The sequence below is a fragment of the Oncorhynchus tshawytscha genome, linkage group LG11, assembly GCF_018296145.1.
Source record: "Oncorhynchus tshawytscha isolate Ot180627B linkage group LG11, Otsh_v2.0, whole genome shotgun sequence".
In the NCBI taxonomy this organism is placed as follows: Eukaryota; Metazoa; Chordata; class Actinopteri; order Salmoniformes; family Salmonidae; genus Oncorhynchus; species Oncorhynchus tshawytscha.
The window spans coordinates 53,873,028-54,017,206 of record NC_056439.1 but is presented as its reverse complement, the minus strand read 5'-3'; the positions used below and the strand labels follow the sequence as shown (position 1 = coordinate 54,017,206).

Here is a 144,179-nt window from a genome sequence, read left to right as displayed (position 1 = left end):
CAGGCCTTCCCTGCTACCCTACCCCTAACCAGGCCTTCCCTGCTACCCTACCCCTAACCAGGCCTTCCCTGCTACCCTACCCCCTAACCAGGCCTTCCCTGCCACACTAGCCCCTAACCAGCCCTTCTCTACCCCCCCAACCCAGGCAGTTGCCCCTGTGGCCTTCATGTCCTCCCTGCCCCCTGCGATTCCCATGCTGGCCCCTCGCCAACCTGCCTACCACACCCAGGCCCCAGCCTCCTACCCCATGTCCAACGGGCTGCCCTATGCCCATCCCAGTGTGCCCGTGATGGGCATCACACCCTCTCAGATGGTGGCCAATGTGTTTGGTTCAGCCACTCAGCCCCAGGCGTACCCCACCCCCAGCCCCAGGCGTACCCCACCCCCAGCCCCAGGCGTACCCCACCCCCCAGTATGACCCTGATCAGCACACTGTGTGTATCCCCTTCAGCAACCCCCACCAGCAGCCCCTTCCCTTCCAGGCACCCAATGGGAGTGTAGCCTTCAACGGGGGTGGGGCTGACAGCTGGGCCCCTCCCTCCCTGCCCCCTCCGTCCTCCCCGGCCCCTCCCCTTCCGCCGCAACCCCTGGCGACGGCCGATCCCTTCGAGGCCAAGTGGGCCGCCCTGGAGACCCACTCCCGCCAGCGCACCACGCCATCGCCCACTAACCCCTTCTCCTCCGAGCTGCACAAGACCTTTGAGATCCAACTCTAGAGACTGAGAAGCTGGGAGGAGGAGGTGGTGGACTGGGACTGAGGAGGAGGTGGTGATGATGGGGGAGAGGATACTTTTTTAATGAATTTGCAGGTTGGTGAGGGACGGAAGAGGAGCAGACTAGCCTTTCTCTCAGTCTCTACATCCGCCTGGATTGGCTTAGTGGAGGACCTGAGTGGAGAAGATGGATGGGTGGGTGGAGCTATCAGCAGGGATGAAGGATGGAAACAGTAGGACAGGAAGGAGAGATGGAGGTGCTGCTGCTGCTTACCAGACATTTCATTTGTATTGTGGGTTTAGTTGTGTTGTTGCTTTGGATGACGTGGAAGTGGACATGATGACCCTGTGGAGTGGTGGATCTGAGAAAACACAGCCCCGACCCCAACCCCGAACCCCGACCCCGACCCGAGCCCCGACCCCAGCCCCAACCCCGACCCCAACCCTGACCCCAGCCCCGACCCCCAACCCCAACCCCGACCTGAGCCCCAGCCCCGACCCCAACCCCAGCCCCGACCCAAACCCCGACCCCAACACCGACCCCAACACCGACCCCAGCCCCAACCCCGACCCGAGCCCCAACACCCAACCCCGACCTTGACCCCGACCCCAGCCCCGACCCCAGCTCCGATCCCAACCCCAGCCCCAACCCCGACCTTGACCCCGACCCCAGCCCCGACCCCAGCCCCGACCCCAGCCCCGACCCCAGCCCCAACACCGACCCCAACACCGACCCCAGCCCCAACCCCGACCCGAGCCCCAACCCCGACCCGAGCCCCAACACCGACCCCAACACTAACACCGACCCCAGCCCCGACCCCAGCCCCAACACCGACCCCAGCCCCGACCCCAGCACCAACTCCAGCCCCAACCCCATCCCAACCCCGACCCCAGCCCCGACCCCAACCCAGCCCAGCCCCAACCCCAGCCCCGACCCGAGCCCTCCCAGCTCTCGAGACACACTCAAACAACTTTACCAGGGGTTGCTACCCCTTCCTCCCTCTCCTGGTCCAGCTCACAGCGCCCCCAGGTGGCTGGATTATGATCTGCTCTCCGGACCACCTGTCAGGCAGAAGGACTGCAGCACTGAAAGAGAACTGAGCTTCCAGACCAGAGGTTCTCATCTAAAAACATTTTAAAAATCAGAAAAAGTGAGAGAATGCCAAAATCTTTATTTTTATGCATTAAGGTATATTTTAAAAAAATAGCTTTGGAAATCTAACAGAAGAGTTGTAAAGTAATCTCTGCCAAGGGCACAGAGGATAGCTAGCTACAATGAGGGGATGTGCAACCTGTATACAAGAAACTATCATATATTATAAATCTATATCTATTAAGAATATATTAGTGTACATAGCTCACGGCAACTGATTTCTGTGATGACTTGAAGAGAGAACGTGTTGAAGGGACAGCTGTTTTATTTTGTATTCTGTCTTATTTTGCCGTTCGCTTTTTGCATCCTGTGATTGGATGTTCTTGTCACTGTAAATAGTTCAATCATCATTGCAGAAACAATCGATGTGGATCCAGCGGGCAGCAGTGTGGTCGGCAGTATGGGGTACCCTGGGGATGTGTTCATTAAGAACCAAACGGGGGAGGGACCTACTTGAATTTTCCAATAGAAACTCTTGTTTCCCATTTGCGTAACATTTTGCGACGGTGTGCGACTAATGAATACACCCCCAGGCTGCCTCTGCTACCACTGATCTGCCCTCTCAAGTCTCCTTACTATGATAGTACTAGTCTAGTACTCGATAGTACTAGTAATTAGTACTCATCTAGTACTCGATAGTACTATTCGTTAGGACTTAACTACATTTGACTTCCATCTTCATTGTCATTCTTTTAATTTTTTTGTGGTAATGTTTGTACTTTGTTGTTGTAGTATTTTAACACTAAGGACAGTGTCATCTCCCAATTTTATTTATCCTTCAATGATATTATTTTTTAAATAAAAATGATTGATTTCCCCATATTATTTGCACAAGCACTATAGTACAGTAGTTCATCACTTCAGGGCTTTAGTGAATGATGGTCATCGGTTCAGGGCTGTGGGTAATGTCAGGCCCCCCCGTAACTGATATCTGTGGCTAGGGGGTGCAAAATTCCAGTAACTTTTCAAAAATTCCCAGGAATTCTGGAAAACCTGGGAATTTTGGTAGAGTTAGCGGGAAACATGCAACTCTATCGGTGTCAGAAGGACAGGGTGTCCTGACCTCTTTAATCTGACGGGGGGCCTGACCTCATTGATCTGACGAGGGGGCCTGATCTCTAATCTGGCGGGGGGCTGACCTCTTTAATCTGACGGGGGCCTGACCTCTTTAATCTGACGGGGGCTGACCTCTTTAATCTGGCGGGGAGCCTGACCTCTTTAATCTGGCAGGGAGCCTGACCTCTTTAATCTGACGGGGGCCTGACCTCTTTAATCTGACGGGGGGCTGACCTCTTTAACCGGATGGGGGCCGGACCTCTTTAATCTGACGGGGGCCTGACCTCTTTAATCTGACGGGGGGGCCTGACCTCTTTAATCTGACGGGGGCCTGACCTCTAATCTGGCCGGAGGCCTGACCTCTTTAATCTGACGGGGGCCTGACCTCTTTAATCTGACGGTGGTCCTGACCTCTAATCTGGCGGGGGGCCTGACCTCTTTAATCTGACGGTGGTCCTCACCTCTAATCTGGCGGGGCCTGACCTCTTTAATCTGACGGTGGTCCTGACCTCTAATCTGGCGGGGGGCCTGACCTCTTTAATCTGACGGGGGGCCTGACAGTGAGTCCAGCTGTTTGCAGTGGAAAGAGACAGAGAACCTGTTTCTCTTTCTCTGGTTTGAGTCCTAAATGGAACACTATTCCCTACATAGTGCACTACTTTTGACCAGGAGTAAGGAGCGGTAGTGTGTGTACAGTGCATTTGGAAAGTATTCAGACCCCTTAACTTTTTCCCCCATGTTGTTACGTTTCAGCCTTATTCTACAATTGATTCAATTTAGGGCGGCAGGTAGCCTAGTGGTTAGAGGAGGCAGGTAGCCTAGTGGTTAGAGGAGGCAGGTAGCCTAGTGGTTAGAGGAGGCAGGTAGCCTAGTGGTTAGAGGAGGCAGGTAGCCTAGTGGTTATCACATTTACATAAGTATTCAGGCCCTTTACTCAGTACTTTGTTGATGCACCTTTGGCAGCGATTACAGCCTCAGGTCTTCTTGGGTAGGATGCTACAAGTTTGCCGTACCTGTATTTGGGGAGTTTCTCCTGTTCTTCTGTACAGATCCTCTCAAGCTCTGTCAGGTTGGATGGGGAGCGTCACTGCACAGCTATTTTCAGGTCTCTCCAGAGATGTTCGATCAGGTTCAAGTCCAGGCTCTGGCTGACCCCCTCAAGGACATTCAGAGACTTGTCCTGAAGCCTCTCCTGCATTGTCTTGTCTGTGTGCTTAGGGTCGTTGTCCTGTTGGAAGGTGAACCTTCACCCAGTCTGAGGTCCTGAGCGCTCTGGAGCAGGTTTTCATCAAGGATCTCTGTACTTTTCTCTGTTCATCTTTCCCTCGATCCTGACTAGTCTCCCAGTCCCTGCCGCTGATAAATATCCCCACAGCATGATGCTGCCACCACAATGCTTCACCATAGGGATGGTGCCAGGTTTCCCCCAGACGTGAGGCTTGGCATTCAGGCCAAAGAGTTCAATCTTGGTTTCATCAGACCAGGGAATCGTGTTTCTCGGTCTGAGAGTCTTTAGCTGCCTTTTGACCAACTCCAAGTGGGCTGCCATGTGCCTTTTACTGAGGAGTGGCTTCTGTCTGGCCACTCTACCATAAGGCCTGATTGGTGGAGTGCTGCAGAGATGGTTGTCCTTGTGGAAGGATCTCCAATCTCCACTGAGGAACTCTGGAGCTCTTTCAGTGACCATCGGATTCTTGGTAACCTCCCTGACCAAGGCCCTTCTCTTCAGATTGCTCAGTTTGGCCGGCCAGCTCTAGGAAGAGTCTTGGTGGTTCCAAACTTTTTCCATTTAAGAATGATGGAGGCCACTATGTTCTTGAGGACCTTCAATGCTGCAGACATTTTTTGGTACCCTTCCCCAGATCTGTGCCTCGACACAATCCTGTCTCGGAGCTCTACGGACAATTCCTTCGACCTCATTGCTTGGTTTTTGCTCTGACATGCCCTGTCAGCCTTGGGACCTTATATAGACAGGTGTGTGTCTTTCCAAATCATGTCCAATCAATTGAATTTACCACAGGTGAACTCCAATCAAGTTGTAGAAACATCTCAAGGATGATCAATGGAAACAGGATTCACCTGAACTCAGTTTCGAGTCTCACAGCAAAGGGTCTGAATACTTATGTAAATAAGCTATTTCTGTTGTTTTCGCTTTGTCATTATGGGGTATTGTGATGTCATTATGGGGTATTGTGATGTCATTATGGGGTATTGTGATGTCATTATGGGGTATTGTGTGTAGATAGATGTGGATTTGTTGTTGTATTTAATACATTTTAGAATAAGGCTATAACGTAACAAAATGTGAGAAAAGTCAAGGGGTCTGAATACTTTCCAAAGGCACTGTATATAGTGCACTACTTTTGACCAGGAGAAATGCACTATATAGGGAATAGGGTGCCATAGGGCTCTGGTCTATAGTAGTGCACTATATAGGGAATAGGGAGCCATTTGGGATGTACACTCTGTCCCTCACTCTGGTCTGACATACTTGTTTTATCAGGCCTTTTTAATCAAACCAGTTTTATCAAGCCTGTGAATACGATAAGTTCTCTGATCTCGTGAACATGATCTGGTCTCTGATCAGTTCTCTGATCTAGTGAATATGATCAGTTCTCTGATCTAGTGAATATGATCTGGTCTCTGATCAAGTGTTCTCTGATTTCATTAGTTTATTCCACTTCTTTCCAGAACAATTTAAGCTAAAAATATGTAATAAATTGATGGTGGAAGAAGAAAAACAAGCTTCTGGGTGTTTATGTGTTCCGTGAGTTCCCTGAATTCCCTGTGTTCCGTGAGTTCCCTGTGTTCCCTGTGTTCCGTGAGTTCCCTGTGTTCCGTGAGTTCCCTGTGTTCCGTGAGTTCCCTGTGTTCCGTGAGTTCCCTGTGTTCCCTGAGTTCCCTGTGTTCCCTGTGTTCCCTGTGTTCCCTGTGTTCCCTGTGTTCCGTGAGTTCCCTGTGTTCCCTGTGTTCTGTGAGTTCCCTGTGTTCCCTGTGTTCCCTTCCCTGTGTTCTGTGAGTTCCGTGAGTTCCCTGTGTTCCCTGTGTTCTGTGAGTTCCCTGTGTTCCGTGAGTTCCCTGTGTTCCCTTTGTTCCCTGTGTTCCCTGAGTTCCGTGAGTTCCGTGAGTTCCCTGTGTTCCGTGAGTTCCCTGTGTTCCGTGAGTTCCCTGTGTTCCGTGAGTTCCCTGAGTTCCGTGAGTTCCTGTGTTATGTGAGTTCCCTGTGTTCCGTGAGTTCCCTGTGTTCCCTGTGTTCCCTGTATTCCGTGAGTTCCCTGTGTTCCGTGTGTTCCCTGTGTTCCGTGTGTTCCCTGTGTTCCGTGTGTTCCGTGAGTTCCCTGTGTTCCGTGTGTTCCCTGTGTTCACGATGCCTTTCTTTGACTCTGCTACTAGTGATTTACATATATTTAAAAAAGTAACTTTACCTGCTAAAACTTCATCTGCACACTGCTATATTAAGTCCGATTTAACAGGTATTTGTAATAGGAGTTGTTTTTCTTCCAGAAGACAGTTATTAATTCAAGTCTTCATGAAACATGAAAGTAATCCGACGGGGGGGCCTGACCTCATTAATCTGACGGGGGCCTGACCTCTTTAATCTGACGGGGGGCCTGACCTCTTTAATCTGACGGGGGGGCCTGACCTCATTAATCTGACGGGGGGCCTGACCTCTTTAATCTGACGGGGGCCTGACCTCTTTAATCTGACGGGGCCTGACCTCATTAATCTGACGGGGGGCCTGACCTCTTTAATCTGACGAGGGGCCTGACCTCATTAATCTGACGGGGGCCTGACCTCTTTAATCTGACGGGGGCCTGACCTCTTTAATCTGACGGGGGGCCTAACCTCTTTAATCTGACGGGGTGGGGGGGCTGACCTCTTTAATCTGACGGGGGGCCTGACCTCTTTAGTCTGACGGGGGGCTGACCTCTTTAATCTGACGGGGGCCTAACCTCTTTAATCTGACGGGGGCCTGACCTCTTTAATCTGACGGGGGCCTGACCTATTTGATTTTACAGGGGCCTGACCTCTTTGATCTGACGGGGGCCTGACCTCTTTAATCTGACAGGGGCCTGACCTCTTTAATCTGACGGGGTGGGGGGCCTGACCTCATTAATCTGACGGGGGCCTGACCTCATTAATCTGACGGGGCCTGACCTCATTAATCTGACGGGGGCCTGACCTCATTAATCTGACGGGGGCCTGACCTCTTTAATCTGACGGGGGCCTGACCTCTTTAATCTGACGGGGGCCTGACCTCTTTAATCTGACAGGGGCCTGACCTCTTTAATCTGACAGGGGGTCCTGACCTCATTAATCTGACGGGGGCCTGACCTCATTAATCTGACGGGGGGCCTGACCTCATTAATCTGACGGGGGGCTGACCTCTAACCATTGGAAATTGCCATGCGTTCATATTTTTCTGACTTCCAAGTCAATTTTATGCAATGTGGGTAATTGTGTAAGATTTATTTTTTAAACATCCTGCTTTGGGCTGGATGTTCATACATAATCTATGAGCAGAATTACTGTTTGCCTAAATTAGCCTTGAAATCGGCTATTTTCTGGAAGCTGTGCAGTGTCATGTTCCTACATTTTTGACACATTGGCCAGCACCCACCGAGCAATTTGAGGTCCAGCCAATGGCCTTCGGCCCCTAGCCATTTGATTGACAGCTAGCATTAGCAAGACTCGCACACAGCAGAGAGAGAGCAATGACGTCCTGCACATATCTGCACACATATGACGTAGTACACCATTTTCAGGGACCCGTTTGGGCACTTGAATGCTACTTTCAGAACAACTGGAAAATCTCTAAGATATGTGTTACTCTGTTCCTCACCTCCTCTGACTGCGTGGGGGCGTTGTCATGACAATGTCCCCTTGTCCATCACATGGAAGCGAGAGGGATAACTGGGACCAACATCTGTCTTCTCCAGCAGGTGCCGTTTTTTCGCATGGAGGTCCATGGGAGTGTCGAATTTATTATTATTGTTGTTGTTGTTTTTTTAATGTATGGCATATTTTCTACGTGTGGCTCTTTTGATCGAATATAAGTTTCGTAATTATTAGGTTATGTTACTGATATAAGTATGATATATTGGAGTTGGTCGTCACTAGTTCGCACAGCCACAAAGTCATTAACCCCACCAATTTCTACAATTTATCTTCATAAAATGTGATTTGAAACCTTAACCACAGTGTTAAACTTATCCCTAACCTTAAATGAAAACCACAAAGGGAATTTTAGTGTTCATGAATTCCTACGATGTAGACTGTCGTCTTTGTGGCTGTGGTAACTAGTGGAAACAGTTGTGCCTGTTCACAGTGAGATCTGCCCTCTGATTGGCTAGAATGGGTTCCACCTGATTTTTGCCTCCTCCCAATTGGCTTCTATTTTCGAAGAGGTTTATTTTGGTTGTTAGAACGGTCACTACATTATCTGGATAATGTGCTGGATAATGTGTCCGTCATAATAAATGGACCCGGAAGAAGAACCTCAACACCACCACAAACCAGTGGCCATGTGCAGGAAGGCAGCGCTGCGGACGTGAAACACTGAAGGTAGGTGAATGGAAATAAACAAGCAGCAAATGTCAGTCCAGAGAAGGACATTAAAGTTGGTAACTGATGTATCTTGTCTAGTAGATTCAGCTACGGTTGTAATTGTGGAAACCACATTAGCTAATAGGTTAGCTGACTGACACACTTCACTATCTAGCGACACCAGTCTTCAGAAACAACCAGATTTATTTTAGCAACGCTTATTAGTAGCTGTTAATCAAACTTGTCCAGCGACCGGACTAGTTTGTACCAGCTAACTAGCTACACTTGTAAACGACAGTGAATTACACAACGTTGTCTCCGCTATTATATACCCTGCTGTTTGCACTCCCAAGGGTCAGATTCACTATCAAAAGCATTTATCAGAGGCATTTCCATCATCTCTAGAAACACTAACCAGTCGCTGGGTTGAATGTGTCGTTTACTATCAAATAAGCATTAAAAACAGAAGGCTGAAATTCAGGGCGTTCACACATCTGCAGGAACCCCACTTGATAGTGTTTAAACTGGGGGAGGCTCAGTGCAGTCTGGTATTACATGACAGCCACCGTTCATATATATTTGTTTGTATGGAACACTGTTTTCTACACTATCTACTAACCGCTCAGTTTACAGTGCAGACAACACATCTCACCATAGAAAACCCTTGATAAATATTATCAAAGGTCGGGGGCAACAACGGCATCTACACAGTGTCCTTCGTCCCCGGTCTGTCGGACGGTGTCCTTAATTACCGAGTTAACTAGCGCACGGTGTCCTTAACCCTTATCTGACCCTTACCTTAACCAGTACAAAATATCAACTTCAATGGGGTAACATCAGAGTTGATGTCCCAAGGATGCCAGATATCAAGGACCAGACTGTGGGTTTTGACCTGAGGAGATATCAAGGACCAGACTGTGGGTTTTGACCTGAGGAGATATCAAGGACCAGACTGTGGGTTTTGACCTGAGGAGATATCAAGGACCAGACTGTGGGTTTTGACCTGAGGAGATATCAAGGACCAGACTGTGGGTTTTGACCTGAGGAGATATCAAGGACCAGACTGTGGGTTTTGACCTGAGGCAGCCTTCCTCTTGACAGCGCTTGGCTCCAACGAACTGCTTTCCTTGTCCTAACCTTTAACCTCAGTCTCCTAACCTGCTTTGTCATTTTGGTATTGAAGTGTGTCTGAAAAGAGTGTTTTGTTAAACTCTAATGCAGTTAACATTTCCAATTCTGGCATCTTTAATTGTTTTTGCTTTTTCTTCAACCAAAATACAAATGCTGTTTTTAATTTTTTTAAATAAAAGCTTTGGTGGCATCCTATAGAATCTGGGGGTCATCTTTTTTTTTTAAATGTACTGATCATATGAAATGAAATTAGTTAAACTTCAAATTAAGCACAGGATGTAGGATTTTGTAGTAATGAACTGTTGAAACGCCATCTTGTGGCTCTTTCAGTAGACGGAATTGTGGCCTAATCTTGCCTAACGGAAGGGCCGGCCCTGCTTAAGGACCGCCATTCAAACCCTCAACCCTTTCAACAGGTGTTGCATATGAAATGCTCTGGACAGCCCTGACTTTGGCCTCCTCGTTCTCTTTCACCCTTGTTGGGCATTTCCAAAGACGTAGCTTCATGGTTCCTACCACAGTTGGAACATGTCACATTTTCTTCACTTAAAAAAACAAAACAAACGCATCATGATCTTTTCTACAACTTGGACATCTCTGCTTCTCTCTTCTGTGTGGAGTCTTCTCCATCCCTTGACCAAACTGCTTTGGTCTTGGAACAAATGCTCTGACTCAGTAGTTGATATTATCCCAACTGCACTTAAGTAAGGAGAGACTCCATATCAACAAAAGAACAGATACTCTTGACTTTTTCATTATTCACATGATTCATCCGACGAGCATCAATCACTCCAGGAATCTCTGCAACGTCAACTTCCCACAAAGACGCCAGATATTCATGTGTTGACATGTGACTACAGCATATTGAGTTGTCCTGTAGTGTGATGACATGTGACTATAGCATATTGAGTTGTCCTGTAGTGTGATGTTCTCATGTGACTATAGCAGATTGAGTTGTCCTGTAGTGTGATGTTCTCATGTGACTATAGCATATTGAGTTGTCCTGTAGTGTGATGACATGTGACTACAGCATATTGAGTTGTCCTGTAGTGTGATGACATGTGACTATAGCATATTGAGTTGTCCTGTAGTGTGATGATCTCATGTGACTATAGCATATTGAGTTGTCCTGTAGTGTGATGACATGTGACTACAGCATATTGAGTTGTCCTGTAGTGTGATGACATGTGACTATAGCATATTGAGTTGTCCTGTAGTGTGATGACATGTGACTATAGCATATTATTTCCCAGGGGATGAGGTGTCTTCTACTAACCAATAGTCTTTTCTCTTCACAGGTGCCGACGTTGGACAGGACAAATCTTGCTGTTCCCCAATGCTGACATCACCAGTGTCTCGGAACAAACTTCAATTCGATCTGTAAAGGTCTATCTACCTACACCCCTCTACACACCACACAACCAACCAGCTCTAACCGGCACCTCTGAAACCCAAGATGGCTACTAGATTTAATGCCCTGATGGCTACGGTGGTCACCCTGTTGGGGGCCACCTTGGGAGGCCTGTTACTATGGCGACAGCTAACCCTGAGGACACAGAAGAAGCGGCGTCTAGCTCCGGGTCAGATAGGGGTCAGCACTGGTCCCGTATCAGTGGAACAGCTGAGTCCTGTGAAACCAGAGCCTGTGGTTGTGGAGCCAGTCGAGTCCCAGCTAACCCCTGGTCAAAGCCTGGACCTCCTCCTGCCTGTTTCACTGCCCCCTGCTGACCAGCTCTTGGCAGTGCAGTCTGTGATGGTGAGCTCTGAGGAGGATTGGGAGCAGCTGTGGCCGTCGCTGCAAAAGGAGCTATCAGTCTACCCCGTCCTCGGGCTGGACTGCGAATGGGTAAGGGCCTGAGCGTACGAGTTCGTTTTGCATGTAAAGTCTATTTCCTGTTGTAGTCTCCCTCCTCTCTGTATTCCCCTCGTTCCCAGGTGTCAGTGAAGGGTAAGACGTCAGCTGTCTCCCTCCTCATCTTCCTTCCTCTCCCTCCCCAGGTGTCAGTGAAGGGTCAGCCGTCTCCCTCCTCATCCACCTTCCTCTCCCTCCCCAGGTGTCAGTGAAGGGTCAGCCGTCTCCCTCCTCATCCACCTTCCTCTCCCTCCCCAGGTGTCAGTGAATGGTCAGCCGTCTCCCTCCTCATCCACCTTCCTCTCCCTCCCCAGGTGTCAGTGAATGGTCAGCCGTCTCCCTCCTCATCCACCTTCCTCTCCCTCCCCAGGTGTCAGTGAAGGGTCAGCCGTCTCCCTCCTCATCCACCTTCCTCTCCCTCCCCAGGTGTCAGTGAATGGTCAGCCGTCTCCCTCCTCATCCACCTTCCTCTCCCTCCCCAGGTGTCAGTGAATGGTCAGCCGTCTCCCTCCTCATCCACCTTCCTCTCCCTCCCCAGGTGTCAGTGAATGGTCAGCCGTCTCCCTCCTCATCCACCTTCCTCTCCCTCCCCAGGTGTCAGTGAAGGGTCAGCCGTCTCCCTCCTCATCCACCTTCCTCTCCCTCCCCAGGTGTCAGTGAATGGTCAGCCGTCTCCCTCCTCATCCACCTTCCTCTCCCTCCCCAGGTGTCAGTGAATGGTAAGTCGTCAGCTGTCTCCCTCCTCCAGATGACTTCCTACTCTGGCCTGTGTGTGGTGGTGAGGCTACAGCTGCTCCGAGGAAGCCAGCAGGACTTTCCCCTCAGCTTGAAGGAGGTATATGGTCCTCTGTGGCTCAGTTGGTAGAGAATTATGCTTTTTAATGCCAGTATAGTGGGTTCGATTCCCACTGGGGACACCAATATTACAATTATGGGTAGATGGCATATATTCTGTTGTATTATTATTTAGGTCCTCCGGGACCCCCATGTCCTGAAGGTGGGCGTGGGCTGTTATGAGGACGGGAAACGTCTGACCCGAGACTACGGTCTGTCTCTGGGGAGTACCGTGGACCTGAGATATCTCGCACTACGACAAAGGTACTACTGGAGATGGGCTTTGGTTGATAGTCAATCTTTTATATGGGGCGGCAGAGTAGCCTAGTGGTTAGAGCGTTGGACTAGTAACCGGAAGGTTGCAAGTTCAAACCCCCGAGCTGACAAGGTACAAATCTGTTGTTCTGCCCCTGAACAGGCAGTTAAACCCACTGTTCCTAGGCCGTCATTGAAAATAAGAATTTGTTCTTAACTGACTTGCCTAGTTAAATAAAGGTAAAATAAAAATATAATACAAATGTTCATCTTTTTAATTTACAATCTGTAGAAACTGAGAATGTAAAGGTTTTAGACCTCTCTTTTTTTTCTTAAACATTACAGCACAGTTAAAATATATGGCAAATAGAAATGAATTTCCAGAGATTGATGGAGGGTCTGAGTGGAGCTGAAGGTTGGGACTAAATACAAATAAACATCGATGACTAATGTAAAATATACCATGTTTGTGAGATGAAGTGTAACTGTCCATTAGTTTACTTCAATTAGTCGAGGGGTGGTAAGGTTAAGGGACAATAATAAAGGAAAATATATATATATATATATTTTTTAATTATACGGGAGATTGGAAATTATACACACAATTACATTGATAGATTGTAGGTTCTATCTACAATACGAACCACCTACCTCCTAAAGAACACGGGCACCTCCTAAAGAACACGGGCACCTCCTAAAGAACACGGGCACCACCTAAAGAACACGGGCACCACCTAAAGAACACGGGCACCACCTAAAGAACACGGGCACCACCTAAAGAACACGGGCACCACCTAAAGAACACGGGCACCACCTAAAGAACACGGGCACCACCTAAAGAACACGGGCACCACCTAAAGAACACGGGCACCACCTAAAGAACACGGGCACCACCTAAAGAACACGGGCACCACCTAAAGAACACGGGCACCACCTAAAGAACACGGGCACCTCCTAAAGAACACGGGCACCTCCTAAAGAACACGGGCACCTCCTAAAGAACACGGGCACCTCCTAAAGAACACGGGCACCACCTAAAGAACACGGGCACCACCTAAAGAACACGGGCACCACCTAAAGAACACGGGCACCACCTAAAGAACACGGGCACCACCTAAAGAACACGGGCACCACCTAAAGAACACGGGCACCACCTAAAGAACACGGGCACCACCTAAAGAACACGGGCACCACCTACCACCTAAAGAACACGGGCACCTCCTAAAGAACACGGGCACCACCTAAAGAACACGGGCACCACCTAAAGAACACGGGCACCACCTAAAGAACACGGGCACCACCTAAAGAACACGGGCACCTCCTAAAGAACACGGGCACCACCTAAAGAACACGGGCACCACCTAAAGAACACGGGCACCACCTAAAGAACACGGGCACCACCTAAAGAACACGGGCACCACCTAAAGAACACGGGCACCACCTAAAGAACACGGGCACCACCTAAAGAACACGGGCACCACGAGGTTCTGTTTTGATCAGCCGTTTACCCTCCAACTATCTCTCTGTGGGTCTCAATTCAAGGGACTTTGGCATGGGAACAATGATAATTAAAATGACGACAAAAAATGTACTAACATTTGGCACATGATGGCACACTGGTATTTCACTATAGATATGGGAGTTGATCAAAATTGGATTTGTTTTCAAATTCTTTGTGTGGATCTGTGTAATCTGAGGGAAATGTGTGTCTATGGTCATACATTGGGCAGGAGGTTAGGAAGTACAGCTCAGTTTACACCTCATTTTGTGGGCAGTGAGCACATAGGCAGACATGGCTCTCAAGAGAAGACAGGCTATGGCGGCCTTTCTCAATAGCAAGGCTATGCTCACTGAGTCTGTACATAGTCAAAGCTTTCCTTAATTGGCTCAGGTCTGACAGAATGTGCAGAAGATCTACAGTTTAAGTCAGAGGTTTACATACTTAGGTTGGAGTAATTAAAACTAGTTTTTCAACCACTCCACAACTTTCTTGTTAATAAACTATAGTTTTGGCAAGTGAGTTAGGACATCTAATTTGTGTATGACACAAGTAATTTTAAATGTCATGGCTTTAGAAGCTTCTGATAGGCTAATTTACGTCATTTGAGTAAATTGGAGGTGTACCTGTGGATGTATTTCAAGGCCTACCTTCAAACTCAGTGCCTCCGATTGACATCATCGAAATATCCAAAGAAATAAAGGCACAGTCAACTTAGTGTATGTAAACTTCTGACCCACTGGAATTGTGATACAGTGAATTATAAGTGAAATAATCTGCCTGTAAACTATTGATGGAAAACTTTACTTGTGTCTTGCACAAAGTAGATGTCCTAACAGACTTGACAAAACTATAGTTTAACTAGAAATTTGTGGAGTGGTTGAAAAATGAGTTTTAATGACTCCAACCTAAGTGTATGTAAACTTCCCACTTACACTGTATTTCTCTGGTTCTGAACCTGTGTTTTTCTGTGCAGGAAAGTAGTGCTCAACAATGGTTTGAGCCTCAAGTCTCTGGCTGCTGACCTGCTCAATGTGTCTCTGGATAAATCCATGGCTCTACGGTGCAGTAACTGGGAGGCTGACCAGCTGACCCCAGAACAGGTAAACTACAATACTGGTGCTAATTAATATAGGATGGATCCATAGTGGCTGATCCTAGAACAGGTAAACTACACTACTGGTGCTAATTAATACAGGGATCCTGTGTTATGCAAAGATTGTTACTGTTTGAGATCAACTACAGTGCAGTCGGACTGCGACTGATTGACAAATCTCCTTGCATCCTAAATATAACCAACTACTATGTTGTGAAGATGTGCGATCCTCTCCTTTTTATTTTGCTCAGGGATCCCTCTCAAACACGTTGTCTCTGATTTTAACCCCAATCTCTCTGTCTTGTGACCCCAAGATAGCTTACGCAGCCCGAGACGCCCAGGTATCCATCGCCCTGTTCATCCACCTGCTGGGCCTCAACTCAGACACCACGCCCTCACCTGACAGTGGGAGTGGCTATACCCAGCTGGCCAATCGCTGCCAGGGCCTGGTAGACACACCCTTCAGGGAGAGGGGTGAGGGAGAGGACGGTGAGAGGAAGAGGAAGAAGCGGCAGCAACCTACTTTGGAGACTGGGGACCAGCAAGTACCAGACCCCAGAAGGAACAACAGGAGAAAACCGCTCGGCGTGGGCTACGCTGCTAGGTCAGTGGTGGTTTGTCTGTCCAGGGATCTCTTTCATAGCACAAGCCCATGGAGCAGACGTTTGTTACTGACCTCTGCAAAATGCCAGTTTTCAGGGTCGTAATACCGAACAATTTGCCTGACTTTCATAGTAACAATCATCACCCACATTTAGGTAAACCTTTGGTGTAAAAGTAGTGTGATTCTGGCCTTCATTTTAGACTGGTTTTATACATTTTCCCGTGTTAGTCAATAGTCTGATTTCTCCCCCTGGGGTTCTGTGTTAGTCACTAGTCTGATTTCCCCCCGGGGTTCTGTGTTAGTCACTAGTCTGATTTCCCCCTGGGGTTCTGTGTCAGTCACTAGTCTGATTTCCCCCCTGGGGTTCTGTGTTAGTCACTAGTCTGATTTCCCCCACCCCCTGGGGTTCTGTGTTAGTCACTAGTCTGATCCCCCTGGGGTTCTGTGTTAGTCACTAGTCTGATCCCCCTGGGGTTCTGTGTTAGTCACTAGTCTGATCCCCCTGGGGTTCTGTGTTAGTCACTATTCTGATCCCCCCGGGGTTCTGTGTTAGTCACTAGTCTGATCCCCCCGGGGGTTCTGTGTTAGTCACTAGTCTGATCCCCCCCCCTGGGGTTCTGTGTTAGTCACTAGTCTGATCCCCCTGGGGTTCTGTGTTGGTCACTAGTCTGATCCCCCTGGGGTTCTGTGTCAGTCACTAGTCTGATTTCCCGATCCCCCTGGGGTTCTGTGTCAGTCACTAGTCTGATTTCCCCCCGGGTTCTGTGTTAGTCACTAGTCTGATTTTCCCCCCGGGGTTCTGTGTCAGTCACTAGTCTGATTTCCCCCCGGGGTTCTGTGTTAGTCACTAGTCTGATTTTCCCCCCGGGGTTCTGTGTTAGTCACTAGTCTGATCCCCCTGGGGTTCTGTGTTAGTCACTAGTCTGATCCCCCTGGGGTTCTGTGTTGGTCACTAGTCTGATCCCCCTGGGGTTCTGTGTCAGTCACTAGTCTGATTTCCCGATCCCCCTGGGGTTCTGTGTCAGTCACTAGTCTGATTTCCCCCCGGGGTTCTGTGTTAGTCACTAGTCTGATTTTCCCCCCGGGGTTCTGTGTTAGTCACTAGTCTGATTTCCCCCTGGGGTTCTGTGTTAGTCACTAGTCTGATTTCCCCCTGGGGTTCTGTGTTAGTCACTAGTCTGATATCCCCCCCCAGGGGTTCTGTGTTAGTCACTAGTCTGATTTCCCCCTGGGGTTCTGTGTTAGTCACTAGTCTGATATCCCCCCCCAGGGGTTCTGTGTTAGTCACTAGTCTGATATCCCCCTCCCCCCCAGGGGTTCTGTGTTAGTCACTAGTCTGATATCCCCCCCCAGGGGTTCTGTGTTAGTCACTAGTCTGATTTCCCCCCGGGTTCTGTGTTAGTCACTAGTCTGATATCTCCCCCCCCGGGGTTCTGTGTTAGTCACTAGTCTGATTTCCCCCTGGGGTTCTGTTCGCTCTGCGTGTTGCAGGAAGTCTCCTCTTTATGACAACTGCTTCCTCTATGCCCCGGATGGACAACCCCTCTGTACCTGCGACAAGAAGAAGGCCCAGTGGTACCTGGATAAAGGAATCGGAGGTAGACATACACCGCCTTATACCCTGCTGGCTGTCCCAACACTGTCTGTTTTCATATGTACAGTCAATGGGAACTTTAGTATTGGTGGGTTCATACTGTAAAATGAGCAGGTAGCCTCTTACACTTGTACCTGTATACAGGTTGAAAATGGCTCATTTGGGCACTAATAAGCTCCTAAAGCTGGAACGTAGTGGCTGTCCAGTAACACGCTATACGTCAGGTCAGGCTGTCCAGTAACACGCTATACGTCAGGTCAGGCTGTCCAGTAACACGCTATACGTCAGGTCAGGCTGTCCAGTAACACGCTATACGTCAGGTCAGGCTGTCCAGTAACACGCTATACGTCAGGTCAGGCTGTCCAGTAACACGCTATACGTCAGGTCAGGCTGTCCAGTAACACGCTATACGTCAGGTCAGGCTGTCCAGTAACACGCTATACGTCAGGTCAGGCTGTCCAGTAACACGCTATACGTCAGGTCAGGCTGTCCAGTAACACGCTATACGTCAGGTCAGGCTGTCCAGTAACACGCTATACGTCAGGTCAGGCTGTCCAGTAACACGCTATACGTCAGGTCAGGCTGTCCAGTAACACGCTATACGTCAGGTCAGGCTGTCCAGTAACACGCTATACGTCAGGTCAGGCTGTCCAGTAACACGCTATACGTCAGGTCAGGCTGTCCAGTAACACGCTATACGTCAGGTCAGGCTGTCCAGTAACACGCTATACGTCAGGTCAGGCTGTCCAGTAACACGCTATACGTCAGGTCAGGCTGTCCAGTAACACGCTATACGTCAGGTCAGGCTGTCCAGTAACACGCTATACGTCAGGTCAGGCTGTCCAGTAACACGCTATACGTCAGGTCAGGCTGTCCAGTAACACGCTATACGTCAGGTCAGGCTGTCCAGTAACACGCTATACGTCAGGTCAGGCTGTCCAGTAACACGCTATACGTCAGGTCAGGCTGTCCAGTAACACGCTATACGTCAGGTCAGGCTGTCCAGTAACACGCTATACGTCAGGTCAGGCTGTCCAGTAACACGCTATACGTCAGGTCAGGCTGTCCAGTAACACGCTATACGTCAGGTCAGGCTGTCCAGTAACACGCTATACGTCAGGTCAGGCTGTCCAGTAACACGCTATACGTCAGGTCAGGCTGTCCAGTAACACGCTATACGTCAGGTCAGGCTGTCCAGTAACACGCTATACGTCAGGTCAGGCTGTCCAGTAACACGCTATACGTCAGGTCAGGCTGTCCAGTAACACGCTATACGTCAGGTCAGGCTGTCCAGTAACACGCTATACGTCAGGTCAGGCTGTCCAGTAACACGCTATACGTCAGGTCAGGCTGTCCAGTAACACGCTATACGTCAGGTCAGGCTGTCCAGTAACACGCTATACGTCAGGTCAGGCTGTCCAGTAACACGCTATACGTCAGGTCAGGCTGTCCAGTAACACGCTATGCGTCAGGTCAGGCTGTCCAGTAACACGCTATGCGTCAGGTCAGGCTGTCCAGTAACACGCTATGCGTCAGGTCAGGCTGTCCAGTAACACGCTATGCGTCAGGTCAGGCTGTCCAGTAACACGCTATGCGTCAGGTCAGGCTGTCCAGTAACGCGCTATGCGTCAGGTCAGGCTGTCCAGTAACGCGCTATGCGTCAGGTCAGGCTGTCCAGTAACGCTGCGTCAGGTCAGGCTGTCCAGTAACGCGTCAGGCTGTCCAGTAACGCGTCAGGCTGTCCAGTAACGCGTCAGGCTGTCCAGTAACGCGTCAGGCTGTCCAGTAACGCGTCAGGCTGTCCAGTAACGCGTCAGGCTGTCCAGTAACGCGTCAGGCTGTCCAGTAACGCGTCAGGTCAGGCTAGTAACGCGTCAGGCTGTCCAGTAACGCGTCAGGTCAGGCTGTCCAGTAACGCGTCAGGTCAGGCTGTCCAGTAACGCGTCAGGTCAGGCTGTCCAGTAACGCGTCAGGTCAGGCTGTCCAGTAACGCGTCAGGTCAGGCTGTCCAGTAACGCGTCAGGTCAGGCTGTCCAGTAACACGTGCTATACATCAGGTCAGAGCTCTAGTTCTGTGACTCACAGCTCTGTGTGTGTTTGGAGTGACAGGGGTTTGTTCCAAATGTGCATTTTAAGATTTAATTATCAACATATCTGGTGAAAAATGTGCACAAAATCAGAAGTGTAATGATTATATTGTCTTGTCGGGTAAACATTTCTCACCTTTTGGTCTTATAATTTTCCCCTAATCTCCAAACTTTTCCCTTTACATTTTTATGTTCATACTTTTCATATTTATTCTGTGAGAAACATTTCAATTTAGGCCTCCTATCCACGCGGGCCAATTTCAGTTCAAGTTGACTCTTCTGTCTTCATCTAGTGATGCAGAATGAGGAGCCCTTCATCGTGCGTCTGCTGTTTGAGCCTTCTGGACGTCCAGACTCCCAGCAAGACTACTACCTGACTGCCAAGGAGAACCTGTGTGTGGTGTGTGGCAAGAACAACTCTTATATCAGGTGAGGAGAACCTGTGCCTCGTATCAGGCGGGACGGGGCCTCGTATCAGTCGGGTCAGATACTACACAGTTAGACACTGTTAATATAACTAATAACAGGTTTGTCCCGATTCGCCACCCTTTTCTCAGTTTACTTGCACCATCCCCGTGGTGAAGTTGCGATGATGGGATTGGTTTAGGCATTAGCTGGAGGAGTTCCCACCGTTAAAGGGTGGCGAATCGGGACTTGGCCAAAGAAGACCTTTATGTTGCAGCCATGACAGTCCATCCTAGTGGGGTAGGAAGTGGACGTGACTATTTAGCGGTGTTAGTTCCCCTCTGCGTTGAGGGCCTGTAGTGTGAACTGGTTGCCCTCTGTGTTGAGGGCCTGTAGTGTGAACTGGTTGCCATCTCATCTTACCCCCCCCCCCTACAGGAAGAACATCGTTCCTCAAGAATACAAACGTCACTTCCCCTCGGAGATGAAGGACCACAACTCCCATGACATCTTGCTGCTGTGCACTTCCTGTCACGCGGCCTCCAACGTGCACGACGGCTTCCTGAAGCAGCAGCTGGCTGATGAGTATGGCACGCCCCAGGTAGGGCTGGGAAGTGTGTGAGAGGGTTGGGAATTGCGAGGCACCTCACCATAGGATATTATCACCATACTGAGGTGTTATGTATTCTGATTCTTTGTGAATTTATATGCATCGCTATTCTATATTTAGTCATTTTATTGTGATTTGATATATTGATTTTATGTTCCAAACATTGTCTGCTGCAGAGGGACAAGAGAAGTTGAGAAAATAACTTTTAATCAGTCATGGAAATAAAAGTGTTAAAACCATGTTGGCTCAGTGTATCAATATATTGTTGAGATATTCAACTGTGGATATTTATCTCCTCCCCAGGGGTGTGAGGAGGGCGTATATCTCCTGGAGGACTCTGACCGCAGGAGGGTTCGTTCTGCAGCCCGAGCCCTGCTCACCGTGGGGGCTGGGCTTCCAGAGGCCAGGAGAGATGAGCTACAGAAGGTCATAAGGTGCTTCTTCAACAACACTGACTTGGAGCTGACTCCTGAGACACTTCAGAGTGCTGCAGACCTGGAGACCAGGTGAGGGTCTGCTCTGTTAACCTGACCCCCCCCCAGTACAGCCTGACGAGCATGGGCCTCCGCCCTGAGCCGGTTCCTATCGAGATGTTTAGTTCTTCTTGCTCTTTGGTATCCAGGTATCTGTCGGGTTTTTATAATGAATGATGTTTTTATAATGACCCTGCCCTCTCCCAGGATCTTCAATGAGAGCTACATTCCCCACGGGCTGAAGGTGGTGAAGGCAACCGCCGAGCAGGGCCTGAAAGGATTAATAGAGCTGGAGCGCCGCTGGAGGCAACACTTCCTGTCTACCATGACACCTCGCTACCTTCCTTCTCTCTGGTCTGTCAGCCACAACCACAACAAGTTACTACGCACGTACGGAGAGGACCTTCCCATCCAGCTTAACTGACCTACAGTCACCACACCACAGTCTGTTTCCCAGGCTACATCTGTCTCGGTTTGTCTGGTTCTCAGGCTGGATCTGTCTGGTTCCCAGGCTACATCTGTCTCGGTTTGTCTGGTACCAGGCTGATCTCATCAGCTGTTGCAGCAGCCTCTACCTGGGGATTACACAGTATCCCAGAGAACAGACTAATGCCTACAGGTGAAGGGTTGTAATTCTGTGTGTTCAGTGCCTGCCATCCTCAGTCTACTGTTGGCTGGACGAGGACATCTGTTGCTCTGATCTGATTGTGGTGCCTTACATGTTAAATGCCAGACTGTGCTTGTGGGCTCAGCAGGATGTATTGGCTGCCTTACTGACAAGTTGGCACCCTGTTCTTTTATATAGTGTAGTACATTTTGAGATCTAGAGCCTGAGGAGAGAGACTGCCTTGTTGTTCTGACCGAGGTCAAATAATTCTGTGTCAAGAACACTAACTGGAGACGATGGTGCAGAATTCATGACGAAATCCTATTGAATAAAAACCTGAACCACTGGTTTAGGATCCCAATACTCTGAGTTACAGTGTCAAGGAAAACAAAACATGAAGCTGACTGAATTTCCTGAGGGGAAACAGCCCTAATGCTGTCAACCAGAATCACATGTTTATTTTCCTACAACAGACAATATTTTACATCCAGTAGATTTTAATGACGCAAGAGTTCAGTCTGCTTTGTGTTTTCCTTGTTGCCATGGAAATACCAGGTATAGTACTCTCACCACAGTGGTATGGTGACGATCCCTGCTATGGGTCGGTTTCCCAGATATAAAACTAGTCCTAGCCAGAAAATAGCGTAGGAGACTAGACTTCATCTAGGCCCAGGAAACGGGCCCCATACAGTGCATTTGGGAAAGTCTTCAGACCCCTTGACTTTTCCCATATTTTGTTACAGCCTTATTCTTCAATGGATTAAATGGTTGTTTTTTTTTTTTCCCCTCATCAACATATCCATATGACGTCGATTTAGGAAGCACCCCACACATCTCTAATTGTACAACTGACTAGGTGTGTCCTCCCCCCCCTTCCTTTCTCATAATGACTAAGCAAAAAACTTGTTTTTAGATACTTTTTTTGCAAATGTATTGATTTATTTTACATTTATAAATATCACATTTACATAAGTATTCAGTCCCTCTACTTTGTTGAAGTACCTTTTGGTAGTGATTACAGCCTCAAGTCGTCTTGGTATGATGCTATATGAGCTTGGCACACCTGTATTTGGGGAGTTTCTCCCATTCCTCTCTGCAGATCCCCTCAAGCTCTCCTGCGTTGTCATTGCTTAGGGTCGTTGTCCTGTTTGAAGGGGAACCTTCACCCCAGTCTGAGGTCCTGAGCGCTATGGAGCAGGTTTTCATCTCTCTGTACTTTTTGTTCTTTCCCTCGATCCTGACTAGTCTCCCAGTCCTTGCCGCTGAAAAACCTCCCCACAGTTTGATGCTGCCACCACTGTGTCTCGACACAATCCTGTCTGAGCTCTACGGACAATTCCTTCGACCTCATGGCTTGGTTTTTGTTCTGATATGTCCTGTCAACTGTGGGATCTTATACAGACAGTGTCTTTCCAAATCATGTCCGATCAAGTTGTAGAAACATCTCAAGGATGATCAATGGGAAACAGGATGTACCTGAGCTCAATTTAGAGTCTCATAGCAAAGTGTCTGAATACTTATGTAAATAAGGTATCTGTTTTAGTTTTATGCATTTCTTAATTTCTAAAAAACACTGTCATTATGGGATATTGTGTGTAGCCTTTTTTTTTTAATTTTTAATTTAATCAATTTTAGATTAAAGTTGTAACAAGTCATGGGGTCTGAATATTGACCTGTTTCAGAAAATCATGTATTTTAGACTAAGCTGGAACCTGCTCTTATCATTAAATGAGAGTTATAATTTCCCCTGCGGGTTTTCAGTTCTAAAGATAATTACTTGGCATTTGTGAGCGTACAGAAATCAAGTTTGCTTGGTGACGGTAGCTTTAAAAATGTTTTTAACACGACAGACCTCATCTTTGTCGATTTTTCTTTTAATGGATCGGACAAAGCTATAAATTCAATAACTGATCAGCCGTTATGAATTGATGACGACCAGACATTGAATGTGTCTGAAATGGCTCCCTGTACGGTGCCTTCAGAGTATTCACAACCCTGTTTACACATTCTGTTTCAGCCTGATTTTTTTTATTTTTTTTTTAAATGTGTCACTTATTATTTTTGTCACTGACCTGACACACAATGTCAAAGTGGAATTCTTTTTTAAAAGTTATTTTTTACAAATGAATTTAATTAAAAATGAAAAGCTGAAATGTCTTGCGTCAATTATTCAATCCCTTTATGGCCCAACTAAATAAGTTCAATGTGCTTAACAAGTTGCATGGACTCACTCTGTGTAATAATAGTGTTCAACATTGACTACCTCCACTGTTCCTACTTAACTAATCAAAATATATTTGTTTTTCTTTTATATTTTATACCCCTTTGACAGAGTTTTGTAGATTGATTTTTTTTTTTAAATATATTTTTAATCCATTTTAATCCCACTTTGTAACACAATCTTAAACGGTCAATACTTCCTGAAGGCCTCACTTCCTCCTGTACTGTATGGATACGCCCCAAATGAGACCCTATTCCCTACATAGTGCACTACTTCTGACCAGGGCACATAGGAACCATAGGGCTCTGGTCATAAGTAGTGCACTATATAGGGAATAGGATGCCATAGGGCTCTGGTCTAAAGTAGTGCACTATATAGGGCTCTGGTCTAAAGTAGTGCACTATATAGGGCTCTGGTCTAAAGTAGTGCACTATATAGGGCTCTGGTCTAAAGTAGTGCACTATATAGGGAATAGGATGCCATAGGGCTCTGGTCTAAAGTAGTGCACTATATAGGGCTCTGGTCTAAAGTAGTGCACTATATAGGGCTCTGGTCTAAAGTAGTGCACTATATAGAGAATAGGGCTCTGGTCTAAAGTAGTGCACTGTATAGAGAATAGGGTGCCATTTGGGATGCAGCCTATATGTCCTGGATGTGTTCTCTCAGAACACCATATCACATGTTTTAGACTCTTCCACTCACTAGACAAAATACTAAGTTAACCCCCAAAACATCAGAGGTCTACTTTCTTGGGGACCTGAAAATTGACTGGTTTTCATCAAGCTGTCCGCTCAAGAGGAAGCTTCTCACTGTAACCAGTGTCTGTAATCTGGTTCAGGTTATTAATCAACCTACCAGGGTGTTTACAAACACTACAGGAACAATATCATCCACATGTATTGATCACAACACTAGAACTTTATTCTGAAGCTTTATTCACAATATAGTGGCTATATCCAGGAAAGCCAAAGTTCCAACCGCTGGGCCAAAAATAATGTATCAGAGATCATACAAAAGATTTTGGTGTGACTTATGTGGATGATGTTAAAAACATTGTTGGTCTGATGTGATTAATGAGGAGCATCCAGATGCTGCACTTGATGAATTTATGATGTTGCTTCTTCCAGTTATTAATGAACCTGTTAAGAAACTGACTGTTCGAACTGTTAAGGCTCCATGGATTGATGAGGAATTGAACAACTGTATGGTTGAAAGAGATGAGGGCAAAAGGAGTGGCTAATAAGTCTGGCTGCACATCTGATTGGCTGACTTACTGCAAACTGAGAAATGATGTGACTAAACTCAACAAGAAGAACAAGAAACTGTATTATGAAGCCAAGATCAACGACATAAAGAATGATGGGGAAAAACGTTGGTGTACTTTAAATGCAGTGGCGATTTTAGCATGTACATCTTGATGGGGAAAAATAGATGCGCTGCTTTTTTGACACCACTCTCCAAAAAGGAAGTCCTGCAGGCTCTAGTATTATCTCATCTTTAAAATGAAAACAAGACTAATTCAACTCCATCTTTCATCAAATCAGATGGCTTATTCATCACAAAACCATTTGATGCCAATTATTTGAATGGTTACATAGGCAGACAATGCCAAAAACAAACAGTGAGCCATCGTACTCAGACAAACTAATAATGAAAACATTTTGTGAAGTTTGTGTGGGAGAGGTGGAGAAATTGTTATCGATCAATAATGGCAAACCTGGCATTGACAACTTAGATGGAAAGCTACTGAGGATGGTAGCTAACACTATAGCCACTCCTATCTGTCATATATTTAATCTGAGTCTAGAGGAAAGTCTTTGTCCTCAGGCCTGGAGGGAAGCCAAAGTCATTCCACTACCCAAGATTGGTAAGCAGCCTTTACTGGTTCTAACAGAAGACCTATCAGCTTGCTGTCAGCTCTTAGCAAACTGCTGGAAAGAATTGTGTTTGACCAAATACAATGCTATTTCTCTGTAAACAAATTAACAACAGACTTTCAGCATGCTTATAGAGAAGGGCACTCAACATGTACTGTACTGTACTGTACTGACACAAATGACTGACTGGTTGAAATAAATTGATAATAAGATTGTTGTACTGTTAGATTTCAGTGCAGCCTTTGATATTATTGACCATAACATGTTGTTGGAAAAACGTATGTGTTATGGCTTTTCAACCTCTGCCATATTGTGGATTCAGAGCTATCTATCTAATATAACTCAAATTGTTTTATTTAATGGAAGCTTCTCTAATGTCAAACATATGTGTGGTGTACCACAGGGCAGCTCTCTAGGCCCTCTACTCTTTTCTATTTTGACCAATGACCTGCCACTGGCATTAAACAAAGCATGTGTGTCCATGTGTGTCCATGTATGCTGATGATTCAACCATATACGTATCAGCAACCACAGCTAATGAAGTCACTAAAACCCTTAACAAAGAGTTGCAGTCTGTTTTGGAATGGGCCAGTAATAAACAGGTCCTGGTTCACACTCCAGTCCAGTTGGTGGTGGTAAAGCACCTTAAAATTGGTTGCCAACCTCCATATAAAGAAGCCTGGAGGAGAGATCTCTAGAAACAAACTCGGTTTCCCCTTTTATCTGTGGATTAGTTGTCGGAGTAGAGAACACACGATGTTGTGTGACTCAAAATGGGTAAAAAGTCTACAAAGATAAAGAAAAAAAGGACTTTGTGCATTTCAGGTAAAAGAACAACCCAGTGTTTATTTTTGGGGCAGCAGCTAGTGGTTGGAGGAGGCAGGTAGCCTAGTGATTGGAGGAGGCAGGTAGCCTAGTGGTTAGAGGAGGCAGGTAGCCTAGTGATTAGAGGAGGCAGGTAGCCTAGTGATTGGAGGAGGCAGGTAGCCTAGTGGTTAGAGGAGGCAGGTAGCCTAGTGATTAGAGGAGGCAGGTAGCCTAGTGGTTAGAGGCAGGTAGCCTAGTGGTTAGAGGCAGGTAGCCTAGTGGTTAGAGGCAGGTAGCCTAGTGGTTAGAGGCAGGTAGCCTAGTGGTTAGAGGAGGCAGGTAGCCTAGTGGTTAGAGGAGGCAGGTAGCCTAGTGGTTAGAGGAGGCGGGTAGCCTAGTGGTTAGAGGAGGCAGGTAGCCTAGTGGTTAGAGGCAGGTAGCCTAGTGGTTAGAGGCAGGTAGCCTAGTGGTTAGAGGAGGCAGGTAGCCTAGTGGTTAGAGGAGGCAGGTAGCCTAGTGGTTAGAGGAGGCAGGTAGCCTAGTGGTTAGAGGAGGCAGGTGGCCTAGTGGTTAGAGGAGGCAGGTAACCTAGTGGTTAGAGGAGGCAGGTAGCCTAGTGGTTAGAGGTGGCAGGTAGCCTAGTGGTTAGAGGAGGCAGGTAGCCTAGTGGTTAGAGGAGGCAGGTGGCCTAGTGGTTAGAGGAGGCAGGTAGCCTAGTGGTTAGAGGAGGCAGGTAGCCTAGTGGTTAGAGGAGGCGGGTAGCCTAGTGGTTAGAGGTGGCAGGTAGCCTAGTGGTTAGAGGAGGTAGGTAGCCTAGTGGTTAGAGGAGGCAGGTAGCCTAGTGGTTAGAGGAGGCAGGTGGCCTAGTGGTTAGAGGAGGCAGGTGGCCTAGTGGTTAGAGGAGGCAGGTGGCCTAGTGGTTAGAGGAGGCAGGTGGCCTAGTGGTTAGAGGAGGCAGGTGGCCTAGTGGTTAGAGGAGGCAGGTGGCCTAGTGGTTAGAGGAGGCAGGTGGCCTAGTGGTTAGAGGAGGCAGGTGGCCTAGTGGTTAGAGGAGGCAGGTGGCCTAGTGGTTAGAGGAGGCAGGTGGCCTAGTGTTTAGAGGAGGCAGGTGGCCTAGTGTTTAGAGGAGGCAGGTAGCCTAGTGGTTAGAGGAGGCAGGTGGCCTAGTGTTTAGAGGAGGCAGGTGGCCTAGTGTTTAGAGGAGGCAGGTGGCCTAGTGGTTAGAGGAGGCAGGTGGACTAGTGATTAGAGCATTGGGCCAGTAACCGAAAGGTTGCTAAATCGAATCCCTGAGTTGACAAGGTAAAAATCTGTCCTTCTTCCCCTGAATAGGCAGTCAACAGGAAGTATACAGGAAGTACCATGGCTATATACAGGAAGTACCATGGCTATATACAGGAAGTACCATGGCTATATACAGGAAGTACCATGGCTATATAAAGGAAGTACCATGGCTATAAACAGGAAGTACCAGGTAATAACATGGCTATAAACAGGAAGTACCAGGTAATAACATGGCTATAAACAGGAAGTACCAGGTAATAACATGTCCATAAACAGGAAGTACAGGTAATAACATGGCTATAAACAGGAAGTACCAGGTAATAACATGGCTATAAACAGGAAGTACCAGGTAATAACATGGCTATAAACAGGAAGTACCAGGTAATAACATAGCTATAAACAGGAAGTACCAGGTAATAACATGATGTTCCTTCACAAGGAATATGTATTTTTTGTGACATGGTGTTGTGACTTCTCTACCTCATACAGATTTTTGCCAATAACATGAATAATAACATTTGCATATTGTTTGTGTGTTTTCACACTTGACTTTAAGTTACTCAACAACTAAAACAATAATCTGCCTGCCCGCCCGCCCGCCTGCCTGCCCGCCTGCCCGCCCGCCCGCCTGCCCACCCGCCTGCCTGCCTGCCTGCCTGCCTGCCCGCCCGCCCGCCTGCCTGCCTGCCTGCCTGCCCGCCCGCCTGCCCGCCCGCCCGCCCGCCCGCCCGCTCGCCCGCCTGCCTGCCCGCCCGCAGTCTGCTGCCTCAGTTTGTATGATGGCAATTTGCATGTACTCCACAAATTAATATTTGTTTCATTCTCAGAGCTTTTGGCCACGACTGTATTCACGGTAAACGGTGCTGCGTATGTAGACTCAATCTGAAATAACCTTTACCTTGAACTTCAGCGCTACGGATTGAATCCAGACCCTTATTTTGGCGGAGTTAAGGCCTCTTGATTTTGCCTTTGGAACAATCTGTCAGTCAAATGGTTTCTGTCTGTCTAGTGGAATCAGTATATAACACAGGCTGTCTCAAATCACAAACTTATAGATGCACTTCTTCTGGGTCCTGGTTAAAAAAAAAGTAGTGCACTATAATAGGGAATAGGGTGCCACAGGGCTCTGGTCTAAAGTAGTGCACTATATAGGGAATAGGGTGCCATAGGGCTCTGGTCTAAAGTAGTGGACTATATAGGGAATAGGGTGCCATAGGGCTCTGGTCTAAAGTAGTGCACTATATAGGGAATAGGGTGCCACTAGTTTCACCGTTCAGTCAAAACAAAATAAATTACATGAAATAAATAAAATAATGGAAAAATGTCTCAACAAGCAAAGTTCCCTCACGCCACACAACGTTCCTCAAATCAAACAGAACAACATTTCGTTTTTGTTCAGCGCTACTCAACAGAAGGAATAGTGGAATGTCAGTCGAGGACCTGACCATGAACTTGGTTCAATTAATCCCACTGTCGGTAATGTTATTGATCATTATTGATAATTAACTACTGCGTTTTATCTCGTTCCCCAAAGCATCACTGTCCTATACGAACACTGAGGATTACTGCCAATCACACTTCACATTGTATTCATTCAATTGGAACGGTCTGATAAAAACCCTTAAATACTACCGATGGTTGACTCCCAAATTCTCTAAAATGGTTTCTGGAGTGGAGTGAACAAATAGAATGAGTTTAATTTCATTCTTTATAATTCTAGTTTACATTTACTTTCACATCTCCAGTCCTGTCCGTTCAGTGGTCGTTTAAAAGTATTGGTAGACATAATAAGGTAAAACACATTTATTGATCATTTTTAACACTTCACATTGTGGCTCCCGGGTGGCGCAGTGATCGAAGGCACTGTGGCTGGTACTATGGATTGTTCCGGGCTTGTAACTGTCTACATCCTTGCCGTTCATCGCCGTTTCCATCTTCCCTGCGACCTGCCCTGTCAGGAACTGCAATGAGTAACAGCGTAGCCTACGTTGCTACCATGACAACGACCACGAGGACAGTAATGTCTCTCCATCGCTTGTGAGGGATCTTTTTAAATGAACAAAAGCAGTTGTTACAACAACAAGAAATATCTTAAAGTGTTTTGTCCAAATACTGGTGGAGTCAACTAATAAAAGAATGGACGACCCGACCAGAGAGGTCCAGGACCTGAAGAACAGTTTGCAGTTCTCCCAGGGTCAGCTCGACGAGTTGAAACAGGAGAACATCAGTTCTCCCAGGGTCAGCTCGGTGAGTTGAAACAGGAGAACAGCAGTTCTCCCAGGGTCAGCTCGACGAGTTGAAACAGGAGAACAGCAGTTCTCCCAGGGTCAGCTCGATGAGTTGAAACAGGAGAACAGCAGTTCTCCCAGGGTCAGCTCGATGAGTTGAAACAGGAGAACAGCAGTTCTCCCAGGGTCAGCACGATGAGTTGAAACAGGAGAACAGCAGTTCTCCCAGGGTCAGGTCGACGAGTTGAAACAGGAGAACAGCAGTTCTCCCAGGGTCAGCACGATGAGTTGAAACAGGAGAACATCAGTTCTCCCAGGGTCAGGTCGACGAGTTGAAACAGGAGAACAGCAGTTCTCCCAGGGTCAGCACGATGAGTTGAAACAGGAGAACAGGCAAGATGACAGCAATCTGTAAGTCATTGAGAGAGGACATCAGTTCTGTGTGTGAATCCATGATAACAATGACAGAGAAATCAGATTATCTCGAGGGACAATCAAGGAGGAACAACATGGTTGTGGATGGAATTGCAGAATCTCCACATGAGACCTGAGTTCCAGTGTTTCAGGGGCTGGCAGCATAACTGTGCCCAGGTGAGGAGGCAGGATTCTGGGGCAGGTCCTCAGTCTGAAGGGGCATCACTAGGGTCTCTCAACGGAGAGGACTAGGCACAACAACTTATGCGGAGAGGACATTTAAGGATCTACTAGACTGACAGCACATGTCCTCTGTTGTAGGGTTTTGTCTGTTACGCAAAACGGTCTGCGCTGAGTCCTCTCCTGACCTCTCTTCTAACGAATCAGTAAGTGTGTGTGTGTGTGTCAATTCTCTGAATAATTGTGTGTTAATCACGCAATCTGCCAACTCAACTCTTTTGTTTTGATTCAGTAGCAACACGTATCAGACCCGGAAGTACATTCCTCCCAGGCGGTAGATCGGTTAGACTCTCCCGGGTGGTAGATCGGTTAGACCCTCCCAGGCGGTAGATCGTTTAGACTCTCCCGGGTGGTAGATCGGTTAGACCCTCCAGGGTGGTAGATCGGTTAGACTCTCCCGGGTGGTAGATCGGTTAGACCCTCCCAGGCGGTAGATCGGTTAGACTCTCCCGGGTGGTAGATCGGTTAGACCCTCCCAGGCGGTAGATCGGTTAGACTCTCCCGGGTGGTAGATCGGTTAGACCCTCCAGGGTGGTAGATCGGTTAGACTCTCCCAGGCGGTAGATCGGTTAGATCCTCCCGTGTGGTAGATCGATTAGACCCTCCCGGGTTAGACCCTCCCAGGGGGTAGATCGGTTAGACCCTCCCGGGTTAGACCCTCCCAGGGGTAGATCGGTTAGACCCTCCCGGGCGGTAGATCGGTTAGACCCTCCCGGGCGGTAGATCGGTTAGACCCTCCCAGGTGGTAGATCGGTTAGACCCTCCCAGGTTAGACCCTCCCAGGGGTAGATCGGTTAGACCCTCCCGGGTGGTAGATCGGTTAGACCCTCCCGGGTGGTAGATCGGTTAGACCCTCCCGGGTGGTAGATCGATTAGACCCTCCCGGGTGGTAGATCCATTAGACCCTCCCGGGTGGTAGATCGATTAGACCCTCCCAGGTGGTAGATCGATTAGACCCTCCTGAGTGGTAGATCGGTTAGACCCTCTCAGGCGGTAGATCGGTTCGACTCTCCCGGGTGGTAGATCGGTTAGACCCTCCCAGGCGGACTCTCCCGGGTGGTAGATCGGTTAGACCCTCCCAGGGGGTAGATCGGTTAGACCCTCCCGGGCGGTAGATCGGTTAGCCCCTCCCAGGTGGTAGATCGGTTAGACCCTCCCAGGTTAGCCCCTCCCAGGTGGTAGATCGGTTAGACCCTCCCAGGTTAGACCCTCCCAGGGGGTAGATCGGTTAGACCCTCCCGGGTGGTAGATCGGTTAGACCCTCCCGGGTGGTAGATCGGTTAGACCCTCCCGGGTGGTAGATCGATTAGACCCTCCCGGGTGGTAGATCGGTTAGACCCTTCCGGGTGGTGGATCGATTAGACCCTCCCGGGTTAGACCCTCCCGGGTGGTAGATCGATTAGACCCTCCTGGGCGGTAGATCTGTTAGACCCTCCCGGGTGGTAGATCGGTTAGACCCTCCCGGGTGGTAGATCGGTTAGACCCTCCTGGGCGGTAGATCTGTTAGACCCTCCCGGGTGGTAGATCGGTTAGACCCTCCTGGGCGGTAGATCTGTTAGACCCTCCCGGGTGGTAGATCGGTTAGACCCTCCCGGGTGGTAGATCGGTTAGGCCCTCCCGGGTGGTAGATTGATTAGACCCTCCCGCGTGGTAGATCGGTTAGATCCTCCCGGGTGGTAGATCGGTTAGACCCTCCCGGGTTAGACCCTCCCGGGTGGTAGATCGATTAGACCCTCCTGGGTGGTAGATCGGTTAGACCCTCCCGGGTTAGACCCTCCCGGGTGGTAGATCGATTAGACCCTCCCGCGTGGTAGATCGGTTAGATCCTCCCGGGTGGTAGATCGGTTAGACCCTCCCGGGTTAGACCCTCCCGGGTGGTAGATCGATTAGACCCTCCTGGGTGGTAGATCGGTTAGACCCTCCCGGGTGGTAGATCAACTAGACCCTCCTGGGTGGTAGATCCATTAGACCCTCCCGGGTGGTAGATCGATTAGACCCTCCCGGGTGGTAGATCGATTAGACCCTCTCAGGGGTAGATCGATTAGACCCTCCTGGGTGTTAGATCGGTTAGACCCTCCTGGGTGGTAGGTCGGTTAGACCCTCCTGGGTGGTAGATCGATTAGACCCTCCTGGGTGGTAGATCGGTTAGACCCTCCCGGGTTAGACCCTCCCGGGTGGTAGATCGATTAGACCCTCCTGGGTGGTAGATCGGTTAGACCCTCCCGGGTGGTAGATCAACTAGACCCTCCTGGGTGGTAGATCCATTAGACCCTCCCGGGTGGTAGATCGATTAGACCCTCCCGGGTGGTAGATCGATTAGACCCTCTCAGGGGTAGATCGATTAGACCCTCCTGGGTGTTAGATCGGTTAGACCCTCCTGGGTGGTAGGTCGGTTAGACCCTCCCGGGTTAGACCCTCCCGGGTGGTAGATCGATTAGACCCTCCTGGGTGGTAGATCGGTTAGACCCTCCCGGGTTAGACCCTCCCGGGTGGTAGATCGATTAGACCCTCCCGCGTGGTAGATCGGTTAGATCCTCCCGGGTGGTAGATCAACTAGACCCTCCTGGGTGGTAGATCCATTAGACCCTCCCGGGTGGTAGATCGATTAGACCCTCCTGGGTGGTAGATCGGTTAGACCCTCCTGGGTGGTAGATCGATTAGACCCTCCTGGGTGGTAGATCGGTTAGACCCTCCCGGGTTAGACCCTCCCGGGTGGTAGATCGATTAGACCCTCCTGGGTGGTAGATCGGTTAGACCCTCCCGGGTGGTAGATCAACTAGACCCTCCTGGGTGGTAGATCCATTAGACCCTCCCGGGTGGTAGATCGATTAGACCCTCCCGGGTGGTAGATCGATTAGACCCTCTCAGGGGTAGATCGATTAGACCCTCCTGGGTGTTAGATCGGTTAGACCCTCCTGGGTGGTAGATCGGTTAGACCCTCCCGGGTGGTAGATCGGTTAGGCCCTCCCGGGTGGTAGATTGATTAGACCCTCCCGCGTGGTAGATCGGTTAGATCCTCCCGGGTGGTAGATCGGTTAGACCCTCCCGGGTTAGACCCTCCCGGGTGGTAGATCGATTAGACCCTCCTGGGTGGTAGATCGGTTAGACCCTCCCGGGTTAGACCCTCCCGGGTGGTAGATCGATTAGACCCTCCCGCGTGGTAGATCGGTTAGATCCTCCCGGGTGGTAGATCGGTTAGACCCTCCCGGGTTAGACCCTCCCGGGTGGTAGATCGATTAGACCCTCCTGGGTGGTAGATCGGTTAGACCCTCCCGGGTGGTAGATCAACTAGACCCTCCTGGGTGGTAGATCCATTAGACCCTCCCGGGTGGTAGATCGATTAGACCCTCCCAGGTGGTAGATCGATTAGACCCTCTCAGGGGGTAGATCGATTAGACCCTCCTGGGTGTTAGATCGGTTAGACCCTCCTGGGTGGTAGGTCGGTTAGACCCTCCTGGGTGGTAGATCGATTAGACCCTCCTGGGTGGTAGATCGATTAGACCCTCCCGGGTGGTAGATCGATTAGACCCTCCTGGGTGGTAGATCGGTTAGACCCTCCCGGGTGGTAGATCAACTAGACCCTCCTGGGTGGTAGATCCATTAGACCCTCCCGGGTGGTAGATCGATTAGACCCTCCCGGGTGGTAGATCGATTAGACCCTCTCAGGGGGTAGATCGATTAGACCCTCCTGGGTGTTAGATCGGTTAGACCCTCCTGGGTGGTAGGTCGGTTAGACCCTCCCGGGTTAGACCCTCCCGGGTGGTAGATCGATTAGACCCTCCTGGGTGGTAGATCGGTTAGACCCTCCCGGGTTAGACCCTCCCGGGTGGTAGATCGATTAGACCCTCCCCGCGTGGTAGATCGGTTAGATCCTCCCGGGTGGTAGATCAACTAGACCCTCCTGGGTGGTAGATCCATTAGACCCTCCCGGGTGGTAGATCGATTAGACCCTCCTGGGTGGTAGATCGGTTAGACCCTCCTGGGTGGTAGATCGATTAGACCCTCCTGGGTGGTAGATCGGTTAGACCCTCCCGGGTTAGACCCTCCCGGGTGGTAGATCGATTAGACCCTCCTGGGTGGTAGATCGGTTAGACCCTCCCGGGTGGTAGATCAACTAGACCCTCCTGGGTGGTAGATCCATTAGACCCTCCCGGGTGGTAGATCGATTAGACCCTCCCGGGTGGTAGATCGATTAGACCCTCTCAGGGGTAGATCGATTAGACCCTCCTGGGTGTTAGATCGGTTAGACCCTCCTGGGTGGTAGATCGGTTAGACCCTCCTGGGTGGTAGATCGATTAGACCCTCCTGGGTGGTAGATCGGTTAGACCCTCCTGGGCGGTAGATCGATTAGACCCTCCTGGGCGGTAGATCGATTAGACCCTCCTGGGCGGTAGATCGATTAGACCCTCCTGGGCGGTAGATCGATTAGACCCTCCTGGGCGGTAGATCGATTAGACCCTCCTGGGCGGTAGATCGATTAGACCCTCCTGGGTGATAGATCGATTAGACCCTCCTGGGTGATAGATCGATTAGACCCTCCTGGGCGGTAGATCGATTAGACCCTCCTGGGTGGTAGATCGATTAGACCCTCCTGGGTGTTAGATCGGTTAGACCCTCCTGGGTGGTAGATCGATTAGACCCTCCTGGGCGGTAGATCGATTAGACCCTCCTGGGTGGTAGATCGGTTAGACCCTCCTGGGTGGTAGATCGGTTAGACCCTCCCGGGTGGTAGATCAGTTAGACCCTCCCGGGCGGTAGATCAGAAATACAGTCTAGCAGCAAAGAAACAACTAAGAACTTTAACAAAAGATCTGATTTAATAACATTCTGATAAATAAAGCCATGATTGGATTTGTATGATTATATAATCTATTGTCAAATATGATCATGTATAATGTTTGACTGGTTATGATTTTAATTGAACAGATATTTCAAATCGATTGCCAAAACAAGTAATTCCTGGGTTAGTTTAATCTCATATTCCATAATATACACTACATGACCAAAAGTATGTGGACACCTGCTCGTCCAACATCTCAATCCAAATTCACGGGCATTAACATGGAGTTGGTCCCCCTTTGCTGCTATAACAGCCTCCACTCTTCTGGGAAGGCTTTCCACTAGATGTTGGAACATTGCTGCTATAACAGCCTCCACTCTTCTGGGAAGGATTTCCACTAGATGTTGGAACATTGCTGCTATAACAGCCTCCACTCTTCTGGGAAGGATTTCCACTAGATGTTGGAACATTGCTGCTATAACAGCCTCTACTCTTCTGGGAAGTGTCGTGGACATTTCCTCTATTTACCTAATCATGGGAGCAAACCACACACACACGTCAGAGTTAGTTATAAAAGTCCGTCTTTAATTATATGAGCTCTTATCACAATCCTGTGACTCTCAGATAAATTCAGTGTCTCCCCAGTGAATTCTCTGAGAGTCCCCTTACAATGCAACTGAGTTCCTTTAATAGCAAAGAACACACATAGTCAGACAGCATAGACATAACTCATCGTTCAGCTTTGTCTTCTTTTCCAAACCTCAGAACCATAAACCAAATCCTCCATATCAACAGGCACATATCAAATTGTCATTTAGATACAACCCACTCTAAATACAAACTCCTGGACAAACTCACGGATAGGAGAGTGACCCTACAGGTCAACAAAGAGGGAGCATAGAATGATTCCACCCTCCTTTCCCCCCCCTGAGAAAAGTAGGGAGTAAAAGATATGTTTACACATGATGATACTTTGACCTCTCCCCTCTCTGCGGCCCAGGCAACTTAGTCTTGACATAGAACAGATAACTGCAACCTCACATCAGAATTACACAAAAATACCATTCTGATGGGAAGTAACTTACACACATTTGATGAATATTAAACATCTTACAAATGTTACCAACAAATTCTGATAATTCCACGACAGAAGGCTTTCCACTAGATGTTGGAACATTGCTGCTATAACAGCCTCCACTCTTCTGGGAAGGCTTTCCACTAGATGTAGGAACATTGCTGCTATAACAGCCTCCACTCTTCTGGGAAGTCTTTCCACTAGATGTTGGAACATTGCTGCTATAACAGCCTCCACTCTTCTGGGAAGTCTTTCCACTAGATGTTGGAACATTGCTGCTATAACAGCCTCCACTCTTCTGGAAAGGCTTTCCACTAGATGTTGGAACATTGCTGCTATAACAGCCTCCACTCTTCTGGGAAGGCTTTCCACTAGATGTTGGAACATTGCTGCTATAACAGCCTCCACTCTTCTGGGAAGGCTTTCCACTAGATGTTGGAACATTGCTGCTATAACAGCCTCCACTCTTCTAGGAAGGCTTTCCACTAGGTGTTGGAACATTGCTGCTATAACAGCCTCCACTCTTCTGGGAAGGCTTTCCACTAGATGTAGGAACATTGCTGCTATAACAGCCTCCACTCTCCTGGGAAGGCTTTCCACTAGATGTTGGAACATTGCTGCTATAACAGCCTCCACTCTTCTGGGAAGGCTTTCCACTAGATGTTGGAACATTGCTGCTATAACAGCCTCCACTCTTCTAGGAAGGCTTTCCACTAGATGTAGGAACATTGCTGCTATAACAGCCTCCACTCTTCTGGAAAGGCTTTCCACTAGATGTAGGAACATTGCTGCTATAACAGCCTCCACTCTTCTGGGAAGGCTTTCCACTAGATGTTGGAACATTGCTCCTATAACAGCCTCCACTTTTCTAGGAAGGCTTTCCACTAGATGTAGGAACATTGCTGCTATAACAGCCTCCACTCTTCTGGGAAGTCTTTCCACTAGATGTTGGAACATTGCTGCTATAACAGCCTCCACTCTTCTGGAAAGGCTTTCCACTAGATGTTGGAACATTGCTGCTATAACAGCCTCCACTCTTCTGGGAAGGCGTTCCACTAGATGTTGGAACATTGCTGCTATAACAGCCTCCACTCTTCTGGAAAGGCTTTCCACTAGATGTTGGAACATTGCTGCTATAACAGCCTCCACTCTTCTGGGAAGGCGTTCCACTAGATGTTGGAACATTGCTCCTATAACAGCCTCCACTTTTCTAGGAAGGCTTTCCACTAGATGTAGGAACATTGCTGCTATAACAGCCTCCACTCTTCTGGGAAGTCTTTCCACTAGATGTTGGAACATTGCTGCTATAACAGCCTCCACTCTTCTGGAAAGGCTTTCCACTAGATGTTGGAACATTGCTGCTATAACAGCCTCCACTCTTCTGGGAAGGCGTTCCACTAGATGTAGGAACATTGCTGCTATAACAGCCTCCACTCTTCTGGAAAGGCTTTCCACTAGAGGTAGGAACATTGCTGCTATAACAGCCTCCACTTTTCTAGGAAGGCTTTCCACTAGATGTTGGAACATTGCTGCTATAACAGCCTCCACTTTTCTGGGAAGGCTTTCCACTAGATGTTGGAACATTGCTGCTATAACAGCCTCCACTCTTCTGGGAAGGCTTTCCACTAGATGTAGGAACATTGCTGCTATAACAGCCTCCACTCTCCTGGGAAGGCTTTCCACTAGATGTTGGAACATTGCTGCTATAACAGCCTCCACTCTTCTAGGAAGGCTTTCCACTAGAGGTAGGAACATTGCTGCTATAACAGCCTCCACTCTTCTGGGAAGACTTTCCACTAGATGTTGGAACATTGCTGCTATAACAGCCTCCACTCTTCTGGGAAGGCTTTCCACTAGATGTTGGAACATTGCTGCTATAACAGCCTCCACTCTTCTGGGAAGGCTTTCCACTAGATGTTGGAACATTGCTGCTATAACAGCCTCCACTCTTCTAGGAAGGCTTTCCACTAGATGTTGGAACATTGCTGCTATAACAGCCGCCACTCTTCTAGGAAGGCTTTCCACTAGATGTTGGAACATTGCTGCTATAACAGCCTCCACTCTTCTGGGAAGGCTTTCCACTAGGTGTTGGAACATTGCTGCTATAACAGCCTCCACTCTTCTGGGAAGGCTTTCCACTAGATGTAGGAACATTGCTGCTATAACAGCCTCCACTCTCCTGGGAAGGCTTTCCACTAGATGTTGGAACATTGCTGCTATAACAGCCTCCACTCTCCTGGGAAGGCTTTCCACTAGATGTTGGAACATTGCTGCTATAACAGCCTCCACTCTCCTGGGAAGGCTTTCCACTAGATTTTGGAACATTGCTGCTATAACAGCCTCCACTCTTCTGGGAAGGCTTTCCACTAGATGTAGGAACATTGCTGCTATAACAGCCTCCACTCTCCTGGGAAGGCTTTCCACTAGATGTTGGAACATTGCTGCTATAACAGCCTCCACTCTCCTGGGAAGGCTTTCCACTAGATGTTGGAACATTGCTGCTATAACAGCCTCCACTCTTCTGGGAAGGCTTTCCACTAGATGTTGGAACATTGCTGCTATAACAGCCTCCTCCACTCTTCTGGGAAGGTTTTCCACTAGTTGTTGGAATATTGCTGCTATAACAGCCTCCACTCTTCTGGGAAGGCTTTCCACTAGATGTTGGAACATTGCTGCTATAACAGCCTCCTCCACTCTTCTGGGAAGGTTTTCCACTAGTTGTTGGAATATTGCTGCTATAACAGCCTCTACTCTTCTGGGAAGGCTTTCCACTAGATGTTGGAACATTGCTGCTATAACAACCTCCAGTCTTCTGGGAAGGCTTTCCACTAGATGTTGGAACATTGCTGCTATAACAGCCTCCACTCTTCTGGGAAGGCTTTCCACTAGATGTTGGAACATTGCTGCTATAACAGCCTCCACTCTTCCGGGAAGGCTTTCCACTAGATGTTGGAACATTGCTGCTATAACAGCCTCCACTCTTCTGGGAAGGCTTTCCACTAGATGTTGGAACATTGCTGCTATAACAGCCTCCACTCTTCTGGGAAGGCTTTCCACTAGATGTTGGAACATTGCTGTGGGGGACTTGCTTCCATTCAGCCACAAGAGCATTCGTGAGGTTGGACACTGATGTTGGGGGTGATTAGGCCTAGCTCGCAGTCAGCGTTCCAATTCATCCCAAAAGTGTTCGATGGGGTTGAGGTCAGGGCTCTGAGCAGGCCAGTCAAGTTCTTCCACACCAATCTCAACAAACCATTTCTGTATGGACCTCGCTTTGTGCACCGGGACATTGTCATGTTGAAACAGGAAAGGGCCTTCCTCAAACTGTTGCCACTAAGTTGGATGCAAAGAATCGTCTAGAATGTCATTGTATGCTGCAGCATTAAGATTTCCCTTCACTGGATCTAAGGGCCCGAACCATGAAGAACAGCCCCAGGCCATTATTGTGCCGATGTTGCTTCCAGAGGCAGTTTGTAACTCGTTAGTGAGTGTTGCAACCGAGGACAGAACATTTTTACGTGGTACGCCATTCAGCACTCGGCGGCCCGGTTCTGTGAGCTTGTGTCACCTAACATTTCGTGTCTGAGTTGTTGTTGTTCCTAGATGTTTCCACATCACAATAACACCACTTAGAGTTGACTAGGGGGCAGCTCTAGCAAAGCAGACATTTGACGAACTGACTTGTTGGAAAGGTGGTGTCCTATGACGGTGCCACGTTGAAAGTCACTAAGCTCTTCAGTAAGGCCCTTCTACTGCTAATGTTTGTCTATGGAGATGGCATGGCTGTGTCCTCGATTTTATACACCTGTCAGTAACGGGTGTGGCTGAAATAGCCAAATCCCCTCATTTGAAGGGGTGTCCATATACAGTCAGATGTTTTCTCAGAATATCATAATGTATCTGAAGGTTCCTCCAATTCCGTCCTCTTAAATTAAAATCTGTCAAATTCTATATATATATTTTTTTAAATTTAAGAGTGGAGCTATGACGTCAGTAGATGCCCTTCATTTGGTATGAAAGACTAACTATGTCTCAAGCATGTCTGCCATGCATGAGACTGGAATAAAACTCCCTGGCAATGAGAACTGGTGCATGTACACAGATTGTTCTCTGCAAGACGTGAAGTTTCAAATACAACGCATTTATAGGTCTCTATAAACACGTTTCCATCCACAGTTTTTAAAGACAGCTGTGAAGAAAACAGGACGTTTCTGTGTAATTTTATAAAATGCTGACAGATTATTTGTTCACACGGTGGGATCTTTTTGTGTCTGTAAAATTAATTATGAGAGAAATCTCGGTGGAAACGCCTTTATGCGTAAATGCGGATATAATAACCATCATACAGACGTGTAGAGTCACGTGATGATATGGTGAGTTGTCATCCCACTACGACTCAGGAAACCATGCACTTTATTAGGCGACAGGTGTAATAAATTACGATGAACCTCACAGGGTGGTGAAAGTCCACGGTGATGAGCTTGATGCTCCTTAACAATAAATATTGAGGTTCTTATTCTGGTGACAAGATGATCGACTGCCTTTAGACAACTGAAAATATTTTCGCTCTTATCCAGACTAGTACCTGCACAGTACCTGCTAGCTGATGATAGAGCGTAGATGCCAAGACCAGAGTAGGGACATTTTGATATTTAACGCAACAGTTTTTGTGAGTTGAAAATGCGATGAAAACACGTCAAACTTTCGTTTTATTCGGTACATGAAACCTTAAGCGGAAAAGTACATTTCGTATGCAGTACGTCATCACGCACATTTTTTTATCCGGAAAAGGATCACATTTTCTTTATGTGGATTCTATAATATTCTAATGAAAATCTGTCGCGAATCGGATGGAAAACTGGCTATAGAGTACATGTTTAATCAAAGACATGGAAACATACATGAAAGTTGTATCATGAGATGCAAGTTGTCCTGCAAACAAGGCGTGTGTGTGTGTGTGTGTGTGTGTACAAGAATAGTAAACAAACAAAAATGTATTAGTCCCAACAAGGTCAAATGTTATTACTAGAGGGTTTGGGGTTAAGGTTATGTTTAGGATTAGGAGCTAGGATTAGTTTTAGGCTTAAATTTAGGTTTGGGGTTAAGGTTAGGAAAAATAGGATTTTGAATGTGACTGAATTGTGTCCCAACAAGGTTTAGTTAGACAAGACTGTGTGTTACTGGTAATTATAAGGTAACAAATCAAACAGGGGGTTTTCTTGTGTGCAGATGTGTGTGTCTTGCGATGGGGGCGTGTCGACACATCTTTAAGGCCCTTCAGTCCATCCAAAACTATTTTTTTTGTGTGTTCAAAATAAACAAAGAATAATCCTGCTGCATCATGAACATAAAACTAAGAACTAAGAAACATCCTTCCTTCCAATGGCAGTGACGGCCTTAGATTCAGGGGTTTTGGAGAAGTAGAGTACTTGTGTAACAGTATCACTTTAGACCGTCCCCTCGCCCATACCCGGGCGCGAACCAGGGACCCTCTGCACACAGTCACCCACGAAGCATCGTTACCAAGTTAACAAGTGACGTCACCGATTGAAACGCTATTTAGCGCGTACCTCCGCTAACTAGCTAGCTATTTCACATCCGTTACACTTGGAACATGGAAGTCATTGAGCAGGAGTCTGAGGAGGCTTTTACAGGATGGGTAAATGATGGTAGGTGGGTGGTGAGTTATCTCAATACCAAATCATTTCTGGGTAAAAAAAAATAAGCAGGGGCGCAACTTTGGTTTTAGAAGTGGTGGGGGGGGAACATAACTTTTTAATTACTATTACTTAAACACTCCAAATAGCCGACCTGACCACTCAGGTGTCCACATGGTCCTAAAGCACACCGTTTCCTCGTTTTGTATCGCTTTCTAATTATAAAACTTGACAAAAACTTGGTTTCAGAATGTGTGTGTGGGGGGGGGGCATGTCCCCCTGTCCCCATTGAAAGTTGTGCCCCTGAAAATAAGTACCTTACTGTAATTGTTCTCAATTAAAATGGTCAAAAATTATAATTAAAAATAGCTTCTTAGCAAAGAGCAATTTCACAAGAAATAATTTTGCTAGGACTCTCTGGGAGTGGTCTGAGTGGATGGGAAAACTGAAAACTAACTGTTATTGGCAGAGAGGTTTGGAACTCTCTTTCTGATTGGTCTTTTAACTAATTTACCGCACGGTGATGTCACAGTGGAACGCCAAAACTCCATCCCACCAAAACACGCTGGCATTTCAGGCGTTCATGATTTCACATTATTACTTCATCTTCATAGTGTGGAAATATACACTGCTCAAAAAAATAAAGGGAACACTAAAATAACACATCCTAGATCTGAATGAATGAAATATTCTTATTAAATACTTTTTTCTTTACATAGTTGAATGTGCTGACAACAAAATCACACAAAAATTATCAATGGAAATCAAATTTATCAACCCATGGAGGTCTGGATTTGGAGTCACACTCAAAATTAAAGTGGAAAACCACACTACAGGCTGATCCAACTTTGATGTAATGTCCTTAAAATGAGGCTCAGTAGTGTGTATGACCTCCCTACAACGCCTGGGCATGCTCCTGATGAGGTGGCGGATGGTCTGTGCCATCCTGGATGGGCTGCACTACCTGAGCCACTTGTGTGGGTTGTAGACTCCGTCTCATGCTACCACTAGAGTGAAAGCACCGCCAGCATTCAAAAGTGACCAAAACATCAGCCAGGAAGCATAGGAACTGAGAAGTGGTCTGTGGTCCCCACCTGTAGAACCACTCCTTTATTGGGGGTGTCTTGCTAATTGCCTATAATTTCCACCTGTTGTCTATTCCATTTGCACAACAGCATGTGAAATGTATTGTCAATCAGTGTTGCTTCCTAAGTGGACAGTTTGATTTCACAGAAGTGTGATTGACTTGGAGTTACATTGTGTTGTTTAAGTGTTCCCTTTATTTTTTTGAGCACGATATATATATACACACACTAAATAAAAGGGGCACAGTGCATTAGGAATGGACACAGTGAACAAAACATTAAGAACACCTTCCTAATATTGAGTTGCACCCCCTTTTGCCCTCAGAACAGCCTCAATTCATCAGGACATGGACTCTACAAGGTGTCCAAAGCGTTCCACAGGGATGCTGGTCCATGTTGACTCTACAAGGTGTCCAAAGCGTTCCACAGGGATGCTGGCCCATGTTGACTCCAATGCTTCTCACAGTTGTGTCAAGTTGGCTGGATGCCCTTTGGGTGGTGGACCATTCTTGATAAATACAGGAAACTGTTGAGCGTAAAAATAAAAAAAAACCAGCTACGTTGCAGTTCTTGACACAACCTGTGTGCCTGGCACTTACTATCATATCCCCATTCAAAGGGCACTTAAATCTTTTGTCTTGATCATTTACCCTCTCAATGGCACCCATACACAATCTATGTCTCCAGGCTTAAAAATCCTTCTTTAAACTTGTCTCCTCTCCTTCATCTCCACTGAATGGTCAGGGTTAGTCTACAGCATAGAAAGAGCAGGTGTTCCTAATGTTTTGTCCACTCCATGTTTTAACACCACGAACAGTAACAAATAATCATTTTTTATTTTAAAAGTAAAAGACAGACTTTTATTTTTATAAAAGGGGAAATTCTTTAAATACAAACATTTTAACAAAATGTAAGCTGCCTTACCCCCCCCTTCCCTCTAGAAAACTAAAATATCCTGGATTCATAGCATCACTCAACCCTCCTTTTCCAAACGCTTCGGAGTGAAGGTTCCCTTATGTACAGATCCAAGCCCCCCTCCCCCAAAATAAACCATTACTAGGGAAAACGCAAAACTGACCCAAGCATCTAGGGGCAAATTCCCCTGATGGTCGCGTTCCAGGCAGCCTACATTGCAGATGTTGCATCCACCAATGGTTGGGCAACAGATGGCTATAACATAAGATGTGCTTAGCGGACATGATAAACACCTATCCAGGTTGTTGTGAGATCAGGCGTCTGCAGTGCAGTCATTCTGGAACTGGGCTGTAGGTCTCATTTCCCAGCCTGTTGGGCCTGGCGCCGCAGCAGCACGTAAATCTTCTCCTTGATCCAGTCCTTGTTGTACGGCTGGTACGTCTGTGAGTCCGCACGGTACCTAGAGGAGACAGACAGAACGATATATTAAAACATGGGCTGGTACGTCTGTGTGTCCACACGGTACTTAACGGAGAAAGCACTAGCCTACGTCAATCTACTATCCCCCATAGTACAAAAGTTGACCTATTCTGTGTGAGAAATAAATATCCCAAACATAGTCTGGGACAGTTGTGGGATGCGATAGATCCCCAAATGAATACAAACACTAGCATCCAAAACCCTGCTTTAGCCAATGAGCTTGACGCAACAGATGAGAACGTTTAGCTTTAAATAGGTAGAATTTGACTGACATCATGAATCGTGACCGCCGTTGTGGCGGTAATACGGTTGCGTAACAGCTCTAGTAGTGACTGGTTATAGTAGTAGTGGTAGTGACTGGTTATAGTGGTAGTGACTGGTTATAGTGGTAGTGGTAGTGACTGGTTATAGTTATAGTAGTGGTAGTGACTGGTTATAGTTATAGTAGTGGTAGTGACTGGTTATAGTTATAGTAGTGGTAGTGACTGGTTATAGTTATAGTAGTGGTAGTGACTGGTTATAGTTATAGTAGTGGTAGTGACTGGTTATAGTTATAGTAGTGGTAATGACTGGTTATAGTTATAGTAGTGGTAGTGACTGGTTATAGTAGTAGTGGTAGTGACTGGTTATAGTAGTAGTGGTAGTGACTGGTTATAGTTATAGTAGTGGTAGTGACTGGTTATAGTAGCAGTGGTAGTGACTGGTTATAGTAGCAGTGGTAGTGACTGGTTATAGTTATAGTAGTGGTAGTGACTGGTTATAGTTATAGTAGTGGTAGTGACTGGTTATAGTTATAGTAGTGGTAGTGACTGGTTATAGTTATAGTTGTGGTAGTGACTGGTTATAGTTATAGTTATAGTAGTGGTAGTGACTGGTAAGACATGCTAACCTCCCCTGTTATTGGTAATGGTGAGAGGACGATTCATTCAGGTTTATCTGTAATCATGGTAGCATCCACATTATGTTATTTAACTATGTAAGTCAGTTAAAGAACAAATTCTTATTTACAATGACGGCCTACCGGGGAACAGCGGGTTAACTGCCTGTTCAGGGGCAGAACAATGACGGCCTACCGGGGAACAGCGGGTTAACTGCCTGTTCAGGGGCAGAACAATGACGGCCTACCGGGGAACAGCGGGTTAACTGCCTGTTCAGGGGCAGAACAATGACGGCCTACCGGGGAACAGCGGGTTAACTGCCTGTTCAGTGGCAGAACAATGACGGCCTACCGGGGAACAGCGGGTTAACTGCCTGTTCAGTGGCAGAACAATGACGGCCTACCGGGGAACAGCGGGTTAACTGCCTGTTCAGGGGCAGAACAATGACGGCCTACCGGGGAACAGCGGGTTAACTGCCTGTTCAGGGGCAGAACAATGACGGCCTACCGGGGAACAGCGGGTTAACTGCCTGTTCAGGGGCAGAACAATGACGGCCTACCGGGGAACAGCGGGTTAACTGCCTGTTCAGGGGCAGAACAATGACGGCCTACCGGGGAACAGCGGGTTAACTGCCTGTTCAGGGGCAGAACAATGACGGCCTACCGGGGAACAGCGGGTTAACTGCCTGTTCAGGGGCAGAACAATGACGGCCTACCGGGGAACAGCGGGTTAACTGCCTGTTCAGGGGCAGAACAATGACGGCCTACCGGGGAACAGCGGGTTAACTGCCTGTTCAGGGGCAGAACAATGACGGCCTACCGGGAACAGCGGGTTAACTGCCTGTTCAGGGGCAGAACAATGACGGCCTACCGGGGAACAGCGGGTTAACTGCCTGTTCAGGGGCAGAACAATGACGGCCTACCGGGGAACAGCGGGTTAACTGCCTGTTCAGGGGCAGAACAATGACGGCCTACCGGGGAACAGCGGGTTAACTGCCTGTTCAGGGGCAGAACAATGACGGCCTACCGGGGAACAGCGGGTTAACTGCCTGTTCAGGGGCAGAACAATGACGGCCTACCGGGGAACAGCGGGTTAACTGCCTGTTCAGGGGCAGAACAATGACGGCCTACCGGGGAACAGCGGGTTAACTGCCTGTTCAGGGGCAGAACAATGACGGCCTACCGGGGAACAGCGGGTTAACTGCCTGTTCAGGGGCAGAACAATGACGGCCTACCGGGGAACAGCGGGTTAACTGCCTGTTCAGGGGCAGAACAATGACGGCCTACCGGGGAACAGCGGGTTAACTGCCTGTTCAGGGGCAGAACAATGACGGCCTACCGGGGAACAGCGGGTTAACTGCCTGTTCAGGGGCAGAACAATGACGGCCTACCGGGGAACAGCGGGTTAACTGCCTGTTCAGGGGCAGAACAATGACGGCCTACCGGGGAACAGCGGGTTAACTGCCTGTTCAGGGGCAGAACAATGACGGCCTACCGGGGAACAGCGGGTTAACTGCCTGTTCAGGGGCAAAACAATGACGGCCTACCGGGGAACAGCGGGTTAACTGCCTGTTCAGGGGCAGAACAATGACGGCCTACCGGGGAACAGCGGGTTAACTGCCTGTTCAGGGGCAAAACAATGACGGCCTACCAAAAGGCAAAAGACCTCCTGCAGGGACGGGGGTTGGGATTTAAAAAAAATATATAAAACTATATATTTATATAAATATAAAACAATACACACATCACAACAAGAGAGAGAGAGAGTGTAGAAGTGTTTAGAAACATTATTATTCTACCCGTGAGCAAGGCATTTAACCCCAAAGAGCTGCTCGCCAGACTAGGACATTTCAGTTGAAAACATTCCGTTGTGTAACTCACTAGGTAACTAGGTAACTAGGCAACTAGGCAACTAGGCAACTAGGCAACAAGTTTGTAGAGTCACCAGCTTGATGTCACGGTGTGTTGGGACCAAAATATTGTTGGTTTTTTATCCATAAGAATCTTTATGGGTGTCATTTAATTTAGACCCCAACCTTTTGAGGGAAAAAAAGATGACTTGTTAAACAAAATCTCTTTCTCTGATCAACGGTATTAGTATAAGATACAGCTCAGTATTCTAATTATTTATTTTATACAGTCATTATTGATCATATTTATCAATAGGGTCAATAATTTAACCCAATGTCTGTCTGTGTGTCCGCACAATACCTAGTGGACAGAGACAGACGGGCACGTGCCCATCATAATGGAGCTTCATGACCTGGAAACCATAAATCACCTGTACAGCACTGAGATTTCAGCTGATGTAAGAAGGGCTTTATAAATACACTTGATTTGAAACCTAGGATGGCTCTTAACAGAGAAGTAGTACCAACTTCGGTAACACTTAAGTCTGTGGATATTAATGCATTTTTACACGTTATATGCATCGACACACTTGTCATAATAACAATTCAAAACACAAATCGCAGGTTAATAATATATATTAATTCCCAGACAAAAATAGATGGATTTGATCCCGTTCAGACAGGGACCTTGTACTGTGGGGAAATAGCAGCACCATACTCCATTCTGCAGCACCATACTCCATTCTGCAGCACCATACTCCATTCTGCAGCACCATACTCCATTCTGCAGCACCATACTCCATTCTGCAGCACCATACTCCATTCTGCAGCACCATACTCCATTCTGCAGCACCATACTCCATTCTGCAGCACCATACTCCATTCTGCAGCACCATACTCCATTCTGCAGCACCATACTCCATTCTGCAGCACCATACTCCATTCTGCAGCACCATACTCCATTCTGCAGCACCATACTCCATTCTGCAGCACCATACTCCATTCTGCAGCACCATACTCCATTCTGCAGCACCATACTCCATTCTGCAGCACCATACTCCATTCTGCAGCACCATACTCCATTCTGCAGCACCATACTCCATTCTGCAGCACCATACTCCATTCTGCAGCACCACAGCCAATGATATAGAAAGTCAACATTTCACACAGTAGGGTATATGAAATACTTGTCAACCTGTTTAAATCTGATCCTCTGTGTCTCACTGGAAACTGTTAAGTCTCGGTGTACGGTGCCCACTGTTTTACGAACGACTCCCGGTGTTGTCACCTCAGAGAGAGTGTAACGCTAGCCCGGTCTGACAGTAACGCTAGCCCAGTGTTAAAACCTGAGCACACACCTGGTGGTGATTAAGTTTCAGCCTTGCTTAACAGATAGGTGGAGAATTGGGACGCAACCTAAAGTATGTACGCGTTTTCGTATTTATTTAAACTTTTATTTAACAACTCAGTTAAGAACAAGTTCTTATTAACAATGACGGCCTAGGAACAGTACCTTGTTCTGACGACAGATTTTTACCTTGTCAGCTTGGAGATTCGATCCAGCAACCTTTCGATTACTGGCACAACGCTCCAACCACCAGGCTACCTGCCTCCTCCAACCACCAGGCTACCTGCCTCCTCCAACCACCAGGCTACCTGCCTCCTCCAACCACCAGGCTACCTGCCTCCTCCAACCACCAGGCTACCTGCCTCCTCCAACCATCAGGCTACCTGCCTCCTCCAACCATCAGGCTACCTGCCTCCTCCAACCATCAGGCTACCTGCCTCCTCCAACCACCAGGCTACCTGCCTCCTCCAACCATCAGGCTACCTGCCTCCTCCAACCATCAGGCTACCTGCCTCCTCCAACCACCAGGCTACCTGCCTCCTCCAACCATCAGGCTACCTGCCTCCTCCAACCACCAGGCTACCTGCCTCCTCCAACCATCAGGCTACCTGCCTCCTCCAACCACCAGGCTACCTGCCTCCTCCAACCACCAGGCTACCTGCCTCCTCCAACCATCAGGCTACCTGCCTCCTCCAACCATCAGGCTACCTGCCTCCTCCAACCATCAGGCTACCTGCCTCCTCCAACCACCAGGCTACCTGCCTCCTCCAACCACCAGGCTACCTGCCTCCTCTACACTCTAACCACCAGGCTACCTGCCACCTCTACACTCTAACCACCAGGCTACCTGCCACCTCTACACTCTAACCACCAGGCTACCTGCCACCTCTACACTCTAACCACTAGGCTACCTGCCTCCTTCCACCTGTCGTGGTGGAAAGTCCCTCCAGCCAAAATGCATACACCAATTTACATCTTTGGACAGGGACGGTGTACTTCAGGAAAAGGTTGGAAAATCCAGACACATCGAAATCCGTGTGAAAAACCAAGCACCGCAGTTTGACTTACACCAAGCAGCTGAGGTCAGCCAGGTCATGGATGAAGTCAAACAGTTGACTGATGTCATAGGTGATGGATGGTGTGTTGGGGTTCATTCTCTTCAGGTGCTCCTCGTACATCTTACACACGCCTGGAAGGAGAGTCATACATCCGTCACAGGCATCAAAATTCACCCACAAATGACAACAGGTCTAGGCATAATTGAGAAAGTGATTAGATAATTTTATGAATTGCACAGCGTGCATGCAGCGCCATTAAAAAGAGGATTGTTAGCCTTTTGGTTACCCCACAGTGCACAATAATGAAGTCTATTCCTGTTGAAATAGTAAACCACTACTTTAAGATGACGCACCCCCAAGCATTCAGATGGGACAAGGACTGGGTATTTAGCCTATGGGGTGGAGCTATCAACCCTGTTCCTGTAGAGCTGCCGTCCTATAGGTTCACTTCCAAGCATGTTCCTGGAGAACTACCGTCCTATAGGTTCACTCCAACCCTGTTCCTGGAGAACTACCCTCCTATAGGTTCACTCCAAGCCTGTTCCTGGAGAACTACCCTCCTATAGGTTCACTCCAACCCTGTTCCTGGAGAACTACCCTCCTATAGGTTCACTCCAACCCTGTTCCTGGAGAGCTACCCTCCTATAGGTTCACTCCAACCCTGTTCCTGGAGAGCTACCCTCCTATAGGTTCACTCCAACCCTGTTCCTGTAGAGCTACCCTCCTATAGGTTCACTTCAACCCTGTTCCCTGTCAATTTACCTTCCATGCACTCGTTGACTGATTCATAGTCAGCATATGTCCGTCCCTCTGGTCTCTTGGTGGGCTGGACCAACAGGATCGTATGAGACTGCAACAATAACAGAACGCAGTAGACATGTCAGTTCTCAAATCAACTTTTCAGTTTCAGTAAGATTAATACAACTCAAATACCAGGTTAGTGGTATTTTATAGCATCTCTGTCAAGCAGTAGAGCGCACAGCCCCGTCAAGCAGTAGCACACACAGCCCCGTCAAGCAGTAGAGCGCACAGCCCCGTCAAGCAGTAGAGCGCACAGCCCCGTCAAGCAGTAGAGCGCACAGCCCCGTCAAGCAGTAGAGCGCACAGCCCCGTCAAGCAGTAGAGCGCACAGCCCCGTCAAGCAGTAGAGCGCACAGCCCCGTCAAGCAGTAGAGCGCACAGCCCCGTCAAGCAGTAGAGCGCACAGCCCCGTCAAGCAGTAGAGCGCACAGCCCCGTCAAGCAGTAGAGCGCACAGCCCCGTCAAGCAGTAGAGCGCACAGCCCCGTCAAGCAGTAGCACGCACAGCCCCGTCAAGCAGCAGAACGCACAGCCCCGTCAAGCAGTAGAACGCACAGCCCCGTCAAGCAGTAGAGCGCACAGCCCCGTCAAGCAGTAGAGCGCACAGCCCCGTCAAGCAGTAGAGCGCACAGCCCCGTCAAGCAGTAGAGCGCACAGCCCCGTCAAGCAGTAGCACACACAGCCCCGTCAAGCAGTAGAACACACAGCCCCGTCAAGCAGTAGAACACACAGCCCCGTCAAGCAGTAGAACACACAGCCCCGTCAAGCAGTAGCACACACAGCCCCGTCAAGCAGTAGCACACACAGCCCCGTCAAGCAGTAGCACACACAGCCCCGTCAAGCAGTAGCACACACAGCCCCGTCAAGCAGTAGCACACACAGCCCCGTCAAGCAGTAGCACACACAGCCCCGTCAAGCAGTAGCACACACAGCCCCGTCAAGCAGTAGCACACACAGCCCCGTCAAGCAGTAGCACACACAGCCCCGTCAAGCAGTAGAACACACAGCCCCGTCAAGCAGTAGCACACACAGCCCCGTCAAGCAGTAGCACACACAGCCCCGTCAAGCAGTAGCACACACAGCCCCGTCAAGCAGTAGAACACACAGCCCCGTCAAGCAGTAGAACACACAGCCCCGTCAAGCAGTAGCACACACAGCCCCGTCAAGCAGTAGAACACACAGCCCCGTCAAGCAGTAGAACACACAGCCCCGTCAAGCAGTAGCACACACAGCCCCGTCAAGCAGTAGCACACACAGCCCCGTCAAGCAGTAGCACACACAGCCCCGTCAAGCAGTAGCACACACAGCCCCGTCAAGCAGTAGAACACACAGCCCCGTCAAGCAGTAGAACACACAGCCCCGTCAAGCAGTAGAACACACAGCCCCGTCAAGCAGTAGAACACACAGCCCCGTCAAGCAGTAGCACACACAGCCCAGACACTGTAGCAGTTTCACACAGATCCACAAGCTGCCTCCAGCTGAGGAACCACACTTTCTCCCGAATTAGACTTGTGTTCAGTGCATGCTCCATTACACAGGTGGCCGCCGCTGTCTGTCTTCCATAAAACATGCGCTGTAACATGGCTATATGGCCGTGTGGAAACAAGGTGAGTATCTTTTTCACCTTTTTATTATTTCTCGCTGATATGAAAGAGAAGGTCCTTATGCCTCCAAACCCGTACCGCAAGCGACGCGTTTTAATGTTCAGATTGAGTTTCGGGATTTTTAAACTAAACCTCCCCCTTACATGAGACGCCATTGTCCAATGACGAATGTAATGTGGAACAGAGTGATGACAAAGGGCTACAGTAACTCGGAATACAACACAGGATGACAATGACTGGTCAATTAACACGCAGACTGAAATATATAGCTGAACGTTATTATAACACGATGTAATATAAGAAGCTGTTATACGACAGTCATATGTTTAAAAACGACTCATTTCATTAGCAAACTAGTTAACGTTCATCCGTTCGTTGATTGACATGCGTGCACAGTTTTAAAACAAGGCTAGCTGGTAATCTACTCAATACTTTTCCCCAGGTAAACTACTCGAATGCAAATCTATTGATGTTATTTAAAAAAAAATACAACTAACCATAATTCCTTCACCGTGCTCTTGAAGTAAGTAAGATTTCTCGTGCTACACGATTTAGATTTGATGGCACAACAAGACCGGAAGTGACTTTTGATACCGGAAGAATTACTTTCGGAACGCGAGAAGGGTTAGTGCTATTTTCGATCCTTGGGACGTTCCTAAACTAGTGTTACCATGTTTGCGGGTTTCAAGCTAAAATTGGACTGCTTTGAAAACGATGTCGCGGGTGAAAATGTATTGGTGGCTGTCTGCGGGTTTTGGGGCTATTTCTAACTTGCACCGCGGTCGCCATGGCATTTTTCTTAAATATACACATATATTTGTGTGTGACCTGCTGCTGACTGTCAGGCACGCTGTTCCTCAGTAGCCCATTCCAGCAGGCCATTGGGAAACACAAGCACTTCTTATCTCGAAATCGCCTCGCTATTCATGTTGAATAAATTAGTCTGTTAATTTTAGCTAAGAAAGCTGCTAAATCGTTCAGTTTACATCTTGTCAAGTCTACTGAATACTATCTGAAATGAGATGTAGGCCTATCAGGGGCTGTAGGCTACCTACCTTTTATCTAAGCAAACGATGGCAAAATTGAATGACAATCATAAACCCGGATTTTTGTTAGTAGCCTATGCCTATTCAAATTACAAGTCAATCTCTGAAAAGGGCCATTTTATAACGATTTTTAGTCTGAACATCTGGCACATAATAACAGCACAATTGCCAAGTGTTCATCTAAGTGTTTCTTGCTCAGAGATTGAGATCCACTGCCCAACTTTCATCACTCAAACTCTTCTGTCAGATTTACTATAGTTATGCACATGTGCAAAGGGGATTTATTTACAATTATAAACCTGGTTCGAGCCTTGAATACTGATTGGCTGAAAGCCTTGGTATATTTAAGAATTAAAGCCCGAGGGGGGTGTGATATATGGACAATATACCACGGCTAAGGTCTGTTCTTATGCTCGACGCAAAGCGGAGTGCCTGGATACAGCCCTTAGTTGTGGTATATTGGTCATATATCCCAAATCCCCGAGGTGCCTTATTGCTAATATAAACTGGTTACCAACCTACTTAGAGCAGTAAAAATGCATGTTTTGTCCTACCCGTGTTATACGGTCTGATATACTACGGCTGTCAGCCAATCAGCATTCAGGTTTCGAACCACCCAGTTTATAACAGACCATATACCACAGGTATGACAAAACACACCTTTTTACTGTTCTAATTACGTTGGTAACCAGTATATAATAGCAATAAGGCACCCCCAGGGGCTTGTGGAAGAAATCCCTATCCCATTGAAGTTAAGAAAATATTAAAAGGTTACGGTGAGGGTTAGGTAAGGGTTAATGGTTAAGGTAGGGGGTTAAAAGGGATACTTCGAGATTCTGGAAATGAAGCTGTTTATCTACTTCCCCAGAGTCAGATGAACTCATGGATACCATCCAGTATGAAGGAAGTTAGAGGTACTTTCACGATCCAATGCTAACTAGCGTTAGCGCAATGTATGCAGGTCTATATTATCTACTATTATGCTAGCTGATACCGTACACTTCCAGTCATTGCGCTAACGCTAATTAGCAATTGCGCTAACTCTTGGTGTTTTGTATTTGATTAGGAATCCCCATTAGCTGTTTCAAAAGCAGCGGTTACTCTTCCTGGGGTCCAACACAAAACATGAACCATGACATAATACAGAACGTTAATAAACAAGAACAGCTCAAGGACAATACGATGTACATTTTTTTAAAGGCACATGTAGCCTACATATCAATACATATCAAGGAGAGGCCTTGTGCCTTGAAGTGTTGCTTTCTCTGTTTTTTTAAACCAGGTTTGCTGTTCATTTGAGCAATATGAGATGGAACGGAGTTCCATGCAATAAGGGCTCACTATAATACTGTACGCTTTCTTGAATTTGTTCTGGATTTGGGGACTGTGAAAAGACCCCTGGTGGCATGTCTGGTGGGGTAAGTGTGTGTGTCAGAGCTGTGTGTAAGCAAACAATTTGGGATTTCCAGAACATTAATGTTTCTTATCAAAAAAAAGAACAAGTTATTCAAGCAGTCTCTCCACAAGTCTTAGCCAAGAGAGACTGGCAGCATAGTATTTATGTAATCTCTCTGATTACAATGAAGAGCAAGACGTGCAGCTCTGTTCTGGGCCAGCTGCAACTTAACTAGGTCTTTCCTTGCAGCACTGGACTACACGACTGGACAATAATCAAGATGAGATAAAACTAGAGCCTGCAGGACTTGACTACACGACTGGACAATAATAAAGATTAGATAATACTAGAGCCTGCAGGCTTCCTTTTTGGAGAGTGGTGTCAAAAAAGCAGCGCATCTATTTTTCCCCATCAAGATTTACATGCTAAAATCGCCACTGCATTTAAAGTACACCAACATTTTTCCCCATCATTCTTTATGTCGTTGATCTTGGCTTCATAATACAGTTTCTTGTTCTTCTTGTTGAGTTTAGTCACATCATTTCTCAGTTTGCAGTAAGTCAGCCAATCAGATGTGCAGCCGGACTTATTAGCCACTCCTTTTGCCCTCATCTCTTTCAACCATACAGTTGTTCAATTCCTCATCAATCCATGGAGCCTTTACAGTTCGAACAGTCAGTTTCTTAACAGGTTCATGTTTATCAATAACTGGAAGAAGCAATTTCATGAGTTCATCAAGTGCAGCGTCTGGATGCTCCTCATTAATCACATCAGACCAACAAATATTTTATATGTTTAGTGAGTCCGCCAGATCAGAGGCAGTAGGGATGACCAGGGATGATCTCTGTTTAGTGAGTCCTCCAGTTCAGAGGCAGTAGGGATGACCAGGGATGTTCTCTGTTTAGTGAGTCATCCAGATCAGAGACAGTAGGGATGACCAGGGATGTTCTCTGTTTAGTGAGTCCTCCAGATCAGAGGCAGTAGGGATGACCAGGGATGTTCTCTGTTTAGCGAGTCCTCCAGATCAGAGGCAGTAGGGATGACCAGGGATGTTCTCTGTTTAGCGAGTCCTCCAGATCAGAGGCAGTAGGGATGACCAGGGATGTTCTCTGTTTAGCGAGTCCTCCAGATCAGAGGCAGTAGGGATGACCAGGGATGTTCTGTTTAGCGAGTCCTCCAGATCAGAGGTAGTAGGGATGACCAGGGATGTTGTCTGTTTAGCGAGTCCTCCAGATCAGAGGCAGTAGGGATGACCAGGGATGTTCTCTGTTTAGTGAGTCCTCCAGATCAGAGGCAGTAGGGATGACCAGGGATGTTCTCTGTTTAGTGAGTCCTCCAGATCAGAGGCTAGTATGGATGACCAGGGATGTTCTCTGTTTAGTGAGTCCTCCAGATCAGAGGCAGTAGGGATGACCAGGGATGTTCTCTCGATAAGTGCGTGAATTGGACCATTTTCCTGTCAAAATGTAACGAGTACTTTTGGGTCTCGTTTGTGTGTCAAGAAAAATGTATGGAGTAAAAAGTATATTATTTTCTTTAGGAATGTAGTGAAGTAAAGGTAAAAGTTGGTAAAAACATAAATAGTAAAGTAAATAACAGATACCCCCCCAAAAAAACAACTGAAGTAGTACTTTACACCACTGATATTCAGGTCCCCAAAATGTAAGACCTCTCTGTTTCCAGAACATACTATAAGGGGGACCCAGACACGGGAGGCAGATGGTTTGAGTCTTGATATCTATTAAACAATCCAAAAGGGGGAGGCAAGAGAATGGTCGTGGACAGGTCAAAGGTCAAAACCAGTTCAGAGACCAGGAGGTACAGAGTGACAGGCAGGCTCGAGGTCAGGGCAGGCAGACTGGTCAGGCAGGCAGGTACGGAGTCCAGAAAACAGGTCAGGGTCAAAATTAGGAGGACTAACAAAAGAGAATAGAAGCAGGAGTACGGGAAAAACACTGGTTGACTTGAAAAACATACAAGACGAACTGGCACAGAGAGACAGGAAACACAGGGATAAATACACCGGGGATAATAAGTGGAGGGGGTGGAGACAATCACAAGGACAGGTGAAACAGATCAGGGTGTTACACATACACTATCAAGAATTTCACACATATTATTTAGATACTGACTGTTAGCACTTGGTGGCCTATAGCAACACCCCAAAGAAAGGCTTTAGATGAAGTGCCAAGTGAACCTGCAAACACCACACTTTAATAACACTTAAGATCTTCTCTAAGCATTACAGGGATATATACAACACCTCCCCTAAAAACATTACAGGGATATGGCTCTGAATATATACAACACCTCCCATATTGACATTACAGGGATATGGCTCTGAATATATACAACACCTCCCATATTGACATTACAGGGATATGGCTCTGAATATATACAACACCTCCCATATTGACATTACAGGGATATGGCTCTGAATATATACAACACCTCCCATATAAACATTACAGGGATATGACTGAATATATACAACACCTCCCATATAAACATTACAGGGATATGGCTCTGAATATATACAACACCTCCCATATTGACATTACAGGGATATGGCTCTGAATATATACAACACCTCCCCTATAAACATTACAGGGATATGGCTCTGAATATATACAACACCTCCCATATTGACATTACAGGGATATGGCTCTGAATATATACAACACCTCCCATATAAACATTACAGGGATATGACTGAATATATACAACAACACCTCCCATATAAACATTACAGGGATATGACTGAATATATACAGCAACACCTCCCCTATAAACATTACAGGGATATGGCTCTGAATATATACAACAACACCTCCCCTATAAACATTACAGGGATATGACTCTGAATATATACAACACCTCCCCTATAAACATTACAGGGATATGACTGAATATATACAGCAACACCTCCCCTATAAACATTACAGGGATATGGCTCTGACTATATACAGTAACACCTCCCCTATAAACATTACAGGGATATGACTCTGAATATATACAACACCTCCCCTATAAACATTACAGGGATATGACTCGGAATATATACAACAACACCTCCTCTATTAACATTACAGGGATATGACTCTGAATATATACAACACCTCCCCTATAAACATTACAGGGATATGGCTCTGAATATATACAACACCTCCCCTATAAACATTACAGGGATATGGCTCTGAATATATACAACACCTCCCCTATAAACATTACAGGGATATGACTGAATATATACAGCAACACCTCCCCTATAAACATTACAGGGATATGGCTCTGACTATGTACAGTAACACCTCCCCTATAAACATTACAGGGATATGGCTCTGAATATATACAACACCTCCCCTATAAACATTACAGGGATATGACTGAATATATACAGCAACACCTCCCCTATAAACATTACAGGGATATGGCTCTGAATATATACAACACCTCCCCTATAAACATTACAGGGATATGGCTCTGAATATATACAACACCTCCCCTATAAACATTACAGGGATATGGCTCTGAATATATACAACAACACCTCCTCTATTAACATTACAGGGATATGGCTCTGAATATATACAACACCTCCCCTATAAACATTAGAGGGATATGACTCGGAATATATACAACAACACCTCCTCTATTAACATTACAGGGATATGGCTCTGAATATATACAACACCTCCCCTATAAACATTACAGGGATATGGCTCTGAATATATACAACACCTCCCCTATAAACATTACAGGGATATGGCTCTGAATATATACAACACCTCCCCTATAAACATTACAGGGATATGGCTCTGAATATATACAACACCTCCCCTATAAACATTACAGGGATATGACTCTGAATATATACAACACCTCCCCTATAAACATTACAGGGATATGGCTCTGAATATATACAACACCTCCTCTATTAACATTACAGGGATATGGCTCTGAATATATACAGCAACACCTCCCCTATAAACATTACAGGGATATGGCTCTGAATATATACAACACCTCCCCCATAAGCATTCCTGTCTCTTCTATAGATGTTATATCATTGTATTGCTACTGCTGTATCATCAAATGAATTATCCAAGTGAGTCTCAGAAATGGCTCATATATGAATGTTATCTGATGTTAGCAAGTTATTGATTTCATGAACCTTATTTCTAAGGCTACATGTATTAATATGGTCTGTTTTCGGTCATTTCCTGGGTAGCTGATCAGAGAGAGACATAATATGGAAAAGAACCAACAAAGCAAGAGAAACAAAATATTAATTCAGCAGGCCATTCATCAATTGGTGTATGTGTGTGCTGTAGGGTTGAAGCAACGACCCCACAGGCTTGGCTCTCTCATCCCTTCCGGGAGGGAGGGTGGACAATGAGCCTGTCATAGCGGATGTAAGCAATGTCCCCACGCACTCTGGCAGCTTTCATGACTGGGATCAGTTATTTCCTCTAGTTAGAAACTTCCTTAAAACTACACACAACATAACAAATGTATCCACGAGTCTGACTCTGGGGATGTAGACAAAAAAAAAAGCTTAATTTCTAAAAATCCCGATTCCCGAAGTAACCCTTTATTAAGGTTCGGGGTTTTTAGGTATGAACTTCCCAAACATCCCAGATAGCACTGACCATAGGGGAAAGTACGGCAGCCTAATGGTGTCTTGGACATAGAAAGGAACAACAAGGAAGACAATTACCGGGTTTCAGCCGCAGAATTTCAACACGTTCAAACCTTTTTCTTTTCAAATTAAATCATTGAAGCAAGCAAGCCAGTACCGCCTTGTGATAGTAGGTAAGAAACAGCAGCAAAATGTGCTTGTCAGTAAACTCGACCTTCTCTAAACAAAGCAGAAATGGATGTTAGTCAAGCTAAGCTAAAATAGCTGCGAATCGGGAAGAGGAAAAGTGAATAATCTACCTAACAGTAACGTTAGCTACTGACCACGCCTTTGTTATGGAAAGGAAATTGTTGAATTCAATGCGGATTGGAGTATTTTGTGTGCCCCCCCCCACATCTAGCTTTGGGGCTAATATAGCTCGTTTGTTATATACCATGCATTAATGCTAGATACTAGCTAGACAGGAGGAGGGACGACTGGTGAATTTCTCGACCAGACGCTTTTTTTGGCGTATTGTCTCCGATCGCAATGTACATTCCACCTTGTGACAAAACAAATAAATAAAAGGCAGTACCATCTAACCCTGCACTTATACACTATCCCCCCCAAAAAAACCCGATCCCAGTGGCTCCCTGGGCGAACCCCGCCTTCGGTTCTGCACTACCTGTCATTTCTATTCAGACATTTTGGAACAACACAAATAAATAATCATAACATTTAACACTATATAAAAAAATATGTATACAAAAATAAGACTCGTAAATATCAAAAAGAAGTAGCAAAGACAAATAGGAACAAATTTGTGTTGATTTGGCACTCGAGCGTCAGTACATTACCCATCCCCCAACACTGTCAACCAAGAGGCAAGACTAAACCAATTCACCGTGGTGCTGTGTAGACTCGTTTTATATTATTCTTAACGATTTCACACAAACCAGGAAAAAAAGGTCAACAATATGTCTGTGAAACTATATATTCACAGTATTATGACTGAAGTGTGGTTTATTTGGTAGCATTTCATAGTGTGACTGATTTGACTAATTGCATTAGTACTGTACAAAGTTAGAGGCGTGCTATTTGATAGATTCCCCCTACCCTGGGCTTCCAGTGGGGAGACCTGAGGTCAACCTACCCCCTCCCCATCTCGTACTTCTGAGTGAGAGACCTTCCCAGGCAGTAGCCTCCCTAGCTCACAAACTAGAATCAGGGCGCCCACTCCGACAAGGTTAATTGACCCACAGTCCCAAACGGTGACAAGATATCATTGATGTGACAAGGCAAATGAACAATAGAAAACCGATCGCGCAAAATATCACCATTCCGATTTTATTTTTGTTGTTGTTGTGCGGTTGTTCTGTTTCGCCCCCCTGACAAGATGCCACGCTGGGTGGCTGCCCATGTCACCTATGCCTAAATCCACCACTTTCCAATCCCACTACTCGGACCTAAACGATCCTACACCAGGCCATGGGCCTGGGAGGATGGAACCCCCTTCTCTCATAACCTACTGTAGATCTTCTGGACAGAAATCTCCCAATATTTCTCTGCTACTGCAACTACCACATATCTTGTGTGATTTCCACCTTTCTAAAACTCATCCTCTCTGGCTGTCTCTTCAGGCCTACTCAATGGCGGGGCCTCCCAGTCAACTCACTCATACATGGGCTGTCCTCTACTCTCTTCAATGCCTCAGCATAGGACATTTTCTGCCCCAGCTGCATGGGGGACCCCCACAGTTGACACAGTGCTTTCTCAATCCCAACTGTACACCCCTTCTGATTATACCCGCCTGCATGTTTCTCACATCGTGGGAATCTCATTTCTACACACAGCTGCAACATGTAAGAGTCCTTGGCACCTAAAGCACTGAAGCGGGTTCGGAACATAGGCCCTCACAGAATGGCAAATATAACCTAACCGGGACCTTATCAGGAAGAAACTCCGTTCCAAAGCTCAACAAGACAGACAGGGTATTCTCAGACTCGCCACCGGGTCTACGTCTCACAGTGGGCGTCACAGAAACGAGGAATATTCATTTTGATTTGATCCACCTTTACACTCAACGCTGCTCCACTGACCCCTTTTAGCACCGTAGGCTGAGCCCCAAGCAGCGCGACTCGAAGCGCCCGATACAACAAAAAACATAAACGATTCCACTTCTCTAAACTTTCACAGATGCGAAACCATTCCCAGTTTGTCCTTTACCCAGCCTGACACAATGTATGGGTCAATGGGTCGGCCAAAAAGCAGGAATCCAGTCTTTCCAAAAAATCTTACTCCAACCGGTCCAAAATCTTCTCTGGTAGGATTCTCAGGGCGTTGGAAGTCTCCATTACACCTGTTGCCACAAATAGACCCAGTTTATCCTGGAATGGCTCTACCTCAAATTACACCTGTCGCCACAAATAGACCCAGTTTATCCTGGAATGGCTCTACCTCAGAGCGCTCACTACTGCCGTCTGACACCATTTCCAGATTCTCAAGAGAGCATGAAGACCTGTAAGTCATTACTTGGTTTTGTAATGAGGAGAACGATGTACTGTATAGTCTTCCCGCGTATCATGCATGGCAATTCAAAATGAAGATGTCAGATGGTACAGATGCTCTAGTCTCTACTCCAAAATTAAACACATTCAGTTGGCCTACAATTATTAGTGATTTGGTATTGGATTTTGAATAGCCTCGTAATAATTAGAACATTTGAAATGTTCCCTAATAGGCCTACAACATTACCTCTAGCTACAGAATGTGTCACCACCATGCGGTTCCACCTCGTCACCTCTCTTCTTCATTCCTTTCTCCAGCACGCGGGCTGTCAACAGTTGAAATGAAATATATGTTTTTTGTTGTTGTTGCGAACATGTTACTATTGATGTTCCTGAACAGATTTAACTTGACTTCCCAAATTAAACCAAATGGTTAGCCGCAGGAAACAGGGTTGGCTCAGAGCCCATGGCATACAGAGTTTGTGCAGAATATCAGCTGTTACGCTGCAGAAAGAGGCCGCATGCTTCTCAAACAGTGGTTGAGGTGTGGAGTGAACTAACCGGAGGAGCTTACCCACAGGGGTGAACTAACCGGAGGAGCTTACCCACAGGAGTGAACTAACCGGAGGAGCTTACCAGCAGGAGTGAACTAACCGGAGGAGCTTACCCACAGGGGTGAACTAACCGGAGGAGCTTACCCACAGGGGTGAACTAACCGGAGGAGCTTACCAGCAGGAGTGAACTAACCGGAGGAGCTTACCCACAGGGGTGAACTAACCGGAGGAGCTTACCCACAGGAGCTTACCCACAGGGGTGAACTAACCGGAGGAGCTTACCCACAGGGGTGAAATAACCGCAGGAGCTTACCAGCAGGAGTGAACTAACCGGAGGAGCTTACCAGCAGGGGTGAACTAACCGGAGGAGCTTACCAGCAGGGGTGAAATAACCGCAGGAGCTTACCAGCAGGAGTGAACTAACCGGAGGAGCTTACCAGCAGGAGTGAACTAACCGCAGGAGCTTACCCACAGGAGTTAACTAACCGGAGGAGCTTACCCACAGGAGCTTACCCACAGGAGTTAACTAACCGGAGGAGCTTACCCACAGGAGCTTACCCACAGGAGCTTACCCACAGGGGTGAACTAACCGCAGGAGCTTACCCACAGGAGTTAACTAACCGGAGGAGCTTACCCACAGGAGTGAAAAATAACATTCCAATTCATATGGATTACATGTATTCCCCCCCCCCCCACTGTCCCAGTTCCTGCCCATTTTTATAATGGACCATTTCTAAATTGAAACTAATTTGATATATTAGTAAAGACAAGATTACATTCGGGCATAGTCTGATGGGGTGAAAATGTTATCACTTGATGAGAGAACAGCGTGTGCTGCCTGAGGCAAGGAACAAGCTGTTTTTCAACTTTCTCAAGTCACAAATAGCCCATAGTCACATCATGAAGCCCATATATGTTTGGATTTCTAAATCTAGCATATAGGACCTGTTTCAAATAATCACTTTGATGCTCAACATAGCCATTTCGTTCTGTTTGTGACGCTTGATGCCCTGCAAGTCCCGCCTCTCCCATCTCCTCATTGGATTTAGGAGCATATACCCACGTGGGTGATTGAAAGATGAACTGAGGTCCATACTCCAGTCCAGTTGGTGGTGGTAAAGCACCTTAAAGTTGGTTGCCAAACGCCATATAAAGACCACAGAAGAAGAAGCCTGAAGGAGGAGAGATGACTAGAAACAAATTCAGTTTGCCCATTTCTCTGTGGATTAATTGACGGAGTAGAGGACCTTGGTTATTTCAGGTAAAATAACTACCCAATGTTTATCCCAGGACAAATTAGCTAGCAACAGCAAGCTAACGAGCTAAATTGCAATAAATGTTTCATGTGTTTCGACATGTCCCCAAATTAATATAGTTTGTTCAGAGTTCGTTTTGATATTTCATCCTGCGTGTCCTGATCGCGCCTAGTGTGGATGGACAAAATCATCATGCTCGTGCCTGATCTAGTCAGCATGTTAGTTGTTACTTTTTTCAATCTAAATGTTCAACCCCGATTGGAGCCAATGTCTTAAATAGTTGAACATGTTATTACTACAACCTCGTGAAATTGGCAAACTGACACGTTTTAATTTTAGTCAAAAACAACTTTTTATATCGAAGGAGTGCCTTTTTTTATTATGACGTCCTGCCGTGCTTCCTCTCCGGTCGGTGCCGTGCTTCCTCTCCGGTCGGTGCCGTGCTTCCTCTCCGGTCGGTGCCGTGCTTCCTCTCCGGTCGGTGCCGTGCATCCTCTCCGGGTCGGTGCCGTGCTTCCTCTCCGGGTCGGTGCCGTGCTTCCTCTCCGGGTCGGTGCCGTGCATCCTCTCCGGGTCGGTGCCGTGCATCCTCTCCGGTCGGTGCCGTGCTTCCTCTCCGGTCGGTGCCGTGCTTCCTCTCCGGTCGGTGCCGTGCTTCCTCTCCGGTCGGTGCCGTGCATCCTCTCCGGTCGGTGCCGTACATCCTCTCCGGTCGGTGCCGTGCTTCCTCTCCGGTCGGTGCCGTGCTTCCTCTCCGGTCGGTGCCGTGCATCCTCTCCGGTCGGTGCCGTGCTTCCTCTCCGGGTCGGTGCCGTGTTTCCTCTCCGGAAACTATCCGGTATGTTTGCAAGAACCCTACCCTAAACCTTAAAGGGATACTTCAGGATCTTGGCAATTAAGCCCTTTATCTACAAGCCCTTTATCGACAGTGTCCCACCGCCAGCTCGGGGATTCGATCCATTAACCTTTCGGTTACTGGCCCAACGCTCTAACCACTAAGCTACCTGCCGCCCCAAAAACACCATTATATGGTTCTGTTATTATATTGTTCTGTTATTATATGGTTCTGTTATTATATGGTTCTGTTTATTATATGGTTCTGTTATTATATGCTGTGGTTCTGTTATTATATGGTTCTGTTTATTATATGGTTCTGTTATTATATGCTGTGGTTCTGTTATTATATGGTTCTGTTTATTATATGCTGTGGTTCTGTTATTATATGGTTCTGTTATTATATGGTTCTGTTTATTATATGGTTCTGTTATTATATGGTTCTGTTTATTATATGGTTCTGTTATTATATGCTGTGGTTCTGTTTATTATATGGTTCTGTTATTATATGCTGTGGTTCTGTTATTATATGCTGTGGTTCTGTTATTATATGCTGTGGTTCTGTTATTATATGCTGTGGTTCTGTTATTATATGGTTCTGTTATTATATGGTTCTGTTATTATATGCTGTGGTTCTGTTATTATATGCTGTGGTTCTGTTATTATATGCTGTGGTTCTGTTATTATGTGGTTCTGTTATTATATGGTTCTGTTATTATATGGTTCTGTTATTATATGGTTCTGTTATTATATGCTGTGGTTCTGTTATTATATGGTTCTGTTTATTATATGGTTCTGTTATTATATGCTGTGGTTCTGTTATTATATGGTTCTGTTTATTATATGCTGTGGTTCTGTTATTATATGGTTCTGTTTATTATATGGTTCTGTTATTATATGCTGTGGTTCTGTTATTATATGGTTCTGTTTATTATATGCTGTGGTTCTGTTATTATATGGTTCTGTTTATTATATGGTTCTGTTTATTATATAGTTCTGTTATTATATGGTTCTGTTATTAAATGCTGTGGTTCTGTTATTATATGGTTCTGTTTATTATATGGTTTTGTTTATTATATGGTTCTGTTATTATATGGTTCTGTTTATTATATGGTTCTGTTTATTATATGGTTCTGTTTATTATATGCTGTGGATCTGTTATTATATGGTTCTGTTTATTATATGCTGTGGTTCTGTTATTATATGGTTCTGTTTATTATATGGTTTTGTTTATTATATGGTTCTGTTATTATATGGTTCTGTTTATTATATGGTTCTGTTTATTATATGGTTCTGTTTATTATATGGTTCTGTTTATTATATGCTGTGGTTCTGTTATTATATGGTTCTGTTTATTATATGGTTCTGTTTATTATATGCTGTGGTTCTGTTATTATATGGTTCTGTTTATTATATGCTGTGGTTCTGTTATTATATGCTGTGGTTCTGTTTATTATATGCTGTGGTTCTGTTATTATATGGTTCTGTTTATTATATGGTTCTGTTTATTATATGCTGTGGTTCTGTTATTATATGGTTCTGTTATTATATGCTGTGGTTCTGTTTATTATATGGTTCTGTTATTATATGGTTCTGTTATTATATGGTTCTGTTTATTATATGGTTTTGTTATTATATGCTGTGGTTCTGTTATTATATGCTGTGGTTCTGTTATTATATGCTGTGGTTCTGTTATTATATGCTGTGGTTCTGTTATTATGTGGTTCTGTTATTATATGGTTCTGTTATTATATGGTTCTGTTATTATATGGTTCTGTTATTATATGGTTCTGTTATTATATGGTTCTGTTATTATATGGTTCTGTTTATTATATGCTGTGGTTCTGTTTATTATATGGTTCTGTTTATTATATGGTTCTGTTATTATATGGTTCTGTTATTATATGGTTCTGTTATTATATGGTTCTGTTTATTATATGGTTCTGTTATTATATGGTTCTGTTATTATATGGTTCTGTTATTATATGGTTCTGTTATTATATGGTTCTGTTATTATATGGTTCTGTTTATTATATGGCGTGTATTAACCAGGATTCTGTTCTTATACCAGGCCAACCTGAACAACTGGGCTTGTATGTGAGTCTGTTCTGTCAACCATGGCCAACAATGGGGAGGATATCGAGAACAACATGGTGAGTTACTTCTAAATCACAGCAGAATTATGAGAAGGAAATAATGCTCGTCTGTGTTTTGTCACTTGCAGATTGTAACCTATAGTAAAGGCACATTCATGGCGGTGACATTTGCAATAAAAAAGTAAATCATTAGTCATATGTTATGGAATATATTTCACATGCTCTTTCGCGCCGTCATTCGTTCTGCTCCTGAAGATTTGAAGGGTGTTGGCTGGTCATTACAGGAGACAAAGTCCTTCTAGGCTGTTTCTCTGCTGACCCTTAACCCCACGAAGCCACTCAACTGCCAACATGTAAATAACACCGATGAAAGACGGTTTATATCACTGCACTGTTGGAGCTAGAAACACCAAGCGTTTCGCTACACCCGCAATAACATCTGCTAAACATGGGCATGTGACCAATAACATCTGCTAAACATGGGCATGTGACCAATAACATCTGCTAAACATGGGCATGTGACCAATAACATCTGCTAAACATGGGCATGTGACCAATAACATCTGCTAAACATGGGCATGTGACCAATAACATCTGCTAAACATGGGCATGTGACCAATAACATCTGCTAAACATGGGCATGTGACCAATAACATAGTATTTTATTTGACATGCCTGCCTTCTCAGCCTCAGGTCTTAATAAACACGTTCAGTGAAGGATAGCGGCTGTGACCGGTTCGATGGAGCCAATTCTTCCTGGTGATTTATTGAAGTTATTCAACCAGGAAACCCCCCTTTTTTAGAAATCGCATATCCTGTTTTTATTCAGAAGATCAGGAGTAAGTTAAGGCTCATGTCAAAACTGTCCTGACAGCCTTGGCACCGCAACACTCTCCCTAGATGGGCCTGTCTGTCCTGACAGCCTTGGCACCACAACACTCTCCCTAGATGGGCCTGTCTGTCCTGACAGCCTTGGCACCACAACACTCTCCCTAGATGGGCCTGTCTGTCCCCACAGCCTTGGCACCGCAACACTCTCCCTAGATGGGCCTGTCTGTCCCCACAGCCTTGGCACCTCAACACTCTCCCTAGATGGGCCTGTCTGTCCCCACAGCCTTGGCACCTCAACACTCTCCCTAGATGGGCCTGTCTGTCCCCACAGCCTTGGCACCTCAACACTCTCCCTAGATGGGCCTGTCTGTCCCCACAGCCTTGGCACCCCGACACTCTCCCTAGATGGTCCTGTCTGTCCCGTCAGCCTTGGCACCTCAACACTCTCCCTAGATGGGCCTGTCTGTCCCCACAGCCTTGGCACCTCAACACTCTCCCTAGATGGGCCTGTCTGTCCCCACAGCCTTGGCACCCCGACACTCTCCCTAGATGGTCCTGTCTGTCCCGTCAGCCTTGGCACCTCAACACTCTCCCTAGATGGGCCTGTCTGTCCTGAAAGCCTTGGCACCCCGACACTCTCCCTAGATGGGCCTGTCTGTCCCCACAGCCTTGGCACCTCAACACTCTCCCTAGATGGGCCTGTCTGTCCCCACAGCCTTGGAGAAAGAGAGAGAGAAACACTCTCACGTCATTCAGAGAGACGTTCTACAACGCTCTGAGCGCTCTCCAAATCCGGAAGTGAATATCAAGTAGCGCGAAATTTTAGTTCTGTGGTGGTCTATTTAGTTCTGTGGTGGTCTCTTTAGTTCTGTGTTAGTCTATTTCGTTCTATTTAGTTCTGTGGTGGTCTCTTTAGTTCTGTGGTGGTCTCTTTAGTTCTGTGGTGGTCTCTTTAGTTCTGTGGTGGTCTTTAGTTCTGTGGTGGTCTCTTTAGTTCTATTTAGTTCTGTGGTGGCCTATAGTTCTGTGGTGGTCTTTAGTTCTGTGGTGGTCTTTAGTTCTGTGGTGGTCTATAGTTCTGTGGTGGTTTATAGTTCTGTGGTGGTCTCTTTAGTTCTGTGGTGGTCTCTTTAGTTCTATTTAGTTCTGTGGTGGTCTTTAGTTCTGTGGTGGTCTTTAGTTCTGTGGTGGTCTATAGTTCTGTGGTGGTCTATAGTTCTGTGGTGGTCTATAGTTCTGTGGTGGTCTAGTTCTGTGGTGGTCTTTAGTTCTGTGGTGGTCTATAGTTCTGTGGTGGTCTATAGTTCTGTGGTGGTTTATAGTTCTGTGGTGGTCTCTTTAGTTCTGTGGTGGTCTCTTTAGTTCTATTTAGTTCTGTGGTGGTCTATAGTTCTGTGGTGGTCTATAGTTCTGTGGTGGTTTATAGTTCTGTGGTGGTCTCTTTAGTTCTGTGGTGGTCTCTTTAGTTCTATTTAGTTCTGTGGTGGTCTATAGTTCTGTGGTGGTCTTTAGTTCTGTGGTGGCCTATAGTTCTGTGGTGGCCTATAGTTCTGTGGTGGCCTATAGTTCTGTGGTGGCCTATAGTTCTGTGGTGGCCTATAGTTCTGTGGTGGTCTTTAGTTCTGTGGTGGTCTATAGTTCTGTGGTGGTTTATAGTTCTGTGGTGGTCTCTTTAGTTCTGTGGTGGTCTCTTTAGTTCTATTTAGTTCTGTGGTGGTCTATAGTTCTGTGGTGGTCTTTAGTTCTGTGGTGGTCTATAGTTCTGTGGTGGTCTATAGTTCTGTGGTGGTCTAGTTCTGTGGTGGTCTTTAGTTCTGTGGTGGTCTATAGTTCTGTGGTGGTCTAGTTCTGTGGTGGTCTTTAGTTCTGTGGTGGTCTATAGTTCTGTGGTGGTTTATAGTTCTGTGGTGGTCTCTTTAGTTCTATTTAGTTCTGTGGTGGCCTATAGTTCTGTGGTGGTCTTTAGTTCTGTGGTGGTCTTTAGTTCTGTGGTGGTCTATAGTTCTGTGGTGGTCTATAGTTCTGTGGTGGTTTATAGTTCTGTGGTGGTCTATAGTTCTGTGGTGGTTTATAGTTCTGTGGTGGTCTATAGTTCTGTGGTGGTCTCTTTAGTTCTGTGGTGGTCTCTTTAGTTCTGTGGTGGTCTATAGTTCTGTGGTGGTCTTTAGTTCTGTGGTGGTCTATAGTTCTGTGGTGGTCTTTAGTTCTGTGGTGGTCTATAGTTCTGTGGTGGTTTATAGTTCTGTGGTGGTCTCTTTAGTTCTGTGGTGGTCTCTTTAGTTCTATTTAGTTCTGTGGTGGTCTATAGTTCTGTGGTGGTCTTTAGTTCTGTGGTGGTCTATAGTTCTGTGGTGGTCTTTAGTTCTGTGGTGGTCTATAGTTCTGTGGTGGTCTATAGTTCTGTGGTGGTTTATAGTTCTGTGGTGGTTTATAGTTCTGTGGTGGTCTCTTTAGTTCTGTGGTGGTCTCTTTAGTTCTGTGGTGGTCTATAGTTCTGTGGTGGTCTATAGTTCTGTGGTGGTCTATAGTTCTGTGGTGGTCTAGTTCTGTGGTGGTCTTTAGTTCTGTGGTGGTCTTTAATTCTGTGGTGGTCTATAGTTCTGTGGTGGTCTTTAGTTCTGTGGTGGTCTCTTTAGTTCTATTTAGTTCTGTGGTGGTCTCTTTAGTTCTGTGGTGGTCTCTTTAGTTCTATATAGTTCTGTGGTGGTCTCTTTAGTTCTGTGGTGGTCTCTTTAGTTCTGTGGTGGTCTCTTTAGTTATATTTAGTTCAGTGGTGGTCTTTAGTTCTGTAGTGGTCTCTTTAGTTCTGTGGTGGTCCAAATGGCTCTGCATTCACTAACGTGGCTGGCCTGATAAGTGTGACACAGTAATACTGTTATTGTTACTGGAGTAAATGTCACCATTGGTGACTACCTTCCTCAACCCTAACCCTAACCTTCCTCAATCCCTCAACCCTAACCCTAACCTTCCTCAACCCTAACCTTCCTCAATCCCTCAACCCTCAACCCTAACCCTAACCTTCCTCAAACCCTCAACCCTAACCCTAACCTTCCTCAATCCCTCAACCCTAACCCTAACCTTCCTCAATCCCTCAACCCTAACCCTAACCCTAACCTTCCTCAATCCCTCAACCCTAACCCTAACCCTAACCTTCCTCAATCCCTCCCCTTTCTTTGTTGACTCCGTGAAGGAGATTTAACCCCTAACCACAACCCTAACCCTAACCTTCCTCAATCCCTCCCCTTTCTTTGTTGACTCCGTGAAGGAGATTTAACCCCTAACCCCAACCCTAACCCCTAACCCGTGAAGGAGATTTATCCTGGTTCCAGGTCTGTTATTGCCGTCTCACCAACTCTTATTGCTATAGACCAACCTTGTTCTTATGTAACACCTGATACAGAGCAGACTGTCCCCACAGGAGTGTGTGTGCAGATGAAACATTACAGTTCTATTGATCCGTGTGTGTTTTTCCTGTTTTTTTAATCTCTTAATTGTTTATTTTTGTCATTTTAAAGCTTTTACACTCTGGTGGTAGGTAGTCTAGCTGTTCTGTTGGGCCAGTGACCCGAAAAGTTGCTGGTTCAAATCCCCTGGCCGAGTAAATGAAAAATCAGTCTGTGCCCTTGAGCAAGGCACTTAACCCTACTTGGTCCTGTATGTGGCTCTGGCTCAGAGAGTCTGTTAAATGACTCACTACTGTAGTGGCTCTGGCTCAGAGAGTCTGTTAAATGACTCACTACAGTAGTGGCTCTGGCTCAGAGAGTCTGTTAAATGACTCACGACTGTAGTGGCTCTGGATCAGAGAGTCTGTTAAATGACTCACTACAGTAGTGGCTCTGACTCAGAGAGTCTGTTAAATGACTCACGACTGTAGTGGCTCTGGATCAGAGAGTCTGTTAAATGACTCACTACTGTAGTGGCTCTGGCTCAGAGAGTCTGTTAAATGACTCACTACAGTAGTGGCTCTGGCTCAGAGAGTCTGTTAAATGACTCACTGCAGTAGTGGCTCTGGATCAGAGAGTCTGTTAAATGACTCACTGCAGTAGTGGCTCTGGCTCAGAGAGTCTGTTAAATGACTCACTACAGTAGTGGCTCTGGCTCAGAGAGTCTGTTAAATGACTCACTACTGTAGTGGCTTTGGATCAGAGAGTCTGTTAAATGACTCACAACTGTAGTGGATCAGAGAGTCTGTTAAATGACTCACTACTGTAGTGGCTCTGGATCAGAGAGTCTGTTAAATGACTCACTAATGTAGTGGCTCTGGATCAGAGAGTCTGTTAAATGACTCACTACTGTAGTGGCTCTGGATCAGAGAGTCTGTTAAATGACTCACTACTGTAGTGGCTCTGGCTCAGAGAGTCTGTTAAATGACTCACTACTGTAGTGGATCAGAGAGTCTGCTAAATGACTCACTACTGTAGTGGCTCAGAGAGTCTGTTAAATGACTCACTACTGTATTGGCTCTGGCTCAGAGAGTCTGTTAAATGACTCACTACTGTAGTGACTCAGAGAGTCTGCTAAATGACTCACTACTGTAGCGGATCAGAGAGTCTGCTAAATGACTCACTACTGTAGCGGATCAGAGAGTCTGCTAAATGACTCACTACTGTAGCGGATCAGAGAGTCTGCTAAATGACTCACTACTGTAGCGGATCAGAGAGTCTGTTAAATGACTCACTACTGTAGTGGATCAGAGAGTCTGCTAAATGACTCACTACTGTAGTGGATCAGAGAGTCTGCTAAATGACTCACTACTGTAGTGGATCAGAGTGTCTGCTAAATGACTCACTACTGTAGTGGATCAGAGAGTCTGCTAAATGACTCACTACTGTAGTGGATCAGAGAGTCTGTTAAATGACTCACTACTGTAGTGGATCAGAGAGTCTGTTAAATGACTCACTACTGTAGTGGATCAGAGAGTCTGCTAAATGACTCACTACTGTAGTGGATCAGAGAGTCTGCTAAATGACTCACTACTGTAGTGGATCAGAGAGTCTGCTAAATGACTCACTACTGTAGTGGATCAGAGTGTCTGCTAAATGACTCACTACTGTAGTGGATCAGAGAGTCTGCTAAATGACTCACTACTGTAGTGGATCAGAGAGTCTGTTAAATGACTCACTACTGTAGTGGATCAGAGAGTCTGTTAAATGACTCACTACTGTAGTGGATCAGAGAGTCTGTTAAATGACTCACTACTGTAGTGGATCAGATAGTCTGCTAAATGACTCACTACTGTAGTGGATCAGAGAGTCTGCTAAATGACTCACTACTGTAGTGGATCAGAGAGTCTGCTAAATGACTCACTACTGTAGTGGATCAGAGAGTCTGTTAAATGACTCACTACTGTAGTGGATCAGAGAGTCTGTTAAATGACTCACTACTGTAGTGGATCAGAGAGTCTGTTAAATGACTCACTACTGTAGTGGATCAGAGAGTCTGTTAAATGACTCACTACTGTAGTGGATCAGAGAGTCTGCTAAATGACTCACTACTGTAGTGGATCAGAGAGTCTGCTAAATGACTCACTACTGTAGTGGATCAGAGTGTCTGCTAAATGACTCACTACTGTAGTGGATCAGAGAGTCTGCTAAATGACTCACTACTGTAGTGGATCAGAGAGTCTGTTAAATGACTCACTACTGTAGTGGATCAGAGAGTCTGTTAAATGACTCACTACTGTAGTGGATCAGAGAGTCTGCTAAATGACTCACTACTGTAGTGGATCAGAGAGTCTGTTAAATGACTCACTACTGTAGTGGATCAGAGAGTCTGTTAAATGACTCACTACTGTAGTGGATCAGAGAGTCTGTTAAATGACTCACTACTGTAGTGGATCAGAGAGTCTGTTAAATGACTCACTACTGTAGTGGATCAGAGAGTCTGCTAAATGACTCACTACTGTAGTGGATCAGAGAGTCTGCTAAATGACTCACTACTGTAGTGGATCAGAGAGTCTGTTAAATGACTCACTACTGTAGTGGATCAGAGAGTCTGCTAAATGACTATAATATAAATATAAATGTTTCCTTCTTCTGCAGACTGACCATAGAGGTGTGTATTTATGTCCCCTTCTGTTCCTCCTCCAGGTGACTGAGGCTCCAGTACCAACCCAGAACCAGCACCCTGAGCCTGGGGTGACGGGGGTGCGGTCCAGGGGTGGAGGGGGTGGGGCGGAACAGAACGGACAGGCTCCCCCACAACGCACCCCCCAGGTGGTAGAGAGTGAGGAAGACGAAGATGAGGAGCTGACGCTGAAGTACGGGGCCAAACACGTCATCATGCTGTTCGTCCCTGTCACGCTCTGCATGGTGGTCGTCGTGGCAACCATCAAGTCCGTCAGCTTCTACACCCAGAACGATGGACAGAGACTGTAAGTACCGGCGACGTTCTGGCGACCTAACCCTCATGTTGTCTCTGGGGTTAGGGTTGTTGGAACCCTGAGACGAGGCTCCAGGTTGTCTCTGGGGTTAGGGTTGTTGGAACCCTGAGACGAGGCTCCAGGTTGTCCCCGGGGTTAGGGTTGTTGGAACCCTGAGACGAGGCTCCAGGTTGTCCCCGGGGTTAGGGTTGTTGGAACCCTGAGACGAGGCTCCATGTTGTCTCTGGGGTTAGGGTTGTTGGAACCCTGAGACGAGGCTCCAGGTTGTCTCTGGGGTTAGGGTTGTTGGAACCCTGAGACGAGGCTCCAGGTTGTCTCTGGGGTTAGGGTTGTTGGAACCCTTAGACGGGGCTTCATGTTGTCTCTGGGGTTAGGGTTGTTGGACCCCTGAGACGAGGCTCCAGGTTGTCCCCGGGGTTAGGGTTGTTGGAACCCTGAGACGAGGCTCCAGGTTGTCCCCGGGGTTAGGGTTGTTGGAACCCTGAGACGAGGCTCCAGGTTGTCCCCGGGGTCAGGGTTGTTGGAACCCTGAGACGAGGCTCCAGGTTGTCCCCGGGGTTAGGGTTGTTGGAACCCTGAGACGAGGCTCCATGTTGTCTCTGGGGTTAGGGTTGTTGGAACCCTGAGACGAGGCTCCAGGTTGTCCCCGGGGTTAGGGTTGTTGGAACCCTGAGACGAGGCTCCATGTTGTCCCCGGGGTTAGGGTTGTTGGAACCCTGAGACGAGGCTCCAGGATGTCTCTGGGGGTTAGGGTTGTTGATGCAGTTGACTAGCAGAGCCACTAGATGGCGATAATACGACACACAACACCTTGATGACGAAATATCAGCACACAGTATTTACTAACAGAAGTACAGGAAATGTGGCTGGCCTGCTAACGAAGAAGATACATTGTTCAGTTTGTTTACCTATGGGCTGTTCATCATTAATCAGTTGGAAACACAGCCAAGATAATCAAGCAGCTGGAGAAACACAGACAAGATAATCAAGCAGCTGGAAACGCAGACAATATTATTATAATAACAATAGCAGCAAAGTGAGGATTTACAAAGGATGGTGCTTGAGTATTTCTGATGGTTGTCTGACACTAACATATTCTGAAATTATCTAATGTGATGAGTTCAATGTGATGAGTGTAATCTTCTGTTATGAGTTGTCCAGGATGTTGATACCTGTCTGACATGTGATATGTTTCCCAGGATATACACCCCGTTCCCCGAGGACACAGACACAATAGGGCAGCGAGCCCTCAACTCAGTCCTCAACGCCACCATCATGATCAGTGTCATCATAGTCATGACCATGGTTCTGGTGCTGCTATACAAGTACCGCTGCTACAGGGTAAGAGATGCTACAGGGTAAGAGATGCTACAGGGTAAGAGATGCTACAGGTTAAGAGATGCTACAGGTTAAGAGATGCTGCAGGGTAAGAGATGGTACAGGGTAAGAGATGGTACAGGGTAAGAGATGCTGCAGGGTAAGAGATGCTACAGGGTAAGAGATGGTACAGGGTAAGAGATGGTACAGGGTAAGAGATGCTGCAACAGGGTAAGAGATGCTACAGGGTAAGAGATGGTACAGGGTAAGAGATGCTGCAACAGGGTAAGAGATGCTACAGGGTAAGAGATGCTGCAGGGTAAGAGATGCTGCAACAGGGTAAGAGATGCTACAGGGTAAGAGATGGTACAGGGTAAGAGATGCTGCAACAGGGTAAGAGATGCTACAGGGTAAGAGATGCTGCAGGGTAAGAGATGCTGCAGGGTAAGAGATGCTGCAACAGGGTAAGAGATGCTACAGGGTAAGAGATGCTACAGGGGGTAAGAGATGCTACAGGGTAAGAGATGCTACAGGGTAAGAGATGCTACAGGGGTAAGAGATGCTACAGGGTAAGAGATGCTACAGGGTAAGAGATGCTACAGGTTAAGAGATGCTATACAAGTACCGCTGCTACAGGGTAAGAGATGCTATACAAGTACCGCTGCTACAGGGTAAGAGATGCTACAGGGTAAGAGATGCTACAGGGTAAGAGATGCTACAGGGTAAGAGATGCTACAGGGTAAGAGATGCTACAGGGGGTAAGAGATGCTACACAAGTACCGCTGCTACAGGGTAAGAGATGCTACAGGGTAAGAGATGCTGCAACAGGGTAAGAGATGCTACAGGGTAAGAGATGCTACAGGGTAAGAGATGCTACAGGGGGTAAGAGATGCTACAGGGTAAGAGATGCTACAGGGTAAGAGATGCTACAGGTTAAGAGATGCTATACAAGTACCGCTGCTACAGGGTAAGAGATGCTATACAAGTACCGCTGCTACAGGGTAAGAGATGCTACAGGGTAAGAGATGCTACAGGGTAAGAGATGCTATACAAGTACCACTGCTACAGGGTAAGAGATGCTATACAAGTACCACTGCTACAGGGTAAGAGATGCTACAGAGGGTAAGAGATGCTACAGGGTAAGAGATGCTACAGGGTAAGAGATGCTACAGGGTAAGAGATGCTACAGGGTAAGAGATGCTACAGGGTAAGAGATGCTACAGGGTAAGAGATGCTGCAGGGTAAGAGATGCTGCAGGGTAAGAGATGCTACAGGGTAAGAGATGCTGCAGGGTAAGAGATGCTGCAGGGTAAGAGATGCTACAGGGTAAGAGATGCTACAGGGTAAGAGATGCTACAGGGTAAGAGATGCTACAGGTTAAGAGATGCTATACAAGTACCGCTGCTACAGGGTAAGAGATGCTATACAAGTACCGCTGCTACAGGGTAAGAGATGCTACAGGGTAAGAGATGCTACAGGGTAAGAGATGCTATACAAGTACCACTGCTACAGGGTAAGAGATGCTATACAAGTACCACTGCTACAGGGTAAGAGATGCTACAGAGGGTAAGAGATGCTACAGGGTAAGAGATGCTACAGGGTAAGAGATGCTACAGGGTAAGAGATGCTACAGGGTAAGAGATGCTACAGGGTAAGAGATGCTGCAGGGTAAGAGATGCTGCAGGGTAAGAGATGCTACAGGGTAAGAGATGCTGCAGGGTAAGAGATGCTGCAGGGTAAGAGATGCTACAGGGTAAGAGATGCTACAGGTTAAGAGATGCTGCAGGGTAAGAGATGCTGCAGGGTAAGAGATGCTGCAGGGTAAGAGATGCTACAGGGTAAGAGATGCTACAGGGTAAGAGATGCTACAGGGTAAGAGATGCTACAGGTTAAGAGATGCTGCAGGGTAAGAGATGCTGCAGGGTAAGAGATGCTGCAGGGTAAGAGATGCTACAGGGTAAGAGATGCTGCAGGGTAAGAGATGCTATACAAGTACCGCTGCTGCAGGGTAAGAGATGGTACAGGGTAAGAGATGCTACAGGGTAAGAGATGCTACAGGTTAAGAGATGCTGCAGGGTAAGAGATGCTGCAGGGTAAGAGATGCTGCAGGGTAAGAGATGCTACAGGGTAAGAGATGCTGCAGGGTAAGAGATGCTATACAAGTACCGCTGCTGCAGGGTAAGAGATGCTGCAGGGTAAGAGATGCTGCAGGGTAAGAGATGCTACAGGTTAAGAGATGCTACAGGTTAAGAGATGCTACAGGTTAAGAGATGGTACAGGGTAAGAGATGCTGCAACAGGGTAAGAGATGCTACAGGGTAAGAGATGCTGCAGGGTAAGAGATGCTGCAGGGTAAGAGATGCTGCAACAGGGTAAGAGATGCTACAGGGTAAGAGATGCTACAGGGGGTAAGAGATGCTACAGGGTAAGAGATGCTACAGGGTAAGAGATGCTACAGGGGGTAAGAGATGCTACAGGGTAAGAGATGCTACAGGGTAAGAGATGCTACAGGTTAAGAGATGCTATACAAGTACCGCTGCTACAGGGTAAGAGATGCTACAGGGTAAGAGATGCTACAGGGTAAGAGATGCTACAGGGTAAGAGATGCTACAGGGTAAGAGATGCTACAGGGGGTAAGAGATGCTACACAAGTACCGCTTCTACAGGGTAAGAGATGCTACAGGGTAAGAGATGCTGCAACAGGGTAAGAGATGCTACAGGGTAAGAGATGCTACAGGGTAAGAGATGCTACAGGGGGTAAGAGATGCTACAGGGTAAGAGATGCTACAGGGTAAGAGATGCTACAGGTTAAGAGATGCTATACAAGTACCGCTGCTACAGGGTAAGAGATGCTATACAAGTACCGCTGCTACAGGGTAAGAGATGCTACAGGGTAAGAGATGCTACAGGGTAAGAGATGCTATACAAGTACCACTGCTACAGGGTAAGAGATGCTATACAAGTACCACTGCTACAGGGTAAGAGATGCTACAGAGGGTAAGAGATGCTACAGGGTAAGAGATGCTACAGGGTAAGAGATGCTACAGGGTAAGAGATGCTACAGGGTAAGAGATGCTACAGGGTAAGAGATGCTACAGGGTAAGAGATGCTGCAGGGTAAGAGATGCTGCAGGGTAAGAGATGCTACAGGGTAAGAGATGCTGCAGGGTAAGAGATGCTGCAGGGTAAGAGATGCTACAGGGTAAGAGATGCTACAGGGTAAGAGATGCTACAGGTTAAGAGATGCTGCAGGGTAAGAGATGCTGCAGGGTAAGAGATGCTGCAGGGTAAGAGATGCTACAGGGTAAGAGATGCTACAGGGTAAGAGATGCTACAGGGTAAGAGATGCTACAGGTTAAGAGATGCTGCAGGGTAAGAGATGCTGCAGGGTAAGAGATGCTGCAGGGTAAGAGATGCTACAGGGGGTAAGAGATGCTACAGGGTAAGAGATGCTACAGGGGGTAAGAGATGCTACAGGGTAAGAGATGCTACAGGGTAAGAGATGCTGCAGGGTAAGAGATGCTATACAAGTACCGCTGCTGCAGGGTAAGAGATGCTGCAGGGTAAGAGATGCTGCAGGGTAAGAGATGCTACAGGTTAAGAGATGCTACAGGTTAAGAGATGCTACAGGATAAGAGATGCTGCAGGGTAAGAGATGCTGCAGGGTAAGAGATGCTACAGGGTAAGAGATGCTATACAAGTACCACTGCTACAGGGTAAGAGATGCTACAGGGTAAGAGATGCTATACAAGTACCGCTGCTACAGGGTAAGAGATGCTATACAAGTACCACTGCTACAGGGTAAGAGATGCTACAGGGTAAGAGATGCTATACAAGTACCGCTGCTACAGGGTAAGAGATGCTACAGGGTAAGAGATGCTATACAAGTACCGCTGCTACAGGGTAAGAGATGCTACAGGGTAAGAGATGCTGCAGGGTAAGAGATGCTGCTCTGACAATGCCATTAGGGTCGTTTTCATTAGGGCACACAAAGTAAATCAGTTTGCAACCAACGTATCATAACGTTCATAACTTGATGGACAAGTCCAGGAAGTCGTCCCTTTTTCAGTCTGTTTTCTTCCACTTGTTGGCTGATGAACACAAGCCTGGTATCACTCATCGCTGTAGCATCTCTTACCCAGTCCTCTCCTGTGTGTCTAGATACAGTGACATGCCGAACATGTTATACAGACAGTTGGCTGTTATTGATCTCTGTGTGTCCCTTCAGGTGATCCAAGGCTGGCTGTTCCTCTCCTCTCTACTCCTCCTGTTCTTCTTCTCCTTCATATACCTCAAGTGAGTCCCTTCATTCTTCGATATCTTATTCTCTCTCTCTCTTTTCAATCACATATATTTCAAGTCATCGGTGAATCTGCTGTGTGACTGGGCAGATTAAAAAAAAAATATATATATAAATATTTTTTTAACCTTTATTTAACTAGGCAAGTCAGTTTTCAATGACGGCCTAGGAACAGTGGGTTAACTGCCTTGTTCAGGGGAACAGTGGGTTAACTGCCTTGTTCAGGGGCAGAACGACAGATTTTTACCTTGTCAGCTCGGGGATTTGAACTTGCAACCTTCCGGTTACTAGTCCAACGCTCTAACCACTCGGCTACCCTGCCGCCCTCTGTCCTCTGTACTCCTAAACGTAACAGGCTCACTCTTGTCCTCCCCCAGAGAAGTGTTCAAGACGTACAACGTGGCGATGGACTGGATCACCTTGGCTGTGATCGTCTGGAACTTCGGGGTGGTAGGGATGATCTGTATCCACTGGAAGGGGCCTCTCCGTCTGCAGCAGGCCTACCTCATCATGATCTCTGCTCTCATGGCTCTGGTCTTCATCAAGTACCTTCCTGAGTGGACTGCCTGGCTCATCCTGGCCGTTATATCTGTCTATGGTGAGACTTCCTGCTTGAGTCTTTGGCTTGCATACAGGTCTCTCACTGTGAGACTGTAGCCACGGCCCCAATTATCTCTCCTTCTGCCCAAAGTGTACACATGTTCACTTCCCTTCTTTGACTCGAAAGGAAAAGACTGGTCTAAGAAACATGGTGGAAACTCCCTCTAGCCCATGCCTCTACCGATACAATAGTTTTAGACATGTGGAATGTAGTGAATGAGTGTACACTTCAGGACAAAGGAGATAGGGACACAGCCCCTCCCATCTTTCTCTTTGTGAAGATGACCTATCTCTCTAGTTGCTCTATTTGTTTTACTGCTCTCTATCGATCTCAAGTCCTCTTCAGACGAGACTCAGGGCAGCAACTAGATTTCCTGACCGTTGTTGTTGTTGAAAGGAAGGATCTGACTGGTCGACAAACAGGAAACACCCATCTGAGACAGGAAGTAGGAGGGGGGGTAGAGAAAGTCATGACAGCTGAGGTTAAGACATTCTTAATTTAGACAACCTTAGATAGGACCAGATTTCCTCTTAAAGCTGCCCCTTCCCGAACGTTCTCCCAAATGGCCCCCTATTCCCATAGAAGTCTGGTCTAAAGTAGTGCACTATATAGGGAATAGGGCTCTGGTCTATAGTAGTGCACTATATAGGGAATAGGGCTCTGGTCTAAAGTAGTGCACTATATAGGGAATAGGGCTCTGGTGTATAGTAGTGCACTATATAGGGAATAGGGCTCTGGTCTAAAGTAGTGCACTATATAGGGAATAGGGCTCTGGTCTATAGTAGTGCACTATATAGGGAATTATATAGGGCGTTTGGGTTTGGTTTGTTGAGGGTAACAGTGGTCTGTTTAGGTTTGGTTTGTTGGGGGTAACAGTGGTTCGTTTTGGTTTAGTTTATTGGGGGTAACAGTGCTGGTGGTCAGAGTTTTCACCCACCCAGCCTCAGAAATGTCTTTAAATCAGATTAAATATTTTTACTTGGTCTCGGTCCCAAAGAGCCTTGTGTTTTGGGTCCAACACTATTTGTCCTGATTCCATCTGTGTTCTCCCTTTAGTTGGTGTTGATAAAGAGTTTACACCCAGTCAGTCTCAGACATTCTTTAACATTTCTACTAGGTCTCTCTCTCTCAAAGCACCCTCTGTTCTGTCTCCAACACTATTCTATCCTGACTCAAAGCTCTGCGTCATATTCATTAGGCACCAAATGGAAGAAAGCTTCTCCTTGTTTCAGTGTGTTATCTGAACTGTACAATAACAAATGCCTGTTTACACTTTCTGTTACAAAACATTTTGCCACGAGGTGCCCTAATGAATACACCCCTGTTTCTCCCTCCATAGATCTGCTAGAGGTGACCTAATGAATACGACCCTGTTTCTCCCTCCATAGATCTGCTAGAGGTGCCCTAATGAATACGACCCTGTTTCTCCCTCCATAGATCTGCTAGAGGTGCCCTAATGAATACGACCCTGTTTCTCCCTCCATAGATCTGCTAGAGGTGCCCTAATGAATACGACCCTGTTTCTCCCTCCATAGATCTGCTAGAGGTGCCCTAATGAATACGACCCTGTTTCTCCCTCCATAGATCTGCTAGAGGTGCCCTAATGAATACGACCCTGTTTCTCCCTCCATAGATCTGCTAGAGGTGCCCTAATGAATACGACCCTGTTTCTCCCTCCATAGATCTGCTAGAGGTGCCCTAATGAATACGACCCTGTTTCTCCCTCCATAGATCTGCTAGAGGTGCCCTAATGAATACGACCCCTGTTTCTCCCTCCATAGATCTGCTAGAGGTGCCCTAATGAATACGACCCTGTTTCTCCCTCCATAGATCTGCTAGAGGTGCCCTAATGAATACGACCCTGTTTCTCCCTCCATAGATCTGCTAGAGGTGCCCTAATGAATACGACCCTGTTTCTCCCTCCATAGATCTGCTAGAGGTGCCCTAATGAATACGACCCCTGTTTCTCCCTCCATAGATCTGCTAGAGGTGCCCTAATGAATACGACCCCTGTTTCTCCCTCCATAGATCTGCTAGAGGTGCCCTAATGAATACGACCCTGTTTCTCCCTCCATAGATCTGCTAGAGGTGCCCTAATGAATACGACCCTGTTTCTCCCTCCATAGATCTGCTAGAGGTGCCCTAATGAATACGACCCTGTTTCTCCCTCCATAGATCTGCTAGAGGTGCCCTAATGAATACGACCCTGTTTCTCCCTCCATAGATCTGCTAGAGGTGCCCTAATGAATACAACCCTGTTTCTCCCTCCATAGATCTGCTAGAGGTGCCCTAATGAATACGACCCCTGTTTCTCCCTCCATAGATCTGCTAGAGGTGCCCTAATGAATACGACCCTGTTTCTCCCTCCATAGATCTGCTAGAGGTGCCCTAATGAATACGACCCTGTTTCTCCCTCCATAGATCTGCTAGAGGTGCCCTAATGAATACGACCCTGTTTCTCCCTCCATAGATCTGCTAGAGGTGCCCTAATGAATACGACCCCTGTTTCTCCCTCCATAGATCTGCTAGAGGTGCCCTAATGAATACGACCCCTGTTTCTCTCTCCATAGATCTGCTAGAGGTGCCCTAATGAATACGACCCCTGTTTCTCCCTCCATAGATCTGCTAGAGGTGCCCTAATGAATACGACCCTGTTTCTCCCTCCATAGATCTGCTAGAGGTGCCCTAATGAATACGACCCTGTTTCTCCCTCCATAGATCTGCTAGAGGTGCCCTAATGAATACGACCCTGTTTCTCCCTCTATAGATCTGCTAGAGGTGCCCTAATGAATACGACCCTGTTTCTCCCTCCATAGATCTGCTAGCAGTGCTCTGCCCCAAAGGTCCTCTACGTATCCTAGTGGAGACAGCTCAGGAGAGGAACGAACCCATCTTCCCTGCTCTCATCTACTCCTGTAAGACGCACGTCACCCCTCGTACATCAACACCTGTAACCTGTATTACATATACACAGAGTGGACAAAACATTAGGAACACCTGGTGTTTCCATGGCGTAGACTGACCAGGTGAAAGCTATGATTGTGTCAGTTTGGCTGGATGTCCTTTGGGTGGTGGACCGTTGTTGATACACACAGGAAACGGTTGTTTGGAAAAACCCAGCAGCGTTGCAGTTCTTGACTCAAACCGGTGCGCCTGGCACCTACTACCATACCCCCGTTCAAAGGCACTTATATATTTTTTCTTGCCTATTCACCCTCTGAATTGCACACGATCCATGAGTTGATGTTCGAGCCCCCCGCAGAAACTTTATTAGCATAAAGAAATCCCTGTCAGTTTAATGTCGCCCTTCCTACATCTGCGGTGAAATGTGATTTTCGGGATCTCACAAACGGTTTGGCCTACATACTATTATGGAAAGATCACTCTCACAAACACGATGGTGTTCTCCGTTTTGCTCTAAGACCCCCACAAAAGCGTCACAAGACTCGTCTGAAGTTTGTACAGCCTCTTCTGCCACCTTCTGTCTGTAGCAACCCGAACAATTTGGCCTCCACTCTAACATGACCCCTCTGTGGAAAGGTGAGACCCTCACTAAAACGTACATGTGAGTAGTTTTGCTCTAGGACGGCTCACGAGTCGTCTGAAGATCCCCAACCGGTTCCAGTTTAAAAACATTTATGGAGTACACTATATATACAAAAGTATGTGGACACCCCTTCAAATGAGAGAATTCTGCTATTTCGGCCAAACCTGTTGCTGACGGGGGTTAGAAAATCGAGCACACAGCCATGCAATCTCCATGGACAAACATTGGCAGTAGAATGGCCCTTACTGAAGAAGTGACTTTCAACATGGCACCGTCATAGGATGTCACCTTTCCAACAAGTTAGTATATCCAATTTCTGCCCTGCTAGAGCTGCCCCGGTCAACTGTAAGGGCCGTTACTGTGAAGTGGAAATGTCTAGGAGCAACAACGGCTCAGCCGAGAAGTGGTAGACCACACAAGCTCACAGAACGGGACCGTCGAGTGCTGAAGTGCGTAGCGCATAAATATTGTCTGTCCTCGGTTGTAACACTCTCTACTGAGTTACAAACTGCCTCTGGAAGCAACGCTAGTACAATAACTGTTAGTCAGGAGCTTCATAAATTGGGTTTCCGTGGCCGAGCAGCCGCACACGAGCCTCAGATCACCATGTGTAATGCCAAGCGTCGGCTGGAGTGGTGTAAAGCTCATCAACATTGGACTCTGGAGCAGTGGAAACACGTTGTCTGGAGTGATGAATCACGCGTCACCATCTGGCAGTCCGACGGACGAATCTGGGTTTGACGGATTCCAAGAGAATGCTACCTGCACAACTGCATTGTGCCAACTGTAGAATTTGGTGGAGGAAACATGGTCTGGGGCTGTTTTTCAGGAGAGCTCGGTTTGGAGAGCTCGGTTTGGAGAGCTCGGTTTGTTGTTTTGGAAAGTTTTTTGTTAATAAAAGTGTGTTGGAAAGTTTCTTATTAGCTAGCTAACATTTTAGTTTGGATCCCGTGACGCCGTTGGCATCAGTTGCTGGGGACTGCAATACTCTGTCCAGTGATCATGCTGACCAAGGCCGGGTCTGAGGAGATTTTTGGCGTAGCCTTGAACGCAGCCTGCGACATGTTTAGCCATTGTGGCCGGGACCGTGGATTGTTCCGGGTTTGTGGCTGTCCAGATCCCTGCTGATTTGAAAAACAACAATGTATCCTATGACCTGCCCTGTCTGGAACTGTGAGGAGTAACAACGTAACCTATGCTGCTAGCTACCATGACAAAGACTAAAGCCGGTGGGAGTGCCGTTGAGGACCGTGGTGTCTCTCTATCACAGGAGAACACAAAAATATTTCTCCAAGCAGTTGTTTCAACAATAAGAAAATGAGTGTTTTGTTCAAATACTGCTGGACTCAACTAATAAAAGAATGAACGTCCCGACCAGAGAGGTCCAGGACCTGAAGAACAGTTTGCAGTTCTCCCGGGGTCAGCTCGGTGAGTTGAAACAGGAGAACGGTAAGATGACAGCAATCTGTAAGTCATTGAGAGAGGACATCAGTTCTGTGTGAATCCATGATAACAATGATTGTCCCTCGAGATTTATCCATGAAGGCGGAACAACATGGTTGTGGATGGAACTGCAGAATCTCCACATGAGACCAGGATGGAGTCTGAGGACAAAGTGAGGGAAATGATCTCTGAGAAATTGAAGATGAACCACAGGAAGATTGAGGTGGAGCGTGCCCACAGGACTGGAAAACCCACCACTGGCCCAAGTGACAGGCCAGGTGACAGGCCCAGGTGACAGGCCCAGGTGACAGGCCCAGGTGACAGGCCCAGGTGACAGGCCCAGGTGACAGGCCCAGGTGACCGGCCCAGGTGACAGGCCCAGGTGACCGGCCCAGGTGACCGGCCCAGGTGACCGGCCCAGGTGACCGGCCCAGGTGACAGGCCCAGGTGACAGGCCCAGGTGACAGGCCCAGTTCGATAGTGGTCATGTTCCGTATTTCACTGAAAGAATAAACGTCTTGTTTTAGAGATGATAGTTTCCGGATTTGACCATATTAAAGACCTACGGCTCGTATTTCTGTGTGTTATTATGTTATAATGAAGTCTATGATTTGATAGAGCCGTCTGACTGAGCGGTGGTAGGCAGCAGCAGGCTCGTAAGCATTCATTCAAACAGCACTTTACTGCGTTTGCCAGCAGCTGTTTATGACTTCAAGCCTATCAACTCCTGAGATTAAGCTGGTGTATCTGATGTGAAATGGCTAGCTAGGTAGCGGGTTGATGGATATGGTATTATGATATGGTATTATGATATGTTGATGGATATGGTATTATGATATGGTATTATGATATGGTATTATGGTATGGTATTATGATATGTTGATGGATATGGTATTATGATATGGTATTGATTGGAAACTCATGTGTTGCCTGTTAGTATTATCTATGCTATATGTTTTCACTAGCTAGCACATGCTTTCAGACAGGCAGTGAATCTGGTATACAGTTAAGATGTTGTTGTTGTTGTTTGCCTTAAACATGAATGCCCATAGCTCCCGAGTAATGTAATGTCTACTGTACCATCCTGTCTCTCCCTCCCCAGCGACCATGGTGTGGCTGGTCAACATGGCAGACACTGGCCTCGGACACAGACCAATGACCAGGAAGAACTCAACAGAGGCCCCCATCACTCAGGTTGAGAGTCAATGTGAGTCTGTAGTGTCTGGTCGTTTAAATTCCTCTCTACCTTCTCCTTTGGCCTCCTTTAGGCCCTGGCCTCGCTTGCACCCCAAAATGATGATTATTTTCTTAAGTGTTTTTGTAATATCATAATTATTTTCTACCCTCCCATCAGCAGCTCCTCCATCTCTAGGCCACAATTGAACACCAACACATGCCTCTTTCTATGGCATCTCCAGTGGTTTTTAAGAACATCTGAATTCTTCTCGTCGGGTTCTTCTCTCCCGCCCCTGCAGCAGCCCTATCTAGCCCTGGGCTCACCGCCCCTTCATGTATAATATTTGACTTCTCCATGCTCCCCCCCCAGCCCTGGCTCTAGGCCCGGCCCCTCTCAGCCCCCCGGAGGATGACGGAGGGTTCACCCCTAACTGGATGGGGCATCAGGAGCATCAGCTGGGACCCCTTCAGTCCACAGACGAGACCCGACGGGAGATCCAACAACTCCCCTCTGCCAGACCACCCGTAATGGACGATGATGACGAGGAGAGTGAGTACAGAACTGAACAGTAATAAAAAAAATACAATTGTATTTGTCACGTTTCGTTAAAACAATCCCCATGCCATTTCGTTAAAACAATCCCTGTGCCATTTCGTTAAAACAATCCCCTTGCCATTTCGTTAAAACAATCCCTGTGCCATTTCGTTAAAACAATCCCTGTGCCATTTCGTTAAAACAATCCCCGTGCCATTTCGTTAAAACAATCCCTGTGCCATTTCGTAAAACAATCGCCATGTCGTTTCCTAATCAGGGCGCACGGCCGTTACCAACGCTCGTTTAATGTGAGCGGTCCAGAGACGCAATCTGAGGACTACCGATCCCATCTCTGAGCAGTCCGATGTCCTGATATTTAAAAAAAAATAATAATAATAATTAATTAATTAAAATGACCGGCACAAAATCTGCGATGCTGTTGAAGTGTGAGAAGTGCAACGACTAGCTTTGAGAACGGTCATCAGCAGTAGCCAATGAGAGCTCGGCAGAGAAGAAGCCAGTGTCATGACAACGTTGTTTCACATCGCCCGGAACGTGTGGACTCTCCAGCAGGAGCCATGACGACTACTAGTATGTGTTTCTACTTGCCTTTTTAACCAAAGTGTAAACATCTTTACAGCTCTGAAGTTCACCAGTCCTTTAATAACTCAACCTACATGTTATTCAATTCAACATGTTGGGGAAAAATGTAAACTGTATGGCAAGCGTGAGTGAACAATTTTAGGAGGCAGCTTTGAGATACAGTCTGTTCTAGCTAATTACACCATATCAGAATATTGGTAGTGTGTGCCAGATCGTAGAGAGTCAAAGACTGTCGTTTAAATGTGAGGCTCAGTGAAGTTAGGATTTTAATAACGGTGTAGCGTACCCCCCGGCATAACAACAAAATGCTTACTTACGCCCTTCCCAAAATTGCAGAGAAAAAAATTGATTTTTCTATAACACAAGGAATAAATACACCTATGAGTAATGATAACTGAGTCAATATACAGGGGGTACCAGTACTGAGTCGATATACAGGGGGTACCAGTACTGAGTCGATATACAGGGGGTACCAGTACTGAGTCAATATACAGGGGTACCAGTACTGAGTCGATATACAGGGGGTACCAGTACTGAGTCGATATACAGGGGGTACCAGTACTGAGTCAATATACAGGGGGTACCAGTACTGAGTCAATATACAGGGGTACCAGTACTGAGTCAATATACAGGGGGTACCAGTACTGAGTCAATATACAGGGGTACCAGTACTGAGTCGATATACAGGGGGTACCAGTACTGAGTCGATATGCAGGGGGTACCAGTACTGAGTCGATATGCAGGGGGTACCAGTACTGAGTCAATATACAGGGGGTACCAGTACTGAGTCGATATGCAGGGGGTACCAGTACTGAGTCAATATACAGGGGGTACCAGTACTGAGTCAATATACAGGGGTACCAGTACTGAGTCAATATACAGGGGTACCAGTACTGAGTCGATATACAGGGGTACCAGTACTGAGTCGATATGCAGGGGTACCAGTACTGAGTCGATATGCAGGGGGTACCAGTACTGAGTCGATATACAGGGGGTACCAGTACTGAGTCGATATGCAGGGGTACCAGTACTGAGTCAATATGCAGGGGGTACCAGTACTGAGTCGATATGCAGGGGGTACCAGTACTGAGTCGATATACAGGGGTACCAGTACTGAGTCGATATACAGGGGGTACCAGTACTGAGTCGATATACAGGGGGTACCAGTACTGAGTCAATATGCAGGGGTACCAGTACTGAGTCAATATACAGGGGGTACCAGTACTGAGTCGATATACAGGGGGTACCAGTACTGAGTCGATATGCAGGGGGTACCAGTACTGAGTCGATATACAGGGGTACCAGTACTGAGTCGATATACAGGGGTACCAGTACTGAGTCGATATACAGGGGTACCAGTACTGAGTCGATATGCAGGGGGTACCAGTACTGAGTCGATATACAGGGGGTACCAGTACTGAGTCGATATACAGGGGGTACCAGTACTGAGTCAATATGCAGGGGGTACCAGTACTGAGTCAATATACAGGGGGTACCAGTACTGAGTCAATATGCAGGGGGGTACCAGTGCCGAGTCAATGTGCAGGGGTACGAGGTAGATATATACAGTGACTAGGCAACAGGATAGATAATAAACAGCAGCAGCGTATGTGATGGGTCAAAAGAGTAAATGCAGATAGTTCAGGTAGCTTTTGGTTAACTCTTTAGCAGTCAGTCCAGGTAGCTTTTGGTTAACTCTTTAGCAGTCAGTCCAGGTAGCTTTTGGTTAACTCTTTAGCAGTAAGTCCAGGTAGCTTTTGGTTAACTCTTTAGCAGTCAGTCCAGGTAGCTTTTGGTTAACTCTTTAGCAGTCAGTCCAGGTAGCTATTGGTCCAGGTAGCTATTGGTCCAGGTAGCTATTGGTTAACTCTTTATCAGTCAGTCCAGGTAGCTTTTGGTTATCTCTTTAGCAGTCAGTCCAGGTAGCTTTTGGTTAACTCTTTAGCAGTCAGTCCAGGTAGCTATTGGTCCAGGTAGCTATTGGTCCAGGTAGCTATTGGTTAACTCTTCAGCAGTCTTATGGCTTGGTGGTGGAAGGTGTTTAGGGTCCTGTTGGTTCCAGACTCGGTGCATCGGCACTATGACTTCGGTGTCTGTAGTCTTTTTTTAGGGCCTTCATCTGACACCGCCAGGTATAGCGGTCCTGGAATGCAGAGAGCTCTCAACCCCAGTGATGTACTGGGCATTACCCTCTGGAGCGCTTCGCAGTTGGATGCCAAGTTGCCGTCATACCAGGCGGTGATGCAGCCAGTCAAGGTGCTCTCAATGGTGCAGCTGTAGAACATTTTAAGGATCTGAGGGCCAAACCTTTTCAGCCTCCTGAGTGGGAAGAGGCGTTGTCGTGCTTTCTCCACGACTGTGTTTCAGTGTGTGTAGACCATGTTAATTCATTAGTGATGTGGACACCGATGAACTTGAAGCTCTAGACGCGCTCCACCTACAGCCTTGTCGATGTGGATCGGGGGGGGGGCGCTCGTACCTCCATTTCCTGTAGTCCACAAACAACTTTGTCTTCCTGATGTTGAAGGAGAGGTTGTTGTCCTGGTACTACACTTCCGAGTCACTGACCTCCTCCCTCATCGTCGTCGGTGATCAAGCCAACCACCGTCGTGTCGTCAACAAACTTAATGGTGTGTTTTGGAGTTGTGCATGGCCACTTGGTCGTGGGTGAACAGGGAGTACAGGAGGGGACTAAGCACGCACCCCTGAGGGGCCCCCGTGTTGAGGATCAGCGTGGTGAATGTTTTGTTGCCTTCCCTCACCACCTGGGGGCAGCCCGTTAAAGTCCAGGATCCATTTGCAGAGGGAGGTGTTCAGGGTCCTTAGCTTAGTGATGAGCTGGGAGGGCACTGTGGTGTTGAACGCTGAGCTGTAGCCAATCAACAGCATTCTCACATGCAGTACCTTCAGAAAGTATTCATACCCCTGGACTTTATATTTTTGTATTGTAATTTTTTTTGTCAACGATCTACACAAAATACTCATATCAAAGTGGAAGAAAAATTCAAACCTTTTTGTAAAGAAATATATATGAAAAATAAAACACTATCTTGATTACATAAGTATTCAAGCCTCTTAGGCAATACTGTTAGAATCACCTTAGGCAGTGTTTACAGCTGTAAGCCTTTCTGGGTAAGTCTCTAAGAGCTTTCCACACCTGGATTGTGCAACATTTGCACATTTTTTTTTTTTTTTTTTAATTTTTAAAAAATTCTTCAAATTAGTTGTTGATCGTTGCTTGACAAACATTGTTGATCATTGCTAGACAACCATTTTCAGGTCTTGCCATAGATTTTTTTCAAGCAGATTTAAGACAAAACTGGAACTCGGCCACACACATTTTACTGTCTTGGTAAACAACTCCAGTCTAGATTTGGCCTTGTGTTTTAGGTTATTGTCCTGATGAAAGGTGAATTCATCTCTGTGTCTGGTGGAAAGCAGACTGAACCAGGTTTTCCCCTATGAGATTACCTGTACTTGGCTCCGTTTTATTTTTATCCTGAAAAACTCCTGAAGGATTACAAGCATATACATAACATGATGCAGCCACCAATATGCTTGAAAATATGGAGAGTGGTACTCAGTAATGTGTTTGTATTGGATTTGCCCCAAACATCACACTTTGTGTTCAGGACAAAAAGTTAATTGCTTTGCCACATTATTTGCAGTATTACTTTAGTGACTTGTTGGAAACAGGATGCATGTTTTGGAATATTTTTATTCTGTACAGGCTTCCTTCTTTTACACTCTGTCAATTAGGTTAGTATTGTGGAGTAACTACAATGTTGTTGATCCATCCTCAGTTAGTATTGTGGAGTAACTACAATGTTGTTGATCCATCCTCAGTTAGTATTGTGGAGAAACTCTAATGTTGTTGATCCATCCTCAGTTAGTATTGTGGAGTAACTACAATGTTGTTGATCCATCCTCAGTTAGTATTGTGGAGTAACTACAATGTTGTTGATCCATCCTCAGTTCTCTCCTATCACAGCCATTAAACTCTGTAACTGTTTTAAAGTCACCATTGCCTCATGGTGAAATCCCTGAGTGGTTTCCTTCCTCTCCAGCAACTGAGTTAGGAAGGATGCCTGTATCTTTGTAGTGACTGGGTGTATTGATACACCATTCAAAGTGTAATTAATAACTTCCTCGTGCTCAAAGGGATATTCAATGTTTGATTATTTTATTTTTACCCATCTACCAATAGGTGCCCTTCTATGCGAGGCATTGGAAAACCTCCCTGGTCTTTGTGGTTGACTCTGTTTTTTTTTTATTTTATTCACTGCTCGACTGAGGAAACTTCCAGATAATTGTATGTGTGGGGTACGGAGATGAGGTAGTCACTCAAAAATCATGTTAAACACTATTATTGCACACAAAGTGAGTCTATGCAATTTATGTGACTTGCAAAATGTTTCTCCTGAACTTATTTAGGCCATGACAAAGGGGTTGAAAAATGTTTCTCCTGAACTTATTTAGGCCATGACAAAGGGGTTGAAAAATGTTTCTCCTGAACTTATTTAGGCCATGACAAAGGGGTTGAAAAATGTGTTCAAGACATATCAGCTTTTCATTTTGAATTAATTTGTACAAATTTCTAAAAACATAATTCCACTTTGACATTACGGGGCATTGTGTGTAGATCAGTGACAAAACAATCTCAATTGAATCCAATTTTTAATTCAGGCGGTAACAACAACAAAAAGTGGAAAGAGTTTCTGAAGGCTCTGTGTGTCTAAGGTATTGTGAATGTTTTAGGATATTGTGGCATCCTGTGGTCCCCCGTATTGTGGCATCCTGTGGTCCCCCGTATTGTGGCATCCTGTGGTCCCCTGTGGGAAACAGCCATGTTTACACAGAGGTTCTGCCAGCAAAAAGAATTTGAATCCGTCATCACGACGGACACGATTGAACAAGAATCTGTCATCCAGTTTTCAGGATGGGTTTGTCCTGTGTTTCCCAGGGGGTGTGAAGGAGGGTCCAATGTAGACTGGTATATGAGGTCTAATTGGTTACAGGGTTGAATCAGGGTAACAGGGTAACATGGTTATAGGGTTACAGGGTAACAGGGTTATAGGGTTACAGGGTAACAGGGTTATAGGATAACAGGGTTATAGGGTAACAGGGTTAGAGGGTAACAGGGTTATAGGGTTAGAGGGTAACAGGGTTAGAGGGTAACAGGGTTAGAGGGTAACAGGGTTAGAGAGTAACAGGGTTAGAGGGTAACAGGGTTATAGGGTAACAGGGTTATAGGGTAACAGGGTTAGAGGGTAACAGGGTTAGAGGGTTATAAGGTAACACGGTTAGAGGGTAACAGGGTTAGAGGGTTATAGGATAACAGGGTTATAGGGTAACAGGGTAACAGGGTTATAGGGTAACAGGGTTATAGGGTAACAGGGTTATAGGGTTATAGGGTAACAGGGTTATAGGGTTATAGGGTAACAGGGTTATAGGGTAACAGGGTAACAGGGTTATAGGGTAACATGGTTATAGGGTTATAATGTAACAGGGTTATAGGATTATAGGGTAACAGGGTTATAGGGTAACAGGGTTATAGGGTAACAGGGTTATAGGGTAACAGGGTTATAGGGTAACAGGGTTATAGGGTTACAGGGTAACAGGGTTACAGGGTAACAGGGTTATAGGATAACAGGGTTACAGGGTAACATGGTTATAGGGTAACAGGGTAATAGGGTTATAGGGTTACAGGGTTAGAGGGTAACAGGGTTAGAGGGTAACAGGGTTATAGAGTAACAGGGTTAGAGGGTAACAGGGTTATAGGGTAACAGGGTTATAGGATAACAGGGTTATAGGGTAACAGGGTTATAGGGTAACAGGGTTATAGGGTAACAGGGTTATAGGGTTACAGGGTAACAGGGTTATAGGGTAACAGGGTTATAGGGTGATAGGGTAACATGGTTATAGTGTTATAGGGTAACAGGGTTACAGGGTTATAGGGTAACAGGGTTATAGGGTTACAGGGTTATAGGGTAACAGGGTTACAGGGTTATAGGGTAACAGGGTTATAGGGTTATAGGGTAACAGGGTTATAGGGTAACAGGGTTACCAGGTCAGGGTTACTGGGTCAGGGTTACAGGGTTAGGGTTACCGGGTTAGGGTTACCAGGTTAGGGTTACAGGGTTACCGGGTTAGGGTTACCAGGTTAGGGTTACCGGGTTAGGGTTACAGGGTTAGGGTCACCGGGTCAGGGTTACAGGGTTACCGGGTTAGGATTACCAGGTTGGGGTTAGGGTTACCGGGTTAGGGTTACCGGGTTAGGGTTACCAGGTTGGGGTTAGGGTTACAGGGTTAGGGTTACCGGGTCAGGGTTATAGGATAACAGGGTTACAGGGTTACCGGGTTAGGGTTACAGGGTTATAGGGTAACAGGGTTATAGGGTAACAGGGTTATAGGATAACAGGGTTATAGGGTAACAGGGTTATAGGATAACAGGGTTATAGGGTAACAGGGTTATAGGGTAACAGGGTTATAGGGTAACAGGGTTATAGGGTTACCGGGTTAGGGTTACAGGGTTATAGGATAACAGGGTTATAGGGTAACAGGGTTATAGGGTAACAGGGTAACATGGTTATAGGGTAACAGGGTTATAGGGTAACAGGGTTATAGGGTAACAGGTTTATAGGGTAACAGGGTTATAGGGTAACAGGGTTATAGGGTAACAGGGTTATAGGTTAACAGGGTTATAGGTTAACAGGGTTATAGGGTAACAGGGTTATAGGGTAACAGGGTTATAGGGTTATAGAGTAACATGGTTATAGGGTTATAGGGTAACAGGGTTATAGGGTAACAGGGTTATAGGGTAACAGGGTTATAGGGTAGCAGGTTAACAGGGTTATAGGGTAACAGGGTTATAGGGTAACAGGGTTATAGGGTAACAGGGTAACATGGTTATAGGGTTACCGGGTTAGGGTTACAGGGTTAGGGTTACCGGGTCAGGGTTACAGGGTTATAGGATAACAGGGTTATAGGGTAACAGGGTTATAGGGTAACAGGGTTATAGGGTTACCATGTTAGGGTTACAGGGTTAGGGTTACCGGGTTAGGGTTACCAGGTTAGGTTTACCAGGTTAGGGTTACAGGGTTACCGGGTTAGGGTTACCAGGTTAGGGTTACCGGGTTAGGGTTACCGGGTTAGGGTCACCGGGTCAGGGTCACCGGGTTATAGGATAACAGGGTTACCGGGTTAGGGTTACCGGGTTAGGATTTCCAGGTTAGGGTTAGGGTTACCGGCTCAGGGTTACAGGGTTATAGGATAACAGGGTTACCGGGACAGGGTTACCGGGTTAGGGTTACAGGGTTAGGGTTACCGGGTCAGGGTTATAGGATTACAGGGTTACCGGGTTACAGGGTTATAGGGTAACAGGGTTATAGGGTAACAGGGTTGTAGGGTAACGGGGTTATAGGGTAACAGGGTTATAGGGTAACAGGATAACATGGTTATAGGGTTACCAGGTTAGGGTTACCGGGTTAGGGTTACCGGGTCAGGGTTACAGGGTTACCTAGTCAGGGTTACAGGGTTAGGGTTACCGGGTCAGGGTTACAGGGTTACCGGGTTAGGGTTACAGGGTCAGGGTTACAGGGTTAGGGTTACCGGGTTACAGGGTTATGGTAACAGGGTTACAGGGTCAGGGTTACAGGGTTAGGGTTACCGGGCTACAGGGTCAGGGTTACCGGGTCAGGGTTAGGGTTATAGGGTTAGGGTTACCAGGTTACAGGGTTAGGGTTACCGGGTCAGGTTTAGGGTTACAGGGTTAGGGTTACAGGGTTAGGGTTACAGGGTTAGGGTTACTGGGTTAGGGTTACTGGGTTAGGGTTACCGGGTTAGGGTTACCGGGTCAGGGTTACCGGGTTAGGGTTACCGGGTTAGGGTTACCGGGTCAGGGTTACCAGGTTAGGGTTACAGGGATACCAGGTTATGGTTACCGGGTTAGGGTTACAGGGTTAGGGTTACCGGGTCAGGGTTACAGGGTTACCAGGTTAGGGTTACAGGGTTACCAGGTTAGGGTTACAGGGTTACCGGGTTAGGGTTACCGGGTCAGGGTTAGCGGGTCAGGGTTAGGGTTACCGGGTTAGGGTTACCGGGTTAGGGTTACCGGGTTAGGGTTACCAGGTCAGGGTTAGGGTGACCGGGTCAGGGTCAGGGTTAGGGTTACAGGGTTAGGGTGACCGGGTCAGGGTTAGGGTTACAGGGTTAGGGTGACCGGGTCAGGGTTACAGGGTTAGGGTTACAGGGTTACCAGGTTAGGGTCAGGGTTAGGGTTACAGGGTTACCAGGTTAGGGTCAGGGTTACCAGGTTAGGGTCAGGGTTAGGGTTACCAGGTTAGGGTCAGGGTTAGGGTTACCAGGTTAGGGTCAGGGTTAGGGTTACCAGGTTAGGGTCAGGGTTAGGGTTACCAGGTTAGGGTCAGGGTTACCAGGTTAGGGTCAGGGTTAGGGTTACCGGGTCAGGGTTAGGGTTACAGGGTTACCAGGTTAGGGTCAGGGTTAGGGTTACCAGGTTAGGTCAGGGTTAGGGTTACAGGGTTACCAGGTTAGGGTTACAAGGTTAGGGTTACCGGGTCAGGGTTAGGGTTACCGGGTCCGGTGAACGTGTTGTAACAGTTGAGGATAGAGTTGGGGTTATATAGTTAGGATCAGTGGGGTATAACATGGTTGTGTTCCCCAGGGGGAGTGAAGCTGGGTCTAGGAGACTTCATCTTCTACAGCATGCTGGTGGGGAAGGCCTCTGCTGCAGCTAGTGGAGACTGGAACACCACCCTGGCCAGCTTCGTAGCCATACTCATCGTGAGTACACAGCTACTCATTATATTCTCTTGTTCTTTATGATAGTCTGTTACACATTCCCTCGCTCTGCTTTCTCTCTGTCTGGCTGCTCTCTCTCTGTCTGGCTGCTCTCTCTCTCTGTCTCTGTCTGGCTGCTCTGTCTCTGTCTGGCTGCTCTCTCTCTGTCTCTGTCTGGCTGCTCTCTCTCTCTCTCTGTCTGGCTGCTCTCTCTCTGTCTCTGTCTGGCTGCTCTCTCTCTGTCTCTGTCTGGCTGCTCTCTCTCTGTCTCTGTCTGGCTGCTCTCTCTCTGTCTCTGTCTGGCTGCTCTCTCTCTGTCTCTGTCTGGCTGCTCTGTCTCTGTTTGGCTTCTCTGTCTGGCTGCTCTCTCTTTCTGTCTCTGTCTGGCTGCTCTCTCTGTCTCTGTCTGGCTGCTCTCTCTCTGTCTCTGTTTGGCTTCTCTGTCTGGCTGCTCTCTCTCTCTGTCTCTGTCTGGCTGCTCTCTCTCTGTCTCTGTCTGGCTGCTCTCTCTCTTTCTCTCTCGCTGTCTCTCTCTGTCAATTCAATTCAAGGTCTTTATTGTCATGGGAAACATGTGTTGGCATTGCCAAAGCAAGTGGAGTGTATAAACAAATGTGAACAGTAAACATTACAGAAGTTCCAAAAGAACAAAGACATTTCAAATGTCATATTATGTCTGTATACGGTGTTGTAACGATGTGCACATAGTGAAAGTACAAAAATGGAAAATAATAAACATTAATATGGGTTTTATTTACATATCCCCCTCTCTCTATCCCTCCTCCCTCTCTTTCTCCCCCTCTCTCTCTATCCCTCCCCCTCTCTCCATCCCTCCCTCCCCCTCTCTCTCTATCCCTCCCCCTCTCTCCATCCCTCCCTCCCCCTCTCTCTATCCCTCCCCCTCTCTCCATCCCTCCCTCCCCCTCTCTCTCTATCCCTCCCCCTCTCTCCATCCCTCCCTCCCCCTCTCTCTCTATCCCTCCCCCTCTATCCCTCCTTCTCCCTCTCTCTCTCTATCCCTCTCTCTCTCTCCTCTCTCTCTATCCCACCCTCTCTCCTTCCCCCCTCTCTATCCCACCCTCTCTCCTTCCCCCCTCTCTCTATCCCACCCTCCCCCTCTCTCTATCCCTCCCTCCCCCTCTCTCTATCCCTCCCCCTCTCTCCATCCCTCCCTCCCTCCCCCTCTCTCTCTCTATCCCTCCCCCTCTCTCTCTCTATCCCTCCCTCTCTCTCCCTCTCTCTCTCCCTCTCTCTCTCCCCCCCTCTCTCTCTCCCTCTCTCTCTCCCCCTCTCTCTATCCCTCCCTCCCCCTCTCTCTCTCTCTCCCACCCTCCCTCCTTCTCCCCCTCTCTCTCTATCCCCCCCTCTCTCTAACCCCCTCTCTCTCTATCCCTCCCTCCCCTCTCTCTCTCTCTATCCCTCCCTCCCTCCCCCTCTCTCTCTCTCTATCCCACCCTCCCCCTCTCTATCCCTCCCTCCCCCTCTCTCCCTCTCTCCACAGGGCCTGTGTTTGACTCTTCTTCTCCTGGCCATCTTTAAGAAGGCCCTCCCTGCCCTTCCCATCTCCATCTTCTTTGGCTTGGTGTTCTACTTCGCTACAGACAACCTGGTCAGACCTTTTATGGACCAGCTGGCTCTGCACCAGTTCTACATTTAGCAGGATGTTCCCCTGCTCTCTCTGCCCCACGGGAGCTGCCATCATCAACACCAGGGGTGTATTCATTAGTGCACTCCCTCCGTTCCCCTGCTCTCTCCACCCCACGGGAGCTGCAATCATCAACACCAGGGGTGTATTCCTTAGTGCACTCCCTCCGTTCCCCTGCTCTCTCCGCCCCACGGGAGCTGCCATCATCAACACCAGGGGTGTATTCATTAGTACACTCCCTCCGTTCCCCTGCTCTCTCCACCCCACGGGAGCTGCCATCATCAACACCAGGGGTGTATTCATTAGTACACAACATAGCGAAACGTTTTTGCAACGAAAACATTTTTTTTTTGACTAAATCCGGTAGGTTCCCTCACCCTTTTTGTCCTGTTTTGCTGTGCCAGAGTTCAACCTCTAACAAGGGGACCAGGGGCATCTCCAGTCCAGCCCCCTGACTGAAGTTCAGTGGTAGTTTTTGGATCGGCTTTTTGTTTCTGGGCTTGATGGGGGTTCATAACCATGATGTCTTTTGATTTGTTCATACTTTCCTCGTTTTCCAAAAAGTGATTGATACGCCGTCTAAAGGTCACGGTGAGTTTAAGGTGGGTACTGCCACAGAGCTAGGATGTAGTTGATGATTCTGTTGTTGTTGTTTTTTTGGGGAGTCACACACACGACCCAGAAAGGAGGAGAAGAAGAAGCAGCCTCCTGAGAAAAGTACTTCAGAGGGACGTTAACACTCTCACTAACGGGATGGACTGTCACGTGACATGATGATGTCACCGGTAAAATGTTTTTTTTGTTTGTTTTGTTGAATAATTCTACTTTGATTGTTGTGCTTCTTGGAATTGAACTCGTCAAGAGCTTTGCTTTGTCCATCCAGCTCCTGGTCTGTGTTCCAAACAGCACCCTATTCCCTGTATAGTGCACTAGAGTCAATAGGGCTCTAGTCAAAAGTAGTGCACTATATTAGGGGAAAGGGTGCTATTCATCCTGAATTCCAGGATTCATTTCCATGCTTTTGTTGTTTTGTTTTTCTCCCCCCCACTCAGTCAGACATTCAGACCGTGAAACCACAAAGGCCTGTGAGGTTTTACACAGTGTTGCTGGTCCAACAGGAACGGGATGGTTTGAAACCAGCTTTGAGTTGTGTCCCCACCACACGGCATCATAAAACACCACGGTTTGGTTGACCATGTTCTGTTCCCTCTCAGAGCGATGTCTAAATCTAGACGTGTCGTTAATTCTAGCCTGATTCCAGTGTTTGTGTGTGTGTGTGTGGGGGGGGGGGTCAATTCCGTTTCAATTCCAGTCAGTTCAGGAAGTATACCGAAATTCCAATGATCTCCAATGCTTTTCAATGAGGACAATGTGGAATTGCTCTCTGATTTGATTGGGTTTGGAATGGAATTGACCCCAACCGTAACGACAGGAAGTGACAGGAAGTTAACACAATAGCACAAACATATCTGGGACCAGGTTATGTTGATTGATCCACACCAGAATCATCAGCGTGTCTAACAGTCAGTTTCTCCTCATGGAAACAAACTAAATGTTTTTCACGTAGCATCTTGACAATACATTTGACCAGGAGTTTTTCCTCTGTTCTGCTTTCAAGACGAGCAAAAAGTTGATCATGGCTGGCATTTAAACTCTGTTAGGCCAAACTAGTTCTTTAAGGAGGTCTTTTCTTTTCGTGGACACACATTAGGCTTAGTCCTAGAACTAAAAACACCCATTTTAAAATCATTATTTTAGTCCAGGGCTTTGCTTAATCTGTGTGTAGGAGACAGAAAACCTAGTGTTGCTCTCCAATTTAAACTCTTTGCTGCAGAGTAACCTGCACATGGAGCAATGACTTGAGATTGTTGTTTTTCTTACTTTTGTAAAAGATTATGTTGGGCAACTGGCCATGTGCATTATGCAAGGTTGTTCCTTTCAAATGTTCCGTTTTAAAATAAATGAATCAAGAATAAAATACAAATGGCATATCAGTAATTTATTGAAAATGATTCAACAGATTCATAAATAAGTGGGAACCCATTTCCTTAGTTACAGCATTTGCCTTAGTTACAGCATTCCCTTGGTTACAGCATTCCTTTAGTTACAGCATTTCCCTTAGTTACAGCATTCCCTTGGTTACAGCATTCCTTTAGTTACAGCATTCCTTTAGTTACAGCATTCCCTTGGTTACAGCATTCCTTTAGTTACAGCATTCCCTTGGTTACAGCATTCCCTTAGTAACAGCATTCCCTTGGTTACAGCATTCCTTTAGTTACAGCATTCCTTTAGTTACAGCATTCCCTTGGTTACAGCATTCCCTAGGTTACAGCATTCCCTTGGTTACAGCATTCCTTTAGTTACAGCATTTCCCTTAGTTACAGCATTCCCTTGGTTACAGCATTCCTTTAGTTACAGCATTCCTTTAGTTACAGCATTCCCTTGGTTACAGCATTCCTTTAGTTACAGCATTCCCTTGGTTACAGCATTCCCTAGGTTACAACATTCCCTTAGTTACAACATTGTTGTCCTTTTTGTAGTGTTAAGTTTAGCATTTTCTTACTGTTACAACAGAAACCTCAGCCTGTCAACAAATCAGCTGGAAGATTCAACATGTGGAATAAGTTTGAACACATTTGTAGTAAATGATGTTAATTGCTTGGTGCACCAGTCAAGGCTTGTTCTGTTGGCATGGCAGCAGGTCCTGAAGTGTAAAAGTTGTGCCACGAGGGAAAAAACCCATCAAGTTTTCATTTTGAGTTGTCAACTAACGTGAAAGAAAAGTGAAATCATCCGAAAGGAAGGTGGATAATTTTTTAAAAATGCTATTGAACATTAAACAGATTTGGCTAATCTGTATGGTGCAAATAATAATGATCCACACTAATAAAAAATAAATATAGATAGATGAATCTAAACTTCAGGACCCTGTCTTTCAAAGATAATTAGTAAAAATCCAAATAACTTCACAGATCTTCATTGTAAAGGGTTTAAACACTGTTTCCCATGCTTGTTCAATGAACCATAAACAATTAATGAACATGCACCTGTGGAACGGTCATTAAGACACTGACAGCTTACAGACGGTAGGCAATTAAGGTCACAGTTATGAAAACTTAGGACACCATAGAGGCCTTTCTACTGACTCTGAAAAACACCAAAAGAAAGATGCCCAGGGTCCCTGCTCATCTGCGTGAACGTGCCTTAGGCATGCTGCAAGGAGACATGAGGACTGCAGATGTGGCCAGGGCAATAAATTGCAATGTCCGTACTGTGAGACGCCTAAGACAGCGCTACAGGGAGACATGACGGACAGCTGATCGTCCTCGCAGTGGCAGACCACGCAGTGGCAGACCACGTGTAACAACACCTGCACAGGATCGGTACATCTGAACATCACACCGCCATTATTTGCAAATTAATTAATAAAAAATCCTACAAGGTGATTTTCTGGATTTTTTTTCTTCTCAGTTTGTCTGTCATAGTTGAAGTGTACCTATGATGAAAATTACAGGCCTCTCTCATCTTTTTAAGTGGGAGAACTTGCACAACTGGTGGCTGACTAAATACTTTTTTGCCTCACTGTATATACCAGCTTTACTTGAGGACACATGTTGACAGCGGTGCCATACAGGTTGGGAAGAGATTTTGGATGTACTGATTCCATGGCACATGGTTTTATGAACTGATACGCAAAACAATGCTTGATTCAAAAACTTTATATTTAAATGATTTTACAAATTTCTGGCAACTAATACAATGTTATATTTATTTATATATATATATATATATATATATATATATATATATATATGGGGATACAACCAACTCAGCTCTGGAGATTTTGCTACAAAGCAACAGAATCATTACATGACTTATCTTGGTATTGCCCCTATGTAGCTTGTTTCTGGTCACGGGTTCAGGAATGGCTGAAAAATCTAATTGATTTAAAATTAACCCTGCAAATAGCACTTTTTGGAAGATTTGGAAAGCCGTAGTCCAATAATATAATCAAGGGCGCAACTTTCACTGGGGATGACATGTCCCCCCCCCCACACACACATTCTGAAATTGCATTGTGATACAAAACGAGGCAACTGTGTGCTTTAGGACCATGCGGACTTCTCCGAGCAGGCAGGTAGGCAGGGGTTAAGGTGATAGGTGAGGTGGACTGAGAGTAGCTGAGGGGTGGGGTTAAGGTGATAGGTGAGGTGGACTGAGAGTAGCTGAGGGGTGGGGTTAAGGTGATAGGTGAGGTGGACTGAGAGTAGCTGAGGGGTGGGGTTAAGGGGATAGGTGGGCTGAGAGTAGCTGAGGGGTGGAGTTAAGGGGATATCACCAGCCACCCCTGCTTCACCAGCCACCCCTGCCTCACTAGCCACCCCTGCTTTACCAGCTTCACCAGCCACCCCTGCTTCACCAGCCACCCCTGCCTCACCAGCCACCCCTGCTTTACCAGCTTCACCAGCCACCCCTGCTCTACCAGCCTCCCCTGCTTCACCAGCCACCCCTGCTCTACCAGCCACCCCTGCTTTACCAGCCACCCCTGCTCTACCAGCCACCCCTGCTTCACCAGCCTCCCCTGCTTCACCAGCCACCCCTGCTTCACCATCCACCCCTGCTTCACCAGCCTCCCTGCTTTACCAGCCTCACCAGCCACCCCTGCTTCACCAGCCACCCCTGCTTCACCAGCCTCCCCTGCTCTACCAGCCTCACCAGCCTCCCCTGCTTTACCAGCCACCCCTGCTTCACCAGCCTCCCCTGCTCTACCAGCCTCACCAGCCTCCCTGCTTTACCAGCCACCCCTGCTTCACCAGCCTCCCCTGCTTCACCAGCCTCCCTGCTTCACCAGCCTCCCCAGCCACCCCTGCTTCACCAGCCTCCCTGCTTCACCAGCCTCCCCAGCCACCCCTGCTCTACCAGCCACCCCTGCTTCACCAGCCTCCCCAGCCACCCCTGCTCTACCAGCCACCCCTGCTCTACCAGCCATCCCAGCCTCACCAGCCTCCCCTGCTTCACCAGCCACCCCAGCCTCACCAGCCTCCCCTGCTTCACCAGCCACCCCAGCCTCACCAGCCACCCCTGCCTCACCAGCCACCCCTGCCTCACCAGCCACCCCTGCTCTACCAGCCACCCCTGCTCTACCAGCCACCCCTGCTCTACCAGCCACCCCTGCTCTACCAGCCATCCCAGCCTCACCAGCCTCCCCTGCTTCACCAGCCTCACCAGCCACCCCTGCCTCACCAGCCACCCCTGCCTCACCAGCCACCCCTGCTCTACCAGCCACCCCTGCTCTACCAGCCACCCCTGCTCTACCAGCCACCCCTGCTCTACCAGCCTCACCAGCCACCCCTGCTCTACCAGCCATCCCAGCCTCACCAGCCACCCCTGCTCTACCAGCCACCCCTGCTCTACCAGCCACCCCTGCTCTACTAGCCTCCCCTGCTTCACCAGCCACCCCTGCTCTACCAGCTTCACCAGCCACCCCTGCTTCACCAGCCACCCCTGCTTCACCAGCCTCCCCTGCTCTACCAGCCTCACCAGCCTCCCCTGCTTTACCAGCCACCCCTGCTTCACCAGCCTCCCCTGCTTCACCAGCCTCCCCTGCTTCACCAGCCTCCCTGCTTCACCAGCCTCCCCAGCCACCCCTGCTTCACCAGCCTCCCCTGCTTCACCAGCCTCCCCAGCCACCCCTGCTCTACCAGCCACCCCTGCTCTACCAGCCATCCCAGCCTCACCAGCCTCCCCTGCTTCACCAGCCACCCCAGCCTCACCAGCCACCCCTGCTCTACCTGCCACCCCTGCTCTACCAGCCTCACCAGCCACCCCTGCTCTACCAGCCACCCCTGCTCTACCAGCCACCCCTGCTCTACCAGCCTCACCAGCCACCCCTGCTCTACCAGCCATCCCAGCCTCACCAGCCACCCCTGCTCTACCAGCCACCCCTGCTCTACCAGCCACCCCTGCTCTACCAGCCTCCCCTGCTTCACCAGCCACCCCTGCTCTACCAGCTTCACCAGCCACCCCTGCTTCACCAGCCACCCCTGCTTCACCAGCCTCCCCTGCTCTACCAGCCTCACCAGCCTCCCCTGCTTTACCAGCCACCCCTGCTTCACCAGCCTCCCCTGCTTCACCAGCCTCCCCTGCTTCACCAGCCTCCCCAGCCACCCCTGCTTCACCAGCCTCCCCTGCTTCACCAGCCTCCCCAGCCACCCCTGCTCTACCAGCCACCCCTGCTTCACCAGCCTCCCCAGCCACCCCTGCTCTACCAGCCACCCCTGCTCTACCAGCCATCCCAGCCTCACCAGCCTCCCCTGCTTCACCAGCCACCCCAGCCTCACCAGCCACCCCTGCTCTACCAGCCACCCCTGCTCTACCAGCCTCACCAGCCACCCCTGCCTCACCAGCCACCCCTGCTCTACCAGCCACCCCTGCTCTACCAGCCACCCCTGCTCTACCAGCCACACCTGCTCTACCAGCCACCCCTGCTCTACCAGCCTCACCAGCCACCCCTGCTCTACCAGCCATCCCAGCCTCACCAGCCACCCCTGCTCTACCAGCCACCCCTGCTCTACCAGCCTCACCAGCCACCCCTGCCTCACCAGCCACCCCTGCTCTACCAGCCACCCCTGCTCTACCAGCCACCCCTGCTCTACCAGCCTCACCAGCCACCCCTGCTCTACCAGCCATCCCAGCCTCACCAGCCACCCCTGCTCTACCAGCCACCCCTGCTCTACCAGCCACCCCTGCTCTACCAGCCTCCCCTGCTTCACCAGCCACCCCTGCTCTACCAGCTTCACCAGCCACCCCTGCTTCACCAGCCACCCCTGCTTCACCAGCCTCCCCTGCTCTACCAGCCTCACCAGCCTCCCCTGCTTTACCAGCCACCCCTGCTTCACCAGCCTCCCCTGCTTCACCAGCCTCCCCTGCTTCACCAGCCTCCCCAGCCACCCCTGCTTCACCAGCCTCCCTGCTTCACCAGCCTCCCCAGCCACCCCTGCTCTACCAGCCACCCCTGCTTCACCAGCCTCCCCAGCCACCCCTGCTCTACCAGCCACCCCTGCTCTACCAGCCATCCCAGCCTCACCAGCCTCCCCTGCTCTACCAGCCACCCCTGCTCTACCAGCCTCCCCTGCTTCACCAGCCACCCCTGCTCTACCAGCTTCACCAGCCACCCCTGCTTCACCAGCCACCCCTGCTTCACCAGCCTCCCCTGCTCTACCAGCCTCACCAGCCTCCCCTGCTTTACCAGCCACCCCTGCTTCACCAGCCTCCCCTGCTTCACCAGCCACCCCTGCTCTACCAGCCTCACCAGCCACCCCTGCCTCACCAGCCACCCCTGCTCTACCAGCCACCCCTGCTCTACCAGCCACCCCTGCTCTACCAGCCACCCCTGCTCTACCAGCCACCCCTGCTCTACCAGCCTCACCAGCCACCCCTGCTCTACCAGCCATCCCAGCCTCACCAGCCACCCCTGCTCTACCAGCCACCCCTGCTCTACCAGCCTCCCCTGCTTCACCAGCCACCCCTGCTCTACCAGCTTCACCAGCCACCCTGCTTCACCAGCCACCCCTGCTTCACCAGCCTCCCCTGCTCTACCAGCCTCACCAGCCTCCCCTGCTTTACCAGCCACCCCTGCTTCACCAGCCTCCCCTGCTTCACCAGCCTCCCCAGCCACCCCTGCTTCACCAGCCTCCCCTGCTTCACCAGCCTCCCCAGCCACCCCTGCTCTACCAGCCACCCCTGCTTCACCAGCCTCCCCAGCCACCCCTGCTCTACCAGCCACCCCTGCTCTACCAGCCATCCCAGCCTCACCAGCCTCCCCTGCTTCACCAGCCACCCCAGCCTCACCAGCCACCCCTGCTCTACCAGCCACCCCTGCTCTACCAGCCTCACCAGCCACCCCTGCCTCACCAGCCACCCCTGCTCTACCAGCCACCCCTGCTCTACCAGCCACCCCTGCTCTACCAGCCACCCCTGCTCTACCAGCCTCACCAGCCACCCCTGCTCTACCAGCCATCCCAGCCTCACCAGCCACCCCTGCTCTACCAGCCACCCCTGCTCTACCAGCCTCCCCTGCTTCACCAGCCACCCCTGCTTCACCAGCCACCCCTGCTCTACCAGCCTCCCCTGCTCTACCAGCCACCCCAGCCTCACCAGCCTCCCCTGCCTCACCAGCCACCCCTGCTCTACCAGCCTCACCAGCCACCCCTGCTCTACCAACCTCCCCTGCTCTACCAGCCACCCTAGCCTCCCCTGCTTCACCAGCCACCCCTGCTCTACCAGCCTCACCAGCCACCCCTGCTCTACCAGCCTCCCCTGCTTCACCAGCCACCCCTGCTCTACCAGCCTCCCCTGCTTCACCAGCCACCCCTGCTCTACCAACCTCCCTGCTCTACCAGCCACCCTAGCCTCCCCTGCTTCACCAGCCACCCCTGCCTCACCAGCCACCCCTGCTCTACCAGCCTCCCCTGCTCTACCAGCCACCCTAGCCTCCCCTGCTTCACCAGCCACCCCTGCTCTACCAGCCACCCTAGCCTCCCCTGCTTCACCAGCCACCCCTGCTCTACCAGCCACCCTAGCCTCCCCTGCTTCACCAGCCACCCCTGCCACACATTCCTCCACTGGTTTGACTCAACAGACCGCTCTGAACGGTGGGAACACGGTGGGAATTCCATGGACCCCCTGCCAATTGGCTGCCAGCCTGACTGGCACCGTGCCTGGATCTGTGGAGGCCTTAGCTGTAACCATGGGAACGGCTTGGCCTATAGTGAGCAAGGACAGGGTAGTGGCACAGTTCTCCATGCCGTAACAAGTTTAGCTACAGATTGTGCTTTAACCAACAGGACCAAGAAGATCCCATGACTAACTGGCCTGGGCCTGTGGATCTGGGCCTGTGGATCTGGGCCTGTGGATCTGGGCCTGTTGATCTGGGCCTGTGGATCTGGGCCTGTGGATCTGTGTCTGTGGATCTGTGTCTGTGGATCTGGGCCTGTTGATCTGGGCCTGTTGATCTGGGCCTGTGGATCTGGGCCTTTGGATCTGGTAATGGCCCTGCACTAATGACACCTTCTCGATCAGTTCTACAGATGGTAATACATGGGGACTTGAAACCTAAATATTTTGCTGAAAGTGTTTTCTAGTGTAGGTTTTTTTCTCCGTACTGGAGGGGATCCCATAACATGTTGATTTACACTTGGCTGTCATGGATTCATTTTAACTGATGGCCCTCTGCCTCATCCCTTAGTAAGGGTATGATCTGGCTTAGGAGGACACCAGAAGGAGAATCAAGCTGTCATTCTCCCTCAGCCTCGGTAGATTGAAAGTGGTCTGTGGGTATAGGCCGGATGACTGTCAACGTCTGTCTACGTGTAAACCTACGTGGGCCGTGGCCCAGGATAGCTCTCCGCTAACGGGATTAGAGATGGAGGGATGGAAGAGGGAGCGGCCCAACGTGAGACATGCAGGGACTAAGGTATTAGGTTGTAAAATAGTCACACGGAACAGGACAACTAACAGGTAACTAAGCAACACAGACGTTTGCTGACCAGAAAAGGGGAAACGAGACGCGTAACATAACACACCGTCTGGGCGACCAGCTTCCATCTTTCTCTCAGACCATCCAAACCAAGCCACACAGTGAGGAGGAAAACCACTTGTAGAAGATCGCAATCTACACACGTGAGTACAAGAAGATAGATAAGAATCTCAACTCGACCTAGCTAAAGACGAGTGTAGTCGACAAGTAAAGCTCGACATTAAAAAACCCTCACCCTGACTAAAGAAGAAGATGTCGTCGAAGGACAAGCTAGAGGGTCTGGTGAAGCATATGGAGTTGACCCTGACGGAGATGGAGGCTCTGAAGCTCCACTGTGGGAAGCAGAGTGAGGAGCTTAGCCAACTGGTGGTGGACCTCCGCAGGGAGAACCAGGAGCTGATGGAGAAATACAACCAGCTGGGTGCGGATATGAAGGAAGCCAAGGAAATCATAGAACAACTACAGGACACCAAGGTCGCCTTCGACGCCAAGGAGAGACAGGCCCGCAAACTCAGCAAGCAGCTGTGAGAGGAATCCAGTGAGAGTCGGTGACATGGGCTCTGAGGATCTGGGAGAGGAAGAACCCACTGGACACAAACTGGTTGAATCAAAGTTTACACGTCATTTCAACAAAAATATTGGATTGGCTTTGCAAAACGTAATCATTATAAAGGAAATGATTGGCTTTTGGCCTTTTTTTATCAGCCAACTTTGTTACTTGTTACATTTTTGTTTATTTCACTTTGAATTCATGTTACTTGACGACTCAATCAAATAGAAACCAAAACTAGATGTTTATTTGACATCTGTGCACAGTGGAATGGGATGTGAGGGTCTGGGGAGGAGTGGACATGGAGGGGAGGGGACATGGAGGGGACATGGAGGGGTGGGAGGAGGGGACATGGAGGGGAGGGGACATGGAGGGGTGGGAGGGAGGGGACATGGAGGGGTGGGAGGAGGGGACATGGAGGGGTGGGAGGAGGGGACATGGAGGGGAGGGGACATGGAGGGGAGGGGCATGGAGGGGTGGGAGGAGGGGACATGGAGGGGTGGGAGGAGGGGACATGGAGGGGAGGGGACATGGAGGGGTGGGAGGAGGGGACATGGAGGGGTGGGAGCAGGGGACATGGAGGGGAGGGTGAAGGGGACATGGAGGGGACATGGAGGGGAGGGGACATGGAGGGGAGGGGACATGGAGGGGACATGGAGGGGAGGGGACATGGACGGGTGGGAGGAGGGGACATGGAGGGGAGGGGACATGGAGGGGAGGGGACATGGAGTGGAGGGGACATGGAGGGGTGGGAGGAGGGGACATGGAGGGGTGGGAGGAGGGGACATGGAGGGGAGGGGACATGGAGGGGTGGGAGGAGGGGACATGGAGGGGTGGGAGCAGGGGACATGGAGGGGAGGGTGAAGGGGACATGGAGGGGACATGGAGGGGAGGGGACATGGAGGGGAGGGGACATGGAGGGGACATGGAGGGAGGGGACATGGAGGGGTGGGAGGAGGGGACATGGAGGGGAGGGGACATGGAGGGGTGGGAGGAGGGGACATGGAGGGGTGGGAGGAGGGGACATGGAGGGGACATGGAGGGGAGGGTGAAGGGGACATGGAGGGGACATGGAGGTGTGGGTGGAGGGGACATGGGAGGGTGGAGGGGACATGGAGGGGAGGGTGGAGGGGACATGGAGGGGTGGGAGGAGGGGACATGGAGGGGTGGGAGGAGGGGACATGGAGGGGTGGGAGGAGGGGACATGGAGGGGAGGGAGGAGGGGGGACATGGAGGGGTGGGAGGAGGGGACATGGAGGGGAGGGTGAAGGGGACATGGAGGGGAGGGGACATGGAGGGGTGGGAGGAGGGGACATGGAGGGGAGGGGACATGTAGGTGAGGGGACATGGATGGGAGGGGACATGGAGGGGTGGGAGGAGGGGACATGGAGGGGAGGGAGGAGGGGACATGGAAGGGTGGGAGGAGGGGACATGGAGGGGTGGGAGGAGGGGACATGGAGGGGACATGGAGGGGAGGGTGAAGGGGACATGGAGGGGAGGGGCATGGAGGGGTGGGAGGAGGGGACATGGAGGGGTGGGAGGAGGGGACATGGAGGGGAGGGGACATGGAGGGGAGGGGACATGGAGGGGACATGGAGGGGAGGGGACATGGACGGGTGGGAGGAGGGGACATGGAGGGGAGGGGACATGGAGGGGAGGGGACATGGAGGGGACATGGAGGGGAGGGGACATGGACGGGTGGGAGGAGGGGACATGGAGGGGAGGGGACATGGAGGGGAGGGGACATGGAGTGGAGGGGACATGGAGGGGTGGGAGGAGGGGACATGGAGGGGTGGGAGGAGGGGACATGGAGGGGAGGGGACATGGAGGGGTGGGAGGAGGGGACATGGAGGGGTGGGAGCAGGGGACATGGAGGGGAGGGTGAAGGGGACATGGAGGGGACATGGAGGGGAGGGGACATGGAGGGACATGGAGGGGAGGGGACATGGAGGGGTGGGAGGAGGGGACATGGAGGGGAGGGGACATGGAGGGGTGGGAGGAGGGGACATGGAGGGGTGGGAGGAGGGGACATGGAGGGGACATGGAGGGGAGGGTGAAGGGGACATGGAGGGGACATGGAGGTGTGGGTGGAGGGGACATGGGAGGGTGGAGGGGACATGGAGGGGAGGGTGGAGGGGACATGGAGGGGTGGGAGGAGGGGACATGGAGGGGTGGGAGGAGGGGACATGGAGGGGTGGGAGGAGGGGACATGGAGGGGAGGGAGGAGGGGACATGGAGGGGTGGGAGGAGGGGACATGGAGGGGAGGGTGAAGGGGACATGGAGGGGAGGGGACATGGAGGGGTGGGAGGAGGGGACATGGAGGGGAGGGGACATGTAGGTGAGGGGACATGGATGGGAGGGGACATGGAGGGGTGGGAGGAGGGGACATGGAGGGGAGGGAGGAGGGGACATGGAAGGGTGGGAGGAGGGGACATGGAGGGGTGGGAGGAGGGGACATGGAGGGGACATGGAGGGGAGGGTGAAGGGGACATGGAGGGGACATGGAGGTGTGGGTGGAGGGGACATGGGAGGGTGGAGGGGACATGGAGGGGAGGGTGGAGGGGACATGGAGGGGAGGGTGGAGGGGACATGGAGGGGTGGGTGGAGGGGACATGGAGGGGTGGGTGGAGGGGACATGGAGGGGAGGGTGGAGGGGACATGGAGGGGACATGGAGGGGAGGGTGAAGGGGACATGGAGGGGTGGGTGGAGGGGACATGGAGGGGAGGGTGGAGGGGACATGGAGGGGAGGGTGGAGGGGACATGGAGGGGTGGGTGGAGGGGACATGGAGGGTGGAGGGGACATGGAGGGGTGGGTGGAGGGGACATGGAGGGGTGGGTGGAGGGGAGGGTGGAGGGGACATGGAGGGGAGGGTGGAGGGGACATGGAGGGGAGGGTGGAGGGGACATGGAGGGGTGGGTGGAGTGGACATGGAGGGGTGGTGGAAGGGGACATGGAGGAGAGGGTGGAGGGGACATGGAGGGGAGGGTGGAGGGGACATGGAGGGGTGGGTGAAGGGGACATGGAGGGGACATGGAGGGGAGGGTGAAGGGGACATGGAGGGGAGGGGACATGGAGGGGTGGGAGGAGGGGACATGGAGGTGAGGGGACATGGAGGGGAGGGGACATGGAGGGGTGGGAGGAGGGGACATGGAGGGGAGGGAGGAGGGGACATGGAGGGACATGGAAGGGTGGGAGGAGGGGACATGGAGGGGTGGGAGGAGGGGACATGGAGGGGAGGGAGGAGGGGACATGGAGGGGTGGGAGGAGGGGACATGGAGGGGAGGGTGAAGGGGACATGGAGGGGAGGGGACATGGAGGGGTGGGAGGAGGGGACATGGAGGGGAGGGGACATGGAGGGGAGGGGACATGGAGGTGAGGGGACATGGAGGGGAGGGAGGAGGGGACATGGAAGGGTGGGAGGAGGGGACATGGAGGGGTGGGAGGAGGGGACATGGAGGGGACATGGAGGGGAGGGTGAAGGGGACATGGAGGGGACATGGAGGTGTGGGTGGAGGGGACATGGGAGGGTGGAGGGGACATGGAGGGGAGGGTGGAGGGGACATGGAGGGGAGGGTGGAGGGGACATGGAGGGGTGGGTGGAGGGGACATGGAGGGGTGGGTGGAGGGGACATGGAGGGGAGGGTGGAGGGGACATGGAGGGGACATGGAGGGGAGGGTGAAGGGGACATGGAGGGGTGGGTGGAGGGGACATGGGAGGGTGGAGGGGACATGGAGGGGTGGGTGGAGGGGACATGGAGGGGTGGGTGGAGGGGACATGGAGTGGAGGGGACATGGAGGGGACATGGAGGGGAGGGTGAAGGGGACATGGAGGGGACATGGAGGGGTGGGTGGAGGGGACATGGGAGGGTGGAGGGGACATGGAGGGGAGGGTTGAGGGGACATGGAGGGTGGAGGGGACATGGAGGGGTGGGTGGAGGGGACATGGAGGGGTGGGTGGAGGGGAGGGTGGAGGGGACATGGAGGGGAGGGTGGAGGGGACATGGAGGGGAGGGTGGAGGGGAGGGTGGAGGGGACATGGAGGGGTGGGTGAAGGGGACATGGAGGGGACATGGAGGGGTGGGTGAAGGGGACATGGAGGGGACATGGAGGGGTGGGTGGAGGGGACATGGGAGGGTGGAGGGGACATGGAGGGTGGAGGGGACATGGAGGGGTGGGTGGAGGGGACATGGAGGGGAGGGTGGAGGGGACATGGAGGGGAGGGTGGAGGGGACATGGAGGGGAGGGTGGAGGGGAGGGTGGAGGGGACATGGAGGGGTGGGTGAAGGGGACATGGAGGGGACATGGAGGGGTGGGTGAAGGGGACATGGAGGGGACATGGAGGGGACATGGAGGGGTGGGTGAAGGGGACATGGAGGGGTGGGTGAAGGGGACATGGAGGGGACATGGAGGGGTGGAAGGGGACATGGAGGGGTGGTGGAAGGGGACATGGAGGGGTGGGTAGTGGTTAGGGTGAGTTATTAAATGTCTGGGTGAACATGGGTAATGGATTGGATGTACATTATGTAGGGTTATTATATTTAACCGTTATTTAACTAGGCAAGTCAAGAACAAATGCTTATTTACAATGACAGCCAGAATAGGGGACGTCATCATGGCTAGTATGGGTTATATGGTAGTATAGTTATGTGTAGTATGTGTTATATGGGGTGGACTGTAATGGAGACATTTAATAGGGAATTGTTTACATCCCAAATGGCACCCTATTCCCTATTTAATTTACTACTTTTGACAAGAGCCCTATGGCACCCTATTCCCTATATAGTGCACTACTGTTGACCAGAGCCCTATTCCCTACATAGTGCACTACTCTAGACCAAAGCCCTATGGCACCCTATTCCCTATATAGTGCACTACTGTTGACCAGAGCCCTATTCCCTACAGAGTGCACTACTTTAGACCAGGGCCGTAGGAATAGGGTGCAATTTGGGACGTAGTCATTGTGTTCACATGGTGCTCTACAGAAAAATCAAGAAGTTAGAAATGTATAGCTGCCAGGTTGGAAAATCTTCAAACGAAGCTTGAACATCTATCCAATGACTTTATTACGTTGGTTGGTCTGTGTCATGACTGTCCTGTGAGTATCCAAATAGGTCAGATCAGCTTGGCAATGGATGATTTCAACCAGACCCTCTCTTACCCGCAGAGGGGCGGGGAGAAGGGAATTGGTGTGGTGGGTTGACACCTCACGCCCTGTTGTAAATTAAAGGAGAGGAGATCCAGGGTCTCCCTGTCAAAAATTCACAAAGGAATGTGTTTTGTCTCCAGAGGGTTTTCCCGACAAAACTCGAACACGTTCTAAAGTGAGTACTGGAACAATATTTCTAACATAGAGCGTGGGGAATGGTCAGAGGCGATCTATAGAAAACTAATGGCATATTGTTTGTTATTTTGTGATGCCATTAAAAATGTTATAGATGAAATACTGTAACTTGAAGTATGTACACTACATGTACGAAGTTTCCATCCTTTACCTTGTGTATGAAATGAAAACAATTATGGAAGTAATTTTGCACAGTAAGTAGCCACGCCCCAGAGTGAGGTCAGAGAGCGTGTAAACCTGCCGGAACTGTCCCTTTGGACCAGAGTGAGGTCAGAGACCGTGTCAACCTGACGGAACCGTCCCTTTTCGACCAGCGTATATAAAAGGATTGGTAAAGAAATCAACATTTAGACCAGAAGGGAGTGTAGCTACAGCTCATATCCAAAGTGGTTTGAACTCTGAAATCTCAACACGAGGTAGAGGCGATGAAGTCACCTCCCAGACGATCACTGGGACGGCTGATTAGCTGACCTAAGTAAAGTATCTAGAAAGATGAACTTAAGTGGGATCATTCTACTACTCTTCTCAAATCAATGTAGTATGCTACTCTCATCACCCAATGGGAACCATCGACATGGCTGGCTAGACTATCTTCAGAGAGGCATCTTCAGGAGCGAATGGGAGGGAAATCAACTATGTGGTTTTCTGTTCAGGACTACAAGATGAATCAAGACATTTACACGTAGATACATAAATAATGTCTTGCTCCAAACAGGCCGTTGTTCGTGGGGAAAGTATATCATTACTGTGAGAGTAGTTTCTAAATATACCCAGGTATTATTTCTCTGTACCTTTCTGTCTCCTCCATCTGTTTTGTAAAAAGCCGCCATATGTTGTCAGTCTGCTAGTGACCTGTTTCTAATGCGTCTATGTTTATCCTGCGTTACCATTTTTGTTAGCTAGTAAATAAATAATTAAACCAATTTGTGTAGTACTGAATCATAAGTAAGGCTGTTTTTTTTTTGCAGATGCAAGGAGGTTACGACTGTTCAGAATGGTGATATGATATGAGGTTATGATTAATAAGTGTTTATGGATGTGATAGGTAAAGACCTTAGAGAGTTTAATTCGGAAGATGGAAACTCTTTAAAGAACCGCTCTCGTGGTGCACCAGAACCTAATGAGTTAATTGTTAAATGATTAATTTAATCAGGTAACAATTAAACACAGTTAGTTAATTAGATAATTGACAGTCATCAGATTAATGAAAGTATAGTCACGAAACTGGTTGGGCAGCATCATAGTGTTGATTGACTAAAAACAGCATCTGATACTGGATTGGATGATCATATGTTTGTTGCCTGACTTTGGCCAAACCCTAAAGAGTGGACACGTGAGGACCTGTAGCATAGAGATGGACTAGAGGGAATGAGGACCTGTACCATGGAGATGGATTAAAGAGAGTGAGGACTATAGAGATGGACTAGAGACGGTGAGGACCGTAGAGATGGACTAGAGGGAGTGAGGACCGTAGAGATGGACTAGAGGGAGTGAGGACCGTAGAGATGGACTATAGGGAGTGAGGACTAGAGAGAGTGGGGACCGTAAAGATGGACTAGAGGGAGTGAGGACTAGAGAGAGTGAGGACCGTAAAGATGGACTATAGGGAGTGAGGACTAGAGAGAGTGGGGACCGTAGAGATGGACTAAAGGGAGTGAGGACCATAGAGATGCCTAGAGGGAGTGAGGACCGTAGAGATGGACTAGAGAGAGTGGGGACCATAGAGATGGACTAGAGACGGTGAGGACCATAGAGATGACTAGAGAGAGTGAGGACCATAGAGATGGACTAGAGGGAGTGAGGACCGTAGAGATGAGGGAGTGATGACCGTAGAGATGGACTAGAGGGAGTGAGGACCGTAGAGATGGAATATAGGGAGTGAGGACCGTAGAGATGGAATATAGGGAGTGAGGACCGTAGAGATGAGGGAGTGAGGACCGTAGAGATGGAATATAGGGAGTGAGGACCGTAGAGATGACTAGAGAGAGTGAGGACCGTAGAGATGAGGGAGTGAGGACCGTAGAGATGGAATATAGGGAGTGAGGACCGTAGAGATGAGGGAGTGAGGACCGTAGAGATGGAATATAGGGAGTGAGGACCGTAGAGATGGACTAGAGGGAGTGAGGACCGTAGAGATGGAATATAGGGAGTGAGGACCGTAGAGATGGACTAGAGGGAGTGAGGACTAGAGAGAGTGAGGACCGTAGAGATGGACTAGAGGGAGTGAGGACCGTAGAGATGACTAGAGAGAGTGAGGACCGTAGAGATGGACTAGAGAGAGTGAGGACCGTAGAGATGGACTATAGGGAGTGAGGACCGTAGAGATGACTAGTGGGAGTGAGGACCGTAGAGATGGACTAGAGAGAGTGAGGACCATAGAGATGACTAGAGGGAGTGAGGACCATAGACATGGACTAGAGAGAGTGAGGACCTTAGAGATGGATTATAGGGAGTGAGGACCATAGAGATGACTAGAGGGAGTGAGGACTAGAGAGAGTGAGGAGCATAGAGATGACTAGAGGGAGTGAGGAGCAACACCTGGAAGGGGTGGACCACATCCTCATCCGACTGTAAACACAGCCTGCACTGTGAGGAGATCAGGAAACGCCCAGACACGCAGAGAATCACATCACTGATAGGCATTGGGCCAGGCCCAGCCGGAGCTGCCATACGGTAGACATCAGGTGGGAGGCTTCTGGCATGTGACACACCCATTGTCTGTCATGATAGGGTTTGGGAGGCCCCTCCAACCTCCACCCTCTGTCTGTCATGATGGGGTCTGGGAGGCCCCCTCCAACCCCTCTGTCTGTCATGATGGGGTCTGGGAGGCCCCTCCAACCCCTCTGTCTGTCATGATAGGGTCTGGGAGGCCCCTCCAACCTCCACCATCTGTCTGTCATGATGAGGTCTGGGAGGCCCCTCCAACCACTCTGTCTGTCATGATGGGGTCTGGAAGGCCCCTCCAACCCCTCTGTCTGTCATGATGGGGTCTGGGAGACCCCTCCAACCTCCACCCTCTGTCTGTCATGATGGGGTCTGGGAGGCCCCTCCAATCCCTCTGTCTGTCATGATGGGGTCTGGGAGGCCCCTCCAACCCCTCTGTCTGTCATGATGGGGTCTGGGAGGCCCCTCCAACCTCTCTGTCTGTCATGATGGGGTCTGGGAGGCCCCTCCAACCCCTCTGTCTGTCATGATGGGGTCTGGGAGGCCCCTCCAACCCCTCTGTCTGTCATGATGGGGTCTGGGAGGCCCCTCCAACCCCTCTGTCTGTCATGATGGGGTCTGGGAGGCCCCTCCAACCCCTCTGTCTGTCATGATGGGGTCTGGGAGGCCCCTCCAACCCCTCTGTCTGTCATGATGGGGTCTGGGGGGGCCCTCCAACCCCTCTGTCTGTCATGATGGGGTCTGGGAGGCCCCTCCAACCCCTCTGTCTGTCATGATGGGGTCTGGGGGCCCCTCCAACCCCTCTGTCTGTCATGATGGGGTCTGGGCGGCCCCTCCAACCCCTCTGTCTGTCATGATGGGGTCTGGGAGGCCCCTCCAACCCCTCTGTCTGTCATGATGGGGTCTGGGAGGCCCCTCCAACCCCTCTGTCTGTCATGATGGGGTCTGGGAGGCCCCTTCAACCCCTCTGTCTGTCATGATGGGGTCTGGGAGGCCCCTCCAACCCCTCTGTCTGTCATGATGGGGTCTGGGGGCCCCTCCAACCCCTCTGTCTGTCATGATGGGGTCTGGGAGGCCCCTCCAACCCCCCTGTCTGTCATGATGGGGTCTGGGAGGCCCCTCCAACCCCTCTGTCTGTCATGATGGGGTCTGGGAGGCCCCTCCAACCTCTCTGTCTGTCATGATGGGGTCTGGGAGGCCCCTCCAACCCCTCTGTCTGTCATGATGGGGTCTGGGAGGCCCCTCCAACCCCTCTGTCTGTCATGATGGGGTCTGGGAGGCCCCTCCAACCCCTCTGTCTGTCATGATGGGGTCTGGGAGGCCCCTCCAACCCCTCTGTCTGTCATGATGGGGTCTGGGAGGCCCCTCCAACCCCTCTGTCTGTCATGATGGGGTCTGGGGGGGCCCTCCAACCCCTCTGTCTGTCATGATGGGGTCTGGGAGGCCCCTCCAACCCCTCTGTCTGTCATGATGGGGTCTGGGGGCCCCTCCAACCCCTCTGTCTGTCATGATGGGGTCTGGGAGGCCCCTCCAACCCCCCTGTCTGTCATGATGGGGTCTGGGAGGCCCCTCCAACCCCTCTGTCTGTCATGATGGGGTCTGGGAGGCCCCTCCAACCCCCCTGTCTGTCATGATGGGGTCTGGGGGCCCCTCCAACCCCTCTGTCTGTCATGATGGGGTCTGGGAGGCCCCTCCAACCCCTCTGTCTGTCATGATGGGGTCTGGGGGCCCCTCCAACCCCTCTGTCTGTCATGATGGGGTCTGGGAGGCCCCTCCAACCCCTCTGTCTGTCATGATGGGGTCTGGGAGGCCCCTCCAACCCCTCTGTCTGTCATGATGGGGTCTGGGAGGCCCCTCCAACCCCTCTGTCTGTCATGATGGGGTCTGGGAGGCCCCTCCAACCCCTCTGTCTGTCATGATGGGGTCTGGGAGGCCCCTCCAACCCCCCTGTCTGTCATGTAATCAGACAGAAAGACAGCTCATACAAAGTAAACAGAAGATGAGGCCTGTATCCTAAATGGCACTCTATTCCCACTATGGGCCTGAGCTAATGTAATGTACTACATAGGGAATAGGGTCCTGGTCTAAGGTAGTGCACTATATAGGGAATAGGGCTCTGGTCTAAAGTAGTGCCCTACATAGGGAATAGGGCTCTGGTCTAAAGTAGTGCACTATATAGGGAATAGGACTCTGGTCTAAAGTAGTGCACTATATAGGGAATAGGGCTCTGGTATAAAGTAGTGCACTATGTAGGGAATAGGGCTCTGGTCTATAGTAGTACCACTATATAGGGAATAGGGCTCTGGTCTAAAGTAGTGCACTATATAGGGAATAGGGCTCAGGTCTAAAGTAGTGTACTATGTAGGGAATAGGGCTCTGGTCTATAGTAGTGCACTATATAGGGAATAGGGCTCTGGTCTAAAGTAGTGCACTATATAGGGAATAGGGCTCTGGTCTAAAGTAGTGCACTATATAGGGAATAGGGCTCAGGTCTAAAGTAGTGTACTATGTAGGGAATAGGGCTCTGGTCTAAAGTAGTGTACTATGTAGGGAATAGGGCTCTGGTCTAAAGTAGTGCACTATATAGGGAATAGGGCTCTGGTCTAAAGTAGTGCACTATATAGGGAATAGGGCTCAGGTCTAAAGTAGTGTACTATGTAGGGAATAGGGCTCTGGTCTAAAGTAGTGCACTATATAGGGAATAGGGCTCTGGTCTAAAGTAGTGCACTATATAGGGAATAGGGCTCTGGTCTAAAGTAGTGCACTATATAGGGAATAGGGCTCTGGTCTAAAGTAGTGCACTATATAGGGAATAGGGCTCTGGTCTATAGTAGTGCACTATATAGAGAATAGGGCTCAGGTCTAAAGTAGTGTACTATGTAGGGAATAGGGCTCAGGTCTAAAGTAGTGCACTATATAGGGAATAGGGCTCTGGTCTAAAGTAGTGTACTATGTAGGGAATAGGGCTCTGGTCTAAAGTAGTGTACTATATAGGGAATAGGGCTCTGGTCTAAAGTAGTGTACTATATAGGGAATAGGGCTCTGGTCTAAAGTAGTGCTCTATATAGGGAATAGGGCTCTGGTCTATAGTAGTGCACTATATAGGGAATAGGGCTCTGGTCTAAAGTAGTGCTCTATATAGGGAATAGGGTGCCATTTGGGAATGCAAACAATGTCTACGGAAGTGTATGATTACATGATCCCACTCAGATCCATATTTCCTCAGACCAGATAAACCACCGGGCTGTCCATAATAACTGGCTGTTTGGGTGTTTCTGCCTAAAAGGAGATAAAGCTACAATCAGTGTGTTCCTAAAACCACCTCACCACCCGATAGACGGAAGAGGTGCCCCAGTGACGACAAGGGGGAGGATGGTGGGGGGGTTCAGGAAACACGATGGCAGTTTCCTAAACATAGTGCTCGTAGCAGCTGTGTGGCGGGTTCACATTTTAAAAAATAAAATAAAATCACCCAAAATAACCACTCTGTTTACTAACTGATCGTCTCTGTTGTTCTCATGTGAAAGTTTAGCAAGATTTTTATTGGTAGAGATTAACGGTCACGGAAACAAACAACAATAAAATACCACATCTCTAAAATTCTCATTTGTAAAGGTCTTTGTTTTAACTTTCGTTCCTTTTCTGTTTTTCATTTTTTATTTTATTTCTATCGTTCATTTCCTTCAATGAAATTCTCCAAAATGTAGAAAACACAACCAAGTGTTTCAGATTACGACTTCTGTCTTGAAGCCATTTGTGATTTAGGCTGATCACACCCCATACTGCAGGGTTGGGGTCTATTTGGAATTTCTGAATTTAACTCAACTTAATCCATGAATTGAAATTTGAATTTGAATTAAACACACCCCACAGGAAGCAGAATTTGAATTAGACACACCCCACAGGAAGCAGAATTTGAGTTAGACACACCCCACAGGAAGCAGAATTTGAATTAGACACACCCCACATGAAGCAGAATTTGAGTTAGACACACCCCACAGGAAGCAGAATTTTAGTTAGACACACCCCACAGGAAGCAGAATTTGAGTTAGACACACCCCACAGGAAGCAGAATTTGAATTAGACACACCCCGCAGGAAGCAGAATTTGAATTAGACACACCCCACAGGAAGCAGAATTTGAGTTAGACACCCCGCAGGAAGCAGAATTTGAATTAGACACACCCCACAGGAAGCAGAATTTGAATTAGACACACCCCACAGGAAGCAGAATTTGAATTAGACACACCCCGCAGGAAGCAGAATTTGAATTAGACACACCCCACAGGAAGCAGAATTTGAATTAGACACACCCCACAGGAAGCAGAATTTGAATTAGACACACCCCACAGGAAGCAGAATTTGAGTTAGACACACCCCGCAGGAAGCAGAATTTGAGTTAGACACACCCCGCAGGAAGCAGAATTTGAATTAGACACACCCCACAGGAAGCAGAATTTGAATTAGACACACCCCACAGGAAGCAGAATTTGACTTAGACACACCCCACAGGAAGCAGAATTTGAATTAGACACACCCCACAGGAAGCAGAATTCGAATTGAATTGGAATGAAAGGAAGTAGAATTTTAATTCAAAACAATTAAAATAAATTAAACTGAGACGTGAAGCATGAAAGTCTCATTCATTTGAAAACCTTTTTACGAAAATCATCATTCACTTGTTACCTGTAAAGAATACAGATACCATTTCAAATATTAGCTTGATTATCAGTTAAAGATGTCATATAGTATTTTTGTTTTGTATTTTTTCATTTCCAATTCTGGAGTATTTGATGCATTCTGGGAAATGTCTTTTTTATGGTTTTGAATTAGTATAGACCTACAGTATAAACCTACACAAAGATCTTTAGAATATTTTCAGACTACTTTAATTATGTAAAAGTTGTTTAAAAAGAATAAGTATTTCACGAGCATATGTTTCAACCAAGTCCAGGGGTCTGAATACTTTCCAAATGCATTGCATATCTTGCCGTAAACGCAACATTTTTTATTTTATTTTACCTTTATTTAACATAATATAACATAATTTTTCAAATGTATTTTACCAGGCAAGTCAGTTAAGAACAAATTCTTATTTTCAATGACGGCCTGGGAACAGTGGGTTAACTGCCTTGTTCAGGGGCAGAACGACAGATTTGTACCTTGTCAGCTCGGGGATTTGAACTTGCAACCTTTCGGTTACATGACTGCAAAAGAGACAATGGAATCAAGGCCGGCGGTGTGGGCGGGGCTTAAGGGACCTGGCCCGCCCTACCGTACCTCCTTGCCCGTCCAAATAAAATATTTAAATATTGATAATTTATTTGACCTGAGACGTGCACCGACAGAAAGACGCATCAATCTCAGATCATCCGTCGAGCGAAACAGCGCCCCTCTGTCTCCGTATGTGTAGACCATGTATCTGATGCTGTCTGGACAAAAAGAGTATGGCATGTCATACTATTTATGGCCAGACAGGATCAGATACATGGTTTACCCATAGAAAGACAGAGGGGCGCTGTTTCGCTCAGAATGCTTTCTCTGGTGACAGGTTTTACCAAATCAAATCAAATCCAATTTTATTTGTCACATACACATGGTTAGCAGATGTTAAAGCGAGTGTAGCGAAATGCTTGTGCTTCTAGTTCCGACAATGCAGTAATAACCAACGAGTAATCTAACTAACAATTCCAAAACTACTACCTTATACACACAAGTGTAAAGGGATAAAGAATATGTACATAAAGATATATGAATGAGTGATGGTACAGAGCGGCATAGGTAAGATGCAGTAGATGGTATCGAGTACAGTATATACATATGAGATGAGTATGTAAACAAAGTGGCATAGTTAAAGTGGCTAGTGATACATGTATTACATAAAGATACAGTAGATGGTATTGAGTACAGTATATACATATGAGATGAGTATGTAAACAAAGTGGCATAGTTAAAGTGGTTAGTGATACATGCATTACATAAAGATGCAGTAGATGATATAGAGTACAGTATATACATATACATATGAGATGAGTAAGGTAGGGTATGTAAACATTATATGAAGTAGCATTGTTTAAAGTGGCTAGTGATACATTTTTTACATCCATTTCCATTATTAAAGTGGCTGGAGTAGAGTCAGTGTCAGTGTCAGTGTGTTGGCAGCAGCCACTCAATGTTAGTGATGACTGTTTAACAGTCTGATGGCCTTGAGATAGAAGCTGTTTTTCAGTCTCTCGGTCCCTGCTTTGATGCACCTGTACTGACCTCGCCTTCTGGATGATAGCGGGGTGAACAGGCAGTGGCTCGGGTGGTTGTTGTCCTTGATGATCTTTATGGCCTTCCTGTGATATCGGGTGGTGTAGGTGTCCTGGAGGGCAGGTAGTTTGCCCCCGGTGATGCGTTGTGCAGACCGCACTACCCTCTGGAGAGCCTTACGGTTGAGGGCGGAGGAGTTGCCGTACCAGGCGGTCCAGAGAGGAAGAGGCGACGCGAGAGGGCTCACTATCGACGAAATCTGTCCAGAATACGCCCAACATGTTTTTACGGGAATAAAAATAGTCAAAGACTCCAACCACCCAAGTCATAGACTGCTCTCTCTGCTACCGCACGGCAAGCGGTACTGGAGCACCAAGTCTAGGTCCAAGTCACAGACTGGTCTCTCTGCTACCGCACGTCAAGCGGTACTGGAGCACCAAGTCTAGGTCCAAGTCACAGACTGTTCTCTCTGCTACCGCACGGCAAGTGGTACCGGAGCGTCTAAACAGCTTCTACCCCCAAACCATAAGGCTCCTGAACATCTAATCAAATGGCTACTCTAGCACTTTGAGTTTGAAAGGATACAATGACAATGAGGGTTGAAGTGCAGACTGTCAGCTTTAATTTGAGGGTATTTTCATACATATCGGATGAACCGTTTAGAAATGACAGCACCTTTTGTACATGGTCCCCCCCATTTTCAGGTACTACAAGTATTTGTTGAATTGGCTACACAGATGCGTGTCGTTAGGCAGGTGTGTTCATTTGTGTCGTTAGTGAATGCAGGAGAGCTGTTGATGAAGAGTATTGATTCTAGACTTTGCTGTTGCCTTTGGAGGTTGTTGTTGGGGTGTGACAACATGAGGAAGACAGCCGTGTCGATGCAGATGAAGCTGGCCGTCAAAAGGCTCAAGAAATGAAAATCAATCAATCAGGAACATTGCAAAAACCCTGGGCCCAAGTCAACAGATTGGTTCATCATTAACAAGAAAAAACAACAACCGGTGAACTCAATTATGTCAAAGACCCGGTAGACTGAGGAAGAACACTGTAGTGGATGACCGGAGAATACTCTCTATGGTGAAGAAAACCCCCACTGACAACAGATCAAACACACTCTCCTGGATGCTGGTGCAGATGTTTCCATACGTAGAAGACTACACCAACAGAACTACAGAGGGACCACTACCAGATGCAAACCTCTGATAAGCCTGAAGAACAGAAAGGCGTGTTTACAGTTTGCTAGAAAAGCACCTAAAAGAGCCTCAAGAGTTCTGGGATTTTTTTTTTATTGTGGACAGATGAGACAAAAGATGAACATGTACCAAAGAGTGATGGAAAGAGGAAGTGTGGAGAATAACAAAGACATGCCCATGATCCAAAGCATACCACCTCATCCGTGAAACATGGTTGAGGGGGTGTTATGGCTTGGGCCTGTATGGCTGCCAGGGGAACAGGGTATGGCTGCCAGTGGAACAGGGTATGGCTGCCAGTGGAACAGGGTATGGCTGCCAGGGGAACAGGGTATGGCTGCCAGGGGAACAGGGTATAGCTGCCAGGGGAACAGGGTATGGCTGCCAGGGGAACAGGCTATAGCTGCCAGGAGAACAGGGTATAGCTGCCAGGGAAATAGGCTATAGCTGCCAGGGGGACAGGCTATAGCTGCCAGGGAAACAGGATATAGCTGCCAGGGGAACAGGGTATGGCTGCCAGGGGAACAGGCTATAGCTGCCAGGAGAACAGGGTATGGCTGCCAGGGGAACAGGGTATGGCTGCCAGGGGTACAGGGTATGGCTGCCAGGGGAACAGGCTATAGCTGCCAGGAGAACAGGGTATGGCTGCCAGGGGAACAGGGTATGGCTGCCAGGGGTACAGGGTATGGCTGCCAGGGGTACAGGGTATAGCTGCCAGGGGAAACAGGCGATAGCTGCCAGGGGAATAGGATATAGCTGCCAGGGGCACAGGCTATAGCTGCCAGGAGAACAGGGTATAGCTGCCAGGGTAACAGGGTATAGTTGCCAGGGAAACAGGGTATGGCTGCCAGGGGAACAGGGTATGGCTGCCAGGGGAACAGGCTATAGCTGCCAGTGGAACAGGGTATGGCTGCCAGGGGCACAGGCTATAGCTGCCAGGGAAACAGGGTATGGCTGCCAGGGGAACAGGCTCACTTGTCTTCATCGATGATGTGACTGCAGACAGAAGTAGAACAATGAATTCTGAAGTCTACAGAAATATTTTATCTGCTCAGATAAAACCAAATGCCTCCAAACTCATTGGATGGCACTTCATCATGCAACAAGACAATGACCCTAAACATACTGCTAGAGCATCGAAGGGGTTTTTGATGCCAAAAAGTGGAAAATCGTTGACGGGCCGAGACAGTCACCGGATCTGAATCCAATTGAACATGCATTTTACATGCTGAAGAGGAGACCGAAGGCAATAAGTCCCCGAAACTGGCAGGAACTGAAGATGGCTGCAGTACAGGCCTGGCAGAGCATCACCATGGGGAAGATACCCAGCGTCTGGTGATGTTACAGGCCTGGCAGAGCATCACCATGGGGAAGATACCCAGCGTCTGGTGATGTTACAGGCCTGGCAGAGCATCGCCAGGGAAGATACCCAGCGTCTGGTGATGTTACAGGCCTGGCAGAGCATCACCAGGGACGATACCCAGCGTCTGGTGATGTTACAGGCCTGGCAGAGCATCACCAGGGACGATACCCAGCATCTGGTGATGTTACAGGCCTGGCAGAGCATCGCCATGGGGAAGATACCCAGCGTCTGGTGATGTTACAGGCCTGGCAGAGCATCACCAGGGACGATACCCAGCGTCTGGTGATGTTACAGGCCTGGCAGAGCATCACCAGGGACGATACCCAGCGTCTGGTGATGTTACAGGCCTGGCAGAGCATCACCAGGGAGGATACCCAGCATCTGGTGATGTTACAGGCCTGGCAGAGCATCACCATGGGGAAGATACCCAGCGTCTGGTGATGTCGATGCATCGCAGACTTCAAGCGGTCATTGCATGCAAAGGATATGCGACTAAATATTAACAATGATGACTTTATTCTACATTATGTTACACTGTCCAATTTATTTTTGATGGCTGAAAATGGAGGGGACAATGTACAAAAGCTTCTATAATTTCTAAACGGTTCATTTCTAAACGGTTCATTTCTAAACGGTTCATTTCTAAACGGTTCATTTCTAAACGGTTCATTTCTACACGGTTCATTTCTAAACGGTTCATTTCTAAACGGTTCATTTCTAAATGGTTCATTTCTAAACGGTTCATCCGATATGTATGAAAATACCCTCAAATTAAAGCTGACAGTCTGCACTTCAACCCTCATTGTCATTGTATCCTTTCAAACTCAAAGTGCTAGAGTACAGAACCAAAATAACAAAACAATGGTCATCACTGTCCAATGAATTATGGTGCTCACTGTATGTAAAGATAATGTGGCTTAAGTATCATTTAAAATGTTGAGACACGAAGAAGAGGAGGAGCATGTGAGGAAGATAGGAAGATAGAAGATCTCTCTCTCTCTCTCTCTTGAAGACATGCACACAGATCTCCAGAATGCTGTCTTACCAGTCTGCACTTCAACCCTCATTGTCATTGTATCCTGTGTGTGAACTGTTTCCCCTTTAATCAATTTCATATGTCGTCGATTGGCCTAGTAAATGTACTGTTCATTTTCCCTCATTCGGTTACATTAATCTCTGTTAATGCATGTATTAATTACAGTCGTTTAGCTTATCGTTGTCATTATCAAAGTGGACAATTTGTTTGGGATGTTCACAACCTGCTACACTTGTGGGAGACACGTTTAGGTTTATTTCATAACCATAATTTATGAGATCTGTCAAAAAAAAAAAAAGTTTTTTTTTTATTGTCTTCTGTTTGGAGTACTCCACGTGAGCGATGAGCATGTGTCTGGTTCCTCTCTAGGGATGTAGAGCGGGAGCTCGCGTGCCTCAACATGCATAGATGAAGACCTATCTGCCGCGTGCATATCTAGGAAAGTGCCCATTCGGGATATCTGCCTTAACTCAGTACACCCACCACTAATATTTTTCATTTTTTTCTTCACCTTTACAAAGTCTGTGTTTAAAAAAAAATTATTATTATTATTATTATTTTTTTTTTTACATCATTGTGAATAAAAAGTACTTCTTCACAGTATTTGACAAATCTTTCCAACACTCTCCTCGATAATAATCACGAAACATAGCATCAGCAACGACGGAAACAGTTCTGTCTGAAAACAACCAAAACAACCAAACACAGGTGGGAAAAAATCAGACACAACGATAGACAGCTGCCTCTGATTGGGAACCATACCAGGCCAAACACATAGAAATACAAAACATAGAATGCCCACCCCAACTCACGCCCTGACCAAACTAAAACAGAGACATAAACAAGGAAGTAAGGTCAGGACGTGACAGTCAAATCAAATCAAATCAAATTTTATTCGTCACATACACATGGTTAGCAGATGTTAATGCGAGTGTAGCGAAATGCTTGTGCTTCTAGTTTCGACAATGCAGTAATAACCAACAAGTAATCTAACTAACAATTCCAAAACTACTGTCATACACAGTGTAAGGGGATAAAGAATATGTACATAAGGATATATGAATGAGTGATGGTACAGAGCAGCATAGGCAAGATACAGTAGATGATATCGAGTACAGTATATACATATGAGATGAGTATGTAAACCAAGTGGCATAGTTAAAGTGGCTAGTGATACATGTATTACATAAGGATGCAGTCGATGATATAGAGTACAGTATATATGTATGCATATGAGATGAATAATGTAGGGTAAGTAACACTATATAAGGTAGCATTGTTTAAAGTGGCTAGTGATATATTTACATCATTTCCCATCAATTCCCATTATTAAAGTGGCTGGAGTTGAGTCAGTGTCAGTGTCAGTGTGTTGGCAGCAGCCACTCAATGTTAGTGGTGGCTGTTTAACAGTCTGATGGCCTTGAGATAGAAGCTGTTTTTCAGTCTCTCGGTCCCAGCTTTGATGCACCTGTACTGACCTCGCCTTCTGGATGACAGCGGGGTGAACAGGCAGTGGCTCGGGTGGTTGATGTCCTTGATGATCTTTATGGCCTTCCTGTAACATCGGGTGGTGTAGGTGTCCTGGAGGGCAGGTAGTTTGCCCCCGGTGATGCGCTGTGCCTACCTCACTACCCTCTGGAGAGCCTTACGGTTGTGGGCGGAGCAGTTGCCGTACCAGGCGGTGATACAGCCCGCCAGGATGCTCTCGATTGTGCATCTGTAGAAGTTTGTGAGTGCTTTTGGTGACAAGCCGAATTTCTTCAGCCTCCTGAGGTTGAAGAGGCGCTGCTGCGCCTTCTTCACGATGCTGTCTGTGTGAGTGGACCAATTCAGTTTGTCTGTGATGTGTATGCCGAGGAACTTAAAACTTGCTACCCTCTCCACTACTGTTCCATCGATGTGGATGGGGGTGTTCCCTCTGCTGTTTCCTGAAGTCCACAATCATCTCCTTAGTTTTGTTGACGTTGAGTGTGAGGTTATTTTCCTGACACCACACTCCGAGGGCCTTCACCTCCTCCCTGTAGGCCGTCTCGTCGTTGTTGGTAATCAAGCCTACCACTGTTGTGTCGTCCGCAAACTTGATGATTGAGTTGGAGGCGTGCGTGGCCACGCAGTCGTGGGTGAACAGGGAGTACAGGAGAGGGCTCAGAACGCACCCTTGTGGGGCCCCAGTGTTGAGGATCAGCGGGGTGGAGATGTTGTTGCCTACCCTCACCACCTGGGGGCGGCCCGTCAGGAAGTCCAGTACCCAGTTGCACAGGGCGGGGTCGAGACCCAGGGTCTCAAGCTTGATGACGAGCTTGGAGGGTACTATGGTGTTGAATGCCGAGCTGTAGTCGATGAACAGCATTCTCACATAGGTATTCCTCTTGTCTAGATGGGTTAGGGCAGTGTGCAGTGTGGTTGAGATTGCATCGTCTGTGGACCTATTTGGGCGGTAAGCAATTTGGAGTGGGTCTAGGGTGTCAGGTAGGGTGGAGGTGATATGGTCCTTGACTAGTCTCTCAAAGCACTTCATGATGACGGAAGTGAGTGCTACGGGGGCGGTAGTCGTTTAGCTCAGTTACCTTAGCTTTCTTGGGAACAGGAACAATGGTGGGGCATGACAACAGCACTCATTCTTTACCTGTATAGCAGCCTTTGTGTTACCAATAATAATAATAACTGATAACTGATATCTGCTCTATGTTTTATTATTTCTGTTCTGCTAATTAACTTTCAGTTATCAGATTTACTTCAAAATAAACATATTTTTCTTACTGTAACAAAACATTCTGGACCTATTTTATTTTTTCTTTCTATTCCTGGAATACCTGGCTCCGGTTGTATACCCCTTGATGAATGTTCTATTCCTGGAATACCTGGCTCCGGTTGTATACCCCTAGATGAATGTTCTATTCCTGGAATACCTGGCTCCGGTTGTATACCCCTTGATGAATGTTCTATTCCTGGAATACCTGGCTCCGGTTGTATACCCCTTGATGAATGTTCTATTCCTGGAATACCTGGCTCCGGTTGTATACCCCTTGATGAATGTTCTATTCCTGGAATACCTGGCTCCGGTTGTATACCCCTTGATGAATGTTCTATTCCTGGAATACCTGGCTCCGGTTGTATACCCCTTGACGAATGTTCTATTCCTGGAATACCTGGCTCCGGTTGGAGATTAAACAACCACATTGTTCCCCTCCTTACTATGATCACAGTGTGTGGTGTCTCGTTGAATGTTGTCGTTATTGATCACAGTGTGTGGTGTCTCGTTGAATGTTGTCGTTATTGATCACAGTGTGTGGTGTCTCGTTGAATGTTGTCGTTATTGATCACAGTGTGTGGTGTCTCGTTGAAGGTTATTGTGAACTTGTCTGTTTTGTCCTGTCTTTAGGAGGACTTGGTCTCCGACGTCCACGTCAGAGTGTTTGGCTCAACGACAGTTGTCTGCATGGATCTTGGATTTCCCTTTCTGCTCAGCATCATAGCCCCGTATCTCCAGGCCACTCTGTGGTGTAACTATATCCTCCTTGTTTTTCCTTTTGAAAAGTAGCTCAGCTGGGCTCCCACCCGGTGCAGTGATCAATGGGCCTGTAGACTTGCGTAGCTTCTGATTCCCGTCCAGCCCCTGTAATCCGGATTCGTTTCATGAGGGAGGCATTAGCCTGCACCCATATTTTGCGGTCGTTTTTTTGCATGTTATATCCCATTTTCCTGGCAGAAGTTCTGGAACTGGGATGACGTACTGTGGGCATCGACCTCTGCTCCCTCTCTTTCAGCTGTGGGCCCAATGCCCTTCTCAAATCAAATCAAATCAAATGTATTTATAAAGCCCTTCTTACATCAGCTGATATCTCAAAGTGCTGTACAGAAACCCAGCCTAAAACCCCAAACAGCAAGCAATGCAGGTGTAGAGGCACGGTGGCTAGGAAAAACTCCCTAGAAAGGCCAAAACCTAGGAAGAAACCTAGAGAGGAACCAGGCTATGTGGGGTGGCCAGTCCTCTTCTGGCTGTGCCGGATGGAGATCATAAACCTAGAGAGGAACCAGGCTCTGAGGGGTGGCCAGTCCTCTTCTGGCTGTGCCAGGTGGAGATTATAAACCTAGAGAGGAACCAGGCTATGTGGGGTGGCCAGTCCTCTTCTGGCTGTGCCGGGTGGAGATTATAAACCTAGAGAGGAACCAGGCTATGTGGGGTGGCCAGTCCTCTTCTGGCTGTGCCGGGTGGAGATTATAAACCTAGAGAGGAACCAGGCTCTGAGGGGTGGCCAGTCCTCTTCTGGCTGTGCCAGGTGGAGATTATAAACCTAGAGAGGAACCAGGCTATGTGGGGTGGCCAGTCCTCTTCTGGCTGTGCCGGGTGGAGATTATAAACCTAGAGAGGAACCAGGCTATGTGGGGTGGCCAGTCCTCTTCTGGCTGTGCCGGGTGGAGATTATAACAGAACATGGCCAAGATGTTCAAATGTTCATAGATGACCAGCATAATAATAATAACTCTTCTCTGAGAGTAACATGCCCATAAACACCAATTTGTCCATGTTGAACGGACATTTCTCTGAGTTGAGAGTCAGCCCACAGCTGTCCAGCCTGTTGAGGACAGCATATAGCCACTGGTCATGGGTCTCCTTGACTGGGGCGTGGACGATGATGTCGTCCGATATGTTCTCCACCCACTCGATACCTGCCGGTGCTGTTTTGATTTTGTGTTGATACTGCTCACTCTGCGATGAAACTCTGAATATTAGTCTTTTATATCCCACTATGCACTGCAAATGTCGTTCTGCCTCTTGACTCTGGTGTTATTTCCAATTGATGACAGACCCATTAATTCCTTTCAAAAGTGAATCTACTGTGGGTATCTGCCGCGTATGATTTCTGTGTTCGCTTGTCCAGACACAATCTCATGTCGCCGTCCGGTTTTGGCACCATCCACTACCGGATTCACCCATGGTTTGGCACCATCCACTACCGGATTCACCCATGGTGTGGTACCATCCACTACCGGATTCACCCATGGTGTGGTACCATCCACTACCAGATTCACCCATGGTGTGGCACCATCCACTACAGGATTCACCCATGGTGTGGCACCATCCACTACAGGATTCACCCATGGTGTGGCACCATCCACTACAGGATTCACCCATGGTGTGGTACCATCCACTACCAGATTCACCCATGGTGTGGCACCATCCACTACAGGATTCACCCATGGTGTGGCACCATCCACTACAGGATTCACCCATGATGTGGCACCACCCACTACAGGATTCACCCATGGTGTGGTACCATCCACTACAGGATTCACCCATGGTGTGGTACCATCCACTCTCTCCATTGGTCCATGTTTAGTAGTTCCTCTATCTTTTTTTCCCACAGCTTCTCTCAGGTGGAATGGAGCACACCTAAGGGCGTAACCGGAAGGTTGCAAGTTCAAACCCCCGAGCTGACATGGTACAAATCTGTCGTTCTGCCCCTGAACATGGCAGTTAACCCCACTGTTCCTAGGCCGTCATTGAAAAATCAGAATTTGTTCTTAACTGACTTGCCTGGTTAGATAAAAATAAATACAAACTGTCCACAACGATAGCACACTTTCTCCGATTGGTCGTGTCCTTCTGCATTCTGTCTCCCTTTTAGTGATATTTCCCTTCCTTTTTGAAAACGCGATGTCTTGTTATATTTAGCATCTGTACTCGCATGCATAGCAGACATTTGCGCTTCAGTTCTTTCACATTGTGCGGACAGCTCGAGGGACAGCTCTAATGTTAGTCCACGGGCCTCCTCCAATAGTTTTCAGCGCACGTATTCCTTATTACACTTTCTCAGTATAGCATCTCTAATCTGATTCGTCATCTCTAATCTGATTTGTCATCTCTAATCTGATTTGTCGTCTCTAATCTGATTTGTCGTCTCTAATCTGATTTGTCATCTCTAATCTTATTGTCATCTCTAATCTGATTGTCATCTCTAATCTGATTTGTCTTCTCTAATCTGATTTGTCGTCTCTAATCTGATTTGTCGTCTCTAATCTGATTTGTCATCTCTAATCTTATTGTCATCTCTAATCTGATTGTCATCTCTAATCTGATTTGTCTTTTCTAATCTGATTGTCATCTCTAATCTGATTTGTCATCTCTAATCTTATTGTCATCTCTAATCTGATTGTCATCTCTAATCTGATTTGTCTTTTCTAATCTGATTGTCATCTCTAATCTGATTTGTCATCTCTAATCTGATTTGACATCTCTAATCTGATTTGTCATCTCTAATCTGATTTGTCATCTCTAATCTGATTGTCTTTATCGCCAGTATCGTACCTCTAATCTGATTGTCCTTATCTCCAGTATGGCATCTCTAATCTGATTGTCCTTATCTCCAGTATGGCATCTCTAATCTGATTGTCCTTATCTCCAGTATGGCATCTCTAATCTGAATGTCTTTATCTACAGTATGTCATCTCTAATCTGATTGGCATCTCTAATCTGATCGTTCTTATCTCCAGTATGTCATCTCTAATCTGATTGGCATCTCTAATCTGATTGGCATCTCTAATCTGATTGTTCTTATCTCCAGTATGTCATCTCTAATCTGATTGGCAGCTCTAATCTGATTGGCATCTCTAATCTGATTGTTCTTATCTCCAGTATGTCATCTCTAATCTGATTGGCAGCTCTAATCTGATTGGCATCTCTAATCTGATTTGTCATCTCTAATCTTATTGTCATCTCTAATCTGATTGTCATCTCTAATCTGATTTGTCTTTTCTAATCTGATTGTCATCTCTAATCTGATTTGTCATCTCTAATCTGATTGTCTTTATCGCCAGTATCGTACCTCTAATCTGATTGTCCTTATCTCCAGTATGGCATCTCTAATCTGATTGTCTTTATCTCCAGTATGGCATCTCTAATCTGATTGTCCTTATCTCCAGTATGGCATCTCTAATCTGATTGTCTTTATCTCCAGTATGGCATCTCTAATCTGATTGTCCTTATCTCCAGTATGGCATCTCTAATCTGATTGTCCTTATCTCCAGTATGGCATCTCTAATCTGAATGTCCTTATCTCCAGTATGTCATCTCTAATCTGATTGTCTTTATCTCCAGTATGTCATCTCTAATCTGATTGGCATCTCTAATCTGATCGTTCTTATCTCCAGTATGTCATCTCTAATCTGATTGGCATCTCTAATCTGATTGTTCTTATCTCCAGTATGTCATCTCTAATCTGATTGGCAGCTCTAATCTGATTGGCAGCTCTAATCTGATTGCCTTTATCTCCAGTATGGCATCTCTAATCTGATTGTTCTTAACTCCAGTATGTCATCTCTAATCTGATTGGCATCTCTGATCTGATTGTTCTTATCTCCAGTATATCATCTCTAATCTGATTGTCTTTATCTCCAGTATGGCATATCTAATCTGATTGCTTTTATCTCCAATGTCACAGTCTTTAGCTGCTTGTCTAAGACGAGTAACACATTTCTGTCTCAGCAGTTTTCTGTGTCAGTTGATACAAAGTCTGTCTGTGTTCACCTGTGGCACGAAGCATGCATTTAACACAGCCACAGCCCGGCCGTAATCCGTTGGTTCTCCGGTGTCGGCGAACAAAATGTCTTGCACATCTGTCCCAGCATGATGTAGAAGCAAAGCTCTCCTCTGTTGTTATGCAACCGCATCAACGTCACCAAATGGTATTCATCCACCCGGTCCAGCGTCATCAACCACCCGGTTCGGTGTCACCAACCACCCGGTCCAGCGTCGTCATCCACCCGGTCCAGCGTCATCAACCACCCGGTTCGGTGTCATCAACCACCCGGTCCAGTGTCATCAACCACCCGGGCCAGCGTCATCAACCACCCGGTTCAGCGTCATCAACCACCCGGTCCAGCGTCATAAACCACCCGGTCCAGCGTCATCAACCACCCGGTCCAGCGTCATCAACCACCCGGTCCAGCATCATGAACCACCCGGGCCAGCGTCATCAACCACCCGATCCAGCGTCATAAACCACCCGGTCCAGCGTCATCAACCACCCGGTCCAGCGTCATAAACCACCCGGTCCAGCGTCATAAACCACCCGGTCCAGCGTCATCAACCACCCGGTCCAGCATAATCAACCACCCGGTCCAGCGTCATCAACCACCCGGTCCAGCGTCATCAACCACCCGGTCCAGGGTAATCAACCACCCGGTCCAGCGTCATAAACCACCCGGTCCTGCGGCATCAACCACCCGGTCCAGCGTCATCAACCACCCGGTCTAGCATGGACCACCCGGTCTAGCATGGACCACCCGGTCCAGCGTCATCAACCACCCGGTCCAGCATGGACCACCCGGTCCAGCGTCATCAACCACCCGGTCCAGCATGGACCACCCGGTCCAGCGTCATCAACCACCCGGTCCAGCATGGACCTAGCGTAGCAGGCTCACTGTTAGCAGTCAAACGTTGGCACATTGTTTTCCCATCTTGATGAAACTAACTTTTCAGATTTAATTAACTATCGTTTTCAAAACGTTATCCTCGTCAACATAGTTCGATCTTATATGTACAACTTGTGCTAAGTTAAGATATTATACTGAATTAAATGAACCAGACTCGGAGGTAAACGTCAACTTGTTTTTACTCCATCACTGTCCAAGTAACAAGCCCCGTATTCACATATCAGTACGCCTTTACTGGCGTGGTGACGTCATATATCAGTACGTCACAACAATACACAACCATGTTAATTAGCATTTTTTAATATGAGAGTAAATAGAGCCCCGAATATAGTGATAAATGCCACCTTGTCCGAGGGAGATTTTACAGGTTATCAAAACATCACGACAGGGTAAGCCTAGACTAAACACAGTCCTTATTTTCAAGCGTTTCTAAAAAAAATCCCCCATTGGAAAAATGAATGGTGGAAAAACAATTGGAACCAAATCCCCTTGTTTGACCACTAGGTTTTATGGGTATTATGACACCTCCACTGTGGAGATCTAACGTCTTCATCATAACACCCCCCAAAAAAAAACGGTGAAGGTACAAGCCTGTGTACACATAGGAGCTACCTTGAAAAAACGTCAAATCAAAAGGTCCGTCCAACTGATTCGTCGCCAGCTCTCATCAATCTGAGACGTGTGGTCACCCTATTATAAACCTATTCATATATATATATAATTGTTAAACCCTGGTATTAACGAAGCTGTTATTAAACATCATAACACATTATTACACTATAATAATCTGACACCGCTCAACTCAAATAGCCCATACCGTAATGCTATAATAACAGTAGCGGGTGTGAGCCACTAATCTCTCGTGGACAGATTCTCATGAACAGGAAATAACAAACTTTCGCGAAATAAATTGTGTTCTGAGGTAACCAAGATTAGAGGGCCACTGGTTTGTAAAAACGAGAATTACTCATTAAAAGTGTGTCCTGCACATTCATTCTGAGAAGAAGGATCTTAAAATCTACAAACGTTAATTAACAGTTATTTTTACAACCTGAAATTATAGCCTCACAATATTTCTCCCCGGTTGAGTTCTGTACATTGGCACACTGTAATCACCAGCGCGCAGATCCCGGGCACGATGGGGTTAGCCCGAGTGACGCACACAGAGGTTTTAACACCGACTGGACTCTTTCTCCTCTTTTCAATTTCAACTGGAAAGAGAAAGGAAAAGGGTCTTGCAGCTTGATAACCTCATCAGAACAGGAGTTGGGCACAGGGGTTAATAACTAAAACCCTCCCCGGCAGAGAGACACGAAGCCAGCAGGTAATATTAGAACCGCAGCTGCGGAGGTACTACAACACAGTGAAACCGCGCAGCTCGGATTCATCAGGTATTTTGGATAGTTGAAGGGACGCAGAAACGCACAAAGGGTAAGTTCTGACAACTTTTATTAGGATTTCTGGCATTTTGTCTTTAGTAAGAATAGTTTCGTGGGAAATTTCTGGAAAGCCGACATTCTTTCGCACAATATTAAGTGTTTACAGGAGTTACTTTTCACATATTTCTGATTTGTAGGCTACCAGCTACTAATAGACTATTCATTTCTACTTTTAATTAACGTATACTACATTCAGTTCAGCCAAAGTCATTTAACTTTTTTTTCCTCAACATAGTCTTAATGTTTTGCAGAGCAGAACAGAGCGTACCCTCTCCGGTTGGAGAATATAATGCATCTCTACTGGGCAAAAAAACCGTATTAAATCAACTTTTCCCCCCACGTAATTTTAACAAAAGATCAATGTGATTACGTTGAATCAACGTGTAAAACTGATTAGATTAGCAAAAAGTCATCAACATAAGGACATTTAGCTTTTAACCTAAATCTCATGACATGGTGAATACATTTTTTTTAAATCAACTTGGAATTGATATTAGTTGACAACTAAAAGCAAATGTCTGTTCCCAGTGGGTCCTGCCTGATCAGCCTGTGATGTCATATGGAGTTGTAGGCTAGTGACACAGGTGGTGTAAAGTACTTCAGTAAAAAATACTTTAAAGTACTACTTAAGTAGTTTTTGGGGGTATCTGTACTTTACTATTTACTTTTACTCCACTACATTCCTTAAAGAAAATAATGGACACAAATACTTCATTTGTAAATGAATGTCTGAGTGTTGGAGCCACTGACTTTCTGTAAATACAATAAAAACAAGAAAGTCCTGGCATCTGGTTCGCTTAATTATAAGGAATTTAAAATTATTTATGCTTTTATTTTTGAGACTTAAGTACATGTAAAACCAAATACTTTTTGACTTTTTACTCAAGTAATATTTTACTGGGTGACTTTCATTTTTACTTGAGTCATTTTCTATTAAGGCAGCTTTACTTTTACTCAGGTATGATAATTGAGTACTTTTTCCATCACTGAGGGACATCCTCTTTTGTCACCTTCCATGACCCCTGTCTACCGTCAAGGCGCCCCGCCAACTCAGGATAGACCGAGTTTACTTATTGCTGTTTTTTTTCCCCCTAACAGGGTTTGAGGTTGTGAGACTATGGGAGTCACTTTATTTCACTCCAAATGATTCCCTGTTATTCTATTCTACTATTTTCTATTAAATGAATAGTTACGTGTTGAGAATACCCACAAACACACATTAACGTTACGCTTTATTCTGTTAGCACAACATTGAATAAATAAGTTATTATTAAAATATGCATAACTTTATTGATGGGCCATTCCTTCACAATGTGTGCTCAGTGTATTATACAGTGTGTGCACGTGTGTTTGTGTGTGTGCACGTGTGTTTGTGTGCGTGCACGTGTGTTTGTGTGCGTGCACGTGTGTTTGTGTGCGTGCACGTGTGTTTGTGTGTGTGCACGTGTGTTTGTTTGTGTATTCAGTAGGTGTGTGTGCACGTGTGTTTGTGTGCGTGCACATGTGTTTGTTTGTGTATTCAGTAGGTGTGTGTGCACGTGTGTTTGTTTGTGTATTCAGTAGGTGTGTGTGCATGTGTGTTTGTGTGCGTGCACGTGTGTTTGTTTGTGTATTCAGTAGGTGTGTGTGCATGTGTGTTTGTGTGTGTATTCAGTAGGTGTGCGTGCATGTGTGTTTGTGTGCACACGTGTGTTTGTACATGTGGTCAAGGAATGGGACTCTTGAGTGCAAAGAGTTTTTTTTGCTGACCAGTCTATTGACGGTGTTAGTGAGAGTTGAATCCTGTGACTGGGGCTCTGTCCTGACCCCCTAACTCTGACAGTTCCGGTAATAAGTTGAGGACAATAGGCTCATAGAGCCACTGACTCCATTAACAACCTTCAAGTGAGTGCAATTACGGACAGTCAGATCAGTCCAGACCAGAGTGTCCACTGCCTGCTGGGCTGCCTTGCCCCCCCTCGTTCAGGGAACCATAGTAAAACATTCTCCTATGTTCTCAGAACAGAACACCTCCCTTCTCAGAACAGAACACCTCCCTTCTCAGAACAGAACACCTCCGTTCTCAGAACAGAACACCTCCGTTCTCAGAACAGAACACCTCCCTTCTCAGAACAGAACACCTCCCTTCTCAGAACAGAACACCTCCGTTCTCAGAACAGAACACCTCCGTTCTCAGAACAGAACACCTCCGTTCAGAACAGAACACCTCCGTTCTCAGAACAGAACACCTCCCTTCTCAGAACAGAACACCTCCCTTCTCAGAACAGAACACCTCCCTTCTCAGAACAGAACACCTCCCTTCTCAGAACAGAACACCTCCCTTCTCAGAACAGAACACCTCCCTTCTCAGAACAGAACACCTCTGTTCAGAACAGAACACCTCCCTTCTCAGAACAGAACACCTCCCTTCTCAGAACAGAACACCTCCCTTCTCAGAACAGAACACCTCTGTTCAGAACAGAACACCTCCGTTCTCAGAACAGAACACCTCCGTTCTCAGAACAGAACACCTCCGTTCTCAGAACAGCACACCTCCATTCTCAGAACAGAACACCTCCCTTCTCAGAACAGAACACCTCCGTTCTCAGAACAGAACACCTCCCTTCTCAGAACAGAACACCTCTGTTCAGAACAGAACACCTTCGTTCTCAGAACAGAACACCTCCCTTCTCAGAACAGAACACCTCCCTTCTCAGAACAGAACACCTCCGTTCTCAGAACAGAACACCTCCCTTCTCAGAACAGAACACCTCTGTTCAGAACAGAACACCTTCGTTCTCAGAACAGAACACCTCCGTTCTCAGAACAGAACACCTCCGTTCTCAGAACAGAACACCTCCGTTCTCAGAACAGAACACCTCCGTTCTCAGAACAGAACACCTCCGTTCTCAGAACAGAACACCTCCCTTCTCAGAACAGAACACCTCTGTTCAGAACAGAACACCTCCGTTCTCAGAACAGAACACCTCCGTTCTCAGAACAGAACACCTCCCTTCTCAGAACAGAACACCTCCGTTCTCAGAACAGAACATCTCCCTTCTCAGAACAGAACACCTCCCTTCTCAGAACAGAACACCTCCGTTCTCAGAACAGAACACCTCCCTTCTCAGAACAGAACACCTCTGTTCAGAACAGAACACCTTCGTTCTCAGAACAGAACACCTCCGTTCTCAGAACAGAACACCTCCGTTCTCAGAACAGAACACCTCCGTTCTCAGAACAGAACACCTCCCTTCTCAGAACAGAACACCTCCGTTCTCAGAACAGAACACCTCCGTTCTCAGAACAGAACACCTCCGTTCTCAGAACGGAACACCTCCGTTCAGAACAGAACACCTCCGTTCTCAGAACAGAACACCTCCCTTCTCAGAACAGAACACCTCCCTTCTCAGAACAGAACACCTCCCTTCTCAGAACAGAACACCTCCGTTCTCAGAACAGAACACCTCCCTTCTCAGAACAGAACACCTCTGTTCAGAACAGAACACCTCCCTTCTCAGAACAGAACACCTCCGTTCTCAGAACAGAACACCTCCCTTCAGAACAGAACACCTCCGTTCTCAGAACAGAACACCTCCCTTCTCAGAACAGAACACCTCCCTTCTCAGAACAGAACACCTCCGTTCTCAGAACAGAACACCTCCCTTCTCAGAACAGAACACCTCCGTTCTCAGAACAGAACACCTCCGTTCTCAGAACACCTCCGTTCTCAGAACAGAACACCTCCGTTCTCAGAACAGAACACCTCCCTTCTCAGAACAGAACACCTCCGTTCTCAGAACAGAACACCTCCGTTCTCAGAACAGAACACCTCCCTTCTCAGAACAGAACACCTCTGTTCAGAACAGAACACCTCCGTTCTCAGAACAGAACCCCTCCGTTCTCAGAACAGAACACCTCCCTTCTCAGAACAGAACACCTCTGTTCAGAACAGAACACCTCCCTTCTCAGAACAGAACACCTCCGTTCTCAGAACAGAACACCTCCATTCTCAGAACAGAACACCTCCGTTCTCAGAACAGAACACCTCCCTTCTCAGAACAGAACACCTCCCTTCTCAGAACAGAACACCTCCCTTCTCAGAACAGAACACCTCCGTTCAGAACAGAACTCTCCCTTCTCAGAACAGAACACCTCCCTTCTCAGAACAGAACACCTCCGTTCAGAGAACAGAACACCTCCCTTCTCAGAACAGAACACCTCCGTTCAGAGAACAGAACACCTCCGTTCTCAGAACAGAACACCTCCGTTCAGAACAGAACACCTCCCTTCTCAGAACAGAACACCTCCCTTCTCAGAACAGAACACCTCCGTTCTCAGAACAGAACACCTCTGTTCAGAACAGAACACGTCCCTTCTCAGAACAGAACACCTCCGTTCTCAGAACAGAACACCTCCGTTCTCAGAACAGAACACCTCCGTTCAGAACAGAACACGTCCCTTCTCAGAACAGAACACCTCCGTTCTCAGAACAGAACACCTCCGTTCTCAGAACAGAACACCTCCGTTCTCAGAACAGAACACCTCCGTTCTCAGAGTGTTGAGAAAAAAAACAAACGTAGAAAAAACGTAGACAAATGAATAATAATTATTTATGTTTTGTGATTTTTTTTAATAACACCATTAACTTAAACATCTCACAAGACACATAGGATTTGAAAATCACTTTATAATAATGATTGTAGAACTACTAGAAGCTAACACTTTTATCATAACGTTCGGTAAATAAACCATTTATAAAGGCATTTTACAAAAACATCTTCCCACCATTTACGAATCATTGCTCTCACATTTTGTAAATGTAAGTAAACATAGTTATTATAATCGCCTTTATCAGACTAACTGGTTTTGTCGTCCCCATCAGTGAAAGAGGAAGATGCTGTGGTGTCTGGTTGCTGTGCAGCTGTTCTTGGTGCCAGCTCTCCTGGTAAGCAGACATGATGTCCATATGAATAGTGTTGCATTACGTTGTTATTGTATTCAGTGAAGACAAATTGTTACGTGGGGGAAAAAGCAGTCTGGCACAGGTAACACATCCAACCTACACTACATTATCAAAAGTATGTGGACAACCGTTGCTGACAGGTGTATCAAATCGAGCACACCACCATGCAATCTCCATAGACAAACAGTAGCTGTAGAATGGCCCCATACTGAAGAGCTCAGTGACTTTCAACGTGGTACTGTCATAGGATGTCACCTTTCTATCAAGACAGCCACCCCTGCTTCACCAGCCTCCCCTGCTTCACCAGACTGCCCCCGGTCAAGTGTAAGTGCTGTTATTGTGAAGTGGAAATGTCTAGGAGCAACAACGGCTCAGCCGTGAAGTGGTAGACCACACAAGCTCACAGAACGGGAACGCCGAGTGCTGTAGTGTATAGCGCTTAGAAAACGTCTGTCCTCGGTTGCAACACTCACTACTGAGTTCCAAACTGCCTCTGGAAGCAACATCAGCACGAGAACTGTTGGTCGGGAGCTTTATGAAATGGGTTTCCATGGCTGAGCAGCTGCACACAAGCCTAAGATCACCATGCGCAATGCCAAGCGTTGGCTGGAGTGGTGTAAAGCTCGCTGCTATTGGACTCAAGGAGCAGTTGAAACGCATTCTCTGGAGTGATGAATCACACTTCACCATCTGGCAGTCCTACGGACTTATCTGGGCCCTTTTCTGTTCAGCATGACAGTGTCCCCTTGCAGAAAGAGAGGTCAATGGTTTGTAGAAATTGGTGTGGAAGAACTGGACTGGCTTGCACAGAACCTTGACCTCAACCCCATCGAACACCTTTGGGATGAATTGGAACGCTGATTGCATGCCAGGCCTAATCGCCCAACATCAGTCCCTGACCTCACTAATGCACATGTGGCTGAATGGAAGCAAGTCCCCCCACAACAATGTTCCAACATCTAGTGGAAAGCCTTCCCAGAAGAGTGGAGGCTGTTATAGCAGCAATGTTCCAACATCTAGTGGAAAGCCTTCCCAGAAGAGTGGAGGCTGTTATAGCAGGAATGTTCCAACATCTAGTGGAAAGCCTTCCCAGAAGAGTGGAGGCTGTTATAGCAGCAATGTTCCAACATCTAGTGGAAAGCCTTCCCAGAAGAGTGGAGGCTGTTATAGCAGCAATGTTCCAACATCTAGTGGAAAGCCTTCCCAGAAGAGTGGAGGCTGTTATAGCAGCAATGTTCCAACATCTAGTGGAAAGCCTTCCCAGAAGAGTGGAGGCTGTTATAGCAGCAATGTTCCAACATCTAGTGGAAAGCCTTCCCAGAAGAGTGGAGGCTGTTATAGCAGCAATGTTCCAACATCTAGTGGAAAGCCTTCCCAGAAGAGTGGAGGCTGTTATAGCAGCAATGTTCCTACATCTAGTGGAAATCCTTCCTAGAAGAGTGGAGGCTGTTATAGCAGCAAAGGGGGACCAACTCCAGATTAACACCAATGATTTTGGAACCAGATGTTGGACGAGCAGGTGTCCACATCCTTTTGGCCATGTAGTGTATGTGTTACAGTACTGTGTTATATAGGTCCCCACAGAGACCACACAGTAAACTTGTAGACACTAGCTGTACAATACTTAGGATGTCTGCTAAACATGTATTATTATAGGTGACAGGACAGTGGTGGCAGGACAGTGGTGACAGGACAGTGGTGACAGGATAGTGGTGACAGGACAGTGGTGACAGGACAGTGGTGACAGGACAGTGGTGGCAGGACAGTGGTGGCAGGACAGTGGTGACAGGACAGTGGTGACAGGATAGTGGTGACAGGACAGTGGTGACAGGACAGTGGTGACAGGATAGTGGTGACAGCATAGTGGTGAGGTAGATGGCAGGACAGTGGTGAGGTAGATGACAGGATAGTGGTGACAGGATAGTGGTGACAGGACAGTGGTGACAGGATAGTGGTGACAGGACAGTGGTGACAGGACAGTGGTGACAGGATAGTGGTGACAGGATAATGGTGACAGGACAGTGGTGGCAGGACAGTGGTGACAGGCGAGTGGTGACAGCATAGTGGTGAGGTAGATGGCAGGACAATGGTGACAGGATAGTGGTGAGGTAGATGGCAGGACAGTGGTGAGGTAGATGACAGGATAGTGGTGACAGGATAGTGGTGAGATAGATGACAGGATAGTGGTGAGGTAGATGACAGGATAGTGGTGAGGTAGATGACAGGATAGTGGTGAGGTAGATGACAGGACAGTGGTGACAGGATAGTGGTGAGGTAGATGACAGGATAGTGGTGACAGGATAGTGGTGAGGTAGATGACAGGACAGTGGTGACAGGATAGTGGTGAGGTAGATGACAGGATAGTGGTTACAGGACAGTGGTGACAGGACAGTGGTGACAGGACAGTGGTGACAGGATAGTGGTGACAGGACAGTGGTGACAGGATAGTGGTGACAGGACAGTGGTGACAGGATAGTGGTGACAGGATAGTAGTGAGGTAGATGACAAGATAGTGGTGAGGTAGATGACAGGACAGTGGTGACAGGATAGTGGTGACAGGATAGTGGTGACAGGATAGTGGTGACAGGATAGTGGTGAGGTGGATAGTGGTGACAGGACAGTGGTGGCAGGACAGTGGTGGCAGGATAGTGGTGACAGGATAGTGGTGAGGTAGGTGACAGGATAATGGTGACAGGACAGTGGTGGCAGGACAGTGGTGACAGGACAGTGGTGCCAGGACAGTGGTGACAGGACAGTGGTGACAGGATAGTGGTGACAGGATAGTGGTGACAGGACAGTGGTGGCAGGACAGTGGTGACAGGATAGTGGTGACAGGATAGTGGTGACAGGACAGTGGTGACAGGACAGTGGTGACAGGACAGTGGTGACAGGACAGTAGTGACAGCATAGTGGTGAGGTAGATGGCAGGACAGTGGTGACAGGATAGTGGTGAGGTAGATGGCAGGACAGTGGTGAGGTAGATGACAGGATAGTGGTGAGGTAGATGGCAGGACAGTGGTGACAGGATAGTGGTGAGGTAGATGGCAGGACAGTGGTGAGGTAGATGGCAGGATAGTGGTGACAGGACAGTGGTGACAGGACAGTGGTGACAGGACAGTGGTGACAGGACAGTGGTGACAGGACAGTGGTGACAGGATAGTGGTGACAGGACAGTGGTGACAGGATAGTGGTGACAGCATAGTGGTGAGGTAGATGGCAAGACAGTGGTGACAGGATAGTGGTGAGGTAGATGGCAGGACAGTGGTGAGGTAGATGACAGGATAGTGGTGAGGGAGATGACAGGATAGTGGTGACAGGACAGTGGTGACAGGACCGTGGTGACAGGACAGTGGTGACAGGATAGTGGTGACAGGACCGTGGTGACAGGACCGTGGTGGCAGGATAGTGGTGACAGGATAGTGGTGACAGGATAGTGGTGACAGGATAGTGGTGAGGTAGATGGCAGGACAGTGGTGACAGGATAGTGGTGAGGTAGATGGTAGGACAGTGGTGAGGTAGATGACAGGATAGTGGTGACAGGATAGTGGTGACAGGACAGTGGTGACAGGACAGTGGTGACAGGACAGTGGTGACAGGACAGTGGTGGCAGGACAGTGGTGAAAGGATAGTGGTGACAGGATAGTGGTGACAGGACAGTGGTGACAGGACAGTGGTGACAGGACAGTGGTGACAGGACAGTGGTGACAGGACAGTGGTGACAGGATAGTGGTGACAGGACAGTGGTGACAGGCGAGAAATGACAGCATAGTGGTGAGGTAGATGGCAGGACAATGGTGACAGGATAGTGGTGA

The 144,179-nt window shown here is 47.8% G+C and overlaps 5 protein-coding genes across 10 annotated transcripts in view; 4 read left to right on the top strand and 1 right to left on the bottom strand.

Moving 5' to 3' along the window:
• The window catches only part of LOC121847759 (protein numb homolog), a 122,317-nt gene extending 121,187 nt beyond the window's left edge, over positions 1–1,130 (top strand). Inside the window, 2 exon segments of the mRNA XM_042330368.1 lie at positions 178–373; positions 375–1,130. Of these exon segments, the coding sequence (XP_042186302.1) occupies positions 178–373; positions 375–716 (538 nt within the window). The 3' untranslated portion in view covers positions 717–1,130.
• A 7,250-nt stretch (positions 1,131–8,380) lies between these two features.
• Positions 8,381–22,449, top strand: exd2 (exonuclease 3'-5' domain containing 2). The gene is made up of 11 exons (XM_042330367.1): positions 8,381–8,487; positions 10,899–11,446; positions 12,159–12,287; positions 12,423–12,550; positions 15,016–15,142; positions 15,450–15,739; positions 17,231–17,337; positions 19,714–19,849; positions 20,264–20,426; positions 20,739–20,941; positions 21,116–22,449. Exons 2-11 carry the CDS (start codon positions 11,057–11,059, stop codon positions 21,330–21,332), a joined length of 1,890 nt encoding a protein of 629 aa, XP_042186301.1. The 5' UTR covers positions 8,381–8,487; positions 10,899–11,056; the 3' UTR covers positions 21,333–22,449.
• Positions 22,450–44,000: 21,551 nt separating this feature from the next.
• Positions 44,001–52,752, bottom strand: LOC112236366 (enhancer of rudimentary homolog). 3 transcript variants are annotated; one of them, XM_042330366.1, is made up of 4 exons: positions 52,613–52,752; positions 50,474–50,561; positions 49,722–49,842; positions 44,001–44,558 (listed from the first exon to the last, which is right to left on the bottom strand). In XM_042330366.1, the coding sequence occupies exons 1-4, from the start codon at positions 52,613–52,615 to the stop codon at positions 44,456–44,458; spliced, it is 315 nt and encodes a 104-aa protein (XP_042186300.1). In that variant the 5' UTR covers positions 52,616–52,752; the 3' UTR covers positions 44,001–44,455. The 3 variants fall into 3 exon arrangements, with proteins under 3 accessions (XP_042186300.1, XP_042186299.1, XP_042186298.1); XM_042330365.1 differs by having other exon boundaries at positions 50,474–50,564; positions 52,613–52,733; XM_042330364.1 differs by lacking the exon at positions 52,613–52,752 and adding an exon at positions 52,136–52,333.
• A 6,272-nt stretch (positions 52,753–59,024) lies between these two features.
• psen1 (presenilin 1) lies at positions 59,025–99,589 on the top strand. Of its 2 annotated transcripts, none has more exons than XM_042330363.1 (11): positions 59,025–59,368; positions 66,401–66,482; positions 73,346–73,629; positions 74,838–74,979; positions 79,182–79,249; positions 79,631–79,851; positions 82,671–82,769; positions 85,947–86,051; positions 86,391–86,570; positions 95,845–95,963; positions 97,462–99,589. In XM_042330363.1, exons 2-11 carry the CDS (start codon positions 66,447–66,449, stop codon positions 97,615–97,617), a joined length of 1,410 nt encoding a protein of 469 aa, XP_042186297.1. In that variant the 5' UTR covers positions 59,025–59,368; positions 66,401–66,446; the 3' UTR covers positions 97,618–99,589. The 2 variants fall into 2 exon arrangements, with proteins under 2 accessions (XP_042186297.1, XP_042186296.1); XM_042330362.1 differs by having other exon boundaries at positions 59,026–59,372.
• Positions 99,590–135,067: 35,478 nt separating this feature from the next.
• Positions 135,068–144,179, top strand: part of paplna (papilin a, proteoglycan-like sulfated glycoprotein) — a 96,429-nt gene continuing 87,317 nt past the window's right edge. Inside the window, exons 1-2 of one of the 3 annotated variants that reach the window (XM_042330361.1) lie at positions 135,068–135,414; positions 140,287–140,349. In XM_042330361.1, the coding sequence (XP_042186295.1) occupies positions 140,299–140,349 (51 nt within the window). In that variant the 5' untranslated portion in view covers positions 135,068–135,414; positions 140,287–140,298. The remainder of the gene's footprint in view (positions 135,415–140,286; positions 140,350–144,179) is intronic. The other 2 variants (XM_042330359.1, XM_042330360.1) reach the window with 2 other exon arrangements.

What these genes read in the sequence shown, in the direction of transcription:
- LOC112236366 (XM_042330364.1), bottom strand. Translation starts at nt 52,270, where the DNA reads ATGGCGTCTCATGTAAGGGGGAGGTTTAGTTTAAAAATCCCGAAACTC. An exon ending in CAGCGAGAAATAATAAAAAG is followed by an intron (nt 50,562 to 52,135) that starts GTGAAAAAGATA and finishes TTATTGTTGCAG; the next exon opens with TCTCATACGATCCTGTTGGT. An exon ending in GCTGACCTCAGCTGCTTGGT is followed by an intron (nt 44,559 to 49,721) that starts GTAAGTCAAACT and finishes TGTCTCCTCTAG; the next exon opens with GTACCGTGCGGACTCACAGA.
- psen1 (XM_042330363.1), top strand. Translation starts at nt 66,447, where the DNA reads ATGGCCAACAATGGGGAGGATATCGAGAACAACATG. An exon ending in CAGAACGATGGACAGAGACT is followed by an intron (nt 73,630 to 74,837) that starts GTAAGTACCGGC and finishes TATGTTTCCCAG; the next exon opens with GATATACACCCCGTTCCCCG. An exon ending in GCTTCGTAGCCATACTCATC is followed by an intron (nt 95,964 to 97,461) that starts GTGAGTACACAG and finishes CTCTCTCCACAG; the next exon opens with GGCCTGTGTTTGACTCTTCT.
- exd2 (XM_042330367.1), top strand. Translation starts at nt 11,057, where the DNA reads ATGGCTACTAGATTTAATGCCCTGATGGCTACGGTGGTCACCCTGTTG. An exon ending in TCGGGCTGGACTGCGAATGG is followed by an intron (nt 11,447 to 12,158) that starts GTAAGGGCCTGA and finishes CTCCCTCCCCAG; the next exon opens with GTGTCAGTGAATGGTAAGTC. An exon ending in CCTGGATAAAGGAATCGGAG is followed by an intron (nt 17,338 to 19,713) that starts GTAGACATACAC and finishes GTCTTCATCTAG; the next exon opens with TGATGCAGAATGAGGAGCCC.